At 41.3% G+C, this 144,179-nt stretch overlaps 1 protein-coding gene across 1 annotated transcript; it reads left to right on the top strand.

Annotated features, from left to right (window-relative positions):
- Nucleotides 1–28,952: 28,952 nt before the first annotated feature.
- On the top strand, nucleotides 28,953–130,666 carry GLDC (glycine decarboxylase). Its single transcript, XM_021682409.1, has 25 exons — nucleotides 28,953–29,417; nucleotides 29,959–30,037; nucleotides 48,209–48,344; nucleotides 56,709–56,873; nucleotides 70,131–70,208; nucleotides 71,224–71,371; nucleotides 71,879–72,075; nucleotides 74,016–74,112; nucleotides 79,296–79,401; nucleotides 81,021–81,160; nucleotides 81,708–81,788; nucleotides 84,185–84,282; nucleotides 84,992–85,076; nucleotides 85,238–85,279; nucleotides 86,635–86,777; nucleotides 100,715–100,790; nucleotides 108,449–108,574; nucleotides 110,003–110,152; nucleotides 111,521–111,633; nucleotides 113,032–113,173; nucleotides 116,033–116,144; nucleotides 122,380–122,475; nucleotides 126,514–126,686; nucleotides 128,366–128,446; nucleotides 129,964–130,666. The coding sequence occupies exons 1-25, from the start codon at nucleotides 29,163–29,165 to the stop codon at nucleotides 130,105–130,107; spliced, it is 3,063 nt and encodes a 1,020-aa protein (XP_021538084.1). The 5' UTR covers nucleotides 28,953–29,162; the 3' UTR covers nucleotides 130,108–130,666.
- The last annotated feature ends 13,513 nt before the right edge of the window (nucleotides 130,667–144,179 follow it).

The following is a 144,179-nucleotide window of genomic DNA, read 5'->3' as shown; positions in this document are numbered from 1 at the left end:
GCTTAGAAATTATGGTATGTGGGGCACCTGGCTGGCTCAGTTGGAAGAGCATATGACGTTTGATCTTCAGGTCATGAGTTTGAGCCCCATGTTGGGTGTAGAGATTACTAAAAAAATAAATCTAAAAATTACTGCATGTATGATGGAAAGATGCATGGGTGCAGACTACCATGCACTAAAGGGAGAATTATTATATCTCAAGAGAATTGGGACCCTTCAGCATGGCATCCCTGGGATAATGACTCCTCTGATGAGGTGGACATTATCAAAGAGGAGGAAAATGATTTATAGGCATGTCATTTGATTCAAATAAAAACCCAGGCCTGTCATGAGTCAAAAATAGCCTCAGTCATGATATAGAAAACAAAATGATGGAAAATAAAGAAGCTGAGAAAAAGATAAACAATACTGGATCATGAGGGCAGAATTCGAGAGATAAGTGATACCATAAGACAAAACAATATTAGAATAATTGGGATCCCAGAAGAAGAAGAAAGAGAGACAGGGGCAGAAGGTATATTGGAGCAAATTATAGCAGAGAACTTCCTGAATTTGGGAAAGGAAACAGGCATCAAAATCCAGGAGGCACACAGAACCCCTCTCAAAATCAATAAAAATAGGTCAACACCCCAACATCTAATACTAAAACTTACAAGTCTCAGAGACAAAAAGAAAATCCAGAAACCAGCTTGGGATAAGAGATCTGTAACCTACAATGGTAGAAACATTAGATTGGCAACAGACCTATCCACAGAGACCTGGCAGGCCAAGAAGGACTGGCATGATATATTCAGAGCACTAAATGAGAAAAATATGCAGCCAAGAATACTATATCCAGCTAGGCTGTCATTGAAAATAGAAGGAGAGATAAAAAGCTTCCAGGACAAACAAAAACTAAAGGAATTTGCAAACACGAAACCAGACCTACAAGAAATCTTGAAAGGGGTCCTCTAAGCAAAGAGAGAGCCTAAAAGTAACATAGACCAGAAAGGAACACAGACAATATACAGTAACAGTCACCTTATAGGCAATACAATGGCACTAAATTCCTATCTTTCAATAGTTACCCTGAATGCAAATGGGCTAAATGCCCCAATCAAAAGACACAGGCTATCAGATTGGATAAAAAAACAAGACCCATCGATATGCTGTCTGCAAGAGACTCATCTTAGACCCAAAGACACCCCCAGATTGAAAGTGAGGGGGTGGAAAACCATTTACCATGCTAATGGACACCAAAAGAAAGCTGGGGTGGCAATCCTTATATCAGACAAATTAGATTTTATTTTTTTATTTTTTTTTAAAGATTTTATTTATTTATTTGACAGAGAGATACACAGTGAGAGAGGGAACACAAGCAGGGGGAGTGGGAGAGGGAGAAAGAAGCAGGCTCCCCGCAGATCAGGGAGCCCGATGCGGGGCTCCATCCCAGGACCCCGGGACCATGACCTGAGCTGAAGGCAGACGCTTAATGACTGAGCCAGCCAGGCACCCCAGACAAATTAGATTTTAAACCAAAGACTGTAATAAGAGATGAGGAAGGACACTATATCCTACTTAAAGGGTCTATCCAACAAGAAGATCTAACAATTGTAAATATCTATGCCCCTAACATGGGAGCAGCCAATTATATAAGGCAATTAATAACAAAAGCAAAGAAGCACATTGACAACAATACAATAATAGTGGAGGACTTTAACACCCCCCTCACTGAAATGGACAGATCATCTAAGCAAAAGATCAACAAGGAAATAAAGACTTTAAATGACACACTGGACCAAATGGACTTCACAGATATATTCAGAACATTCCATCCCAAAGCAACATAATACACATTCTTCTCTAGTGCCCATGGAACATTCTCCAGAATAGATCACATCCTAGGTCACAAATCAGGTCTCAACCAGTACCAAAAGATTGGGATCATTCCCTGCCTATTTTCAGACCACAATGCTTTGAAACTAGAACTCAATCACAAGAGGAAAGTTGGAAAAAACTCAAAAACATGGAGGCTAAAGAGCATCCTACTAAAGTATGAATGGGTCAACCAGGAAATTAAAGAAGAATTTTAAAAGTTCACGGAAACCAATGAAAATGAAAACACAACTGTTCAAAATCTTTGGGATGCAGCAAAGGCAGTCCTAAGAGGAAAGTATATAGCAATACAAGCCTTTCTCAAGAAATGAGAAAGATCTCAAATACACAACCTAACCCTACACCTAAAGGAGCTGGAGAAAGAACAGCAAATAAAGCCTAAACCTAGGAGAAGAAGAGAAATAATAAAGATCAGAGCAGAAATCAATGAAATAGAAACCAAAAGAACAGTAGAACAGATCAATGAAACTAGGAGCTGGTTCTTTGAAAGAATTAACAAGATTGATAAACCCCTGGCCAGACTTCTCAAAAAGAAAAGAGAAATGACCCAAATCAACAAAATCATGAATGAAAGAGATCACAACCAACACCAAAAAAACACAAACAATTATAAGAACATATTATGAGCAACTATATGCCAACAAATTAGATAATCTGGAAGAAATAGAAGCATTCCTAGAGAGGTATAAACTACCAAAACTGAACCAGGAAGAAATAGAAAACCTGAACAGACCTATAACCACTAAGGAAATTGAAGCAGTAATCAAAAATCTCCCAATAAGGGACGCCTGGGTGGCTCAGTTGATTAAGCGGCTGCCTTCAACTCAGGTCATGATCCCAGGGTCCTGGGATCGAGTCTCACATCAGGCTCCTTGCTCAGCAGGGAGCCTGCTTCTCCCTCTCTTTCCCTCTGCTTGTGCTCCCTCTGTCAAATAAATAAAATCTTAAAAAAAAAAAAAGTCTCCCAATAAACAAAAGCCCAGGGCCAGATGACTTCCCAGGGGAATTCTACCAACATTTCAAGAAGAATTAATACCTATTCTTCTGAAACTGTTCCCAAAAATAGAAATGGAAGGAAAACTTCCAAACTCGTTCTATGAGGCCACCTTTACTTTGATCCCAAAACCAGACAAAGATCCCATCAAAAAGGAGAATTACATGGGGCGCCTGGTTGGCTCAGTCGTTAAACATCTGCCTTCGGCTCTGGTCATGATCCTGGGGTCCTGGGATCCAGCCCCGCATCAGGCTCCCTGCTCCGTGGGAAGCCTGCTTCTCCCTCTCCCCCTCCCCCTGCTTGTGTACCTTCTCTCGCTGTGTCTTGCTCTGTCAAATAAATGAAATCTAAAAAAAAAAAAAAAGCTGTATTGCAATATGAGAACTGCTTTAAAGAGAAAATCATCAGGTAACTTGGAGGGAGAGTAGTACATCATTGCTTACAGAATAAATAAAAATAAAATCTTACCGATTTGTGAAAGTAAACTTAAAAAAAAAAAAAAAGGAGAATTACAGACCAATATCCTTGATGAACATGGATGCAAAAATTCTCACCAAAATACTAGCCAATAGGATCCAATAGTACATTAAAAGGATTATTCACCACTACCAAGTGGGATTAGCCCTGTGCTGCAGGGTTGGTTCAACATCTGCAAATCAATCAATGTGACACAAAAATTAATAAAAATTAATCAATGTGACACAAGAACCATATGATCCTCTCAATAGATGCAGAAAAAGCATTTGACAAGTACAGCATCCTTTCTTGATCAAAACTCTTCAGAATATAGGGACAGAGGCTACATACCTCAATATCATAAAAGCCATCTATGAAAAACCCACAGCGAATATCATTCTCAATGGGGAAAAACTGAGAGCTTTCCTCCTAAGGTCAGGAACACGGCAGGGATGTCCACTATCACCACTGCTATTCAACATAGTATTAGACGTCCTAGCCACAGCAATCAGACAACAAAAAGAAATAAAAGGCTTCTGAATCAGCAAAGAAGAAGTCCAACTCTCACTCTTTGCAGATGATATGATACTTTATGTGGAAAACCCAAAAGACTCCACCCCAAAACTGCTAGAACTCATACAGGAATTCAGTAAAGTGGCAGGATATAAAATCAATGCACAGAAATCAGTGGCATTCCTATACACCAACAACAAGACAGAAGAAAGAGAAGTTAAGGAGTCGATCCCATTTACAACTGCACCCAAAACCATAAGATACCTAGGAATAAATCTAACCAAAGAGACAAAGGATCTATACTCAGAAAACTATAAAATACTCATGAAAGAAATTGAGGAAGACACTAAGAAAAACTTTCCATGCTCATGGATTGGAAGAACAAATATTGTGAAGATGTCAGTGCTACCTAGAGCAATCTACACATTCAGTGCAATCCCCATCAAAATACCATCCACTTTTTTCAAAGAAATGGAACAAATAATCCTAAAATTTGTATGGAACCAGAAAAGACCTCAAATAGCCAGAGGAATGTTGAAAAAGAAAAGCAAAGCTGGTGGCATCACAATTCCAGACTTTCAGCTCTATTACAAAGCTGTCATCATCCAGACAGTATGGTACTGCCACAAAAACAGATGCATAGATCAGTGGAACAGAATAGAGAGCCCAGAAATGGACCCTCAACTCTATGGTCAACTAATCTCTGACAAAGCAGGAAAGAATATGTCCAATGGAAAAAAGACAGTCTCTCCAACAAATGGTGTTGGGAAAACAGGACAGCCACATGCAGAAGAATGAAACTGGACCATTTCCTTACACCACACACAAAAATAGACTCCAAATGGTTGAAAGACCTCAATGTGAGACAGGAGTCCATCCAAATCCTAAAGGAGAACACAGGCAGCAACCTCTTCGACCTCAGCCACAGCAACTTCTTCCTAGAAACATTGCCAAAGGCAAGGGAAGCAAGGGCAAAAATGAACTATTGGGACTTCATCAAGATAAAAAGCTTTTGCACAGCAAAAGAAACAGTCAACAAAACCAAAAGACAACTGACAGAATGGGAGAAGATATTTGCAAATGACATATCAGATAAAGGGCTAGTATCCAAAATCTATAAAGAACTTATCAAACTCAACACCCAAAGAACAAATGATCCAATCAAGAAATGGGCAGAAGACATGAACAGACATTTTTCCAAAGAAGACATCCAAATGGCCAATAGACCCATGAAAAAGTGCTCAACATCACTCAGCATCAGGGAAATGCAAATTAAAACTGCAATAAGATATCACTTAACACCTGTCAGAATGGCTAAAATCAGAAACACAAGAAACAACAAGTGTTGGCAAGGATGTGAAGAAAAAGGAACACTCTTACAGTGGTGGTGGGAATGCATACTGATGCAGCCACTGTGAAAAACAGTATAGAGTTTCCTCAAAAAGTTATAAATAGAACTATCCTAACTTCTATGAATTACACTACTTGGTATCTACCACAAAAATACAAAAACACTAATTCAAAGGGATACATGTGCTCCTATGTTTATAGCAGCATTATTTACAGTCGCCAAATTATGGAAGTAGCCCAAGTGTCCATCGAAGAAGAGGTGGTATGTATGTATACACACACACAAACTGGAACGTTATTTAGCCATAAAAAAGAATGAAATCTTGCCATTTGCAATGACATGGGTGGAGCTAGAGAATATAACGATAAATGAAATAAGTCAGCCAGGGAAAGACAACTACCACATGGTTTCACTCATATGTGGAATTCATGAAACAAAACAAATGAGCAAAGGTAAAAAAGAGGGTGAGGGTGAGACAAACCAAGAAACAGATTCTTAACTAGAGTCTGATGATTACCAAAGGGAGGTGGGTGGGGGATGGATGAAATAGGTGATGGGGATTAAGGAGTGCACTTGTGATGAACGCTCGGTGAGGTATAGAATTGAATCACTATGTTGTACACCTGAAGCTAATATTACACTGTGTGCTAACTAGAATTAAAAGAAAAGAAAAAAGGAAAAATGGAGAAAAACAGAGGATACTGTTAACAAAAAAGTGGCAGGAAGGGCATCAAAGTCTCTCATAAACAATTTTGGCAAGACCTAATATTATCTGGGACCCTGAGAGAGAAAATGTGGACAAACCCAGTTCAGTCTTGCTGAGCCTATGGAAGGCATTTTGAAGGGAGGGCAGTTTGCTCCCTGAAGGAAGGCTAAGAAGGGCTGGGTGTGTTGCTGAATGCCCATCCACTAGTAGAGGAATTTCAGGGGTGAATACCCCTACCCCTAAAGAGTAGGGGTTGGGCCAAAATTGTCCTCTAGTGCGTGCAGTGGGGGGCAACAAGAGGCTCGATGTTGAATTGACCATTGGTTGGTCTCTCACTAACAAACAGACTGTACTAGCTCTAATGGACACTGGAGCTGAGTGCACACTTGTTTATGGAGGCCCCTCAAAATTTCAGAAAGAAATAAAAGCTATTGGTGATTATGGGGGACAAATTATCAAGGTCATACAGACCCTTCTCTACCTAGATGGGCAGGCTTCCTTCCTACTCTTTTTTAGTGCATATTTCCCCCATTCCTGACTATATTTTGGGGCATAGATATTTTGCAAGATCTAGATCTAACCACAACGATAGACAAATTCAGTTTGCATATTTGAGTAGTGAAACCCATAGTCATTGATCATGCAAAATGGGAATCTGTACAACTACCATACCCAAAGAGTAATAAACATGAAACAATATAAGCTACTTGAGGGGCATAACAAGATTATGACCACAATAGAGAATTAGGAAAGGTGGAGATAATCAGGCCTGCCCAAAGCCCATTGAACAGTCTTGTTTGGCCTATAAAGAAACCTAATGGGACCTGGGAATGACAAGATTATAGGGAACTCAATAAAATTAATCTGCCCATCCTAATATGGCCTCATTGTTAGAAAAAAAATTATGGCATCCTTTAAGACATCTCATTATGTACTGGACTTGTCTAACACTTTTCTTAGCATTCCATTAGGACTTGAATCCAAGACCAGTCCACCTTCACATGGAATGGGAGACAATGGACCTTTCAGGCATTGCCCCAAGAGTATCTCCATAGTCCCACAATTTGTCAAAGGACAGTAGCCAGAGATTTGGAAAAATAGATATTGTCAAAGGAGATGGTGCTTTCTCACTATCTAGATGATGTTAACTTGTGATGATTTATCCTCCTTGTCTCAAGCAGCCATGTCATTACAGGCATACTTAAAGTCACAAGGATGGGAGGTAAACCAACAAGATCCAAGGGCTAGTTCAATCAGTATAGTTCCTGGGCATCATCTGGTCGGGTAAGACAAAAGTGATGCTGGAGGCAGTCATTGATAAAACACAAACCTTCCTAATTCCTAAAATGGTAAAGGGATTATAGGCTTTTGTTGGTTTACTGGATTACTAGAAACCTTTTATTCCCCATCTAGTACAGATGCCCTGGTTAAGAGGAGGAGCCAATGGGATTGAGGTGCTAATGAACAAGAGGCTTTCTTTTTTTTTTTTTTTTAAGATTTTATTTATTTGACAGAGAGAGAGACAGTGAGAGAGGGAACACAAGCAGGGAGAGTGGGAAAGGGAGAAGCAGACCTCCAGCTGAGCAGGGAGCCTGATGCGGGGCTCGATCCCAGGACCCTGGGATCATGACCTGAGCCGAAGGCAGACGCTTAACCGACTGAGCCACTCAGGTGCCCCAAGAGGCTTTCTTAAAGGCAAAAATGGAAGTAAAACAAGTACAGGCCCTGGGGATATTAATGCCAGATGTGAGTTGTGAATTAGCTGTAAATTCATATCCAGAAGGGTTTGGCTGGGGCTTATGGCAATGACAGAATGGGAGACAAATCCCATTAGGATTCTGGTCTCAATTATGGAAGGGAACAGAAACCAGGTATATAGTCTCATTGAGAAACAACTATTAGCTGTATATCTACAGTGAGAGAAGGACTGACTCCCTACCTGTCCATGTTGTTACAAACCTCTCTGCTGGTAGGATGGATTAAGGATATGTTAAACAAACCTAAGAGTACTTGTACCCAAGTAAGCACCTTATAGAAATGGCACACTATCTCATAAACTTCACTTGTTAGTAGGGCTGGTCACACACATCGACCAACCCAATTTACAGAAGTCAAGGACATTATGCCTCCTGTCCCACAAGTAAAGGAAGGGGTAGGCTTGCCTCCAAAGGACACATGGTACACTGATGGCAGTTGTTAGAGAAACCAGCCTGTTTGGCATTCCACTGGCATCTGCCTGGATTCTGACATACTTTGGCCCAAAGAAGAAACCAAACAAAGTAGTGAATGGGCAGAATTGAGAGTGGTATGGATTGTGTTGATGCATGAGCCCATGCCCATCCATTTGGCCACTGACAGCTGGGCAGTGTGGAAAGTGTTAACAACACGGATATTGCAGCAGCACAAAGAAGACTGCATTTTATTAAATAGACCCCTGTGGGGAGCAGAACTATGGAAAGATATTTAGGAAGTATGCACTAAGCCTGATGCAGCCATCCAAGTATGGCCCATGTCTGCTCACTCCCCATTCACACTACCAGGCAATCATGAGGCAGGCATTCTAGCCCGGGCACAAGACCTTCTGCTAGAGAAAATGTTGACTACATCTGATGAGCAGAATGGTTCCACTGTGAGTCAGAACACTGAAGTCCCAAAACCACTCAGGAAATAGTAAAAAGATTGCATTTGTCTTTAAAATATTCCAATTGAGAAGCTGCTGACAAGGACTGCCCCCAGTGCCACCTCAGGTGATGGCTGTTGTGCCATATGCTGGGCATATTGGGTGGCTACATGCCCTGTTTCTCACTGGGAAATAGACTAGAGAGGCCCTTGGCCAGTATCAGAAGGGCACAAACATGCACTAACCTGTGTGGACATGTCCACAGGATTTATACAAGCCTTTGCCCATAAAAGAGCTAATCAGGCTGCAACTATAAAGGGATTAACAAAACTAGAGGGCATGTACAAACACCGACTCAGAGAGGTAGTGACCAAGTGACCTTACCAGCCATGAGGTCCAAGAATGGGCAGAGGCCTGGGATATATTATGGACTTTCTACCTGCCATCCAGTCCTACTGCTGCAGGCCTGATTGAAAGGGTGAATGGACTAATAAAAAACACATTAAAGACTTTGTCACCAGAAGGTTCCCCAAAAGATGATCTCTGAGACTAACACATATGCAAATAACAGCTTCTGAATCTCTGACACTTGGTACAGAGGTAGGGTTGTTAGTATGGGGGCCACCTGAGATGCCTATGTGCAATACGGACACACCCTCTATTAATACTAAGGGACAAAATATATGGTATCACCCCTCAGGGAAAATACCTAAGCCAGCAGTAGTATTGACTCATGGAGACCAAACCACTACCATGTTGTTACTAAATGAAGATTTACCATATTACTGCCTGTAAAACATTTGTCTTATCACCACTAGCCTCCTATTGCTGATGTTTCTTTCTGTCACATCAGGAAACATTTTCCTATAGTGGACCACCACTTACATTGAAGTTCGCAATCACTCCAACTGTTGGGTCTGTGGAAAGGCCTCTTTACCAGGTTTCCAGAGAACTATAATTCTAAATATTTTCTTTCATCTGATAGGTATATTAATATTGTTGCTGTAGCATAAGGATGCAAGTCACCTCCTGATATCTGGCTCTAGTGTCATCATGGAAGAATGGCATATAAAGATGTTGAGGGTGGAGTGTAGGAGCGCTGATAACACTGACTCCATCTTTGGCCTTCCATCTTGTTCATGCCCATGCAATGACCTCCCTCAGGGTTACATGTTCTGGGCCTTGTGGAAGTTAATGTATGCTGACCAAAACGTGGGAAAGCTTGTTCTGATCTTCCCTAAACTGGCACACAGAAGGCTCCACTCTCAGATGGTAGATAACTGGTGCCCAGAAAGTGCCACTTAGGTAACTAGTAGGGAAAACTGGTTCACATGTGGGGTCACATTAGATAACTACCCTTTGACCCCCCCCCCACACACAGACACACCCCTCCCTCTGCACTGTATAAAAGCTGTGGGTTAAGGTCCAAACTAGGCAGAGAATAGCTTTTTAGTGCCTGGACCATTGCCTGCCAAATCTCCCATCCCTCCCCACCTTCCCCCTCTCCCATCCCAACTGTAAGTTATCCTGAATAAAACTGTGTAAGTGACATGGAGTGGCTTGGTTCATTTTTCAGTCTTAAAGTGCCTTCTCAGTCTGGAGGATCCTTTACTGTCCCTCCTCCATCTTCTAACAAAATGGTTGTCTTTTAAATTTCTGTACCACTTTAAAATAAGTTGCAGACATCATAACCTCTCCCTGAATACTTCATACATTTCCTCTAAGTATAACAACATTGTTCTGGGGTTCCTGGGTGGCTCAGTTGGTTGGAGAACTCTTGATTTAGGCTCTGGTCATGATCTCAGGTTCGTGAGATCGAGCCCACCTCGGCTCCAGTCTGAGTGTGGAGCCTGTTTGAGATTCTCTCTCTCTCTCTGCCCCTCCCCCCGTTCACACACTTTCTCTCTCTAAAAAAAAAAAAAAAAAAAAAAGGAATAGTGTCCTAAGTATCATTATCACACCCAACATAATTAACAAAAATTCCTTAATGCCATATAATAGTTTTATCTTTTACAAATAGTGTTTTGAGCCAGAACTGAGTCAGGATTCTTGTGTATATTACATTGTTGTAACTTTTAAAGTTCTACCATCATCACTTTTTATGTTAAAAAAAGTCCTAACAATTATTGTTTATTATTTCCAACTAAAATTTAGACATTTTGGGGTGCCTGGTGGCTTGGTCAGTTAAATGTCTGACTCTTGATTCCGGCTCAGGTCATGATCTCAGTGTTGTGAGATAGAGCCCTGCCTTGGGCTCCTTGCTCAGCTGGGAGTCTGTTTGAGAGTCTCTCTCCCTCTCCCTTTGCCCCTCCCCCTGCTCAAGTGCAGGTTCTCTCTCTCTAAAAATAAATAAATTTTAAAAATTTAGACATATTTGTTAAGTTCCAATTACTATTGGATTTTTACTAGACTTCAGTTAAACCTATACATTATTTTGTGCAAAAGTGATCATTTTTTTTTACTATATTTAGATTTTCCTTACAGAATCCTCTTTGTTTCAATATTAAAACATTGTCTCTTAGTAAGCTTTGTTTTTTATAATATAAATTTTGAGTATTTAGTGTTGATTATTTCCAAGTGTTATATTATGTTGTTATTATGAATGCAATTTTTCTCATTCTAAGTAATGATGTAAAGGAAAAACTATTGAAACTCTTTTGTTAGTTCAAATTCATTTCAGTTGGTTATTTGTGAACAACTAATTATAAAAGTTAAAATAATGAAACTTGACTCCACCTATCCAATACTTAATGCAGTTTCAAACTTTAATACAGGGCTATGAATTCCAAAATAATGTTAAATAAACATGTTAATTGTGGGCATCCTTGCTTGTTTCTAGATTTCTTTTATAATTATTTATGAAGTTATCTCTTAATTTATGATGTTGACTCTTAGTCACAAATTCTTATGTACTCCACTCCATTGAAGACACCTTTCTTGGTCAAAATACCCCTTTATTTAACTGATTAGCTTACAGCTATTTTTACATCCCAGTTACGAATAAAGACTTCACTGAACATATATATGTTTCATAGGAATCCTCAATATATATCATATTTACACATCATCTACAGCCGAACTCAAGGAAGCAACTACACAAAAGAGCACTAACTTGGATCAACTTTGAGATATTTTCTTCCAACCATAAGAATGTGACAATCTCTACTGAGGTAAGATAGTTGTAAATGAAAACTATATGCATATTCCTGAGAAACTCTTGTCACATAACTCTACAGTAAAGTTTGGTTACTTTCTCTCCTCCAGATTCCTAGACATGGAAGATCTCAACCTAAAGACTGTCAGGGGCTATTAGGGTTCAAACAGTTCATCTGTGTGGTTTGTTTGGGATTTTAAAAACCCATGCAGAAACTGTCAGCTAGGAGGAATTACTCCCTAAGTTATGGCTTTAATGAGCTTCAGATGTGCTGACTTGACATGAGAGAGTGCAATCCATCGGGGTCAATCAGGAAAACAGAAATCACTCTGGGCATTTCAGGCAGAGGGTTCATATTAAGAATCAAGTGTTTACAACACTGAAGAAGAGAAAGTCAGAGAGAAGCTGCCACTGGCTTCCAGGTTTGTGTTGCTGTGGTCCTGAAAAGCAGTGAGTAGTGGCTGTCACACGGGAAATTACAGGAACTAGCCACCAATCATCATTGCTGTTTTGTTGCATAGAGATGAGTGGCTAACAGTGGAATAAATACCTGTGGTCATTACAACACTTCCCATCTACCTCATTCTACATACCTGTCCACTGCTGCCAGAGGAAGAAAGAAATGACTTTTGCCTCTCTTCTGCCTAACAAGCATTGTATGAGTGTATTTGTGGCTGACTGTAAATTGCATCCAGGATCCTGGAGAAAATGGGGTCAGAGAAATACGTTCCAAGACTCTCCAGCATTTGTGATATAGAGAAGAGAATAGAGGAAGTGGGAATGCATTTTGGATGAAGACAAAAAAGCAATCTATTTCCTTGGCTACTCAGCAACCATACAGAGCTTTCTATCTATATTCAAGCTTACAAATAACAGCAACAAAAATAGCCTGCTTCCTCCTAATGCAATGCAACAATTTCTTATACAGAGGAAAGCAGACCCACCTTTTCCTCTGGAAGGGGACAGTCAAAGTCTCATCAATCATTATATTTATGAATGATATTTCTAGTTCAGTCATAATCTCCCTTTGATATTCTATACACAGTGGATAATTTATAATGTTAACTACCACCAACACAACTTACATAAAGTAATAAAAAGGGGAAAGGGAGAAAAGTTTGATAAAGTATATATATATAACAGAACATGAGAAAACATGTGCCTCTTTTTGAATGGCAAGAGGTTTAAGGTGCACAAAACTGTCTTTTACTTTGAAGTGGATAGCTCAACATGACTAAGACCACTGGAGCTTTAGGAACTTTACTGAGGTAGTGGATTCCTGAATCTTAATGAGGTGTATCTTCCACTCTGGTATGTGTCTTACCGAGGACAAATTTGCTGCATTCTGCTCACAAGGTCCTTCAAGCATTATGTCCTTCAGGAGAACAAGACAGTCCAAGGTCCTGGCAGATTAGAGCATGACAGAAAGTTAAAAAGTTGACACAGCCCTGTGGTAAGATAGCAGGTATACAGCTTCTGTTGACAGGTGAAATTAAGTGCTTCTGGTGGTCTTTACCAATTAGTATAGAGGAAAAATAGTTCTCCCAGATTAACAGTGACATACCAGTTGCAAGGGACTATGTTAATCTGTTCTAGTAATCAGTAGGAACAGCTCCAATTAGAATTACTACTTGCATAAATTTTTATAACCCATTATCAATCTAAAATTATGTCTTCTATACAGATCAAACAGGAGTGTTAAAAGAGATATGAACCAGACTTCTGCTTCTGGAAAAATGGAGTACTAATTATAACTAATTATGACTCAAATCCCTGGTTGAAATACGTAAGGCATCTATCACAAGAGTCTGAAAGGTGGAGAAAAGGAGGTGGCGTAGACACTTTAGGACTTGAAAAATGATCTAGCAATGAGATTCCTGAGGTTTTTATTTTGCCTCATGTGTATCCAGGCTTCAGTGCAAGAGAAATCTGCCCTCACTAGCCAAAAAAATGAGAAAAGAGTGACTCTACAGGATAAAACCTGTTTGACTGTTCCTGTCCTACTCCAGGTAGAAACCATGAAAAAAGCCACACCCATCCCCCTCAGAGCTGAGTCTGGCCAAGACTGTGGGATGGAGCCTTGCTGGCCATCCCTACCCTGCACTAACAGAGGCAGCAGTCCTCTAATCAAGCTCTGTAGAAACCATGGGATGGGTCAGTTTTGACCATCACTGCATTAAGAATGCCAGTCCAGCTCAACGCTCTAGTTGAGAATTAGAAAAAGGAACTGGAAAATGGGATGCTTTAAATCTGTGTATGAAATCCTGAGCAGACCTTGGAGTGCACCAAGCATGAAACTGACCATAATCAACACAGCACATGGAACTGTGTGGACTACTGCCCAGGTTTTAAATTGTTCTGGGAAGCACCCAAGTGGGGCAGACCAGAATAGCACTGCAAAGGCTTTGAAAACTAATTGACATTTGAAATACAGCCCACAAAAGTGGGCCAGGACATGCATTCTAAACCTAAACAGTTTGACTGCCTTATAAAATGGAAGATTTATTATTTTTTTTTCAAATGGAAGATTTAAATAGGAACCATAGTCTCATAATATTCAAAATGTCCTGGATAAAATGCAAAATCACTCATCATACCAAGAATGAGGAAAATCCTTAACTTGATGAGAAATATAAAGAGGAATTGAATAGAAATTTTAGAACTGAAAAATACAATAAATAAATAATTTAAAAAGTAAGTCGATGGCTGGACTTTACACAGGATGGAAAGACAGAGGAAAGAATCAGTGGACTTGAAGGTAGAGCCGTAAAGGTTACACAATCTGAACAACAAAGAGTAAATAGGAGGAAGAAAATGAACAAAGCTTTAGAAACATATGAAAGTATAACAAAAAGTTTAGCATTCATGTTATTGAAGTCCCAGAAGGAGAGGAGAAAAAGAAAAAAGGGCTGAAGAAAAAAATAATGTCTGAAAATTTCCTAAATTTGGTAAAAAATACAAACCTACATCTTTAAGAGGCTGAGTGCTATGGACTGAATTGTGCTCCTCACCCCAAATTCATATATTGAAGCCCTAACCCTGATGTTATTGTATTTGGGGATAGGAGCATAAGGGTGGGGGAACTAATCCAATAGGATTGGTGGCCTTATAACAAGAGGAAGATTTCTTTCTTTTTCTGTCTTTCTTTCTCTCCCCCCCCCCCCCAGCCCCAGCACCTGCCTCTCTTTTCTTGTACACACACCAAGGAAAGGCCATGTGGGGACCTAGCAGGAAAGAATCCATCTGTAAGCAGGAAGAGAGCTCTCACTAGGAACTGAATTGGACTTTCTAGCCTCCAGAACTGTGAGACATAAATTTCTGTTGTTTCTACCCACTCTATGGGTATTTCATTATGGCAGCCCAAGTTGACTAAGACACTGAGAAAACCTCAAATAAGATAACCACTCTCCCCAAAAAAGATAAACCCCCAAAAAATTATACCAAGACATATCATAGTCAAACTGCTAAATACTAAAGACAAAGATAAATGCTGAAAGAAGCAAAAGAGAAATGATACCTTATATATAGGAAAAAAGTCTTTGAATGATAACGGATTTATCAGAAACCATGGAGAACAGAAAGAGTGGCACATGTTTTTCAAGTGCCGCAAGAAAAGAAGAGTTGACCCAGAATCCTTTGTCTTGTGAAAGATCTTTCATGAATGAAAGGGAAATCAAGTTATTCCCACAAAAGGAAAACTAAGAATAAGAAGCTAGCCTTTTAAAAAAAATAACTGAAGGACTTTCCCTAAACAAAAAGAAAATGATTTAACAAAACCCCCAAAACACTCTTGGAACATCAGGAGAAAAGAAAGAACAAAGTGAAAGAACAAAAATATAGGTAATGTCTGCTAGCTATGAATTCTCTCAATTTTTGTTTGAGGAAATCTTCATTTCTTGTTCACTTTTTTTTTTAGTTTCAAGTTTTTATTTAAATTCCAGTTAGTTAACATACAGTGTAATATTAGTTTCAGATGTAGAATTTAGTGATTCATCACTTACAACACTGTATCTGTGATGTCATTTGCAAATATCTTCTCCCATTCCATGGGTTGCCTCTTAGTTTTGTTAACTGTTTCCTTTGCTGTACAGAAGCGTTTTATCTTGATGAAGTCCCCAAAGTTCATTTTTTCTTTTGTTTCTCTTGCCTTTAGAGACGTGTCTTGAAAGAGGTTAGTGCCTATGTTCCCCTCTAGAATTTTGATGGATTCCTGTCTCACATTGAGGTCTTTTATCCATTTTGAGTCTATTTTTGTGTATGGTGTAAGGAAATGGCCCAGTTTCATTCTTCTGCATGTGGCTGTCCAATTTTCCCAGCACCACTTATTGAAGAGACTGTCTTTTTTCCATTGGACATTCTTTCCTGCTTTATTGAAGATTAGTTGAACATAGAGTTGAGGGTCCATTTCTGGGGACTCTATTCTGTTCCATTGGTTTATGTGTCTGTTTTTGTGCCAATACCATACTGTCTTGATGATTACAGCTTTGTAATAGAGCTTGAAGTCAAGCATTGTGATGCCCCCAGCTTTGGTTTTATTTTTCAACATTCCTCTGGTGATTTGGGGTCTTTTCTGGTTCCATACGAATCTTAGGATTGTTTGTTCCAGCTCTGTGAAAAATGTTGATGGCATTTTGATAGGGATTGCTCTGGGCAACATAGACATTTTAACAATGTTTATTCTTCCAATCCATGAGCATGAAATGTTTTTCCATCTCTTTGTGTCTTCCTCAATTTCTTTCATAAGTGTTCTGTAGTTTCTAGAGTATAGATCCTTTACCTCTTTGGTTAGGTTTGTTCCTAGGTATCTTATGGTTTTTGGTGCTATTGTAAATGGAATTGATTCCTTAATTTTCTTTCTTCAATCACATTGTTAGTGTATAGAAATGCAACTGATTTCTGTGCACTGATTTTGTATTCTGTCATGTTGGTGAATTGCTATATGAGTTCTAGTAATTTGGGGGTGGAGTCTTTTGGGTTTTCCACATAAAGTATCATGTCATCTGCGAATAGAGAGTTTGACTTCTTTGCCAATTTCAATGCCTTTTATTTCTTTTTGTTGTCTGATTGCTAAAGCTAGGACTTCTAGTGCTATGTTTAACAACAGTGGTGAGAGTGGGCATCCCTGTCGTGTTCCTGACCATAAGGGATTCCAGTTCTCAGTTTTTCCCCATTAAGAATGATATTCGTGGGGTGCCTGGGTGGCTCAGTCATTAAGTGCCTGCCTTCAGCTCAGGTCATGATCCCAGGGTCCTGGAATCAAATCCCACATTGGGCTCCCTGCTCCTCGAGAAGTCTGCTTCTCCCTCTCCCACTCCTGCTGCTTGTGTTCCCTCTCTTGCTGTGTCTCTCTCTGTCAAATAAATAAATAAAATCTTTAAAAAAATGATATTCGCTGTGGGCTTTTCATAGACGGCTTTTACGATATTGAGGTATGTTCCCTCTATCCCTATACTTTGAAGAGTTTTAATCAGAAAAAGATGCTGTATTTTGTCAAATGCTTTTTCTGCATCAATTGAGAGGATCATATGCTTCTTGTCTCTTCTTTTGTTAATGTGATCTAACACATTGATTGATTTGCAAATGTTGAACCACCCTTGCATCCCAGGAATAAATCCCACTTGCTCAAGGTGAATAATCTTTTTAATGTACTGTTGGATCCTCTTGGCTAGGATCTTGGTGAGTATTTTGGCTTCCATATTCATCAGGGATATTGGTCTGTAGTTCTCCTTTTTCTTTTCTGGTTTTGGGATCAGAGTAATGCTGGTCTCATAGAACAAGTTTGGAAGTTTTCCTTCCATTTCTATTTTTTGAAACAGCTTCAGTAGAATAGGTATTATTTCTTCTTTATTTATTTCTTTAAATGTTTGGTAGAATTCCCCCTGGGAAGCCATCTGGCCCTGGGCTCTTGTTTTTTGGGAGGTTTTTGATTACTGCTTCAATTTCCTTGCTGGTTATTGGTCTGTTCAGATTGTCTATTTCTTCCTGTTTCAGGCTTGGTATTTTCCAGGAATGCATCCATTTCTTCCAGATTGCCTTATTTGTTGGCTTATAGCTGCTGGTAATAAGTTCTAACAATTGTCTCTCTTTCCTTGGTATTAGTCGTGATCTCTCCCCTTTCATTCATGATTTTATTAATTTGGGTCCTTTCTCTTTTCTTTGGATAAGTCTGGCCAGAGGTTTATCTATCTTTTTTTTTTTAAGATTTTATTTATTTATTTGACAGAGAGAGACACAGCAAGAGAGGGAACACAAGCAGGGGGTGTGGGAGAGGGAAAAGCAGGCTCCCCGCTGAGCAGGGAGCCCCATGTGGGACTCAATCCCAGGATCATGACCTGAGCTGAAGGCAGACGCTTAACGACTGAGCCACCCAGGTGCCCCAAGGTTTATCGATCTTATTAATTCTTTCAAAGAACCAGCTTCTAGTTTCATTGATCTGTTCTACTGTTCTTCTGGTTTCTATTTCATTGATTTCTGCTCTAATCTTTATTATTTCTTTTCTGCTTGGTTTAGGCTTTATTTGCTGTTCTTTCTCCAGGTCCTTTAGGTGTAAAGTTAGCTTGTGCATTGGGGATTTTTCTAATTTTTTGAAAGAGGCCTGGATGGCTATGTACTTGCCTCTTAGGACCGCCTTTGCAGTTTCCCATAGGTTTTGGACTGATGTGTGTGTGTGTGTGTGTGTGTGTGTGTTTAAGATTTTATTTATTTGTCAGAGAGAGAGAGCACAAGCAGGGGGAGCTGCAGGCATAGGGAGAAGCAGGCTCCCCACTGAGCAAGGAGGCCGATGTGGGACTCAATCCCAGGACCCTGGGATCATGACCCAAGCTGAAGGCAGACACTCAATGGACTGAGCCACCCAGGTGTCCTGATGTGTTTTCATTCTCATTGGTGTCCATGAATTGCTTAAGTTCTTCTTTAATTTCCTGGGTGACCCAGTCATTCCTTAGCTGGATGCTCTTTTTTTTTTTTTTTTAAAGATTTTATTTATGTATTTGAGAGAGAGAATGAGATAGAGCATGAGAGGGGGGAGGGTCAGAGGGAGAAGCAGACTCCCTGCCGAACAGGGAGCCCGATGCGGGACTCGATCCCGGGACTCCAGGATCATGACCTGAGCCGAAGGCAGTCGCCTAACCAACTGAGCCACCCAGGCGCCCCTTAGCTGGATGCTCTTTAACCTCCAAGTGTTTGTGTTCCTTCCAAATTTCTTCTTGTGATTGAGTTCCAGTTTCAAAACATTGTTGTCTGAAAATATGCAGGGAATAATCTCAGTCTTTTGGTGTTGGTTGAGACCTGATTTGTGACCCAGTATGTCATCTATTCTGTAGAAAGTTCCATGTGCCCTTGAGAAGAATGAGTATTCTGTTGTTTTAGGATGGAATGTTCTGTATATATCCATGAAGTCCATCTGGTCCAGTGTGTCATTCAAAGCTTTTGTTTCTTTGTTGATCTTCTGCTTAGATGATCTGTCCATTGCTGTGAGTGCAATGTTGAAGTCTCCTACTATTAATGTTTTATTGTTTAATGTTTAATGTTCTTTATTTTGGTTATTAATTGGTTTATATAATTGGCTGCTCCCATGTTGGGGGCATAGATAATTACAATTGTTAGATCTTCTTGTTGGATAGACTCTTTAAGTATGATATAGTGTCCCTCTACATCTCTTACTATGGTCTTTGGTTTGAAATCTAATTTGTCTGATATGAGGATTGTTACCCCAGCTTTCTTTTGAGGTCCATTGGCATGGTAAATGGTTCTCCAGCCCCTCACTTTCAATCTGGAGGTGTCTTAAGGTTCAAAATGAGTCTCTTGTAGGCAGCATATGGATGGGTCCTGCTTTTTTATCCAATATGAAACCCTGTGTCTTTTGATTGGAGCATTCAGCCCATTTACATTCAGAGTAACTATTGAAAGATATTAATTTAGTGCCATTGTATTGCCTGTAAAGTCCCTTTTTCTGTAGATTGTCTCTATTACTTTCTGGTCTATATTACTCTTGGGGTCTTTCTTTGCTTACAGAAGCCCGCTTATATTTCTTGCAGGGCTGGCTTGGTGGTCACATATTCTTTCAGTTTCTGCCTGTCCTGGAAGCTCTTTATCTCTCCATCCATTCTGAATGACAGCCTTGCTGGATAAAGGATTATTGGCTGCATGTTCTTCTCATTTAGTACCCTGAATATGTCTTGCCAGCCCTTTCTGGCTTGCCAGGTTTCTGTGGATACATCTGATGTTATTCTGAGGTTCCTCACTCCAAACATAAGGAATCTCCTCTCCCTAGCTGCTCTCAGGGTAGCTTCTTTGGCTCTAAGATTTGCAAACTTCACTATTATATGTCGGGGCTTGATCTGTCTTTATTGACTTTGGGAGAGGTTCTCTCTGCCTCTTGGACATGAATTCTTGTTTCTTTCCCCAGATTAGGAAAATTCTCAGCTATGATTTGCTCAATAGACCTTCTAGCCCCCTCTCTCTCCACCCACTCAGGGGTCCCAATAATTCTGACATTGGAACATTTCATGGCATCATTAATCTCTCCAAGCTTTTTTTCATGGGCTACTAGCTGCCTATCTCTGTCTTCTCAACTTCCTTCCTTTCTATCAGTTTAGTTTCTAGATCACTTATTCTCTCTTCTGCCTCATTGACCCTAGCTGTTAGAGTAACAAGTTTAGACTGCATCTCATTCATAGCATTTTTTATGTTCGGCCTGATTGGATCTCATTTCTGCCCTTAGAGATTCTATGTTGTCACTTATGCTTTTTTTTAAGCCTAGCTATTAACTTTATGATTGCTATCCTGGATTCTATCTGTGACATCTTATATCCATATCAGTTAGCTCTGTGGCAGAGAACACTGTCTCTGGTTCTTTTTTGTGTGACTTCTTCCTTCTTGTCATTCTATCCAGAGAATGATGGTTGGGCAAATGAATGGAGTCCAAAATATTAACCACAACCCAAGCAAGATGCACCCTAGCAAAATCCAGAGTGGGTGGAAGCCACCACAGAAAAACAAAGCCAACATGAAACACAAGAATAAAATTTTAAAAAGTGGGGGTGGGGGGAGAATGACTATAATCTTACAGTGTGAACAAAGCAGGGTGTTGCTCTTGTTCCTGGGTGAATTTTGGTCTGTGTGTTAGAAGACACTACATCCCAATATTACAAGGAAAGTAAAATTTATATATAGATAGATAGATAAAATTGAATAGAGTGAAAAAAGGACTAAAATGAAGCATGTATCTATAAAAAAATGTAGATGTGAAAAATACATGTTAAAAAGTGACTATGAAATATAAGTTGGTATAATAAGCATCTAGTTGAAACGAGAAAAAGGTAAAAGGGAAAAAAAGAGAAAAAGCATAAGAAAAAGAAAAAAAAGAAAAGGAGAATTTTATCTGAAAAATAAATTAGTCATGAGGCAACGCCTGGAGCTCAATATACTATTTTCCCCTGGCGTTGGAATTTCACAGTCTTGTGGGATCCATAGGCTTGTTATCCACCTGTTCTTCCAGACTGTCTTCTGGGGAAGGGACCTGCTCTGATGTTTTTCAGGTATTCCTGCTTGGGCGGAGTTGTCCCACCCCCTGTCAGGGGGATGGGCTCAGTGCAAACTGGTCCTCTGTGTGGCTTTTGTTCCCTGGAGGCTTTCCGCACCTCTTCAGAGGATCAGAGCAAAAATGGCTTCAGCCAAACCTCTGGCCCAGAGCAGAAAGATAGCAGTCTGCCCTCTTTAATAAACCCTCCAGGACAAACATTCTTACATCTCAGGCTGATTTCATGGGTATTTCAAAATGGTTTGATAGATGGGTGCCTGGGTGGCTCAGTTGGTTAAGTGACTGCCTTTGGCTCAGGTCACGATCCTGGAGTTCCAGGATCGAGTCCCGCATTGGGCTCCCTGCTCAGCAGGGAGTCTCTTTCTCCCTCTGACCCTTCCCCCTCTCATGCTCTCTTTCTCTTTCATTCTCTCTCTCTCAAATAAATAAATAAATAAAATCTTAAAACAAAACAAAATGGTTTGATAGATATCCAGCTAAATTCAGGGGACCAGTTGAAAGGGGTCCCCTACTCCTCTACCATCTTGCCTCCCTCTCTCTCTGGCTTTTTTTTTTTAAGATTTTATTTATTTATTCATGAGAGATAGAGAGAGAGAGAGGCAGAGGCAGAGGGAGAGGCAGGCTCCCCACGGAGCAGGGAGCCCGATGCGGGACTCGATCCCAGGACCCTGGGATCATGACCTGAGCTGAAGGCAGACGCTTAACCGACTGAGCCACCCAGGCGTCCCTCTCTCTGGCTTTTAAAAAGATTTTATCTTTTGGGGCACCTGTATGGTTCAATGGGTAGAGCGTGTGACTCTTAATCTTGGGGTTGTAAGTCTGAGCCCCATGTTGGGGAATGATTACTTTTTTGTAAAAGATTTTATTTATTTATTTGTTTGTTTGTTTGTTTGTTTTGGATAGAGAGCACACATACAAGTGGGGGGAGGGGCAGAGGGAGAGGCAGAGAATCCAAAGCTGACTCCGGCCTAGAGTGCAGAGCTGGGTGTGAGGCTCAATCTCATGACCCTGAGATCATGCCTGAGCCAAAACCAAGAGTTAGTTGCTTAACCAACTGAGCCACCCAGATGCCCCAACAACAAAATCTTTAAAAACTATATTTCATTTTTTTCCTTGGTTTTCTGCAGTCTGAATATGATATACCTAAGTGTTGTATTTCTCTTGATTAGTGTGTTCTCTGATCCTCCTGGATCTGTAATTTGGTGTCTATTTTAATTTTTGAAAGTTTTCAGTTATTATTACTTCAAAAATCTCCTCTGCTTTTTCTTTTTCCACCTTCTGGTATTCCAGTTATGCACCTTTTGAAATTGTCCCACAGTTCTTGGATGTTCTGATCTGTTTTTGTTTTTGTTTTTGCTTTTTCATTCTGTTTTCTTCTGCATTTCAGTTTGGGAAAGTTCTATTGACTTACGTTTGCATTCACTAATTCTTTCTTCAGCTGTGTCAGGTCTACTCATCATCACTTAGAAGGCATTCTTCATGTCTGTTATGGTGTTTTGATTTCTATCATTTCCTTTTGATAATTTCTTGGATTTTCCATCTTTCTGCTTACATTGGCCATCTGTTCCTACAACTTGTCTACTTTTTCTATTAGAGTTTTTAACATGTTAATCATAATTATTTTAAATTCCTTGTCTGATGATTCCTACATCTGTATCATGTGTGAGTTTGGTTCTGATGATTTATTTTCTCTTCAAACTGCTTTTTTCTTGACTTTTTGCATGCCTTGTAATTTTTTATTGAAAGCTGAACATGATGTATTAGGTGATAAGAACTGAGGTAAATAGGGCTTTAGTGTGAGGATTTCTGGGCTTGACTACGGTTGTGTTGTGTTTAATGTTTGCTGTAGCTAACATTGACAGAGGCTTCAAATTCCTCTAGTGTCCTTGTTTATCTTTCCCCTGTTGCTTGTGGGATTCCCTAGTACTCTTCCTCAGAGACAACCTGTGTTTTACAGCAATTGTATTTGTTTTATTGGAGCCCTACTTATGTGGTGGTGTGTTGTGGTGGAGGAGAAGTGTTTTGTAATGTTCCAGTTAAATATAGCCCTATGTCTTGGGCTGTGAACCTCCAACTGTATCTCCAGTGATATAGCTCCCTCACCCCCACCCCACCTCATACTCCTTTCCTTGGCTACAGGGTTCTCAATCTATTCCCTTGAAGCACTAAACCCTGTTGACTTTTCCCCCCCACTATGTGAGATAAGAAGACTGGAAGGGGCTGGAGTGGGAGAAATTCCCTTCCTTAGCTTGGATAAACTCTGGAAGTCCTTTTCTTTGGAGAGTAGGTCTTTGTTATGAAGAAGGCTCTGGACATATTTCACAGTGATTACTCTTTTCCTTTTTCTAGTGCTGAGGGCAGATATTTCTTGGATTTTTACCCTAACTGTGGTGGGGGTCCTGGAGGTAAAGCCTATGAAAGTGCGGGACCCCACTAAGACTAGTCCCCAGGAGTTTCTCCCTCTCAAGTTAGTCCACAGTCAGCATCCAGTGATTCATCATAATTACCATTACATATTCCTACCGGTTTCTAATTCTAGCAGCTTCTGCTCTAGGCAAGCAGATCTTGGCTATGTCTCTTTGGATGAGCCTGTCTTATCAGATTTCAAGGTGTCATTTTGTCCTGCAATGTCAGTTTTCAGATGTGTCCAAAAGTCATTGATTTTTAGTTTATTCAGCTTTTTCTTGTTGTAAGGACAGAAGTGATGACTTTCATGCCCTTACATATTGGAACTGAAAGTAGAAGTCCCAAATCTCCATTTATAATCAAGCTTCCATAACATCCCACTGTGATTAGTGGACCAGAGTAGTTTGTTTCAGATCTGCAGAATTTAGCATTATCTTAGAACCAAGTTCCAGTAACCGCCCAAAGTCTGGGTATTTTCCTTTCCTTGGAGTATCAGTCAGTGTTCTTCAGAAACAGAATCAATAGTATATGTATATATATCAAAAGAGATTTTAAGAAATTGGCTCATGTGATTATAGAGGCTGGCAAGTCCAAAAATCTGCACTAGCATGCTAGCAGGCTGGAGACCCAGAGAAGAGCTAATGCTATATAGTTCAAGTCTAAAGGTTATCAGGGAAGAGCCAATATTACAGTTCAAGTCCAAAGGCTGTCTGCTGCAGAATTTACCCTTGCTCAGGGGAGATTAGTTTTTTGTTCTATTCAGACCTTCAACTAATTGGATGAGGCCCACCTACTTTTGGAGGAGGTCAATCTGCTTTTCTCAGAGTCCACTGATTCAAATATTAATTTCAATCAAAAACATTTTCACAGAAACATTGAATAAGGTTTGACCACATATCTGGGCACTGTGGCCTAACCATCACACTTGGTAAATGGCCACAGGTATCTTTCAGGGAGTTTAGGAAGAAGATTTATAGTGTATACATATAGCAGGGTCATAAGATCTTTTCTCAAGTGTTCTTTCTTTCTTTCTTTTTTTTTTTTAAAGATTTTATTTATTTATTTATTTGACAGAGAGAGAGACAGCGAGAGAGGGAACACAAGTAGGGGGAGAGGGAGAGGGAGAAGCAGGCTTCCCACTGAGCAGGGAGCCTGATGTGGGGCTCCATCCCAGGACCCTGGGATCATGACCTGAGCCGAAGGCAGACGCTTAACGACTGAGCCACCCAGGCGCCCCTCAAGTGTTCTTTCTCAAGATTCCCTTCATTTGGGAGGCTCTGGGTCTATGAACCAGCTAAATTAAGAAAACTAGTTGAGAGGCTGTGTCGCTTTATTTGGGTGACATATCAGGTTTTAGTTTGCCAGATTAAGATTTTCATAGGTTAATCATTAATTAGTGAGCACCAAAGATCCTTGTGGATCAAGCCCAATTAGTTACCACTCTGACTCTGCTGTCCTTTACAGCAACGTTGCCCCCTTTTCTTTGTTTTACTAGTGTTGCTGCTGGCCCCTACCACTCTGGGACTCTATTCCTACCACTGAAAGCAAGGAGCCCATTTCAACAGTGGCATCTTCTACCATTATATGTGCAGACACAGAAAATACAGAGCTTTTCAAGAATATTACTGCTCCTCTTAGCAATGGATTTCTCAATGTTTAGGTGAATGATTGTCCTCTGGGCCTTCCTGAGGGATACAATGAAAGGGTTGAAGAGTACATTGCATATGATGAAACCATACCAACATTCCTATCTCATCAAGCCTTTGGATCCTTTCTTCTCCTCTATTATGCCTAGAAAGTTCTAGTATCTTAACCTAATTTAATGAAGGCCATTGTTGAGTCTGGTTCCAGTTAACCAACTCAGCAAACTCTTAGAGCCACTCCTGACTGATTGAGCTGATACACTGAATCCAGAATCTCTGGTGCTACTAGAATATCAGTAATTTCAATATTATTTTCCTTGGTCCAGAATCCACTCCTACACAGAAATCCTCTAGTGCTGATATACATTAGTGATATCTTGCTATTGTTTCCCTGTGTAGGCTTCTCCGCTGGTGTCAGGAGTCTTACTCATCTTCCCACGGTATGCTAAGATCTGAGTCTTGTGGATCTAGAGGTAAAGAAGTATTGACATACCTTTGCAAGATTAATGCTTTAGTGAAGCCATTATAAGATCATCAAGCAAGGGATGGTCAGCATTTCAAAGAGGGGATGAGAAACAGCTTCAGCTGTCAGAGGGACTCAGTGAAAGCTGGGGGTTCAAGATAATCAAATTCAACCCAAATTACCAAAATGTCCCTGTTCAACCCAAACTACCAAAATGTCCCTAAAGACTTAGTTTTTAATGAATCCCAAACTTTCACATGTGAGACCTGATAAAGCTGTGAATTCAACTTGTATGATAACTGGGCAATCCACAAGATCAAACATTGGGTCTGATTTGTATATACTTTCTCCCTGCAGCTAAAGAAATTGAGAGTTTTGGGCTCCTGGGTGGCTCAGTTGGTTAAGCGACTGCCTTCAGCTCAAGTCATGATCCTGGAGTCCCGGGATCGAGTCCCGCATCGGGCTCCCTGCTCAGCAGGGAGTCTGCTTCTCCCTCTGATCCTCCCCCATCCCATGCTCTCTCTCTCTGTCTCATTCTCTCTCTCAAATAAATAAATAAAATCTTTAAAAAAAAAAAGAAAAAGAAATTAAGAGATTTTTTTAGAGTGGTGAAGCTCTCTGGTTCTCTGAACTATCATTTTATCCTGTTAATTCTCCAGGGCATTTGGAAACCACCGGCCCTCCCTATAGTCCTTGTAGATATCATTCCCACCACAGTGGTCTAACCCAGCAACTAGTTCGTCTAGCAAAGACCTCCCTTCAATAGGCACTTAATTCCCCACTGATAATTTAAGTAACTGTTTCCACTTCATGACAAGACTATCATGATCTCATTTTCCACTAGTGACAGTGTTATCATTTACTTCAAACAGAACCAGGTCAGATAGCTAATCCCAGATTCCTATCTTTGGGGTCAGTTTCCTAAAGCTACTTTTGGCCTCAGATACAGGCTCTGTTAAAGTTTATTTAGAAAACATGGAGTATTTCAAGCAGAGGAGGATTAAAATGCCAGGAATGGGTGTATATAAAACCACTGGAAGGACTGGAAGAGCGAAAAATAGAGTAGATAGACCACCACTATCTTCTGGTAAACCACTGAAGTTCAATGAGAAATTCCTGTTGCCTCCTATGTTGGAAAACCAAAGGACAGTTCCACTGAGGGACACAGCTGCCTGGCTGTACCAATGTGGGTGGCTGGTAAGGAAACACTTTATGTCTGCTACCACTCATGCATCTGTCTGCTGCTGTCGGAGAAATAAGAAAATGATTTCTGCTTTATTCCATTTTCTAGTTCTCCCACAAGTTTATTTTGTTGACAGAAGATTAATAACATCCAGAACCCTGGAGCCATACGAATCTGGGAATTATAGTTCTCTGGCTTCTAGTCCCTGTGATACACAGAGTGTATAGACAGGAATAGGGATGGCATCCCACACTGAGGGTATCTCCCAACTTTTATGAAGGCTGTAATGAATGAAAGCCTGTTCAAAGACATTCAACCCAGCCCTTCTAGCTCACCACCTGCCCCTGCCTGCCATATGCACACATTTTGCATACTGTCTTGTTTTATACTTTCCTGCTTCTCTGCCTAGTCTATGTGCCTGACAGCTACAGAACCCAGAATGTGCAGAGGATGATTGAAGGAGAAAGCTTAGAGGAGAAAAAAACAGGTTCTATTTATCTATAGTCTAAGTAATGTTCTGATGACTTCCGTCCAGTCCTATCTTCCTCACAGTAGGACAATTGTAATTTTGAAAGTTCATTCTTTGTTTTTTTAAAATATTTTTATTTTATTTTAAAATATTTTATTTATTTATTTGACAGAGAGAGACACAGCAAGAGAGAGGGAACACAAGCAGGGGGAGTGGGAGAGGGAGAAGCAGGCTTCCCGCCGAGCAGGGACGCTGATGCGGGGCTGGATCCCAGGGCCCCGGGATCATGACCTGAGCCGCAGGCAGACGCTTAAGGACTGAGCCACCCAGGCGCCCCTAAGATCTTTTTTTTTTTAATAATTTTTTTTTAATTTTTTTTTATTTATTTGCGAGAGAGAGAATGAGAGACAGAGAGCATGAGAGGGAGGAGGGTCAGAGGGAGAAGCAGACTCCCCGCTGAGCAGGGAGCCCGATGTGGGACTCGATCCGGGGACTCGATCCCGGGACTCCAGGATCATGACCTGAGCCGAAGGCAGTCGCTTGACCAACTGAGCCACCCAGGTGCCCCCCCTAAGATCTTATTTTTAAGTAGTCTCTACACCCAGTGCTGGCTAGAACTCACAACCCTAGAGTCACATGCAGTACAGACTGAGCCAGACAGGTGCCAGGAAGTTCGTTTTTTACATTTATTTATCTATTTTAGAGTGTGTGAGGCAGGGGTGGGGGGGGACGGGCAGTGGGAGAGGGAAAGAAACTTTAGCAGACTCAGCGCTCAGCCAGCCGAGGTGGGACTCCATCTCACCACCATGAGATCAGACTTATGCGGAAAGCAAGAGTTGGCCGCTTAACTGCGCCACCCGGGTGACCCTTGAAAGTTCATTCTTGATAAAAATCTCAAGAGATAGCTGAGAACTTAGATATACAAAATTTTCCAACTAAGATGATAGTACAAAATATATATCTCAATATCTTTTGCATCCCTCCCTCCCCACATATATATGGCGAGAGACAGAGAGAGAGAAGTGACTCAAGCCTACTGTTGGGGCAATTCTTTCAATGTATAATCTCTTTAAATCCATCAAACTGTGTGAGATGAGAAAACTGAAACTCAGAGGTTGAGTAACTTGCCCACAATCATAACTATAAAAAACCTTTCATCTGCCCATATTGGTTTCCATGAAATATAACCGGGAACGATGCCCTAAAATTAATGAATGGAAACTAATTATTTGAGCCTGGCTTCTCTATCAGAATCATCCTTCATCTCAGCTGAGTTCCCCCAGGCACTTCGCCCGCAGCTGTGCAGCCGGATCCCGGCCAGTGCGGTCCCAGACCTTGGCCCCGAGCTCATGGATCGCCCTGGTCCCCGCATCAGCCAGAGATGGAGTAGGAGTGACTGAGGATGGCAGGCTCCGGGTCAGGAGCAGGACTGCTGAGGGCCTGAGAAGGGAGTAGGAGAGGGGGCGGGGCGGTGTGTGCCCCGCCCCCGTCCCTCTGTCAACTCCCATTGGCCGAGGCTTTCCTGGCCCCATCCCACCGCCCGCCCGCAGGGCGACGCTTAAAGTGTGCCTCGCAGGTGCCTCGCGTGGAGCAACAACTTTGCGCGCGTGTTCAGGCTGAGCGCTACGCCCATTCATTGCCCAGGAGCGCCCATCCGTCTGTCCTGCGAATCGTCCAACGATAAGGGGCTCCAGGCAGAAGGCAGCCGCCACCTGGAGGACTGCGACCAGAAGAGGCCGAGAGCGCGGCTGACCCTCGCGGGCCGGGCAGGGGACTGTGGCCGCGACCATGCAGACGTGCGCCAGGGCCTGGGGGCTGCGTTTGGGCTGTGGAGTCGGGGGCGGCCGCCGCCTGGCTGGAGGCACGGGACCGCTTTGGGTACCGCGGGGCCGTGACAGCAGCAGCTGCGGCGGGGACAGCAGCAGGGCTGGGGACTCGCGCCTCCTCGAGCGCCTCCTGCCCAGACACGACGACTTCGCTCGGAGGCACATCGGCCCCGGGGACAAAGACCAGAGGGAGATGCTACAGGCCCTGGGGCTGGCGGTAAGGACCCCACCGGCCTTCTAGGGCCTCATCCCGCCTTGCCCGGTTTCTGCCGGCACGGCCTCCCGGCCCCAGCCCGGAGCTCCGCTTTGCTCCGCGTGGGACCCGCTCCCGGGTCTGGGGCCCTGGCGTGGAAGCGAGCCCGCGAGTTCGGTTCCTGTGCCCTAGCTTTCTCTCACCCGTTTACTTTCTCCGCCCGCTCTTCGCGCCTCAGAACCTTATGTTTTTCAACCCAACTCGCCCTCCTGATGAACCCTAACTTTGCAAAAGGAGGACCTCCTGGTTTATCCGATTATCTCCGGTTGCTGGCTGAAATCAAACCTGGAGTGGTGGAATCACTAACCGAATTCATTTGCTTTCCTCCAAGTGATTTCTGGTTTGCTCAGAGTTGTTCTTTTCTTTTTAAAAAAGAAACCCTAATCAGGCGATTTTAAATGAGGTTACCACAAGCCTTTGTAGATGCAAAACACAGAGGTGACTCTTAACTCCCGAAGCACTTTCCTCTCCCTTCAGTGTTCACGGACTTATGTTTTAATTTTAGAGCATTGATGAACTGATTGAGAAGACAGTCCCCGCCAGCATCCGCTTGAAAAGACCCTTGAAAATGGAAGATCCTGTTTGTAAGTTGCGGGGAGGGGTCCCTTAGACTCGGCTTGCTCTGGCCTATTTGTCTTCTATGGTCTCTGAAAATCCAGCTCTGGGTTAGGATTGCCCAGGACTGGGAATATGTTTATTCAAATAAAATAGCGGCGGTACCTTAAGGGACGGGAGATGGTGGAATATTTAGTTCCCGGAGCAGTCAGTTCTGTACCCTAGGTTGGAGTCCATGCCTCGCCTTTCTAGGTTTTTATCTAGGCGCCAGCAAACTTCCCAGCGGAAGGCAGTGCACAAACGCGCGTACAGGACTCCCCACTTCCCAGGCAACCGTCCCTCCCAGGCCATGGTTCTCATATCCTTTGGGTTGAGAAGTGTCCTCACCTCTGTGCAAGTCAGGATACTCTGAAGGGAAAAAGGAATTGCTATGATCATACAACTAGGGAAGTGGCAAAAATAGGAGATGCAGACATGTGTTCTCCTAACCCAATTTTCTTTATAGGACTAGAGCTTCACATTGTTTTCTTATCTCATGTCCAATTTCATTACTTACGCCTAGTGTAAGGCAGCAGTACTCTTCAAGTTCAAATGATTTTTATAAGGAAACATGCAAATAAGATTTGTGCTTGGTTAAAAAAGCTTAGTTTACTCATAGAATTAGAATTTTGTTATACATTTAAATATTTTTAATAGTCTGAAGACTGACTGACTTTCAAAGGTATTTTTATGTGAGCACTTGACTTCCATGGGCTTAGGCATGAATTCACATGTCAAAGGATTAGTTAGGCAGAGTTGAAGAGCACCCTCTCCCTCCCTAAACAGGAAAGAATTCTCTTGGAGGTTATCTGGTTTTGAGTCACAGAGATGCTGTCTCATATTTTTGGAGTCAGGTAAAGAGAAGGTACTTTGTTTTGTTTCAGGTTTTAGGACAGAAAGGATATATAGATGGCAAACTTTATTTTATTTTTTTAAGATTTTATTTATTTATTTAAGAGAGAGAGAGAGAGAGAGCACACTCATGGGTTCAAGCCGGGAGAGGAGCAGAGGGAGAGGGACAACCAGACTGCTCTGAGTGCAGAGCCTGACTTGGGGGATCAAACCCACAACCCTGAGATCATGACCTGAGTGGAAATCAAGAGTCAGCCCCTTAACAGACTCAGCCACTCAGGTGCCCCAAACTTTATTTATTTTTTTAAAAGATTTTATTTATTTATTTGAGAGAGAGAATGAAAGAGAGAGAGCACAAGAGGGGGGAGGGTCAGAGGGAGAAGCAGACTCCCTGCCGAGCAGGGAGCCCGATGCGGGACTCCATCCCTAGACTCCAGGATCATGACCTGAGCCAAAGGCAGTCGCTTAACCAACTGAGCCACCCAGGCGCCCTATTTTGTTTTAAAGTAGACAACTTGAGGGGCGCCTGGGTGGCTCAGTGGCTTAAGTGTCTGACTCTTGATTTCTGCTCAGGTCATGATCTCAGGGTCGTGAGATGGAGCTGGTGAGATCAAGCCCGGCCTCAGGCTCCTGAGCTGGGTGTGGACCCTGCTTAAGGTTCTCTCTCTCCTGCCCCTCCCCCCTCCAAAATAAAGTAGACAACTTGAGGTATGAAGCCAGTGCAGATCCAGTGGGCTAATGTAACTCAAACTATGATGAGGACTGCTTCCCTGGTTGGTTTCAAATGTGAACCATTTCTCCTGATGGCAGGGACCTTGCCTTTAGAAGATAAAATAGCACATATAGTTCAATTGAACTGATTGAGACCTAAGGATAGCTGGAAGCCTTATCTATTTCAATTTTAGGAAATAATAATCCTGATTTACTGGATGTTTAAAAAATGAAGAGTTGTATGTTTTTGTAAGGATTTATTCATTTATCTTAAGGGGGAAGGGGCAGAGGGAGAGAGAGAGAGAGAAACTCAAGGAGACTCCCCAATGCAGGGCTTGATCTCATGACCCTGAGGTCACCATCCTGAGTCAGGACCCTGAGATCACAACCTGAGCCGAAATCAAGAGTTGGTCGCTTAACAGACTGTACCACCCACGTGCCCCAAGAATTTATTTATATATAAAGTGAGCAGGGAGAGGGACAGAGGGAAAGAAACTCAAGCAGATTCCCTCACTGAGCAGGGAGCCCAACATGGGGCTCGATCCCACAACCCTGAGATCCTGACCTGAACTGAATCAAGAGCCAAATGCTTTAACCCACTGAACCACCCAGGCACCTCCCGAGTGGTATATTTTTATTTTTTTAAAAAAAGTTTTTATTTGACAGAGAGCACAAGCAGGGGGAGCAGCAGCAGAGGCAAAGGGAGAAGCAGGCTCCCTGCTGACCAGGGAGCCTGTCGTGGGGCTCGAGCCCAGGATCCTGGCATCATGACCTGAGCCGAAGGCAGACGCTTAACGACTGAGCCACCCAGGTGCCCCAACTGAGTTGTATATTTTTATTTTTTAATTTTTTTTTTAAGATTTTTATTTATTTATTTGACAGAGAGAGCGTGAGAGCAGGAACACAAGCAGGGGGAGTGGGAGAGGGAGAAGCAGACTTCCCGCTGAGCAGGGAGTCCGATGTGGGGCTTGATCCCAGGACCCTGGGACCATGACTTGAGCCGAAGGCAGACGCTTAAGGACTGAGCCACCCAGGCACCCCCGAGTTGTATATTTTTAAAGCAAGCCTTAGGTAATGCCTTTCTGAGACTTTCAAAAGTCAGAAAATGTTTAGGTCAGCCCTTTTTACAGTATACTCTAAAATAAGATGTTTTTTAAGAGCATTAGAGCCTAGGAAACACGTCAAAGTTGTCTATCTAAAAAAAAAGTTCACGGCGCCTGGGTAGCTCAGTGGTTAAGTGCCTGCCATCGGCTCAGGTCATGATCTCAGGGTCCTGGGATCGAGCCCCGCATCCGGCTCCATGGGAAGCCTGCTTCTCCTTCTCCCACTCCCCCTGCTTGTGTTCCCTCTCTCGCTATGTCTCTCTCTGTCAAATAAATAAAATCTTTTTTAAAAAAAAGTTCAGCTACTCATTTCCAGCTGAATAATGTGAACATTGGGGAATTCCGTTTCTCCTTCTTTCTCTCATTGGAATCAGGCTCCTGTTAGTAATTTGCACTTACCTTTAAACTTTAAACTCAGTGGCTTCTGTGAGATTTGGGGCTGGTTCCATCTGGTTATTCTGAGGTGGCTCAGAAAATACTGCCCAGTCAGGAGGTCCCCCTGCCACCAACCCTGCTACTTCCTTGCCTGTAAGTGGACTGGCTCTCTAACAAAGCTTGCTTCTTGGAAGAGTAAGCTCTGCTTAGTACAGGCACAGAATATGTCAGACAGGCATCAGTGTTTTGCGGAGGCGTGCACACGTCATGCTTAATGAATGTTTTCCACCTGGGGAGAGGAAATTGGTCCATGTAACTTCCAGTAGTAGCATTTCCATAGTGGAGCAGCATTATCCAAATGGTTTAATGTTGAATGCCCATGTTCTGTTGTAGTCAGAGAGGAATTCTAGACCCAATATTTGTTCACTGTATACATAGGAAACTAATAAGAGCTAGTTAGTTATATGAGTCTTAAATGCCTTCATTGCTGAGCAAAAAGAAGACAGAGCTATAAGTACCACAGAGATACTTGGGTTAGTTTTTACACATAATTTAATAATCTCAAACATTTATGTAGTACTTACCATGTGCTGGCCACTTTTAAAAGTGCTTTGCATGTGTTAGTTTAGTCCTTAGTACAACCCTGTGAGGTAAGCACCATTATCTGTTCTAAAGATAAAGACACCATGGCATACAGAGGATATGTCATAACGTGCAGTGGAGACAGAATTTGACTCAGGCGGCCCAGCTCCACTGTCCACCCTCTAACCACTAGTCTAAATCATTGTCTATGTTGTTTACAGATATGCACAAATCCAGTCATACCAGATTCCCCCTGCCATTTGCCAACTGCTCTGTTGGAAATGCAGTGGCATGCTGAGAGCACAGATGTGGGAACACTCAGCCACTAGCAGGGAGAGGGAAGGGGTCACAGGTGCAGGACTAGGTTTAGGTATTGAAGGATGAATAGTGATGTTCTGCTGGACAAGGCTGGGGGAGGCTGCTGCAGGCAGAGGGACCATCATGTACAGGACAGAGTGGCCTGACAGAATCAAGAAAGTACAGATGATTCATCTGTCGTGAGGATGCTCCCCTCCCCTTGGACATTTAAGTGCTTTGAAAGAATACCTTGATTATCAGTTGGATTCTCAGTAAATCATGCTTCAAAGAAATAAGGAAAACTACGCAATTCAAAACCCCGTTGTCATCCTGTTCAAGTGAATCCACCCTCCTTCACCCACATACACACATAAAGAAAAAAAAGTTGAAAGGATATATGTCAATGGGAGCATTCATTTCCCTGGATGGGCCATGATGGATGATTTAGCTTTCTTTTCATTCCCTTGCTTTTTCTAGATTTTCTACAATAACTATATATTTTGTAATTACTACCAAATTTAAAAGTACTTTATGAACCAACCCAATCACTTTTAGCTATGGTGTGCCTTGCTGTGTAGTATTTTCAGTGAAGTCATCTCAAGCTAACCAGACTGAATTAGCTTATAACTTCACAGAAGCTGCAGGGTTTAAAGTTTACACAAAATTGCACATTGCTTATTGTGAGAATGCTTAGGAAGAGAGAGAAGAAACTAACCCCTCTAATGTTCAAATTATTCAACCAGAACCAAGCAGCTGAGCTGTCACAATGAGACTTTTGACGAACTTGTGGGAACTTAATGTTCTAAGCCACATCGTTTAGAGTGGTGTTTAATAAATAGTTACTAGAGGGGATGTTGTGTAATGCAGCTGCAGGTGGTGACTGTGTCACCTGGGTGGGGTTGGGCACTCCTGCACTGACCTCTAGGGCACCTAAACAGAATAGCTGTTCCCCAGACTGTGGATGGCAGGTGTCTTTCAGCTGGATGACATACATCATTGGGTTTTGCCTATAGAGTTTGTGACAAGGCTCTCCCTTGGCCTATTCCTGACCAAGTTACCAGCTTATATGAATTATTTTATCCTTAGGATAATACCAATGGATTTTCCTTACATGTTTTCCTTATTTCCTGTGGAAATAAATGAAGACAAACCAAATGAGAAAAGCAAAGCCTATTTATTCTGAACTTGTAGCAAGGGAATCAGACTTTTGTTTTGGCAGATGAGTGGGAAAGCCTTATAGTGAAATAAAGGAAAGGCTTTAGGTATGCCCATGTTGGGGGCTATTGGCATGCAGAAGATGTAGGGGGGCAAGTAGAATCGGGATCCTGTGTGATTGGTTAAGGATGCATATTTGGCTTTGTATGGCTGGTCCTACATTGGAAGCCAAGACCAAACTTCAGGAAGCTGTCAATTATTAATCAAGTCCTGGCCAATAATTTTGGTCCAATTATTACATAAGTTATTGTACAGTTTGCTGAATTGTCACTGAAGATAGCAATTTGGCTTTCTGCAAGTCTAACTTACAGAAGACTGGCTTCTGTTGTTTGTTTTAGAAAGGGTGTTGGTTTCTTGAGCAGGTTGCTGCAGGTTGTGGGTGAAAGTTATGTGGTAGTATATGGTCTAGCCATTGTTTGTGTATTTAGTCTCTCACAATAGAATCTGTCTTGTCCTTATATTTTTGTCATTAATTCTTTTTAGGCAGACAGCGGCTGATCTGAATGATAACCTTGGTCTATTGCCCGAATTGCTAAATTTCATTGGCCATCTAGTATGTGCAAAGCACTGTGAGGAAAAATCGGTGAATAAACATAATCACTATTCTCAAGAAGCTTACTCCTTACCTTCTTAATATAAATTATGTCAGAAAGTTAAAAAGTCCCAGGTGCCATGGGAACTATGGAAAAAATGCTATGAGTGCTCAGAAATGTGAAGTTGAATAAAGAAGAGAAATAAGGGTTTTTGAAACAACGTAAATGAGTTAGAAGCAAAAGCAATTATCTTTACATTGACTGTTTTTTTGGTGTGTATATAAGGAAAAAATGCAAAGAAATAAAGGCAGTATCTTCACTGAGAAAAAAAAAAAAGGGAAATGCAACATGGCAAACACAGTTAGGGAAGTATTTTAGTATTGTTAGAATCTCATCATTGATGGAATCTTACCAGAATACTTATGCTGTCAGTCATTTGGGGATTCTGGGTATGTTCCAACACCACAAAGCAATTCTTCAACTAGGTGTTCTACAAATTTAATTCAATTCTGACACTATCTACCTGGAGATAGCATCATATCCTACAGGTTAAGGGCTTGGTTCCACGAAACTGTCCCCTCTTTAATTGCCAATCCCAAGTCCACCTGTGCTCCTGACCAACAAACTATATTGGAGGTTCCCACAACCCCCTGCTTGGGTTTGATTAATTTGCGAGAGCAGCTCACAGAACTCAGAGAAACATTTCCATATGTTTACCAGTTAGTTTATTTTTTAAATTATTTATTTGAGAGAGAGAGCACGAGGGATGGGAAGGTCAGAGGGAGAAGCAGACTCCCCACTGAGCAGGGAGCCTGATGCGGGACTCTATTCAGGACTCCAGGATCACGACCTGAGCCGAAGGCAGTCGCCCAACCAACTGAGCCACCAAGGTGCCCTACCGATTTATTTTAAAGAATGTTAAAAAAGATACAGATGAACCACCAGATGAAGAGGTACATAGGGCGAGCTCCATAAGGGTTTTGAGCACAGGAGCTTCTTTTCCTGTGGGACTTGGGGTTCACCACCCTACCGGCATGTGGATGCGTTAACCATCCCAGAAAATCATCAAAACTTGTTGTTCAAGAGTTTTTATAGAGCTTAATCTATATCCTCCCACCCCCAACCCTTCTCTTTCCCAGAGGTCTCTGGGTGAGGCCAAGAAAGTTCCAACCCTCTAATCAGTTGGTTTTTCTTGGTCTTTCTAGCCAGACCCATCCTGAGGCTATGTAGGGCACCACTCTCAATCACTTCATTAGCATAAACTCAGGTGTGATCAAAAGGGCTTATTTTTTTTTAAAAATTATTTATTTGAGAGAGAGCATGAGGTGGAGGAGGGGCAGAGAGAGGGGGAGAAGCAGACTCCTTGCTGAGTAGGGTGCCCAACTTGGCGCTAGAGCCCAAGACCCCAGGACCATGACCTGAGCGGAAGGCAGACCTTTGACTGAGCCACCCAGGCACCGCTCAAAGGGCTTCTTATGAATAACAAAAGAATCCTATTACTCAAATTCCAGAGACCATATATATTTTTTATTATACCAGTGGTATTTCAGTTAAATGGTGGAGGTATATCCTGATAGAAGTGGAGAAATAAAAATATTAATTTTAAAAGAGATGAATTCTAAAATTATCCAAAATTTCCCCCTCTTTTCAAAATTAGAATACAAATTTGATACCTGTATAAGTTATTTTTAGCATTAAAATGTTGTGGGGGTGCCTGGGTAGATCAGTTGTTTGTGTCCAACTCTTTTTTTTTTTAAATTTTTTTGTTATGTTAATCACCATACATCATTAGTTTTAGATGTAGTGTTCCATGGTTCAATGTTTGCGTATAACACCCAGTGCTCCATGCAGAACGTGCCCTCCTCAATACCCACCACCAGGCTAACCCATCCTTCCACCCAGTGTCCAACTCTTGATTTCGGCTGAGGTCATGTTCTCAGGGTTGTGAGATTGAGCCCACATCGGGCTCTGTGCTCAGTGTGGAGTCTGCTTAAGATTTTCTCTCTCCCTCTCGCTCTGCTCCTGCTCTCTCTTTAACTCTCTCTCTCTCTCAAATAAATCTTTAAGAAATAATAAAGTGTTTTGGACTTCCTTATTTTTAGACATATAAAGGATACAAACATGTAAACATATACTGATGAGAGGCCAAATAAAATAGGTCCTGTGACTGGGACAAAGAACTTTTTAAAATGTAAAAACTTTTTTTCCTCTTCATCTTGCTAAAGGATCATGGAATTTATCCAGTATCATCAAATATATTTTATATAAATGAAATTAATTCTTTAATATTAATTTAAAAACTGACCTTTTGGGGGGAGGAAGCTATTACATCTGTTATCTCTTGTTGTATAGGAAATTAACTGCAAAATTCTGTGGCTTAAAACAACCATGAACATTTATTATCCTCACAGTTCCAGGAGCAGCTGGGCTGGATGGTTCTGGCTCAGGGTCTTTCACAATACTGAGGTCGCACTGCGGTCGCTCATCTGGGCCTGGAGGAGCCGCCTGCAGGGTGGCTCACGTGTGACAGCTGGCAAGTTGGGGCTGGCTGTGAGTGGGAGGTCATAGTGCCCCCACATGGGTCTCTCCACGGGCCGCCTACCTGTCCTCACATGGCAGCCGGATTCCCCCAGAGCCAGTAATTCAAGGAAAGCCAGGCAAAAGCTATCCATTTTTATGATCTACCCTTGGAATTCCGATAGCATCACTTAACACCATTTTCTGTTGATTAGAGTGACTCATTAAGTCTGACCTGAATTCAAGGGAAGGGGAATTAACTTTCACTTAAAAATTTTTTTATATTTGAATATAGTTGACACACAATGTTATATTGGTTTCAGACGCACAACATGGTGATTTGACAAGTTTATACCTTCTCTATGCTGACCACAAGGACAGCTACCATCTGTCACCATAGAATGCTATTATATCATTGACCGTATTCCTTATGCTGTGCCTTTTATTCTCATGGCTTATTCATTCCATAGCTGGAAGCCTGTATTTCCCACTGCCCTTCACCCATTTCCCCACCCTCCTCTCTGGCAATGATCAAATTCTCTATTTTTATTTTTTTTAAGAGTTTATTTATTTGACAGAGAGAGACACAGTAAGAGCGAACACAAGTAGGGGAGTGGGAGAGGGAGAAGCAAGCTTCCTGCAGAGCAGGGAGTCCGATGTGGGGCTCCATCCCAGGACCCTGCGATCATGACCTGAGCCGAAGGCAGACGCTTAACGACTGAGCCACCCAGGCGCCCCCAATTTTCTGTATTTATAGTTCTGATTCTGTTTTTTGTTTATTGTGTTTTTTAGATTCCACTTACAAGTGGAATCATATGGTATTTGTCTTTCTCCGTCTGACTTTTACTTAGCATAATATATCCAAAATATATAAAGAACTTACAGAACTCAACACTAAAAAAACAATCTGATTAAAAGATGGGCAGAGGACCTGAATAGACATTTTTCCAAAGAAGGTATGCAAATGGCTAACAAACACATGAAAAGATGTTCAACATCACTAATCATCAGGGAAGTGCAAATCAAAATGAGATATCACCTTACATGCATCAGAATGGCTAAAATAAAAACATAGCAAATGTTGGCAAAGATGTTGTAGAAAAAGGAACACGTTCACTGTTGGTGGGAATGTAAATTGGTACAGCCACTGTGGAAAACAGTATGGAGTTTCTAAAAAGTTAAAGAAATAAAGTACAATCCAATAATTCCACTACTGGGTATTTAACCAAAGAAAATGAAAACACTAATTCAAAATAAAGAAAACACTAATTCAAAAAGATATATGCACCTGTATGTTTATTGTAGCATTATTTACAATAGCTAAGATATGGAAGCAACCTGTATCCATAGATAGAAAAATGAATAAGGATGATGTGGTATGTATGTTTGTAAATGGTACGATCTCATCCTTCTTGTGGCTGTGTAATATTACACAGCCACAAGAAGGATGAGATCGTACCATTTACAACAATATGGATAGACCTAGAGGATATTATGCTAAGTCTCCACCCTTTGAAAGGGACTGTAAACAAATTTGCAGATGTATTTTTTTATTAGACTTTAATTTTTTAGATTAGTTTTAGGTTCACAGCAAAATTAAATGTAAGGTACAGAGTTCCCACATACCTCCTGCCCCCAGATAGCCTCCCCCATTATCAATATACCCCCCAGAGCAATACATTTGTTACAACTGATGAATGTACATTGACACATCAACACCCAAAGTTCATAGTTTACATTAAGGTTCACTCTTAGTGTTGTACATTCTTTGGATTTGGAGGAATGTATAATGACATGTATCCACCTCTAAGTATCATACAGAATAGTTTCACTGCCCTAAAAACATCCTGCAGACATTTTTTTCCCTGCAGACATTTTTTTAAAAACTGCCACATTCATCCAAATTAGCACATACTTCCTATCTTAAATTTACAATGATTTTTATTTAACTTTTAAAAATATTCAATGCTATTGGGCGCCTGGGTGGCTCAGATGGTTAAGCGTCTGCCTTCGGCTCAGGTCATGATCTCAGGGTCCTGGGATCAAGTCCCGCATCGGGTTCCCTGCTCAGTGCAGAGCCTGCTTCTCCCTCTCCCTCTGCCATTCCCTCTGCTTGTGCTCTTCTGTCTATCTCTCTGTCAAATAAATAAAATCTTTAAAAAAATTTAAAAAATAAAAAATAAAAATATTCAATGCTATCAATGAAATCAGTCATACTGTATCATAAATAGAGTGTTACTGCTAAGGAGTATTAAGGTACACAGGACCATTTGCCTACACACTAAATGTGGCACCCCACTCACCTTTGTCACCAGTGGGTTATAAGCTACTATCATCAAATCTATTTCTATAACTTCCTCCATCTTCTTCCCTTTCTCATTTATTGAGAAGCTTCTATTGGAGATAACATAAACATTGGACATGTTTCAGTCACTGAGGGTAAGAGTCAAGAGGTAAAAGATGATAAAGATATGATCCCTGACTATAGGTTATAACTAATAGGGAGATAGATATTGAGTAGCAGTAAGATCTGTAAATAGGATGAATGCTTTGGCTGATATTAAGGCATGAGCAGAGGCATGGTTATTTGAGGGATATGGTGAATGACCGTGTATGTAGAACATGTCTGCAGAAAGGCACTGAAAACAGTATATAGAGGGCTCAGAGCCATGATAAGGAATTTGTTTTGTCTCTGTAATGAGAAGACATTAACAGTTATTACAGAGGGAAATGACATGATTGTGTTTTGCAGAGTGCCTCTGAGATCAGAGGCAAGGGGACCAGCTGGGAGATTGTTGGACAGTTTAGAGGTGAAATGTGCATTAGTTCAGATCCACCAAAATGTACTCACCAGGATGATATTAGATATGCAAGAAATTTATTAGGAGTGGGAACAGGAGAAGGCAGGGGAGTCTTTAGACTGTGAGGTCTGACCCTGGTGGAAGGGGAGAGAGAAGGGGAGGAATGGCTAGGAAAATCTTAGGCTGCAAGCACAGATCTAAGAAAGTTTTGGTCAGGGCGCCTGGGTGGCTCAGTTGGTTGGGCGACTGCCTTCGGCTCAGGTCATGATCCTGGAGTCCCGGGATCGAGTCCCGCATCGGGCTCCCTGCTCGGCAGGGAGTCTGCTTCTCCCTCTGACCCTCCTCCCTCTCATGCTCTCTGTCTCTCATTCTCTCTCTCTCAAATAAATAAATAAAATCTTTACAACAATAAAAAAGAAAAAAAAAAAGAAAGTTTTGGTCAAATGGGAGTCCTTGAGCTAAAGTCACCCATGGGAGGGTTCCCACATCTTGCAAGAATGGGTCTGCATTAGTTCTCTTGCTGTTCTTAGTAATTGGCTGGGAGCAGCCTATGGGGATTACGGTTTTAGTATAAACATGGTGGTTGATCCAGAGGGGCAACAGGTGGGCTGTCAATTTCTAGGCTGAGTGTCTCGAGGTGATAGTAATGTCATTAACAGGAAACAGGGAGAAGCAGAGGGTTCTGGAGGAAGGAGAGATCATGAATGTTTGAGCAGAATTGTTTGAGGTGTTCATGGAACATGCATTTGGAAATGTTGAAACGATAGTTGGAAATAATGAGTCTAGAGCTCAAGAGAGAGAGATGAGAGATGGAGTTCCAGATTTAGTGAGTCTTCTAAATGAATTCATGGGAGTGAGATGTCCTAGGGATGGAATATGGGGAGAAAAGTGGGAGTCAGGATGCTGGGAAATAGAGCATGTAAAAGGAGGCAGAGCTGTCTGAAGTGAAGTAATTAAAGAAGCTGGAGGATAAATTTTCAGGCAGGGGGTTGTGGACCCTACTCGCATATTCTGGGCCTTTCTTAGGCATAAGAGGGAGTAAAGTCCACCTGAGGATGTAAGGACACTCAGAAGTAAGAAGAGTTGAGGGGTTGCCTGTCTGGTGATGTGAGTGAGAGACAGGAAACATGAGACTGAACATTAGAGAAAAGTGGGTAAGGTTCAAAACAGCTATTGTGAGCATCCAAGTAGTGGATGCTTAACCCCCCCCAAAAGTATTTTTATAAAAATGCAAACAGAATTTTAGTAAGGATTCTCAATGCCCACATCATCAACATACTGATTAAACAATGAGGAAATAAAATTTCTAAAACTCTGAAATTATTGTATTAATTAATGCACTGTGTTATTTCACAGAACTTAATAGCTGTGGGTTTTCCATTTATAAATGTTTCTCTGAAGCCCATACTTTTAAGGATGCATTTGAACTAAACATGAGAACAGTTTGTGCATTGCTTTGTCATCATGAGATTCTGTGATGGGTGATTATTGTGAATATTGAGCTAGATATTTAGGCGAGTTTTCATTGCAACACCTTTATTCACCTGTATTTTCTGAGCATTTACTATATGCCTAACAACCTGCTATGCCCCTCCTCACAAAGAGATTATAATTTATTTTTTTTTAAAGATTTTATTTATTTATTTGACAGAGAGAGAGCGAGAGAGGGAACACAAGCAGGGGGAGTGGGAGAGGGAGAAGCAGGCTTCCTGCCGAGCAGGAAGCCCGAAGCGGGGCTCGATCCCAGGACCCTGGGATCATGACCCCAAACCGAAGGCAGACGCCCAATGACTAAAGCCACCCAGGCACCCCAAGAGATTATAATTTAGTGGGTGAGATTCTGGGTTGGACTATAACTTTCTCCCTATGCCTATTCCTTTCATCTATAAAAAATTATCTCTTTCCTGCAAGCATGTTAAATTGTTTGAGTTGGACTCCTAGAACATATCCTTCCCTTCTTGTTTTTGCTCTGCTGGCTGACAAATACTCCAGGACTTCCACCCTGATTCTCATTTAAAACTTACCATTTGGCCCGATTATATAGGTAAACTGGTATTCCAGATAAACGTGAATTGCAATGTTTCTCTGTACATTTCTTTAAAAAATGCACGTGTTGTGATGAGCACTGGGTGTTATACGCAACTAATGAATCATGGAACACTACATCAAAACCTAATGATGTACTGTATGGTGGCTAACTGAACATAATAAAAAAAAAGTGTTCATAGATTAAATGAAGAGAGGTGATAGAGGAGACCTCCCGTAGAAAGTACTGTGACCCAAGACCAGGGGGAAAATAACAGACATCGTGCCTCTTGTCCCCACTTCCCCACTGTGGGATGTTGTTCTCATTTTCTTACAGCTAGTATTAAGATCTTGAACCTGTATTTCTTTTGGGTGAACAAGAAGGGCTGTAGGGACATGCCTCAGCTCCTTTTGGCTTTGGAGGTGCCCCTGGAGGTAATGAGGGGCTGGGTGCAATGGGATGTTAATTAACTGAGCAATAAGATGGGGAAGAACCTGGCAGGATTAGGGTCAGGTGGATCATAGCTCCAGTCAGGCCTGCATTGTCCCGTCCCAACCCCATCTTGTCACATAGGGCGGGTGCCCCTCTGAGTCTCAAAGAGTTTTCAATCTGAAGAGTTTCCATGTCCTTATTCTACACTACCCAGAGCTTACAGATTGGTTTACCTTCCTGGAATGAAGAAATTCTGTGATTCACAGACATTGGTTGTGAAACTGTCCTTTGTTGGGGGAGGAAATTTGACAAATGAGAGGGAGTAGGGTTTATGGGCTAGGTAAGTGGGTTTAAGTCAGGCTGTTATGGGGGGAGGAGAGGGGTGCTGCAAATGATTAGGTGATGCTACAGAAAGGCTATAAATTACAGTGGAATTTGTATGCAAATTCCGGGTTCCACTGAGAAAATCAGAAAATGTCCTGACAAGTGCTGTCATTCATGGTCTGTTTATCTTGATTGAGACCCTTGACCCCACCCCATGGTTTTCTGAGTAGCTTTGAAGCCAAGGATCTGCAGGTTGGCAAGAAAAATATGCTAAGGCAGTCTCTGTCCTAACATTCTGGCCCCAGCTTTCCCCTTCAGCCTCTGGCAGAAAAAGGACTTTCTGGGCAAATTCAAATATGATTGTGTTGGTTTTCAGTCCTGATGATTTCCTTGGAGACCTTTTCTGAGTATCTTGCCAACTACACGAAGGGCAGGGAGTGGGAGGGAGACTCCGACGCTGGTTTGAGTGGCTGTTGTTCTGACTTCCGGAAAATTCTCTGTGGACTTTTGGCCACTGTGGGGACTGACAGCTGTCTGCACTCATATATTTCACAAGGAGGATTTTGTTCTGTGCATAACATTTTAATTGAATTTTTAATTTTTGAATAACAGGCATATTGTCCAAAATTAAAAAACAGAAAGATATGTCAGTTTTGAGAAAGCAAGACTCCTTCAGTCTCCTCCTATCAGTTTCTTGAGAATCATTCCATAGATATTCTGTTAATATATAGCATATGCATATGTATTTATTCCTTTTTTAATATAAACGGCAGAATCATATATACTTTCTCTGGAAACTTAGGCCTAATATTTTAAGATTGCCAAAAACCAAAAACAAAGCATGGATACATTTTTTTCATATAATTGACACAAAAAGTAACCATAGGGTTATGTGTTAGGGATAAGGCTTAAGGGTGGGGAACAATGTGTGTATGCACTCAGTATAGCCTGCCTGTCTTTTCTAATGACATTTTTTCTATTCTTGTTAAAATTCCCATACATGGAAAATTAAAACCTGGGCCTAGGGACGCCTGGGTGACTCAGTTGGTTAAGCGGCTGCCTTCAGCTCAGGTCATGATCCCAGGGTCCTGGGATCGAGCCCCGCATCGGGCTCCCTGCTCAGCGGGAAGCCTGCTTCTCCCTCACCCACTCCCCCTGCTTGTGTTCCCTCTGCTTGTGCTCTCTCTGTCAAATAAATAAAATCTTGAAAAAAACAAAAACCTGGGCCTAGAGTGCATTGACTATTTAATAGCTAAATTGGTTTATTCCTGTTAGAAAGTATTTATTTGGTGTAGTGGTTGGTACAAAGCCCTGCTTGATATTTTAGGTGCTGGTGACAAGGGAGCTGCTATTAGAAAGTCTCTTATGTGGAATTATGTAAGGAGAAATCATTCATTCTGAATTCTGTGAAGAGGAACAGCGTGAGATCCACCTGTGGATTCTTAGAGAGTGGTGCCGAGGTCACTGAACTCTGTTCTTGGTACATGAGAACCAGGGCATTATGCAATGCTCAGAGGCAGAGGAATAAACAAGGTCAAAAGCAGGCATTTATTCCGTAAGAAAAGAAATTATTGCTTGAATTCCTGAAGGACTACTTGAGGACTTCTGTGGCTGGGGGTGCACAAGAATGCACAGTGACTGACTGTAGGCAAGCATTTGGAGAATGACACACTGTCCCTTTCTCTTTCTGTCTCATTTCCCCCCCTGGTTAGTTTCATGGCCATTCACATTAAGGAAGGCAGTTACTGGAATTGGGCCTGTTTATAGGAGGAAGCTGTTTTTGTCAGGTTGGAAGGAAGAGAAGAATGTGCACTGCTGTGGGGTTTGCTCTGGAGTAAATGGGAAGCATTTCAGAAGCATAGCCAAGAACCCACCCTACTCTTGATGACTCAAGAGTGTCCATTAGTGTGTCCTTGGTGTACAGAGGACTGCTCATTTGTTTAACTCACTTTGTTCCCAAAAGAAGGTAAATACGAAAAAGTCAAGCTTGAGAAGCAAAACTTGATCCTATAGTGCTTCTGTCCTCAAATGGTGTTGTCCTCATATGTGTGGCTCTGTGTCCACATTTCCCTTTTCTTATAGGGCAGCAGTCATGAATTAGGACTGACCCTAATATAGCATATGTTCATCTTAACTTGATTACATCGTTAAAACCCTATTTCCGAATAAGATCACGTTCACAGGTACCAGGGGTTAGGACTTCAACATATCTTTTTAGAGGACACAGTTCAGTTCACAACACTCCTTTTTCCATCTCCCTCCTGTACTAGCTTCTTACCATATCTCCCTGTTTCCAGGGTCTCCCCTCTGACCTAGCCACCATATCAATAATTATCTTTCTATAATGTAGGAAAGATCATATTATTCATTACTCTATTATTCCTAAAGGTTAAACTCTTGATTTGACAGATAAAGCCCTTCACAGACCATTCTCATTTGGGAGCTAGACCTTTTGTCCTCATGACATAATATGGAACAGGGATCCGTCTTGCACAAGATCTTAATTGGAGTTGGCCTTGTTGAATTGTGTGCCTACCAGAAACTGCTAGTCAATCCCAGCTGGTAATGGGTTCTCAATCAACCTCTCAGAAGGACGCTTTGGGAAGTGATTGGGTTTCTTGCACGATTGCTCCTAAGGATGCCGCACTTGCATATCTCCTCAGATACTGGTTTATTGAACTTTCACTTACATTTCCTAAACTTTCAATGGAAGAAGGTAAGATTGTCTGTCAAAAGGCAGTTGGATGACATTTACTCATGAAACTGATAATTACAAAACTGTCTTCTCTTTCCTTAACCTAGTCTGGCAAAATGACACATCTCTTGTGAACTTATTTCTTGTGAAAGCATATGGAGTGGGAAGGTGGGATGGAGGGTAAAAGTGTTTTCTTTGAGGATAAAGAAGGATTAATGAGAGTAGTATTTACATAGAGTTCAGTAGGATTAAAACAAAGTGAAGCATCCTCTTAGCTAGTTTGCCATTTTAGAGACTGCTGTATATAGATTTTTCTCTGATATAGTAACAATAAAATCAGACAATTCTAAGATTTAAGTGACTGAATCCCTGAGAAGATCGTAAAGGAGCCAGACATTTGACCAAGTAGTTAAATTTTTAGCAGAATGATGTATCTTTATGCAGAAGGGCAGAGAAAGAACCATGTAAGGTCATTTGATCTAGAAACTGTCTTTCAGTGTAAGTGCCATACCTGTAGCAGGTCTGTACCTGGCCCAGCGGGGAAAGTGTAGGATCTGGAATTAGACAGACTGGGTTGTAACCATTCAATGTGAAGCCATGTAGCCTCAGGCAAGTGATCTGTGCATGCCTTAGATTCCTGAGCTGCATGAAAAGCATTTGGTACAATTCCTGGCCAAGAGTAATGCTCAGAAGTCAGATTTTGTTGTTATTATATGAATAACCTCAAATAGGTCATTTGGTCACCTGCATCCAAGAACTTTTATTATTCCTTCTTAATTATCAAAGAGTCCTAATGGGAATGCTGGTTAAAACTGCATCTTTTAGGGGTGCCTGGGTGGCTCAGGCGTTAAGCGTCTGCCTTCGGCTCAGGTCATGATCCCAGGGTCCTGGGATCGAGCCCCGCATCGGGCTCCCCGCTCTGCGGGAAGCCTGCTTCTCCCTCTCCCACTCCCCTGCTTGTGTTCCCTCTCTCGCTGTGTCTCTCTCTGTCAAATAAATAAAATCTTAAAAAAAAAAAAAAGAAAACTGCATCTTTTATTACAACTGATACTTTATACTGTTGGGTGAAGGCCTTTTTGTAAGTAGTCTTTTAAGTGACACAAAGGAAAAAACATCAGAGTTAGTAGAGGAGTTTTAGAGAAAAATATAGGTCATGTATTAAGACTTATACCACTATTGGTATAAGGCAATTTAAAAGGGAGAACAATATTTTAATAAGAGAAAGCAGAATTTTAAAAAATATTTTATTTATTTATTTGAGGGGGGGCGGGGAAGGAGCAGAGGGAAAGGGACAAGCAGAAGCTGTGCTGAGCAAGAGTCCAACACTTAAACTGACTGAGCCACCAAGGCACGCCAAGAAAGCAGAATTATTTGGTGTAAACACCACAGAAATGTAAAGGGAACAGAAGACTCTCAGAATGAGGCAAGTATTATAATTGGGCAATTCTAACAAAGCCAAAAAAAGAAGAGCCAAAAAAAAAAATTACGAGGAACCAAACTGGAGGGTAATTGAGTGCTGTTTTGGGATTTTTGAGATTTCTGCATACAGTACTTAGTATTGCTGGGGGATTGATTCTTATATTTTCATATAGCTGTTTTCATATATATATTCAAAGAAAACAAAGGTCTTAAACTATAATTGGAGCTCTCTTTTGAGATGTTTTCTGTCTGTAATATTTCTCTCTTTCTTATAATCAGGTGAAAATGAAATCCTTACAACTCTGCATGCCATTTCCAGCAAAAACCAGATCTGGAGATCGTATATGGGCATGGGCTATTATAACTGCTTCGTGCCACAGACGATTTTACGGAATTTACTGGAGAATGCAGGATGGTAATGTATTATTAGATTGAAAACAAGAGTACTATGTTTTGATTTGCATGATTCTCCCAGTTTCCCAACACCTCCTTACCCCTTGGAGTGTCAGAACTTATACACTGACATCTACACTCCTGTGTTGTCTCTAACCTCCAAGAACCTATTTGGTTTTCTCTGGCTTGGGAAATTTCCTTACTCAAATGTAGAGGAAATATAGAGTTTCTTTCCACTTTTATTCCCATAAAAAATTTTAGAGCTCTAAAATGTGGATGCTGGTAATCTCGTCCTCTCTAATTTAATGTCTGTTCTGTCTTTGTAAGCATATTGAGCAAGATGTCAACTTGTAGGTGGGCAGATTCAGGGCTTTATTCTTTGGAGACACTGGGATTTTAAGGCTATGTCTTTTTTTTTTTTAAAGATTATGTCTGAGCTTACTCAGTGAGTCAGAATCTTAGTCCATTATCTTCTCAGGATTTTAAGAGTATCCTTTATCACCACCACCCCCCCCCTTATATTCTGTATATGACCAATTGAAAAAGCAGATGTAGTAGCAGGTAAATGGAGATTAAAATATCCGGTTTATTACTTAGCACTTTGTAGAGAAAGAGAACATATGTATTCTGTGAACAGGCTCTTCTAGAAACAGCAAAAGAAAGGGCTGAGCCGCACATCCTCAGGTGTGTGATCTGTTCTCATCCCACATCTCATATGTACAGTAGTTGGCTGTATGACAGAAAGAACAAAACAGAGGTTCACATCTCAACACCTTGGATATTTTTGTCAGGGAGAAGTCCTGGCTCCAAAGACCAGCCCATCTGCTTCTCTGCCCATTGGGAAATATTGTCTGACTGTAGAGGAGGAAAGATGGGGATTCCTGGGCCTTTCTTTTTCTTGTTTTTGGATCAGCGTCACTGTATACACCAGCATCTTTAAATTGAAACTTTATTTCAATTGAGAACTTAGTCTCAAAAGGAATGTGTGCACTTATTTCTAGCATAGAAATGGAGTGGGGAGGCAATAATTCCTAGATGACTTTTTTCTTTCAGTTAGTTGGTGTAAGAAATAACCATTTTAACTATGCAAGCATGTATGACAAGTATGCAGAGGCCATTTATTTGGTCCATAAATACAGTATAGTAGTATTTGAGTTTTACAAAACATCAAGTATTATAAATAACCTGAAACTATAACAATACATAAAAATTAGCATCTTACACGGATATCCCAGGCGGTGTAAGCTGGAAAGTTGAGTAAATTAACATTGTTTTACATTAATATACACAGTGCCACTTAATATTTATTTATTCAAGATTTTATTTATTTTAGAGATAGAAAGAGTGAATGGGGGAGGAGCAGAGGGAGAGAGAACCGCAAGCAGACTACACACTGAGCACAGAGCCCAACATGGGCTTGATCCCAGGACCTGAGATCATTCCTTGACCCGAAATCTAGAGTCACCCAGCTGAACCACCCAGGCACCGCAGTGCCAGTTAACATTTAAAAAACAAGTTTCAATGCATAGCACTTGATATAAGGAGTAACTTTAATTTCTAGTACAACCAATATTATGTGAGGACAGAATAAGCAATTGCCTCTGTAATTCAAAGGTATTTAGAGCAAGATGTAAAGATTGTCTTTCAGGTTAGCATATATAAAAAAATCAACATAGTAAAGGGAAGGTAGACTTCTCTATGGGAAATCATAAATTGCCCCCACATGAGCTTTTGAAATACCCAAGTACATCCTCCACTGCAATAAATCTTAAAAAATTGCTGAACACTTTGAATCTTTTGTAAAATATTTTATTTAATAAATTTTGTTAGATTTAACTTGAATTCTCAGTGATCAGAATTCTTATAAATAATTGCCTTATATAAGAGGCTCTCCACCTACCATCATAAGACAGACTATTGAGACATCCATTAGTCCATTTTTTTACCTTAAAAACAGAAAATAGGAAAGTACCTGTGCAAAAAACTCAAAGCTGCCAAAAAATTTTACTGTTTTGTTGTAGTCAACACCTAAAGATAGGGCCCTCTCAGCCTCTGTGCAGGGTGGGAGCCTAACTTCTATGAGCACCAGTTAGCAAACCCAGATGAATTTTACACTCCTTCCTGATTTTTGTAATTTTTCATTTCCCTGATTCCACTGAGCTCCTGATCATGCCCTCCCTGCTCCCTCATTCTCTCCTTAAAACATCAAGCCATCTCTAATACACACACACACACTAATATGCAGACTCATCTAGGAATACGAACTTTTTGACAGTTTTGGCATTTTTTAAAAAGATTTTATTTATTTGAGAGAGAGAGTACAAGAGGGAGGGGAGGAGCAGAGGGAGAAGCAGACTCCCCGCTGAGCAAGGAGCCTGACGTGGGGCTCGATCCCAGAACCCTGAGATCATGACCTGAGCCGAAGGCAGACGCTTAACCGACTGAGCCACCCAGGCGCCCTCAGTTTTGGCATTTTGAAAAGTAAACCTGATACCCTATTTAATCTCAAACTTTGCACAAAGTGTTCTTAGTACAGGAATAAACCCACTGTGGCGACTATGACATGTGAACTTATATTCACTTACCATCATACCACCCACAAGCATAACTGGTTTCTGTGCATTTGAGTCTGTGAGGAGTTGATGTGTTTGGCCATCAGTTCAGACCGTCGTCATCTGCTGCCTCAAGTCCAGACCTGTAGTTCTGAGGCACAAAGCATTTGTCTAGGGTAGGGCGGTGGTCAGCCTGGATGGATGGGAAGCAAAACAGTCCTGGTTGACCAGAGTGCCTTGTCCTGGATGAAGTTGCTCATGTCCCATCATTACAGGAGCCAGATCTGTTGGCCTAATCACTCCTGCCTTGCCATCCCTGGCCAGAGCTTTTAGTTTCAGTATGCTTCATTTCTTCATCAGTAAGAGAAAGGAAAGAACCATCAAAGAACTAGTTTTTTTGCTTTGGGTGTGTGTGCGAATATATTTGCATTGCTGAGGCTTCTTTCCCACTGTGGTACTGATAAAAGTTTGCATGGTTGAACTCCAAGTTTGATTTCAAAAGGGAATGGCCTGTCTTTCTCCTTACAAAATTAGCCTCAAAAGTACACGAATGAGCTGCAGCATTTTAGCTGTTTGAATACTGGCCTGTGGCCTTCACTCTTGGTGGCCATAGAGAATATTCACCATATTGCTTCCTGGCTGTGAGTGGATGTGTTAATTTACTTTAGGAGCTGCCAGCATTTTGAGAGGAAGACAATGTTGTTTTTGCTTTTCAGTCCTGGTTTTTGGGAGCATTTTAAATATTGCTCCTTTCCATCCACTGAAAGTTGATTTGAACCAGAGGGTAATACTGTACCTCACCAGCACTGATAGGGAGGACTGTGCACATGAGGGTGAGGAGATTTCACAGTATCACCCTTCTGTTCTGAATGGTTTCCATAGAGACGGCACCAACAAATTCCGGTGACGTGAGGTGAAAATAAATGGACAACATAGCTTCAAAAGAATACAAACATTTGGGCTCTTACAAGAAAACTTGCATCAGGTCCAGAATTTTATTTTATGGGGCCCACTGTTAACAAAACTTGACTGCTGATAGCATCAGTATTTAATATAAAAGGACTTAACATTTTCTTTGTGGCTATTTCTGTTTTGTGTAACTTTGGCACTGGGATTAAAATGAGAGAATCTTATGAATGTTTGTCCTACTGCAATACCTCATTCTTTCTCAATCTCACAAGAAAGTCACAGCCCAAAAGTCATAGAAAATACTGATTATTTTGGGATAAATGTTAATGCCATGTTGAAGATATCAAGCATCCTGTTTGAGCCTGACAAAATGCCTTATTGGATGTACAGATGCTTTAAAAATATATTAAAATATATCTATAAATAGAAATGAGTTAAATAGTCAGTTGAAATATATAAAATGTAGGGGTGCCTGGCTGGCTTAGTTGGTAGAGCATGTGACTCTTGGTCTTGGCACTGAGAGTTTGAGCCCCATGTTGGATGTAGAGATTATTTAAAAATAAAATCTTTTTTTAAAAAAAGAAATACAGAAAATGTAGATCACAGACACACTTTCTTAATCACCACATTTTGCCTAATTGAGTCAACTAAACCTTTGCATATATGACAGCAGGCCCTCTGTTAGCATTTTTCTCCTGAAATGAGGGTTTGTTAGTATCCTTGGGCCTCAGACTCACTGGCTTGAGTTTTTTAATAGAGGCTTGTTAAGACCTTTAATACCTGATATTTTAGTGGTGTAGAAAATGGGTAGACTGTAAGTAAAAGAAGTGGGATCATATGTTTATTTTTGCAAGAAAACAATTACAAAACTCTCTACCTTTAGAAAGGCTAATCAGCATCAGACTAACTTTGGGCTTATGAAAGTATTGAGTAAGGTGAGAAAGGTTGGTGAGGGAAGAGAGTATTAAATCTCAAAGTCTGTTATCAAAGGAACAGTGCAGTCTCAGGTATGGAGGACTGTGCTTGGGAGGTTTGGGTTTTTTTCCTGTAGGTAATGGGGAGCCATATCCATTTAAGCAGGGAAGTCAAATACTACACACTTCTGCACCACAGATATTCAGTAAGTTCCTATTTTAAGCACAGCATTAGGGCAGTAAGGCAACAAAGATAAAGGGGTGGATATGGGACATTGGAAGGAAGACTAATGGGAATTGATCATGATTTGGGCTCAAAAGACCTGCAGTTTCTACTTTGAGAATTGGCACAGCATTGAAGGAATAAGAATTTTTAGGAAGAGAAACTAGTTTGTTTGGGGATCTAGTTGGAGGAAGAATAGGCAGTGTGAAGCTGACATGAGATGTGATAAATTTTCAGAAAAAAACCCTTTCCAAATACAAATATCTAATAATATCTGAACAGAACTATGAGTGAATCCTCTTAAAGATCAAAACAGAGGGGGAAAAAAACCTTTTTAAGACAACTAATATTTGGGCAGGATTTTACCGTTCCACATGCTTTGTATATATTAACCTCCTTTGAGTGCTAAGAACCTATGATATAGGTGATGTTATCTCCATTGATCACCAGGAGAAATTGGAAGAGAGAGATTTAATTACTTGTCCCAATTCACAGGTAGTACATTAAAGAATTAAGGTTGAAACCCAGGGCTTCTTAGTACTAGTATCATGATAATGCAGGGAAATCTGTGAATCACTATACTACTTAAGAGAGTTACGTATAGGGTATGATCTTTCTGGAGAGGAACATGGCAATATCTGAGAACCTTAAAATTAATTATCATATACAATTCAGAATTCCACTTCCAGGAATTTATCTGAAGGATATAAGACAAAGAGAAGGCTGTTCACTGTTACACTAGTTCTGATATTTAAAACCAAAAGTAATATTTAATTTGAGGGGACTTAAATAAATTATGGTAAATAAGATGATTTAATGCCACATAACAATTAAAATTATGTTGTGGAACAGTATTAAAGTTATTAGAAATTGTCCATGGCATAATGTTAAGAAATAAAATCAGGGCAGAAGACTTTACATAGAGTATAATCTTATTTTAAATATAAATATGATTATGATATAGAAAAGAGTAAATTAATTACCTATTGTGGTAATCATCTAACAAAATATGTATATCAAATCATATCGTTTATTTTGTTTTATTTATCTTATTTTATTAAGTAGACTCCACACCCAATGTGGGGCTTGAACACACTACCCTAAAATTAAGTCGGATGCTCTACTGACGAGCCACCCAGGTGCCCTTGTACACTTTAAATATATATTGTTTTGTTGATTATCTCAATAAAGTTGGAGAAAAAAAAGGATCTCAAAGAAAAGTCACAAATCAACAAGGGGCAGACAGCACAACAGAAAGATGGGCAGGATAGTTGAGTGTGTCTTTCACAAAAGAGAAAAAAAAACATTGAAAAGAAAGCATGTAAATGGTAACTGTTGTTATCTTGGAGTTTTGGGATAATGGGTGATTTTATTATCTCCACAGCTACCTGAGTTTTCCAACTTTTTACAATAAACAGGTGTAAGATAATCAGAAAAAGGTTGTAAATAAGTTCCTGACACAGAAAATAGTTAATAAATGGTAGCTGAGGTCTTTTACATTCAGAATACAATAAAAAGAAAGTAAAAATTACTTTTAATCTTACCACCCAGAGAAAAAACACTGTTTACACTTTGGTTCATTTGTTTTTACAAATTTACAAAAATGGGATCATGGTATTTGGCACTGTACATTTTAAATATATATTTAAATATATTTAAATATAATTTCTGACATGGAGGAGCATCTCCATGTCAGAAATTATTCTTTTATACATCATTTTCAATAAATGTGTAGTATTATGTATGCATAGTATCTATTTAATTGTTTTCTTTTCGATGGACACTTAGTTTTGTTGCTCTTCTATTGTTGTTATTACTAATTTTCCAATATTCCAGGCTGTGATGAATTCTCTGGAATATTGCTCTCTCTATTCCTATTGTATTTTCTGTGTCTATGGGTATACTGAATCTTTCCCATTTATTGGATGGACTAGCTAATATGTGTATGCTTGGGTGTGTGCATGAGCAAGTTTGTGTGTCTGTCTATATGTAAAATAATGACTCTGAGTAAAATGAAAGCTTCATGTTAGCCAGGCAATCTAAGCATGTCTTTGTGGTGTCAGGCTATGCTGTGTGTGAAAGTCTTATCTGATGTGAGGTCACAATTACTCCTTGTCTTTGCCTTTTGTATGACCCCAATTCTACTCGGATTCCTTTTCTACTTTGCCTACAACATGTATTGTGTGCCTCATTCATTCCAGTTCACCACCCACTTAGAATTTGGCAAACTGATTTACAGTTGCTAAGCCAGGCTGTTCAAGGAGTTAACTGAAGCAAAAATGTACTCTGCTGTACACACACACACACATACACACACACAACTATGCCAATAAAAGTTTCGGGAAGATTATTTCAAAGTCTTGACATTTTACTGCTTGGTAAGGCAAGTTTCTCCACCCACTCCCCCTCAAATATATGAAGTATTAATTTCAAAGCCTTCAAAAAGGAAAGAGAAAGGATAGAAATATCCTGCACATGATTACCAGAGCAAGACAGAAAGGGATAAGGCTTGAAAAAAAAAGCCTAAATTTTTTCCTAATACTTTTCTGGCTTAGAAGAACAAAAACAATAGAATTATGAAACCATGTCAATCACGTGTGGGAGCATGGACCCCAGTCTGACCCACTTTGGTAGAGTGAATGGATTCTTGGTGAAAAGATAGCAGCTGTGTCACAAGTCCTCTATCATACCACCTGATTTTATTTTCTTTAAAATATTTATCACTCTGAAATGATTTCATTTATTTATTGTCTCTTTTTCCCCATTACAGTATACTCTTGAGATCAGGGACTGTTATCCATTTGCTTATGATGTATCGTCAGCAGAACCTATCCTAGTTCTTGGCACTTACAGGCATGCAGTAATATTTGTAGGATGAGTGAATGAAGGAATGAAAAAAAAGTATGAAGGCACTAAGTGTGTTAACTCAAATACCTAAAGAAATATTTGTGGCTAATAACTAGAGGATATAATATTAAAACTCATGTCTATACTGCCTTCTAACCATTTATATCCTTGAATTTTGAGTTAACTTCTGCAGACTCTTAATAACTGAATAGTCAGGATTCTTTTTTTTTTAAGATTTTATTTATTCATTTGACACAGCACAAACGGGGAGCATCAGGCAGAGGGAAAGGGAGAAGCAGGCTTCCCCCCGAGTGGGGAGCCCGATGCGGGGCTCAATCCCAGGACCCTGGGATCATACCTGAGCTGAAGGCTGACACTTAACCGACTGAGCCACCCAGGTGCCCCTGAATAGTCAAGATTCTTAAATAGACCTCTGTTAATTTCCTAGGAGCACATAGAATTCCTCCTGCTTAGTATTAAACAAAGATCCCCATAAAACAACAGTTTGAGTATTAGTAGATTCTTAGATGCTTTCCTGTTGTGGACTGTGATTGAGATAGGCTTTTAGCTAGCAGAAAGATAACAGGAAGTAAAATTTCTGTTTATATTACCATAGGTAAGCTCAAGTGGATTTTAAGAACCAGCTTACAATAAAACACATATGATAAGGTTATTAAAATAGAAATGTAAGATTAAGAAGTACCTTAAAGAGAAAGAAACATAAGTACTGAATATGCCCAAACAAAAGATAATATTGTTACTGTGATTTAAGTCTGAGCTTCCTTACTGATATATAATTCTCAAGGGAAGCTGACTGATCCACAGTTCTCAAAGAACACAAAAACTTAAATTTCAATTACTGAATTCCAAAGTGAAGACATTTTGTACGCCTCTGAATAGTGGAGTCACAGTTTGGACATGGCCTTTTGTGTCTTTCATAGGATCACCCAGTATACTCCATACCAGCCAGAAGTGTCTCAGGGGAGACTGGAGAGTTTACTAAACTACCAGACCATGGTGTGCGACATCACAGGCATGGACATGGCCAACGCGTCCCTGCTGGATGAGGCCACAGCGGCCGCAGAGGCGATGCAGCTGTGCCACAGGTAAGAGGCCCACAGGGCGAGGGACATCCTCCAGTATCTCCCGCTGTGCGGGCGGGACTAGCCCTGCAGTGCCCCGTGACTCACCTCTTCTCACACGCACACGCACACACGCGCGCGCGCACACAGAAGCATTATACCAGTCAGCTGAGAGAACAAAAAAATCTGAAAAAATAGTGGCTTTTAAAGCCACTGTTGTTTACTGTTTAACATTACATAAGAAAAACATTTGGCTCTCCTCATCCATAGTGTTAAGTTCAGGGATATTACAGGAGCTCTGAGATAGTATCAAGTTCCCCTCTCTCTGTGCCATCTTCAGTGTGAGGCCTTTGTCCTCATGGTCGCCAGATGACTGCTGGGGCTTTAACTATGACCTCTGCACCCACGAAGAAGGACAGGGGCAAGGGTGCTGCTAGCTAATTAAGTCCTCTTGAAAGAGTTTTTTGGCAACTTGCACTCAGCAACTTTATGCTTCATTGACCACCCATACCTACAAGTGACCTGGGGAAATGCAGTTTTTATTAGATGAGCACACTGCTGTGCCCTACATATTAGGGTTCTATTACTATTGGTAAAGGGGAGAATGGATATTGGGTAAGAACTGGCAGTCTGTACTGTAATACACAAATGCCATCTTTCATGAAGCATATTGTTTTAGGTTGTATTTAAATGTTTTAAACCTTGTTTTCTTGTATTTAACAGTATATTGTGAGAAGATTTGCCTTAGTCAGCTTTCTAGGACATGGCTTTTATTGACTACCTGGTAGTACTCACTTGCACGAAAGTACCCCAATTTATGTAACTTCACCTCTATTGTTATACATTCACTTTGATACCATCTTTTCCTGTTACAGATGCTATTGTTTTACATCTTTAGAATCAATTTTGTCAAAAGTTCTGATGATTTCCTGAGGATGCATTTCTAGAAGTAGAATTGCTGAGTCATGGTATATAGTTAACAATTGCTCTCCAGTTCCCCACCTTCCTTTGTTCTTGGCCTTGTGAGTACTTTTGAGCTTACCTTCCTGGTAGAGTTCACATGTAGATGTCATCTGGTTGGGAAATCTGCCCATATTCACGGTGTGTCTGTGAGGTTTTGTGCCTCTGGCTCTGAATGCCCATGTAACTCTCTTTCTTGGCTTCCAGATACTTAGGGATGGTTAAATTGGTTCTGGTACCAAGTCCAATGTGTGCATCGAGGTTTTCCCCACACCAACAAATAATTCTTTAACAGCAGCAGGGTGTCCAAGACTTCAACTCAATTCTGACACAATTTATCTGGAGATAGCATCAGATTCCAGGGGTTAAGGGTTCAGTCTTTACGAGACTGCCCTGCCCCCCTGACTCACTTCACCACACCCCACTTCATATGTCAGTGGCGAGCCCCCGTTATTTCCTTTGCTTCTGCATGCCTGGCTATAAACCAGATGTTTCCAGGACACCCTCCTCAAGTTCATTTAATTTGCTAGAGCAACTCACAGAACTCAGAAACATTACTTACTAGATCACTGGTTTATTTTTAAGGGAAAAAACAAGAATAGCCAAATGGGAGTGATACATAAGGCAAGGTATGTGGGAAAGGCGTGGAGCATCCATGCTCTCTTAGCTACACCATTCGCCTCCAATCTCCACCCATTCATCAACCCGAAGTTCTCCAAATGCCGTCCATTATGGTTTTTTATGGAGGCTTCATCACATAGGCAAAATTGATTAAATCATTGGCAATTGGCTGTTGATTTGACCTCCAACCCCTCTTCCTTCTGAGGTCGGGAGGTGGGACTAAAAGTTCCAGCCCTCTAATCACAGGGTTGGCTCTTCTGGCAACCAAACCCCATCCATGGACATTCTCCAAAAGTCACCTAATTAACATAAAAAAAGACATCTTTACATTCTCCACAGTTAGGAAGTTTGGGGAGCTACGAGCCAAGAACTGTGGAGGAAGACTAAATATAAGTGAAAATATGAAATATTTTGATATTGATATATTAAAAATTTGGTCATGACCAAATATATATTTCTTATAAATCACAACATTGCCGTAGTGAACCCCAAACCTCCTTAGCAGGTATGAAAACCTCTAAATTTCCAGCCACAGGTTATTCTGCTTCCCAAGCAGCCTTAGAGGTGGGCTTAGGCTCTTCCTCCTGATCCTGGGGAGACAGCCAGAAAGGAATGCTTCTCTATTCTCAGCTTTTCACATTTTCATTTTATCTCATCCTTATCCACCTTCTTGCTGCTTTCTCATCTCCCTCTGCCTCTCTTTCTTAAGAGCTTCCATTTCACACTTGGAGAAGCTGAGGCCTTTCTGGTTGATGGTTCGGGGATTTGGTCCTGAACTGATTTGAGTTAATGAGCTATAGCTCTGCAAATGTTTGATTTGCTCTGCAAATGCTAGATTTACTTCCTCTCTCTTAATTCTCATATCTTCGGGCCTGCATTTAATTTGAAAAGCAGCCTCGTGGTTTTTATCTTTGGAAAGATAAATAAAATAATAATAAAAATTAAAATAGCAGTGTTTTTGTTTCCATCTTAGGTCGTTTAGGCTCAGATGGCTCTTTTCTCCCAATTTATTTAGATTCACACTGTGAAGAGCATTGTGCTTTGGATAATTAATAGCTTTTTTTATCTATACAACTCTACCTAATCCTCTATTAAATTTATGTTTATTATAAAAATACCTGTTCAGAGTGGGAAAAATATGCAAACAGTAGAAAATATAATGAAGTGAACATGCTGTTTCTCAGTCCTGTTCCATTGAGAAAGCTGTTGTTATTGTGTATCTTTCTGGGAAATTAAATGCATAGCACAATGTACATGTGTTCCCCACCCTTTCTACCCAGATGAGCTCATGATACATGCACTGTTATGTATCCTGTTAAAAAACAAAATTCAACCAAGCATATTTGAAGATCTAATTGGCTTTATTATTAAATGATTCATAAATTGGGCAGCATTCTATCTAGCAGGTAGAAAGTCTCCCTGAGAGTTGTACAAAATGAAAGGTTTTTTTATAGGAAGGAAGGTGGGGCAAGAATGTGATAAGCAAAAGAAAAGAAAGATTTGTTTCAGGCAAGATCACCTTCCCTTAGGGGGAATGACAGGGGGTCTTATTATACAGATGACCTCTTCTAGTCTTTGGTGGATGGAGAAAGCTCATGTGACAGATTACCTCCTTTGTGCTTATCAGAAAATTCCTGACTCACAGGTTAAGACTACATTTCTGGAGGAGGTTGAAACCGCAATTAGCTTAGGTATTAAGCCCTGGTTTGGTGACTGGGCACGGCCCAAGAAACACCATTTTGGGCCTATGGTTTTCTTTTTAACAATCTCCATCAGTTTCGTTTCCTGAAATCAGGAACTTTTAGAAAACCCCCAGCATTTAGGTCCTTTAGTACCTGTGTGGTCCTGCCCATGTCACTTCTCTGAGTCCTTTTCATCCTCTGTCGAATGAGGACATTTGGCTTAGATAAGCTTCTTTGGCAGTAAAATTCTCAGATGTTTTTTATTTCAAGAGTTAGTTTTTATTTCTACTTGTACCCCATCACTATCCTGTTTTTATTTCTTTTAACTTAGCATATTTAAAATAAATTTAAGCCAGTTTAAGATTGATTTTGCTAAATGGGGTTGGAATGGTGTTTTTGTTTTTAAAAAAAACACCCAAATTCAGCTGAGTAAATTTGAAGATCTAATTGGCTTTATTCAATGATTCATGAATTGGACAGCATCCCCTCTAGCAAATAAAGGAGAGACAAAGGGCTACAGAAAGGGAAAGGATTTTTTTTTAACATCTGATTTAATTTTATTTTTTTCAAGTTTCTATTTAAATTCCAGTTAGTTAAGATACAATGTAATAGGGGGGCGGAGCAAGATGGCGGAGGAGTAGGAGACCTGGATTTCGTCTCCTCTCAGGAATTCAGCTGGATAGGGATCAAACCATTCTGAACACCTACAAACCCAACAGGAGATCGAAGAAAAGAAGAGCAACAACTCTCTCATCAGAAAAGCGACCACTTTCTGGAAGGTAGGACGTGTGGAGAAGTGAATCCGAGGCGATATTTGGGAGGTTAGACGGCGGGGGAGGGGCCTCCGTCAGCCGCTTCTGGCAAGTGATAGAACCACGGAGCACAAAATCGGAACTTTTAAAAGTCTGCTCCGCTGAGGGACGTCACTCTGGTGGCTAAGCGGGGGGTGGAACCCTCCGGGACAGTGTGGTCTCAGGACCCTCGGGGTCACAGAAAGACCGGGGGTGCCTGAGTGTGGCAGAGCTCCCAGGTAACGGAGCAGGGAAGCCGGCTGCAGAGGCGGAGCCCAGGCGCGGGCTCTCAGCTCGGGGTTGCCATAAACCGTGATCCACGGCACGGTCGGGCCACTGCTCCTCCAGCAGGGACCCAACAAGCGGCAGATCCAGGGAGACTCACCTTCCTCCCCCGGGAGGAGCAGCGTGGGAGCATACCCCAGGGATCTGCTGGGTTTGGAGACTCCACCCGCGGTCAGGTGCCAGAGATAGAAACGCGCGGTCACAGGCCGGGTGAGCATGGAGTGCAGCCGGAGACCGGGGAGACGGGAGTGACTGATGGCTTTTCTCTGGGGGCTCACTGAGAAGCGGGGCCCCGAGTTCTCGGCTCCTCCAGGGCAGAGATTGGAAGGCCGCCATTTTCACTCTCCGCCTCCAAAGCTGTACAGAAAGCTCGCAGGGAACAAAAGCCCCGGAGAGCAAACCCGAGCAGATTACTTAGCCGGGAGGAGGCAAGGGCGGGGCAATTCCGCCTCCGGCAGAGACATTTGGAAACCACGGCAACAGGCCCCTCCCCAGAAGATCAGCGAGAACAGCCAGCCAAGACCAAGTTTACCGATCAATGAGAACGGCAGAACTCCAGCGCTAGGGGGGTACTGCACATAGAATTCATGGCTTTTTTACCATGATTCTTTAGTCTTTCAAAGTTAATTTTTTTTTAACTGTCTTTTTTTCTTTTTTTTTCTTTTTTAATTTTTCTTTTTCCCCTTTTCAACCAACATCTTATTAATCCCTTTTTTTAAAAAAAACATTTTTATTTTTCATTTCTAGAGTCATATTCTATCCCTTCATAGTAGTTACCCATATTTTTGGCTTATATATATAAGTTGTACTCTCTTTAAAATTTTGAGATAGTTTCTTCTAACAGATTAAAATATACCCTAAATCTCTAGTATATGGTGTTTTCTATTCCCTTGCCTGATCACATCCTCTCCCTTTTTTTTCTTTTTTCTTTTTTTAAATCCTCTTCTTTTTTCAAACAAATTCTTATCAATTCCTTTTATAAAATTTTTTATAATTTCCATCTTTACAGTCATATTCCATCCCTTCATCATATCAACCCTTATTTTTGTACATATATAAGTTTTTCTTTCTTTAAAATTTTGGGAGGCACTTTCTTCTAAAAGACCAAAATACACCCCAAATCTAGTGTGTGGCACTGATCTATATACCAGCCTGATCATATTTGATCACATTCTGTTTTTTTTGTTGTTGCTGTTGTTTTGTTTTGTTTGTTTTTGTTTTTATCTTTATCTTTTTCTTTTTCTTTTTTTTCTTTCTCGTTTTTCTCTCTTTCCCTTTCTTTTCCCACTGCTTCAGGTCTTTTCTGATTTTTTAGAGTATATTTTCTGGGGACGTTGTTACTCTGCTATAATTTTGTTCTCTCATTCATCTATTCTCCTCTGCACAAAATGACAAGACGGAAAAAATCACCTCAACAAAAAGAACAAGAGGTAGTACCGACTGCCAGGGACCTACTCAATACGGACATTAGTACGATGTCAGATCTAGAGTTCAGAATCATCACTTTAAAGATACTAGCTGGGCTTGAAAAAAATATGGAAGTTATTAGAGAAACCCTTCCTAGAGAAGTAAAAGAACTAAAATCCAACCAAGTAGAAATCAAAAAGGCTATTAATGAGGTGCAATCAAAAATGGGGGCGCTAACTGCTAGAATAAATGAGGCAGAAGAGAGAATCAGTAATATAGAAGATGAAATGATGGAAAATAAAGAAGCTGAGAAAAAGAGAGAGAAACAACTACTGGATCACGAGGGCAGAATTCGAGAGATAAGCGATACCATAAGACGAAACAACATTAGAATAATTGGGATCCCAGAAGAAGAAGAAAGAGAGAGAGGGGCAGAAGGTATAATGGAGCAAATTATAGCAGAGAACTTCCCTAATTTGGGGAGGAAACAGGCATCAAAATCCAGGAAGCACAGAGAACCCCTCTCAAAATCAATAAAAATAGGTCAACACCCCGACATCTAATAGTAAAACTTACGAGTCTTAGAGACAAAGAGAAAATCGTGAAATCAGCTCAGGAGAAGAGATATGTAACCTACAAGGGTGGAAACATTAGATTGGCAACAGACCTATCCACAGAGACCTGGCAGGCCAGAAAGGACTGGCAGGATATATTCAGAGCACTAAATGAGAAAAATATGCAGCCAAGAATACTATATCCAGCTAGGCTGTCATTGAAAATTGAAGGAGAGATAAAAAGCTTCCAGGACAAACAAAAACTAAAGGAATTTGCAAACACAAAATGAGCCCTACAGGAAATCTTGAAAGGGGTCCTCTAAGCAAAGAGAGACCCTAAAAGCAACATAGACCAGAAAGGAACACAGACAATATATGGTAACATCACCTTACAGGCAATACAATGGCACTAAATTCCTATCTTTCCATAGTTACCCTGAATGTAAATGGGCTCAATGCCCCAATCAAAAGACACAGGCTATCAGACTGGATTAAAAAACAAGACCCATCGATATGCTGTCTGCAAGAGACTCATTTTAGAACCAAAGACACCCCCAGATTGAAAGTGAGGGGGTGGAAAACCATTTGCCATGCTAATGGACACCAAAAGAAAGCTGGGGTGGCAATCCTTATATCAGACAAATTAGATTTTAAACCAAAGACTGTAATAAGAGATGAGGAAGGACATTGTATCCTACTTAAAGGATCTATCCAATGAGAAGATCTAACAATTGTAAATATCTATGCCCCTAACATGGGAGCAGCCAATTATATAAGGCAATTAATAACAAAAGCAAAGAAACACATCGACAACAATACAATAATAGTGGGGGACTTTAACACCCCCCTCACTGAAATGGACAGATCGTCTAAGCAAAAGATCAACAAGGATATAAAGACTTTAAATGACACACTGGACCAAATGGACTTCACAAACATATTCAGAACATTCCATCCCAAAGCAACGGAATAAACATTCTTCTCTAGTGCCCATGGAACATTCTCCAGAATAGATCACATCCTAGGTCACAAATCAGGTCTCAACCGGTACCAAAAGATTGGGATCATTCCCTGCCTATTTTCAGACCACAATGCTTTGAAACTAGAACTCAATCACAAGAGGAAAGTCGGAAAGAACTCAAATACATGGAGGCTAAAGAGCATCCTACTGAAGAATGAATGGGTCAGCCAGGAAATTAAAGAAGAATTAAAAAAACACACGGAAACCAATGAAAATGAAAACACAACTATTCAAATCTTTGGGATGCAGCAAAGGCAGTCCTAAGAGGAAAGTATATAGCAATACAAGCCTTTCTCAAGAAGCAAGAAAGGTCTCAAGTACACAACCTAACCCTACACCTAAAGGAGATGGAGAAAGAACAGCAAATAAAGCCTAAACCCAGCAGGAGAAGAGAAATAAAGATCAGAGCAGAAATCAATGAAATAGAAACTAAAAGAACAGTAGAACAGATCAACGAAACTAGGAGCTGGTTCTTTGAAAGAATTAATAAGACTGATAAACCCCTGGCCAGACTTATCAAAAAGAGAAGAGAAATGACCCAAATCAACAAAATCATGAATGAAAGAGGAGCGATCACAACCAACACCAAAGAAATAGACAATTATAAGAACATATTATGAGCAACTCTATGCCAGCAAATTAGATAACCTGGAAGAAATGGATGCATTCCTAGAGATGTATCAACTACCAAAACTGAACCAGGAAGAAATAGAAAACCTGAACAGACCTATAACCACTAAGGAAATTGAAGCAGTCATCAAAAATCTCCCAACAAACCAAAGCCCAGGGCCAGATGGCTTCTCAGGGGAATTCTACCAAACATTTCAAGAATTAATACCTATTCTTCTGAAACTGTTCCAAAAAATAGAAATGGAAGGAAAACTTCCAAACTCATTTTATGAGGCCAGCATTACCTTGATCCCAAAACCAGACAAAGACCCCATCAAAAAGGAGAATTACAGACCAATATCCCTGATGAACATGGATGCAAAAATTCTCACCAAAATACTAGCCAATAGGATCCAACAGTACATTAAAAGGATTATTCACCATGACCAAGTGGGATTTATCCCTGGGCTGCAAGGTTGGTTCAACATCTGCAAATCAATCAATGTGATACAATACATTAACAAAAGAAAGAACAAGAATCATATGATCCTCTCAATAGATGCAGAAAAAGCTTTTGACAAAGTACAGCATCCTTTTTTGATCAAAACTCTTCAGAGTATAGGGATCGAGGGTACATACCTCAACATCATAAAAGCCATCTATGAAAAACCTACAGCGAATATCATTCTCAATGGGGAAAAACTGAGAGCTTTCCCCCTAAGGTCAGGAACACGGCAGGGATGTCCACTCTCACCACTGCTATTCAACATAGTATTAGATGTCCTAACCACAGCAATCAGACAACAAAAAGAAATCAAAGGCATCCAAATTGGCAAAGAAGAAGTCAAACTCTCACTCTTTGCAGATGATATGATACTTTATGTGGAAAACCCAAAAGACTCCACCCCAAAACTGCTAGAACTCATACAGGAATTCAGTAAAGTGGCAGGATATAAAATCAATGCACAGAAGTCAGTGGCATTCCTATACACCAACAACAAGACAGAAGAAAGAGAAATTAAGGAGTCGATCCCATTTACAATTGCACCCAAAACCATAAGATACCTAGGAATAAATCTAACCAAAGAGACAAAGGATCTGTACTCAGAAAACTATAAAATACTCATGAAAGAAATGGAGGAAGACACAAAGAAATGGAAAAACGTTCCATGCTCATGGATTGGAAGAACAAATATTGTGAAGATGTCAATGCTACCTAGAGCAATCTACACATTCAATGCAATCCCCATCAAAATACCATCCACTTTTTTCAAAGAAATGGAACAAATAATCCTAAAAAATGTATGGAACCAGAAAAGACCCCGCATAGCCAGAGGAATGTTGAAAAAGAAAAGCAAAGCCGGCGGCATCACAATTCCGGACTTCCAGCTCTATTACAAAGCTGTCATCATCAAGACAGCATGGTACTGGCACAAAAACAGACACATCGATCAATGGAACAGAATAGAGAGCCCAGAAATGGACCGTTGACTCTATGGTCAACTGATCTTTGACAAAGCAGGAAAGAATGTCCAATGGAATAAAGACAGTCTCTTCAACAAATGGTGTTGGGAAAATTGGATAGCCACATGCAGAAGAATGAAACTGGACCATTTCCTTACACCACACACAAAAATAGACTCCAAATGGTTGAAAGACCTCAATGTGAGACAGGAGTCCATCAAAATCCTAAAGGAGAACACAGGCAGCAACCTCTTCGACCTCAGCCGCAGCAACTTCTTCCTAGAAACATCGCCAAAGGCAAGGGAAGCAAGGGCAAAAATGAACTATTGGGACTTCATCAAGATAAAAAGCTTTTGCAAAGCAAAGGAAACAGTCAACAAAACCAAAAGACAACCGACAGAATGGGAGAAGATATTTGCAAATGACATATCAGATAAAGGGCTAGTATCCAAAATCTATAAAGAACTCATCAAACTCAACACCCAAAGAACAAAGAATCCAATCAAGAAATGGGCAGAAGACATGAACAGACATTTTTCCAAAGAAGACATCCAAATGGCCAACAGACACATGAAAAAGTGCTCAATATCGCTCGGCATCAGGGAAATCCAAATCAAAACCTCAATGAGATACCACCTCACACCAGTCAGAATGGCTAAAATTAACAAGTCAGGAAACGACAGATGTTGGCAGGGATGCAGAGAACGGGGAACCCTCCTACAGTGTTGGTGGGAATGCAAGCTGGTGCAGCCACTCTGGAAAACAGTATGGAGGTTCCTCAAAAAGTTGAAAATAGAGCTACCATATGATCCAGCAATTGCACTACTGGGTATTTACCCCAAAGATACAAAAGTAGGGATCCGAAGGGGTACGTGCATCCCGATGTTTATAGCAGCAGTGTCCACAATAGCCAAACTGTGGAAAGAGCCAAGATGTCCATCGACAGATGAATGGATAAAGAAGAGTTGGTATATATATACAATGGAATATTATGCAGCCATCAAAAGGAATGAGATCTTGCCATTTGCAACGATGTGGATGGAACTGGAGGGTATTATGTTGAGTGAAATAAGTCAAACAGAGAAAGACGTGTATCATATGATCTCACTGATATGAGGAATTCTTAATTGTAGGAAACAAACTGAGGGTTGCTGGAGTGGGGGGCGGGGTGGGAGGGATGGGGTGACTGGGTGATAGACACTGGGGAGGGTATGTGCTCTGGTAAGCACTGTGAATTGTGCAAGACTGTTGAATCTCAGATCTGTACCTCTGAAACAAATAATGCAATATATGTTAAGGAAAAAAAAAAAAGAAGAAGAAGAAGGTAGCGGGAGGGGAAGAATGAAGCGGGGGAAATCGGAGGGGTAGACGAACCATGAGAGACGATGGACTCTGAAAACAGACAGGGTTCTAGAGGGGAGGGGGGTAGGAGGATGGGTTAGCCTGGTGGTGGGTATTGAGGAGGGCACATTCTGCATGGAGCACTGGGCGTTATGCACAAACAATGAATCATGGAACACTTCATCTAAAACTAATGATGTAATGTATGGGGATTAACATAAGAATAAAAAAAAGATACAATGTAATATTAGTTTCAGGTGTGAAATTTAGTAATTCATCACTTACATACAATACCCAGTGCTCATCACAAGTGCCCTCCTTAATACCCATCATCTATTTAGCCCATTCTCCACCCACCGCTCCTCCAGCAACCCTCAGTTTGTTCTCTGTGGTTTGGAGTCTGTTTCTTGATTTACTTCCCTTTTTTTTTTCTCCTATGTTCATCTGTTTTGTTTCTTAAATTCCACGTATGAGTGAAATCATATGGTATTTGTCTTTTGCTGATTGACTTATTTGGCTTAGCATAATACTCCCTAGCTTTAGTCACATTGTTGCAAATGGCAAGATTTCATTCTTTTTTTTTAATTTAATTTAATTTTTTAAAGATTTTATTTATCAGAGAGAGAGAGAGAGAGAGCACAGTCGGGATCAGCAGACAGAGGGAGAAACAAGCTCCCTGCTGAGCAAGGAGACCGATGTGGGACTCAATCCCAGGACCCTGGGATCATGACCTGAGCCGAAGGCAGATGCTTAACTGGCTGAGCCACCCAGGCGTCCCAAGATTTCATTCTTTTTTATGGCTGAGTAATATTCCAGTGTGTGTGTGTGTGTGTGTGTGTGTGTGTGTGTGTGTGTATACAGATCACATCTTTATCCGTCAGGCAATGGACAATTGAGCTGTTTCCAATTGTTTTCCAACAATTGGCTATTGTTGATAATGCTGCTGTAAACATTGGGGTGCGTGTACCCTTTGAACCAGTATTTTTGTATCCTTTGGGTAAATACCTAGTAATGCAATTGCTGGATTATAGGTTAGTTCTATTTTTAAATTTTTGAGGAACCTCCATGCTGTTTTCCAGAATGGCTGCACCAGTTCGCATTCCCACCAACAGTGCAAGAGGGTTCCTCTTTCTCCACATGCTTGCCAAGACCTGTTGTTTCCTGTGTTGTTGATTTTAGCCATTCTGACAGGTGTGAGATAATATCTTTTTACAGTTTTGATTTGTATTTCCCTGATGATGAGTGATGTTGAGCATCTTTTCATGTGTCTGTTGGCCACCTGGATGTCTTCTTTGGAAAAATGTCTATTCATGTCTTCTGCCCATTTTTTAACTGGAATATTTGCTTTTGGGGTGTTGAGTTTTATAAGTTCTTTATATATTTTGGATGCTAACCCTTTATCAGAGCATTTGCAAATGTCTTCTCCCATTCAGTAGATTGCCTTTTAGTTTTGTTGATTGTTTCCTTAGCTGTGCAGAGGCTTTTTATCTTGATGAAGTTCCAATAGTTCATTTTTGCTTTTGTTTCCCTTGCCTCAGTTGACATATCTAGTAAGAAGTTGCTTTGGCCAATGTCAGAGAGGTTACTGCCTGTGTTCTTCTCTAGGATTTTTGTGGTTTCATGTCTCATATTTAGGCCTGTCATCCATTCCGAACTTATTTTTGTGTATGGTGTAAGAAAGTGGTCCAGTTTCATTCTTTTACATGTTGCTGTCCAATGTGAAAGGGAAAGGTTTTTATTTTATTTTATTTTTTTAAGGATTTTATTTATTTGAGAGAGAGAGAGAATGAGAGAGAGAGAGAGCATGAGCGGGGAGGGTCAGAGGGAGAAGAAGACTCCCCACTGAGCAGGGAGCCCAATGTGGGACTCGATCCCAGGACTCCAGGATCATGACCTGAGCCGAAGGCCGTCGCTTAACCAACTGAGCCACCCAGGCACCCTATTTTTTATTTTTTAAAGATTTTCTTTATTTGAGAGACAGAGGGAGAGAGCATGAGCAAGGTGAGGGACAGAGGGAGAAGGAGAAGTAGACTCCCCACTGAGCAGAGAGCCCAGCTGTGGGGCTTGATCCCAGGACTCTGGGATCATGACCTGAACTGAAGGCAGCCTCTGAAAGGGAAAGGTTTTTAAAGGGGGTGTCAAGGAAGTCATAAACAAACAAAAAAGGGATTATTTAGAGCAAGGTCACTTTCCTTTGGGGGACAAAAAGAGTCTTATTAGGTGAATTACCTCATTGGTGCTTACCAGGAAATTCTAGACTGACCAGTTAAGATTATATTACTGGGAAAGGTTGAAACTATAATCAGGTATGTATGAAGCCCCAGTTTGGTGACACGATCCTAGCACAAGTGACTCCATTTTGGGCCTATGGTTTTCTTTTCAAGAACGGAAATTGGATTTCAGTAGAATTCTGATCAGTAGAATTAAGGACTCATTTTTTACATTGTGCTCAGAGTTTCCCTAAGTACCACCTTTGCTTTGCATTCTTAGAAGATACTTTGATTTCTTTAATGTTCATGTTTGAATGTGATTTTCCTTTTCAACAGGCACAACAAGAGGAAGAGATTTTTTGTTGACCCACGTTGCCACCCACAGACAATAGCTGTCGTCCAGACTCGAGCCAAGTAATTAATTTCATTCATATTTTGAACTCAGGGATAATATATATCATGCTCATCACCGTTGCTTCTCTCTCTTACTTCCAAACTGATTGGAGGTGAACCTGGTTTAAATTGAGGTTGTTCAGTTTCGCTTTCCTTCCCACTTTCTTCCTGAGATCTTGCCTAGTAAGTAAAATGTGTCAGAATTGAGAGAATACAGAAGTGGCCTTAGGTGCCTTTGCTTTATATTGAGTAACCATGTTGTTTGTTTGTTTGTTTGTTTTAATTAAAAATATTAAAATAATTTCAGCAATGTTTTGGAAGGCTTGAGAAGTAGAGGGAAAAAATGGAATTTTCACACAGTTGTTAGAGTTTAGTGTGTGCAACTGCAAACATAGTTTATAAAGGATCCATATAAAGCCTAGGTGTGGTATGATATAGACAAAAGCAAGCGTACTGTATTTGTTTAGTGCTGTAATCAGATAAAAACAGCACAGCTATCACCTGCCGGTGTGTCTGTTTGCTCTCTTCTTGTAAGAACGGGGCAATATTCCCCAACCCCATACCACCATCCCTTCAGAAGGGGTGTTCTCACATAGAATTGGAACTGGGTGGTTAAGAAAGGTCTTTCTCTTTGTCTTATTGATGGTTTTCCATTCACCTAAAACTGATCTCAGGTGAAAGTGGTGACTGCTCTGTAGTTGCAGGAATTGGTTCTTTAGTCCCTAGGAAGCCATGTTCCTGACCCTCTCAGGAGCAGGTTCTGGCAAGAAAGGGGGGAATGGGTGTGGTAAGCGTGGAAGAGAGAAACAGAAGCCAAGCTGTTGGAAGCACTCAAGATGGTGTGAAGTTCTGTTACCAATGAAAGGTCAGGTGTGAGATGGGTGTGTATGTGTGTGTGTCAGGATGAGGTGGGGGTAGGGGGCAATGAGGAAGGACACTGAATATGGGCACTCTATCACTGAAAATAAATTGTAAGGGGTTTTATTTTCTCTTGAAAACCAAAAGCATGATTGCTCTTTGTCTTCTGTCTTTCCAGATACAATGGCGTTCTCATTGAGCTGAAATTACCCCATAAAATGGACTTCAGTGGAAACGATGTTAGTGGAGTGCTCTTCCAGTACCCAGACACCGAGGGGAAGGTGGAAGACTTCACAGAGCTTGTGGAGAGGGCCCATCAGACTGGGGTAGGCAAATCTCTCCTTGTGGGGGTCCATGGAGGTATGTCCCAACTTTGAATTACGATTTTTTGATGCATCTTCATTTCCATAACTGTATCACCTAGAATGGTAAAACACTCTCCTTCCTGCCTCCTTTTCTCAAGTTTATTTTGTTCATTAATTTCTGGCGCATAGTAAGCACTCAGTAATTTTTTTAAAAAAAGATTTTAATTTATTTGAGAGAGAGAGAAAGAGCCTGAGCAGGGGGAGGGGCAGAAAGAGAGGGATTAAATAGGCCCCCTGCTGAGTGGGGAGCTTGATGTGGGGCTCTATCCCAGGGCCCTGAGATCATGACCTGAGCCACCCAGGTGCCCCTCAGTAAATATTTTTGAATGAATCAGTGAGTAAATGGAATTCACAGGGTATGAAACAACCCTGTCTGTCTGCTTATATTGCAGATAATTTGCTATTCTCTCACTGCTCCCCGGGTGAAGGTGACAACTACCACCACTTTCTCTCTTGTGTCCTTTCTAGAGCCTGGCCTGCTGTGCTACTGACCTTTTAGCTCTGTGTATCTTGAGGCCTCCTGGAGAATTTGGGGTAGACATTGCCCTAGGCAGCTCACAGCGATTTGGAGTGCCACTGGGCTATGGCGGACCACATGCAGCCTTTTTTGCTGTTAGAGAAAGCTTGGTGAGGATGATGCCCGGGAGAATGGTGGGGGTAACAAGGTAATGAAGCTCATGTTTCTCCCCTTTGATTGTGTTATTATTTTCCCTGTTTCTTCTTCTGATTACAAAAGTTGTTGATTTCTCTCTGAATTTAACTGGGCCATGCACAATAATTTACAACATACTTGTATTCAAGTCACATAAGTGAATTTAATTAGGTTGACAAAAGCATTGAAAGACTGGACATTTTAGGTGGTTTTATATCTCACCACTTTCATTCTCAAATGCATTGTCATGCCACACAGTTAGGTAAAAGACAAGCACAGTGAGAGATTACCATGTACACATTGTAATCCACATTATTTCCTAGAGGCCTGCTACTTGTTTGTTCTAGTAATTTCTAAATGTACTTTCTCAAGTGCTTCTCATTGATACACCTCCTCAGATTAAGAATTTAGATGAATGTCATGATTATTACTGGGGAAATTTAGCATGCCCTTTTAGACCTTCAAAGAAGTTAGACTTACTAGCCCAAGTGAATAGTCTATATTAGTGAATAATTTGAATCTTTGAAATGCAACTTATCACATAATAGCAAGAGGCACCTCGCTTTTTAGTGTAAAAATAAGTTTCTTCAAGTATTCTTACATTTGTTTCTTTCAGTGATGTATCTTCACCAGGTAAGATGAGGCAGAAAGTTTTCTAATTAAAAAGAATTTAATATATTAATTATTGTCTGCTGATTTTTTTTTAAAGATTTTATTTATTTATTTGTCAGAGAGAGAGCACAAGTTGGGGAGAGGCAGGCTCCCTGCTCAGCAGGGAGCCTAATGTGGGGCTCCATCCCATGCATGACCTGAGTCAAAGGCAGATCCTTACCCGACTGATATACCCAGGTGCCCCTTTCTGCTGATTTTTATATTGAACTTCTTATCTTACTGAAAAAATGGACCCAGAGTTTGATGAAATAAAGGATAAGACTGTTGAATCTTTTCTTTTTTTAATTTTTAAATTTTTTAATTAATTTATTTTTAAGATTTATTTATTTATTTGTCAGAGAGAATGAGTGAGCACAAGCAGGGGGAGCGGCAGGCAGAGGGAGAAGCAGGCTCTCCACTGAGCAAGGAGCCTGACTCGGGGCTTGATCCCAGGACTCTGGGATCATAACTGAGCCGAAGGCAGAGGCTTAACGACTGAGCCACCTAAGTGTCCCCAAATTCTTTTTTTGTTTTTTAAAGATTTATTTATTTGAGAGAGAGAGAGCACGAGTGGGAGGGACAGAAGGAGAGAGAGAGAGAATCTCAAGCAGACTCCCACTCTGAGTGAGGAGCCCTACTCAGGGCTTGATCCCACGACCCTAAGATCATGACCTGAGCTAAAACCAGGAGTCTGTTGCTTAACCCACTGCACCACCCAGGGCCCCCTATCCAAATTCTCAATTGTATTAGGAAAGAAGGAAAATTTTTCTTAGAGACAAGTGGTAAGATTATTAACATTCTTTTTTTAAGTTCTTAAATTCCAGTTAACATACAGTGTAATACTAATTTCAGGTGTACAATTTATTGATTCAACACATTCTTTTTCTTTGTAGCAGTACAGTTGCTTTAGATTCCAGGGCAGAAGTTGACTCCTTTGTCAGATATTTCCCTTTTTTCTGTGTCTGCCAAGATGCTCACAGTGAAATTTAATCTTCCCTAAGTTTAATTTTAAATTGAATCCTCATTCACCATCATTATATTAGTCTGGGTAATTCCAGGGAAGTTTCCTTTCAAGGTTGCTGGTCTTACTGTGTATATCTCGGTTCTTCCCTCAAAGTATATACTAAAAATTAGTAGTCCTATTTAGAACAGGATGGCTTAAGAATTGTTTCTTTATGGCCTTGCAGCCAAATATATTTTCTGGGTTCCCTTCAATCTGAGAAGGAAAGAAACAGGTCCCTTTGTGACCACCCTTGGTGCTATGATCATATGTGTTAACTAGATGTTTTATTCTTGGGCCAGAGATGCCACTGGGAAAGAAGTGTACCGTCTTGCTCTTCAAACCAGGGAACAGCACATCCGGAGAGACAAGGCTACTAGCAACATCTGTACAGCTCAGGTAGGTCACATGCCTGCTCTGCCCACTAAACCCTTTATAATCTACAGAAATGAGCTGTTCATGCATTCACTCGATTGTTCATTCATTCGTTCACCACCTACTGACCAGTGTGTACATCAGAAGTGGTGTGATCTTATTGATAGAGAAGCCCTGTGGTCTTGTCAGAACCAAAATACGATGCATTTTCCTGGAGCTCTGTGTATGGATATACTGCATACGTCAGTGTTTCTAGCATTCTTGGCCATCGGGCCAGGTCCATTATGGGTGGTGGGTGATTGGGCACCTTCTCTTAAGGTTGAAATGGAAGCCCTCTAGGAATGTGGTGAGGGAGGCAGTGTGACTGTGCTTGAGGGGGTGACCAAGATTGACCCGTTGGTGGTGGTCGTGGAGTACTCTTACTGGGGACTCAGGACAGGCATTCGTGAAAGGATGGACTAAAAGAGGAGGAGCTTCCTAAGTTCCTGACGATTCTGGAAGTTGCCCAGGGCTCAGGTCAGAGGAAGGAGTGTTTGAGACCAAGTTTCTAGGCTTAGGTGGAGGACTCTTCCTGAGCATCCAATCCATTCTAGGTCCATCTTCTCCATTCAGGGTAAGAGAAAGAGATCTTACCAACACCTCAGTGGGCAATACGGTGCTTTTTTTCTCTTAGGGCACTGGTTCAAAGCACCACCACCGGGTTTTAGACTCTCCAGGGGCAGTAGATGATAAGGTCTTCTTATATTTGGTTCTCTAGCCGGTGGTCTTTGGACTAGTTTCCTCAGTAGGTTTTCTTGTCTTATTTGTTGCCTCAAAAAGGTGGCTGCTTCTTTTTAGCCAAGAGCTCTTCTTTTATCACAGGAAGGAGCCAGCTGTCAAGAGCTTTTCCTCTGTTGACAGCAAATTGAACTTTACATGATGCTATTACTTTCCATAGTTTACCCTTCATTTGTTGAATTCCCTGCTTATATATTTCTCCTTCCTGTGCAGCTGATTGCTCCTGTCTTGCTCTTTCTGCTCATGTTCTTCCAAAAGGTGCCTGTCTGGTTATAAATGCATTAAGGGGTTTTCTGCTTCAATGTTTGAAATTAATTTTACAGGTGAATTTGGGCTGAACAAAGGCCTCTTTTTCAGCAATTATTAAAGTGATGTTTGCCTTGGAAATAGCGCAACTCTGTCTTTTGATTTTTTTTTTTTAAAAGATTTATTTATTTATCTTAGAGAAAGAGTGAGGGAGGCGAAGGGGCAGAGGGAGACAAGAGAGAGAATCCCAAGCAGACTCCACGCTGGGTGTGGAACCCGATGTGGTGCTCAATCCCAGGACTCTGAGATCATGATCTGAGCTGAAAGCAAGAGTCAGACGCTTAACCGACTGCGCCACCCAGGTGCCCCTGTCTTCTCTGATTTTTATCTTCTTATTCTGGAGAACTTCCAGCTATCCATTGTCTATTTCATTTCATGAGTTTCTTTTCATAATTGGTTGCATAAAGCAGTTGCTCATAACTCCAGGGTCATTGTCTATAAGCATACAATTAATCTTTTTTTTTTTGCAATTAATCTTTTTTGTTAGGAGATGACTGATATCTTTTGAGATGCTCCTTGAGCACTATATGCCTTTAACTCCAGCCTTCTGCTTCTTTAGCCACTGCTCTGTGTTCTCATGGCTGCCCCTTTTCTCTTGAGCATAATAGGCTCCACAATTGAGTTTTAGTTTTGCATTGTTGGTGGTACAAAGCTCTCTGAAAGTGTGTTATTGAATTCTTTTTTAAAATTCTTTCTATAAACTTGTGATATTTCACAGATATCTGAACTTGCATCACGTCCTGTTCTTTATGTTTTCTTATTTCTTGGGTTCTACCACCACAAGCAATTTTTTCATTAGCTTTCTCTGAAGTCAGTTGTGTTGAGGTGTAATCTGCATTTCATTAACTCTTCAGTGAGCTATAACTCCCCATAAAATTTGCTCATTTAAAGTATACAGTTCAGGGGCGCCTGGGTGGCTCAGTCATTAAGCGTCTGCCTTCGGCTCAGGTCATGATCCCAGGGTCCTGGGATCGAGTCCCCACATCGGGCTCCCTGCCCCGCGGGAAGCCTGCTTCTCCCTCTCCCACTCCCCCTGCTTGTGTTCCTGCTCTCGCTGTCTCTCTCCCTGTGAAATAAATAAATAAAATCTTTAAAAAATAATAATAATAAAGTATACAGTTCAGTGGTTTTTAGTATTTTTGTGAAGTTGTGCAACCATCACTAGCATTTCATTTCTGAACATTCTCATCACCCCAAAAGGAAACCTGTTCCCATGAAGCAATCACTCCCCATCCTTCTCCCCTCCCTGCAGCCCCTGGGAGCCACTAATCTACTTTCTTCCTATATGTATTTGCCTATTGTGGACATTCATACAAATGGGATTTTACAATATGTGGCCTTTTGTGCCTGGTGTCTTTCACTTAGCATACTGATTTCAAGGTTTATCCATATTGTGGTATGAATCAGTACTTCCTTTTTTTTATGGCTGAGTATTATCCCATTGTATGGACATACCACATTTTGTTTATCCATTCATCAAGTGATGGATATTTGGGTTGTTTCCACTTTAACTATTTTGAATAAAGCTGCTATGCACATTCATGTACAAGATTTTATGGGGTCATATGTTTTCAGTTCTCTTAGGTATATACCCAGAAGTAGAATTACTAGGCCATATTATTAACCTAAATTGAACTTTCTGAAGAACTTCAGACTGTATTCCAAAGGGGCTTCATCATTTTGTATTCCCTCTACCAGCGTTTGAGGGTTGTAATTTCTCCACATTTTCACCAGTGCTTGTTATTGCCTGTCTTTTCAGTTATAGCCATCCTACTGAGTGTGAACTGATATCTCATTGTGGTTTTAGTATGCATTTCCCTTATAACTAATGATTTCGAGCAACTTTTAATCATGAGCTTTTGATTACTCTTATTTTTTATTACTTTATTTGTATACTAATTATATTAAGTTTGTCCAAGTTATCCAGGAAATTTGAATTTTCTTGGTCTTCATTTCTCTGAACTTCCTTTGGAGTTCTAATTCCTTTCTGAGATTTCTAAAAATGATTCTATACTTGTCATCAGTTTGTTGGCCAGTCACTTGATACAGTCTCCTCTTTGTGGAAAAGAATCATCTCTACATTAAAAAGGGATATGAACCAACTTATACAGGGTTGTTGTGATAAGAGGATTCCAGAGGATTCTGTGAATATCAGGCCTGAGTTTCTATTCCCTAGCAGTAGTCATAAGCATTTGGATACACAGTGTCATGTATTGTTTGACTTGCCCTCTCCATAGCTGGAATGTGTTGTAGTGCTTCTGTATTTATTTCTAATTGTTATACAGAGTCCACAAAGCTTCTATACTCTCTTGGGGAATTTTGGTCCAAGAAAGTCTACTTCTGTGTTCTTAGATGTCTTCTTCTGCTTCTTCTTTTTTTAGAGAGGGAAAGAGAGGAGAGGGAGAAAAGGAATCTTAAGCAGGCTCTGTGCTCAGGGCGTAGCCCGACTCGGGGCTTGATCTCAAAATCCTGAGATCATGACCTGAGCCAAAATCAAGAGTCAGATGCTTAACTGACTGAGCCACCCAGGTGCCCCAGGTTTCTTCCTTTCCTCTGCATTTTCTTTGACTGTTGGCTTCACTTTCTGGCATCTTTTTTTTTTTTGTCAGAGAGAGAGTGAGAGAGAGAGAGCACAAATAGAGGGAGCAGCAAGGCAGAGGGAGAAGCAGGCTCCCTGCTGAGCAAGGAGCCCAATGTGGGATTCAATCCCAGGACCCTGGGAACATGACCTGAGCCGAAGGCAGATGCTTAACTGACTGAGCCACCCAGGCATCCCTTTCTGGCATCTTTTGAGAACTGTTTCTTGTTTTGCAGTGGTCCCATGGCTGAGAAAATGTGTACCGAACAAAATAGATCCAATATTGAATATCAGCCAACTTAAAAGCATTGTGTTTCTCAGATGCCTTTCCCACTCTGTGGTGATTGGCTGTGAAGATGACCACATTAGGAGAAAATTCACACTAGTGGGACTGAAAACTTCAGAGTTTATGGTGCTGGACCAGTAAAATGGGAGTGGCAGTGGGAGAACGGAATAGGCTGGGCAGGGTAGGAATCTGAGACCTGAGTTGGGACCAGTTTCCTGGGAGGTAGGGATGATATTGCATGGTTAGAAGATAGCTTATTGGCAGGATCTAGGGTGATAAAGCAAATGAGGGATGGGACCAAGAGGAAGAGAAGCATGAGGTGGGCCTCCATCATTTTTTGCCACGTTGTCACTCGTTTTAGTATCTTATCCTAGCTATCTTCTTTTATCTTCTTCCCTGAATCAACATGCCATCAAAGTGGGTCCTTTTCTTGTTCCCCATGCAGGACTTCCTCACTGAAGCATTGCTGTCTGTGCCCCTTATCTCTGAGAGATTCCAGTGCCATTCCTTTCTATTTTCTGTCACACAAAACTCACGCTTCCCTGTAAATGTTCTTGTGAAACCTCAATCCCGAAACCTCAAGGGAGATATCTTTACCTGAGAAAGTGACCTTGCTGTGAACAGGGAATAGCCAATAGGTGCTGATATTCTCTAGTACATGTCCTGCCAATTCATTTTGGTTTTATCGCCCTGCGTCCTGCATTTTCATTTTTGGTAGTCCTTTCCCACACAATATTCATTCATCCATTGGTTGGCTGAAATTCAGCTTCTAGGGCTTTATTTAAGTTCTCAGTATAATTGTGTTCCCTGAGTTCTTGTGTATTTGTAAATTGTTTGTTGCTTTTATCCTTGAATTGTTTGATTGGTATAAAATTCTTGGATCTCACTTCTTTTCCCCTGACACCTTTATTACTCCGCTGTCTTCCTACATGAAATACTGCTCCTCGATGTTTAATGACAGCCCCATCTTCCCCCTTATGGGTGACATGATTATATTACATGGATGAAAGTCCTCCTTTATAGTGGTCAAATCTGAAAGTTTAGTATCGTGACTCCAGGGTGTCTTGGATGCTGTGTTTGCCCCTGAGATAGGCAGGTTATAAATCATCCCCCACTATCATAGAGAAAGCAGGAAATCTGATCACTTTTTTTGTCCCTGTTTTCAGTTGTGGCATTTCAAGTCAAAATAATACTCCTTCCCACTAACTGTCTTCATTGCATTGTTGAACATGATTCCTTAAATGTTCTTTGTTGTTTTAGGCTCTCTTGGCAAACATGGCTGCCATGTTTGCAATCTACCATGGTTCCCATGGGCTGGAGCATATCGCTAGGAGGGTACATAATGCCACTTTGATTTTGTCTGAAGGTGAGTCACTTCATAACAAGACTGATAAGCCTGAGTAAGTAAAATAGAAAACTCAGTGTATGTCCAATACTGTATACAAAATTGAAAGTCAAATAAAATATTTCGCCATTTCTGATAGACTGAGTGTTAAAATTTTTAATATGGAGATCTCTTACTTGCTCCCCAACTCCATAAACAAGAGGGATGATCACTCAGAGAAAAACGGGCAAAGGACATTAAGTGTAATTTTATTTTTTTATTTTTTTAAGATTTATTTATTTTATTTTAGAGAGAGAGAACCAGGGGGAGGGGCAGAGGGAGAGGGAGAGAGAGTCTTAAAGCACAGAGCCTGACACAGAGCTCAATCTCACAACCCTGAGATCACAACCTGAGCTGAAACAGAGTCAGAAGCTTAACCGACTACGTCCCCCAGGTGCCTGAGTGTAATTTTAAAAGAAGTAAATATACAAATAAATGGCCAGTAAACATAAAATTTTAACCTTACTATTAAGGAAATGTAAATTGAAACAATAGTGTTTTTCCCATTACATTGGTAAAGATTAAAAAGAATGCTGATGTTGGTATAAATTTTTTTTAAAGATTTTTTTCTATTTATTAGAAAGAAAGAGGGAGAACACAGACGGAGAGTAAGAGGGAGAAGCAGACTCCCTGCTGAGCAGATAGCCAGATGTGGGACTCGATCCCAGGACCCTAAGATCATGACCTGAGCTGAAGGTGGACACTCAACTGACCGAGCCACCCAGGCGCCCATGTTGGTATAACTTTCATGAGGGCATGTAAGCAGTACATATCAAAAGCTTTTAAAATGCGCCGACAGTTTGAATCAAAAATTCTACTTCTAGAAATGTATCTAAAGGAAATAATCACCTAAGGATGTGAAGGGTATCCATTGAAACATTGTTTATAATACCACAATCTTAGAAACAGCCTAAATGTTCAATAATAAGTGATTAAATTATTTTACATGCATATATTTGAATATTATACCACCATTAAAAATAATGACATGGATATCGATCTGTAGAAAAGCAAAATGTTCTTTATGTATTACAAATTTTTTAAAGTGTAAAGAAATATGTGATATCTCTCTTTCTCTCTCTCTCTCACACACACACACACACACACACACACATCCCAATTCTAGAGTAATATACACTAAATTGTAACCAGTGATTATTTTTGTATGGTGATTATGGTGATTTTTCTTTTTTTATATGTATTTCATAATATTCTATAGCATAGTGACAAACTTTTAATTTCTTTAAAAAAAAAAAAAGCAGCTATCAAAACACTGGCTAAAATCAGGAACAGACTATAGTTAAAATTTACCTCTTAGGGCCCCTGGATGGCTCAGTCAGTTAAGCATCCTACTCTTGATTTCAGCTCAGGTCATGATCTCAGGATCCTGCAATTGAGCCCTGCGTTGGGCTCTGCGCTCAGCGCAGTCTGCTGGTCCCTCCCTCTACCCGCTCTTGTGCTCTTCCTAAAATAAGTAAGTAAATAAATAAAATCTTAAAAAAAAAGGAAAAAGAGTTTACCTCTTTACTTCTCTGTGAAAGGTCAGGGGCCGCGGAGCAGATTTCTGTGTTAGGGACTCGTGGCTTTCCTATCTTGTCTAGGTCTCAAGCGAGCAGGGCATCAACTCCAGCATGACTTGTTCTTTGACACTTTGAAGATTCAGTGTGGCTGCTCAGTGAAGGAGGTCTTGGACAGGGCCACTCAGCGGCAAATCAATTTTCGGCTCTTTGAGGATGGCACAGTAAGTAAAACTTTTCCACTTTTTAAAATACTTTAAAGTTTCCTGACTTTTCTTAGTAAAAATTTTCTTCTTAAAAAAATCAGTATTGGAATTTTGGGCACAATCTATGTTTTTTAAATAATTTTCATTTCCCACTTGGAACATTGTGACTTTCAAATAAAGGATAATTCATTCTTAGCTTTACTTAAGACTTTGTGTTTTCAGGTATGGGACTCTTAGGCACATATTTTGCTCATAATACCCTTCACAATATGACTGTTGAAGGTAAAGACTATGATAAGTGATATAATAAATTAAGGTTAAGTATATCTGGTGACCTACCAGACCCACCAGACTGTTGGAGTCCAGAAGTGGCTCCTAAAACTCTAAACTTTGTAAAGTCTCAGACTCATCTAGTCCATGGGCCAACTTGGATACAAGGGCACCCAGATATTTTGGCATAACTGGAGGTCTTATCCAGCACCTTCCTCCCTTTGACTTCTCTTGGGGTTTCTCCACTGGTCTTGATGTTGGGCTGATGTTTTCCCTTTCATTTTCATTTCTGTAGCTTGGGATTTCTCTTGATGAAACAGTCAATGAAAAAGATCTGGATGACTTGTTGTGGATCTTTGGCTGTGAATCATCTGCAGTAAGTAAATTGAGAAGATGCATTTCTCATAATGACTGTTTGAGGTGTTGTCAAAGATGACTTTCCCTCTTGTGGCTCCAAGTGTGACACCGGGTGGCCTGCTGTTAAAATTATGCCACTGACCATCCCTGATAGCTGGTGGTCACTGCTGTGGGCCCTAGCTAGGACCTTACAGCCAGGCTATGTGGGAGGATTTTTAATGGTGTTTAATTAAAACTATCACTAACATGGAGAACCGTGACATTGGTGTCTTGGTTATGTCAGTTCTGGGAAAATACTTATTTATTGAACACCTAATATGTGGCAGGTACTATGTTAGGCCCTGAGGATGGTGGTGAATTAGACATGATTCCTGCCCCGACAGAGCTTATAGTCTAATGGGGACTCAGACATGCACAAGATTAAAATCCAGGTGATATCTTATGCTGGGTGTTGTCTGAAGATGCTCTGTGAGCACAGAGGAGGAGCTTCTCACCAAGACTTAGAGAAATTGTCCTAAGCTGAGTTCTGAATGATGAGTAGGAGTTATCCAATCTAAGATGGCACAATTGAAGAACTAGGAGAATGGGGCCAGAGGTGTTCCAGACACTGGGAAAAGCAACAATAAAGGCTTAGTGGAGAAAGATTACAATGTGAACTTGGGGCAGTTCAGCGTGACTGAGTTGGTTTCTAAAGCAACGAATTAGCAGGGCCATGTGAGAGGAAAGGTTATAGTTCTGTGGAATGAAGATGACAGAGAAGCAGTCAGTAGCTACCTAAACCTGTGGCAAGATGTTAATCACAACACTCTATAGGGCCTGGTGCACAGGAAGCACTCAGTAAATACTGTTGAATGAATCAATGGAAGGAAACGTTTCCCATACAGGTAGAAATAGGTTCCAGAGTGCTGACCGTGTGCTGAACGGTGCCATCCTGGTCGTCTATGTACTCTTTAAGAAGAGGACTTCAGTACCAGATAACAGTTGTAAATCATCAAAGAGATATCACACTGTTCTTTTTTAAGCCTTAATAAATAGGAGTGAATAAGCCATCTTCTCTCTAGAACTCTGCATTAAATTTAACCACAGGTTCCATGCATTTAAGGAATATTTATGGAGCACCCACTGAGGGCTCTAGATGGCTGTACTATCATGAGGAACAAGCCATGCATTTATATATTCTGGATATTAAACCCTTATCAGATATGATATGCAACATTTTTCCCCATTCTGTGGGTTGTCTCAATGCTTGATAGTGTCCTTTGATATGCAAAAGTTTTTAAATTTTAATTGAAGTCCACTTTATTTACTTTTTCTTTTGTTACTCATGCTTTTGGTGTCATATTTGAGAAACAAAATCCAAATCCAAGATCATGCAGATTTGTGTCTGTTTTCTTCTAAGAGTTTTATACTTTTGGCTTTTAAATTTAGGTCCTTAGTTCACTTTGAGTTAGTTTTTGTATATGGTATAAGGTAAGGGTTTGACTTCATTCTTTTACATCTGGATATCCACTTTTCTCAGCAATTGTTTGTTGAAGGGATTATCCTTTTGCCCACTGAATGGTCTTGGCACATGTATTTTATTAGAATTGTTCTCACAGATAAAAGCACTGTCAAGTAAGAATACTTCTTGAGTGTTGTCATCATAACTGGTTTTTTAAAATATTTATTTATTCAAGAGAGAGAGAGCAATCACATGCATGGAGTTGGGAGTCAGAGGAGAGGGAAAGAGAGAATCTCAAGCAGACTCCCCACTGAGTGTGGAGCCAGAAGCAGGGCTCAATCCCATGGCCCTGAGATCATGACCTGAGCCAAAATCAAGAGTTGGATGCTTAACTGACTGAGCCACCCAGGCGCCCCCATCATAACTTTTTTGATAGCCCTTTAAAATAACTTAATGTAGGGCGCCTGGGTGGCTCAGTCGGTTAAGCGACTGCCTTCGGCTCAGGTCATGATCCTGGAGTCCCAGGATTGAGTCCCGCATCGGGGTCCCTGCTCGGCAGGGAGCCTGCTTCTCCCTCTGACCCTCCCCCCTCTCATGTGCTCTCTGTCTCTCTCATTCTCTCCGTCTCAAATAAATAAATAAAATCTTTAAAAAAAAAAAATAAAATAACTTAATGTAACTTGCTTCATTACTCAAGGAACATGCAGGAGAAGTCTTGCCAGGGAGGGGGTGGCAATAAAAATTGTCATTTTTCCTCTTTTCCTCTGGCAAAGGTCAGTAGAACTTAGAAATGGTGCTCCGCCCAATTCATGACTCCTGATACCTGTTACCTCACCATGCCAGATGCCAGGGGGTTGGGCGGTGGTAGTAGATCTCTAGTGCTTTGTCGGGTTACATGCCAACCAGAAGCCTGGATCTCCACATGTAGTTCCAGGCATGCTTTCCACTGTTTAGTCTGTGGTCTCTCCACACAGGAGCTGGTTGCTGAAAGCATGGGCGAGGAGCGGAGAGGTATTCCAGGGACTGCTTTCAAGAGAACTAGCTCTTTCCTCACACATCAAGTGTTCAACAGGTTTGTGTGGTTGTGTGCATTATGTGCTGTGGCTTGAGAATACAATAGAGAGTGGCTGCTTTTTTAAAAATTTTGTTTTAAAGATTTATTTATTTGAGAGAGAGAGCAAGTGATAGTGTGCAAGTTGGGGGAGGGGCAGAGGGAGAGAATCTCAAGCAGACTTCCTACTAAGCATGGAGCCCAACATGGGGCTTAATCTCATGACGCATCATGAGATCATGACCTGAGCCAAAACCAAGAGTGGGAGGCTCAACCGACTTAGCCATCCAGGTGCCCATAGAGAGTGGCTTCTGGATCCAACTATGATATGGCTTGGGTTATTGTGGTTCAGCCATGGCTCACTAATAAACCAACGCCATAAGGATTCCATTCCTGATTGGCATACACGTTGGCAGTGTAACCCCTAAGCCCACTTGTCAGGAAGAAAGGTTTGGATGCATGGTTGCTAGGCTGAAGTTCATACCCAGGAACTCAACATAGTCCTCTTCCCAACCTTCCTCTCCTGCCCACAGAAGCTTCTTGTCCTACTGCATCCCCTGAGGTTCGTGGGGGTTCCATGCCCTTCCCTCTGATGCTTTGTTGGCATGTTGCCCATGGCTCAATTTGATCTGTATTTTGAAGGTAGATCTGTGTGTCTTATATTTCAGGAGGATGTATATGGACTCTTATCCCATTATAATGCCCCAAATCATGTGTTTTGTGTTCACAGCTATCACTCAGAAACAAATATTGTGCGATATATGAAGAAATTGGAAAACAAAGACATTTCCCTTGTTCACAGCATGATTCCGCTGGTAATTGTTGTCTTTGTTCTTACCTCTAACCCCAACCCTGGTCTCACCTCTTTGGGTTGCAGCTACATGCTGCAAGAGGGATGGAGGGGTGGCCATGTGGGGATATCAGAGGGTCAAGAGGAAATCACTAATGTGATACATTTTGGATATGCTTCTTAAAGGGGTCCTGTACCATGAAGCTCAACAGCTCATCTGAACTCGCAGTAAGTAGGACACTTCTCTTAAGAGGGAACTTAGTAGGAGCAGTGTTCTAGCTTGTACATAATTAGATAACTAGAGAAAGCTACTGGGACTGATTTAATAACTACCTGAATAATTCTTTACCTTGCTATTCTTTTTTTTTTTTTAAGATTTTATTTATTTATTTGAGTGAAATAGAGAGAGCTTGAGTGGGCAGGGAAGGGCAGAGGGAAAGGGAGATGCAGGCTCCCCACTGAGCAGGGAGCCTGATGCTGGGCTCAATCCCAGGACCCTGAGATCATGACCTGAACTGAAGGCAGATGCTTAACCAGCTGAGCTACCCAGGCACCCCCATCTTTATGTTGCTATTCAACAATCTTAGGAGAAACCCCAATTTTATCGCAACTTGATCATTTAAATTTGAGTAAAATTATCTGAAACTAATACTATATGTTAATTAATTGAATTTAAATTAAAATAATTAAATATATAATATTCATGCCTTCCTATCCCCTATTTATAGATTCATGCCTTCTTATCCCCTATTTATTTGTTTTAGTATAGATTTTATTTTTAAGTAATCTTAAAAATCTTGAACTCACAACCCTGAGACCAAGAGTCAAATGTCTACTGACTAAGCCAGCCACATGCCACTCCTATTCCCCCCTTTAAACCTGCAATGCTTTTATCAACTTGTAGTTGTTAAGCTCAGTAGAATTCAGAACCTTAAGCCTTCTTTCTAGAAATCCATTCACAGTGCGAGAAGGGTAGAGACTGGAGGTTTTCATTTATTTCTTGTGTCAACAGAAGATTTGTGTAACCTGCTCTTGTGGTTGGTAAGTATCTCTCCTAGGCTAGGATCCATTTTAGCAAAACTATCTTCTTCCTTTTTTTCCATAGGATTATTCTGATATGACAAATCACATCAGACAAAGGAAATCACTTTATATTGTGATTGGAAGCATTTTCCCCATTTGCTTTTGTTTTTGTCTTGTTCTGAGAATAAATACGTGTGCTGTATAAGAGTCCAAGTAAACCATACGTGAAACAACTCACTGGGTTTCATGGATATAAATCTATTTTGGGGACTTTTTGTTCCTGAAAAGATAGAAAAAGTTTATATTTTTGTGTAAATTCCCTTTCTAGGCCTTTCTGACCCACTTATAAAATGAAGGCAGTAATAGTACTTACCTGGTAAGATTGTGGTGAGATTTAATGAATTAATGTATTTAAAGTGCTTAAAACAGTGCCTGGCACATAGTAAATACTCTTTGTGCTAGCTAGTGCTATACTCACCATCATCATTATTAAAGTTTACTATTGTTATTACTATTACAATTGTACATATGCATATGTTTTCTCCCCTGTTGCTCTTCAGCCTATCACATGGAAAGAATTTGCAAACATCCACCCATTTGTGCCTCTGGACCAAGCTCAAGGGTATCAGCAACTTTTCCAAGAGCTTGAGAAAGACTTATGTGAACTCACGGGCTATGACCGAATCTCCTTCCAGCCTAACAGGTAAGAGATTTGTTCTCCTGTCTTTTAGCTATCTCTTGTGGTATAATACCCACCCCCAAAATTTTGAGGCTTGAAATGACAATTTCGTATCATTCTGAGAGTTGAGTAGACAGTTCAACTCTGCTGGGGTGGATGGCTAGAATATCCAATAAGTAGCCACATTCACATAGATGGCAAGTTAATGATGGAGCCCAGTTGAGGATGTTGACCTGGGCCTTGGTTCTTATTCATGTAGCCCTCTCCATGTGGTTGCTTGAGCTTCATTCGTCCTGGAATGATGTCTAGGTTTAAAGTGGAGTGTTCCATGATGGAAGAATGTGGAAGCTACAAAATCCCTTAAGGCTCAGCCTCTGAAGTTTCACAGCATGACTTCCAGAGCATTCTATCTGTTAAAGCAAGTGACAGGGCCAGCCCAGTTTGAATGCAGGAGGGGACAATACATGGGTGTGAATGTCCAGAGTTGTGTTTCATTGTGGGCCATCTTTGGAAACTAGTTACTATATCCATCAATGACATAGCATTAGAATTAGAATCAAGTACACATGTTAACTCCTAACAAGCAGCAACATCTCAATCCAGTAGGGTCAGGAGAACCTAGATCCTGGTTTGTGCTGTCACTAACTTTGAAAGTTCCCTGCTCCTCTTCTGGCCTCTGTTTCTTTATCTGTAAAGTAAAAACTCTGAAGAACAGTTGACTTTAAAAAAAAATTTTTTTTTTAATTTATTTTTTGACAGAGAGAGGGAACATAAGCAGGGGGAGTGGGAGAGGGAGAAGCAGGCTTCCCTAAGAGCATGGAGCCCGATATGGGGCTCGATCCCAGGACCCTGGGATCATGACCTGAGCTGAAGGCAGACGTGCAACCCACTGAGCCACCCAGGTGCCCCAAACAGTGACTTTTTTTTTAAAAGCAGAGGGCTCTAGCAACATTTCTTGGGTGCTTGTTAAAAATACAAATGTCTGTGTCCCACTCTAGGCCTACTGATCATAATCTCCAGGGTTTAGGACTAAGAAACCATATTTTTAAGAAGCAAACAAATAAATGATTCTGATATACAGCCAATTTGGAATCCACTGGGTTTGTGATCTGTCTTCATGGGAATAGAGAGATAGGTGGATAGACAAACACTTTCATCAGCATGAATTCACATTTAACTATCTTCAGAAGAGTTGCGTTTCTGCCGAGGGATTCTCCACAAGAAGTGTAATTCTCCACCAGCAGCCTCAGCATTGACATCACCCAGGAGCTTGTTAGAAATGTAGACTTCAAGATACAAAAATCAAATGATTTTTTTTAAAGATTTATTTATTCGAGGGTGGGGAGTGGCAGAGGGAGAATCTTCAAGCAGACTCCCCGCCAAGCGAGAAGCCCGACTGGGGGCTCGATCTCACAACCTTGAGATCATGACCTGAGCCAAAATCAAGCGTTGGAGGCTTAACCAACTGTACCACCGAGGCGCCCCAAAAATCAAATGATTTTAAAACTGGGACATTTATCATCTCACTCTCTGAAACAGAAAGTAATCAGATCTTAGCTACAATCAAGCCCTACCTCCTGTTTGGTAACATAAGCTATACAGCAAAGTCATGCACTTTGTGAAAACAGTATATCCTATAAAATACAAACCCTTTAAGATGGGGGCATATGGCAAATGAAAGGACACAGAGCTCTTTTAATAGTAGCCTCTCAAATGCTGATTTTATAAATAGGAAGGAATGACATTCATGAAAGTCTGGCTTCATACCTTCATTAAAACAACATCATCAAGCCCCTCCCCCTTTTTAAAGGAATAGAGGAACCTGGGTGAATTATTAATCTGAGGCAATAAACCTTTATTAAATGTTGAAAATGAAGAAACTTCGCCCTCTAGTGATGGAATATGATTACATCGTCTGTGTCATATAGGAGAGTAATTGTTAAGGACTATTTTAACTCTTAAGTCATTAGCTTTTGCAGCTCATTGAGGGCCCAGCCAGGGTCCTGAAAGACTGACCTAAGGATGAGGAAGCTTGCCTTCCCTTAAAGCAATGGTTCCCACCCCTGGCTGGAAATTGGAGTCATGTGGTGAGTTTATAAAAAGGTTCTGGTGTCCATATCACAATCCCAGATTGAATTATAATCTTGATAGGGAAAGACTGGGGTGAGGGAAGGGACACAGGCTTGAGTATGTCTTTAAAGCTTCTCAGGTGATTCCAATTTGAAGGCGAGGGTAAGAACCACTGTCGTAGAAGTTTCTCTGTTGTTTTTCTTATTATACATAATGCTCTTTCTCTGTCCTGCTCTCCTCACTCATGTGATTGGCAGTGAGATTCAGTACTCCATCTCAGTTTTGTAGGAGGGAAGGAGATGGTTATTAGGATGTCGTTTCTGTCAGTGATGCCTTCTCCACCTTCACAGATTCCCAGATATAACACTCATTGTCAAGAACCGATTTGAAAGTGACAGGAGCTGCGCCCAAAGTTGAGGCTTATTGAGGGATATTTCTGGTTCTTAGCAGAGGCTGCTGTGACAGATGAGGAAATGCCCTACTCTTTTGTTGGGAAGATAGACGATGCTTCCAGAGATTATTAAAGTTTGGGGAAAAGAGGAAGGGATGCACCATATATTCTCTGTGTAAGGATTTTGTTTTTATCTTGTTAAAACCCTCTTGGTTTATTTGTGCTAATCTCTCCACACGTGAATTATATATCCAGGTCTCATAATCTATATTCTAAGTATTATAATTAGTTACCACAGGACTAACTGTTTAGTGGTTAGTTCATCATGATTTACTGCTGGCTAGTGACCACTCCAATCCAAGATATTGTTGTAGGCTTCATATTTATTGTAAGAAGAAATACAAGTTTTCTTGAATATTCTGTACAGAGGGAGAATTTACTGTATCATCTCAGCCACTGAAATTTAGAATTACTTCTAAAATATGGAGTGCAGTCGCAATTATCATCAAGGTACTATTTCCTGGTGTTTTCATTTATACCTAATTGGAGTTGGTCAGTATGTCTATAGAGTTCTAGAGGCTAGTCACCTCACCAAAAAGTTTAGCATCTAAAATTTCTTTTCCTTTTTTGTTATATGATATTTAAAAGATAAATATGGCAAAATTTTTAGGAAGTAGCATTAGTAATATTTTGCAACTCTAAAATTTTTTATTGTGGTAAAATACACATAACATGAAAATTTACCATTTTAACCATTTTTAAGAGTATAGTTCAATAGCATGAATTCACATTGTTTTGTAAGCTTCAGCACCATCCATCTCCAGAACTTTTTTATCTTCCCAGATCAAAGCTCTGTATCAGTTAAACAACAACTCCTCATTTCTCTCTTACCCCAGTCTCTGGCAACCGTGATTTTATTTTCTGCTGCTACTAAATCAACTACTAGTTATGTCATGTAGGTGGAACTATATAATATTTGTCTTTTTGTATCTGGTGTATTTCACTTAGCATAATGTCTTTTTTTTTTTAAGATTTTATTTATTTATTTGAGACAGAATGAGAGAGAGAGAGCACATGAGAGGGGGGAGGGTCAGAGGGAGAAGCAGACCCCCTGCGGAGCAGGGAGCCCGATGCGGGACTCGATCCAGGGACTCCAGGATCATGACCTGAGCTGAAGGCAGTCGCTTAACCAACTGAGCCACCCAGGTGCCCTAGCATAATGTCTTTATCCATGTTGTAGCATGCATCAACATTTCCTTTTTAAGGCTGAATAATGTTCCCTTGTATGTGTGGACCACATTTTGCTTATCTCTGCCCATTGATGGACACTTGGGTTGTTTCCACCTTTTAGCTGTTGTGAATAATGTTGCTATGAACATTGGTATACAAATACCTGAGTCCCTGGTTTTAATTCTTTTGGGTATATACTCAGATGTGACATTGCTGGATGTATGGTAACTCTGTTTAATTTTTTGAGGAATGGCCATACTGATTTATGTATCAATGCAGAGATATAGGTGGGAAAAGGTATCTGAAAAGAAGGACAGTTATCTCAAGGTGATAGAACTTCAATACTTTTTGTCTTTAGGCCTTTTTAATTTTTTAATTTTAATTTTTCCCCTTCCCTGCCCTTACGCTTTTTTAGATTACTAAAAACGTTAACCATGATACATGTTAGTATGTAATATAAAAATAAGTTAATTTTATTGTGGGGAACATGCATATTATGAAACAATAACACAATGTAAGGATGCTTGCAGATTCATCTCTACGGTGGGTCTCCTGATCTCAGAGGATTTCTGCATCCCCTAATGGCATGATGAAGCTGGCTTCGACACTTGCCTGGGTTTGGAGGCAAACCATGTACTACCTCAGTCTTAGCAGTGACACAGTACTCAAACATAAAGTGAGAACGTCTTGTACCGTGGGCAAAGGAACCAAGCTCTGCAAAATAGAATGATATTTAACACCGAGTGCACTCGTAACACAACTCTCTGGTTCTAAGATGCCTGTGTAGGAGAACAGTTTTCAGGCATGAACCTGAGTGTTCTGCATGTGGCCCTGACGGCTCCACCTCATCTTTGCTGCTGGGCCCTTCCATACTATCTTCCAGTCCAGCGGAGATCTACATGATGCTCACAGAAGGCTATTGGTCTTTCTCTAATAGTTCCTACCTAGATATACACTGCCACAGGACCTTTCTCTTCAGTGGATTCTTTTTCTGAAAGGGAATTCAGCAGCTCAAAGGAAAGGTTAGCATCCAGAATATGTGAGACCTCCAAACGGCTTCTTAGTCATGATGTAGGTTTCTCTCTCACACAGCAAGAAAGCAAATGCTGTTACTGATCTGATTGAGGTTTAATTGAGGAATGACTGATAATTATGGTTGATAAAGGATTTTATTATGATCAATTGTGGCATGAAATCTTTCATTCATGTAGCTAAACTTTTACTTGGTCTATTTCCTGGGACCGTTAGATTCCAAAAAGGTGTCTAAAAGACTTGAAACAAACATGTCAAGAAACTTGTCCCCATTTCTCATATTTATTTGCTGCATCTACAAACCTGGAGAGCATTTCCAGTTTGCTGAAGAAAATACCCAAATATTTCATTACCTTTCCATTTTCTACTATGCCTAGCATGGCTTGCTTTGACTTGTTCCCCCATAATAGTGTGACACTCTTAAAATCATTCAACAGCTCATAAATACACTCCAGGAATTGCTGGGTTAGAATTATGATGTAATGTTTAAGGGAGACAGAAACAGTAATTAACACCTTCCACAGATATTTAAAGTGAAAGACAAGCCGGGATTATTATTAGCTCCCTTGGCTTATAAGAGTAAGGAAGTTGTTTTCGTCTTTTTTTTTTTAAATGTTATTTATTTATTTATTCATGAGAGTCAGAGAGAGAGAGAGAGAGAGAGAGAGGCAGAGGGAGAAGCAGGCTCCCCACCTAGCAGGGAGCCCGATGCGGGACTCGATCCAGGACCCTGGAATCATGACCTGAGCCGAAGGCAGACGCTTAACCATCTGAGCCACCCAGGCACCCAGTTGTTTTCGTCTTTAAAAACAGCAAACTACGAAAATGAATGTAGATAGAGCTGTCAGTTGCTTTCCCAGAATCTCCACCTGGAAGGCTCTTAAACAAAGGTGTAAACAGGGCATAATCTATGGATCTCAAACTTTATTGTACTGCAGAATCACCTGGGGGGCTTGTTAAATTGCTAAACTTCACTACCAGAGTTCCTGATTCAGTAAGGCTGGGTTGGGGCCTGAGTATTTGCATTTCTAACAAATTTCTGGATGATGTTAATATGCTGGTTTGGCCACTATACTGTGAAAAACACTGGGGTTGCAGGCATTCACAGTCCTGGCTGCTTATTAGAATTAGTTGGGGAGCCTCTGAAGAATACTGATGCTCTCCCTACCCCCACAAACTAGTTGCATCAGAATCTCCTGAGGGGGGGAGGTTGGAGTTCAGGAATCACGGTTTTTAATACCCTCCCCAGGTGATTCTAATGTGCATCACTGGGTTGCAGAGTGTGTTGCCCTAAACAAACACCAAAGAGGAAAGTTTAGTTAGATGACTAATACCTTCCAGTGGACTGAACTTTGAAAGTGCCCTTTGAAGACTAAGTCACGACCATCATGTGCCTATCAGGAGATGCAGAAAGGAGAATCAAACACCTGATAGTTGCTACCTCCCATTCCACCTTTCTTGAGCTCATGATTGATGGCACTGATTAGCTCTAACATGACTCCTATCATTGGTAACCTCTGATAATGCTTTCCTATGGAGCCTGATGCAGCTCCACAATCCACCTCTCAGAGAACGCTGGGACGCCAGACAGTAGAGACCCTCCTCTGGTTAGAGACTGATTTCCCAAAGAAGCACTCAGAATGCCAGGAAGAAGAGAAAGAAGGGTGAAGGATGAAGAGAGCCATCTTTGGGGACATTGAATGCAGTGAGGAGAAGACCTCCCCTTCCCCAATTTTCTTAACTCTCAAAAGTATGTTTTGATTTTTGCAGTTTGTAAGGCTTGGAGCAGTGGTTCTCACACTTGGTCACACCCACAAGTTTGTTTTTTTTTTTTAAGATTTTATTTGTCAGAGGGAGAAAAGAGCACAAGCAGGGGGAGCGGCAGGCAGAGGGAGAAGCAGGCTTCCCGCTGAGCAAGGAGCCCGATACCAGGCTCAATCCCAGGACCCTGGGATCATGACCTGAGCCGAAGGCAGATGCTTAACCGACTGAGCCACCCAGGCGTTCCCCCACAGGATTTTCTGATTCAGTACTTGAGAACTTGTATTTCTATCAGGTTTCCAGGTGACGCTAATGCTTTGTTTGGGAACTTCAGTTTGAGAACTGCTGCTTTAAGGTACTCTTCGGATATCAGAATGGTTAGAACTGGATCTATTCAGATATTTTTGACCAGAAATTGAAGGTTAAGTATAGAATTCGGTTTATGTCAAATTAGATACAGATTGGTAAGAACATTCCAGAATATGTTGAGAGGTTTTTATTATATGCTCATTGGAAGGAGATCCAGGCAGTTTTTGGGTACTTGAGGTAAGCAACAGCATTAGACTGATTAAAATCCTATTGCTTCCAAGGTATGTGTATTGGAAAAATGTCAGTTAATCCTGTTTATTCCATTCATAAGATAGGAATCAGTGCCTTTTTTTTTTTTACCTTATTTCCCTGGGAGTGTCTTACTACGTTGCCATGGATTGAAGTGGGTCATTTTGACACAGTAGCTGTTTTGACCATCTTACTGGGATCGGTTTTACCATGTCAGTTTCTTAGCTAATATTTCACCTGGATCACTTGGTCACTTCCTGAGCACTTGATGGTGGTATTTTTAAAATAAAGAAGTTCTTGGATCAGGGAAGTTTGACATCAAAATGCCCAACATCAAAACATAGATAGCAAGAAATCATTAATCGGTTTCCTTCTGGAGAGTGAGACTGGGAAGAATAGGAGGGGGTTGCTTGTTTTACTGATATAAATTCTTAAATCACATGAATGCATTATTTTATAATATATAATATAATATAATAATATAATATAAACTTAAATCCACCTATGAATTAGGTGGCAAGACCCAAGGGAGGCTGGCAGCAGAGAATAAATCAGGGTTACTCCAGGGGAAGAGTCACCACTACCACTGGAAAATCTGTGACTGTCCCATTCCTTGGGTCACTCTCTCCAGGTTGATGAAGTCCCAGGCTACTGGAGTATCCTATGGACTGGGAGTGGGTCACGTGTCCAACACTTTGTTAATGAGTAGTGATTGGGAATGTCTGGTCCCTTCCTGCTTCTATAGGGGGTTTAGGACCCTGCCTTTTCCCCAGACTCACACAAAATGGGAAATTCCCCTAACTAGTAAGGGGACTAAAAGGCTGTGGGTTCCCACATACACATGAAAACAGCAACAATGAATACCCAGCAAATCTCCAGCATCCTAATGGAAGACTTCCTTGGTATTTTTTTAAGATTTATTTATTTATTTGTCAGACAGAGGAGGGAGGGTAGTGCACAAGCAGGGGGAGTGGCAGGCAGAGAGAGTGGGAGAAGCAGGCTTCCCGTGGGGCAAGGAACCCGATGTGGGACTTGATCTCAGGACCCTGGAATCATGACCTGAGCCAAAGGCAGGCGCTTAACCGACTGAGCCACCCAGGCGACCCTTCCTTAGTATTTCTAAGCACATTCATGCGTTGGATCATCACAGCACCATTTTCTACTTGGGCTGTCTTTGATGTCTTTACTGTTTATTTGATATGTAGTTTGCAGATATTTTCTCCCACTCTGTAGCTTGTCTTTTTGTCCTTTTAGCGGGTCTTTCGTAGAGCAAAAGTAATTATGGTGAAGTGTAATTTATCAATTTTCCTTTTATGAATTGTGCTTTTGGTTTCAAGTCTGAGAACTCTTTGCTTAGTCCTAGATTCTAAAGACTTTTTTCTGTTTATTCCTAAAAGTTTTCTAGCTCTATATTTTACATTTAAATCCATAATCCATTTTGAGATAATTTTTATAAAGGTAAAAGGCTTGGGTCGACCTATGCGTGTCTGACTGCTCCAGCACTATTTGTTGAAAAGGCTGTTCCTCCACCGCTTTGCTTTTGCAACTTTGTAAAGAATCAGTTTGGCTTATTTACATGAATTGATTTCTGGTTTCTATAGTCTAACCCATTGATCTACATGTCTGTCCCTCCCCCAGTAACACACAATCTTGATTCCTGTAGGTATATAATAAGTCTTGGCATCAGATAGACTGATTCCTCCCACTTTCTTCTTTTTCAAAGTGTAGCTATTCTAGTTACTTTGCCTTGCATATAAATTTTCAAATAAACTTGTTTATATCTACAGAAATCTTGGTTTTATTGGATAATGATATATATATTTTAGCTTCCATATGTTGCAATGTATACAATGGGCTAGATGCTAGTTGTTAGATAGTATATAGATGGTTAAAGGGAAACAATTCACTTCATATTTAAATGTACAATTTATTCATAAAAGAATGAATTCTCATGAAGAATGTCTTTTTAAATGTAATAATTTAAAAAATACCAAAAGAAACTTCTCAGGAAATTCAACTATTATTAAAAATAAAATAGGCCCCAGGTGCCCGGGTGGCACAGATGGTCAAGCCTCCAACTTTTGGTTTTGGCTCAGTTCATGAACTCAGGGTCATGAGATTGAGCCCTGTGTCGGGCTCTGTGCTCAGCAGGAAGTCGGCTTGAGATTCTCTCCCTCTTCCCCTCTCCCACTTTCTCTCTCTCTTGCAAATAAATCTTTATTTTTTCTTTTTTTAAAGTTTATTTATTTGAGAGAGAGAGAGAAACAGAGCACAAGGTATAAATACAGTATCCTAGTAGAGAACACAAATACTGTTTTCTTAGTACAATTGCAGTATAATTCAGCAGGACTTTTGGTGACCGCTGGAGGTCACCTTAAATCGTGAATTATAACATTCTGCAGTCTTGTAAAATGTGTTCTATGTATAAGTATAAAAACCATGAAGAAGGGGCGCCTGGGTGGCTCAGTTGGTTAAGCGACTGCCTTCGGCTCAGGTCATGATCCTGGAGTCCCGGGATCGAGTCCCGCATCGGGCTCCCTGCTCGGCAGGGAGTCTGCTTCTCCCTCTGACCCTCCCCCCTCTCGTGTGCTCTCTCTCTCTCTCATTCTCTCTGTCTCAAAAAAAAAAAAAAAAAATTTAAAAAAAAAAAAAAAAAAAAAAAACCATGAAGAAATATTTCTTTTAAAAAGAGCAGCTATGATAATGTCTCTAAATATTCCAAAGCAGCCAACTTCTGAGGAATTTCTGTGGTGTCTGTGAAGTCAGTCACCATATTCTTTCAGCAGATTGAAGAGTTTTTTTCATGACTGGTCAAAGATTACTTCTGTGATCAGTGATAAATGTACACAGTAACTGACCAAAATGCCTTCTTTACAGGATGCAATTCATTCATAATCTTAATCCATCTTTAGTTTTATGCTTAGGAAGTGCTTTCCACCTGTGACCACTGGCCATGCATGTTCTTTACAGTCCTCTCTAAGTCCTCTTCATCACAGACAGATCATCTGCTATCGTATTTGTAACATACAGCAGAAGTCTCTAACTGTCCCTTGGGATTGATCTTGTGTAATGGTACAATAAAAATTTGTTCCAAAGATGTAAAAATGTAACCCTTCCAGGTAGAACTAAGCTGTAGTATTTCTAAATCCCAACCTTTTTGCCCAGGGTTCTTAGCAGAGGTAAAGTGATAAACATCTTTGACGTTTATTGTGTCCTTAAACTCTTCTTTTGTCTTGGCAAAAGAGCTGAACTATCACCCTGGCCCTGTTACGTCATCTTCAAATAAATTCACATTGAGTAGCTGCCTGAAATTGTACTTAGGATGCTACACTGATACTAACAGAGTCTACGTTAAGTCATTACAAAACTGTGGAACCCCATCAACTCCATCTTATTTTCACCTTGTGGCACATTGCTCTTGTTCTAGCTTCTTCTAGTCCATAGAATGAGTCTGGGTTCTGGAGGAAGTCATCGCTGGAGTTCACTCATTCTGTGTTAAGCAGTATAATATGTAGCAGTTCTTCCAGCAGCCTGAATAAATGCCAAGACTGGAGGACTTTGTTTTTCTAAGACAGTTGAAGCCTATGCTCGTTTGGCACTTCTGTGGGGCTGAGGCTCCCCGCCCACTGGTGTCCTTCTTTCTGTGGCCAGCTCTGCAGGTCCAGGCCACCAATGACTTCAATTTAAATAGATGTCAGAAAACCACTATCCTTGCTGCTACTCCACGTGAGTAGTTAGTTCTCTGATAGACTCTCAATCAGGGTTATGGAGCCAAGCCTTTATTTTTCATAATAATTTTCCACCAACAGGTGGCGCTCATAATTCCCTTTCTTTTAATAGAACCCCAGTAATAGGCTTATGTGGCCTTTAGAACATACCTTTTGCGCTTTTCGAGGTGCCGCATCCAGCATTTTTTATCAAATCTTTAGCATATTTCCTTTCTCTTGGATTACGGGCTCATAGTTCCAGACTCTTTCGTTCCTGGTCTGAGCACTCTGTTTGGCTTTCCAACAAAACAAGATGAGCAGAAGTTGTGAGAAAAACACCTGGCCATTAGTTGAGGCTCCTTTCCATGGAGGAAAGGATGACAATGTTGACTGCCTGGGCTGGAGATGGTAACTCAATTTTGAACAAATTTACTCAGCAGTTATTGCAGATCTACTCCATGCAGAGTACTGTTCTATGCATTCTGAGACCTAGGACCTACTCTCAGAGTTTACACTCTGAGACAAGACAGGCACACAAAGCAAATATGAGTTCTATAATCCTTTTCCATGTACAGCGCATATAGGATTGTATTAACCGAAGAGTGAGCAAAATGCTATGAGTGCATATGGGTGCAATTTATTATCCCTATTTTAGAGATGAGAATGCAGAGGCACAGAGAGGCTAAGTAGCTAGTGATGTGGGTGGTTTGCTGAAGCATATTCATTTTTCTGTTCCCAAAATAAAAACATCATGTGAACTACAACTATTTTTTCAAAACCTGGAAAATGGGAGACCGGCGTCTGCCTCACTCCCTAGAAGAGAGCAGAGGCAGAGCTCACTCAGTGTAAGCGATAAGAGACTGCGTGCCCCAGGTCTTACAGGGACAGGTATTCTTTAATGTGTAGCTAAACCTCCTCGTTCTCTCAGTCAGACAAGGGTTCTGTGAAGGAAAACCACAGCTCTGACTCCTTTGGGGAGCACAGCATGCTCAGAGGAGCAGCACGGCTTACATGGGAAGCATGAGCCTCCTTGAGAGGCCAACTTGTACTGAAGTCTAAAATCTGCCACTGTTGGCCATTTGGGCATGTAATACTCAGACCTTAGTTTCTTTTCGTGCAAAATGGGGCAATGGTACCTACCTCATGGGTGTATTGGGAGAATTAAATAGGATGATGAAAAATGCTTGGTGGTGACCACCACAACAAGGGCTACTGTTTCCCTGTGCTTATTCTGTGCAGCGTGCCTGGTAAATAGGAAGTGCTTAATTAATGGAGCAGTTTATACTTATTACTGTTACTTCGCTCATCTACCCTATCATTGCTCTGCAAATTACCATTTTCCTTCTCTTTCTCCAGCCACACTCCCCGCCCTTCACCCCCAGATGCTACCCTGTTCTCTGTCCTCTCCTAAGTCCTCATTTCTGCTATCTCCTGACACCAGATATCAGTGTCCCCACAACAGTTTGCAAACATTTCAAATCCAACTGTTCGATCCTAGTGTTCTCTCGAAAAAAATTCCAGTGCTCAAAATTTTAGCTTTTGGTTTAGAAATAGAAGTTTATCTAGTTTGTTGTTAAACCGTGTGCTTTTAGAGTATGATCTCAATATTATGGGGGTGATTAGAAAGGATGAATGCCAAAACCACTGGGCCTTCTCCAGAGTTAAAGAATGGTGTAATTTTGTGAAATAGAGGAAATACGCATTTTGAATGGGATTTAGAAACCTATTACTCACTTCCCTTTCCTTCCTGCAGAGATTACTGAGAACGTTAAGTAACAGTTTATGAATTGACTCAGCATCACTCACTGGACTGTTAGTCATTAAGTGTGCTCTAAAAGTGGTGCCTTCAAGGACTGCTTAGTTGGGTATGGCCAGCCTCTAGCAGCCACGTGCATGTAGGGCCTAGGAAAGCTCACCCAAGAGACTAATGGGAATGTTGCCACATTCAAAGTGCATAGTTCCTTTGGGGGTAATCTGATCACTGACTAAAAATGTGGTGGTATTGAGAAATTGTGGTTTTAGGTGTAATAATCGTAGTTACATATATATATTTTAAAAAGATTTTATTTATTTTATTTTTATTTTTTTAATTTAAATTCAATTAATGTATAATGTATTATTAGTTTCAGAGGTCGAGGTCAGTGATTCATCAGTCTGCCCTCCTTTATTTTATTTTAATCTTTAAAGATTTTATTTATTTATTTGACAGAGAGAGAGCAAGACCAGAAACACAAGCAGGGGGAGTGGGAGAGGGAGAAGCAGGCTTCCCGCAGAGCAGGGAGCCCGATGCGGGGCTCTATCCCAGGACTCTGGGATCATGACCTGAGCCAAAGGCAGACACTTAACAACTGAGCCACCCAGGCGCCCCTGCCCTCCTTTATTTTAGAGAGAAAAAGTGAGAGAGCGTGTGCATGCACGCATGTGGAGGCGAGGGGCAGAGGGAGAGGGAGGGAGAGGGAGAGAGAAACCCAAGCAGACTCCATGCTGAGCATGAAGCCCAATGTGGGGCTTGATCTCACAACCCTGAGATGAGACCTGAGCCGAAACCAAGAGTTGGATGCCCAACTGACTGCCCAACACAGATGCCCCTTTAGCTGTATTTTAAAAAATAATTGTTATCTTTGAAAGATACACACTGAAGTTTGAATTGATAAAATGATAATGATGCTTGAGTTTTACCTCAAAATAACATAGTTCAGGGGGCCTGGCTGGCTTAGTCCAAAGAGCATGCAACTCTTGATCTCAGGGTTGTGAGTTCAAGCCCAAGGTTGGTCATGGAGCCTACTTAAATAATAATCTAGTTCAGAGTGAGGGGGCTAGTGAGGGATATGGTTGGAAAAAGATTGACTGTATCTGAGAATTGTTAAAGCTGGGTGATAGGTACATGGCAGCTCCTTATATTCTTCTGTTTTTGTATAATTTTGAAATTTTCTGTAATAGAAATGAATTCTTAGGTGCATCGTCCTGAGCAAGGCTTGAAAGGCTCATCTCTGAGTAGCAGTGGGTGAGCTTTAGTACCAAGACCAAGTGCCATTCTGTGGTTGTTCAAGAACTTATAGGCTGGTGCAGCGATCCTTGGTGAGCTTTCCATGGTGTCAGGTAGTGTGTTTGGGTCACATGTTGGTGAACATGCCGCCCATGCCCAAAGAATATTGAATGAGTAAATGAAAGTAAAGAGGCCCAAAGCCCTGATGCTCTTCTTATCTTTGCAGCGGAGCCCAGGGGGAATATGCTGGGCTGGCCACCATCCGAGCTTACTTCGACGGGAAAGGAGAGGGACACAGGACAGTGAGTATGGACAGGTGGTGGGTGCTCACCACCGGGTGGCAGTGGGTCCAACTCTCTCCCTCTAAGCCTTCTTGTAAGCAGCTAGGGAACATATAATCAAGAGACAGATTTCTTTGAACTGGCCATTACGGTCCTTGTCCCCAAGACATTTCACTGGACCATTTTAAGAGAAAACATTTGCTCAAACCCAGTGTGTAAAAGTCAGCCAGTTTTTAGATTCTTCATTATAAAATACAGGCAACTAGCCATAAATAATCTTGTAGTTTTAATAAAACCAGAAGTGGACTGAGATTGGGCCACCACCTACTGTACCCCACTTACTTGGGCAGCCAGAACGAACCTGGAACCCTTTTCTCTAACTCTCCTGGGAGCAAAGGAAGGAAAGGACAGGAATGCTACAATTCCAGGTCTTAGGCCTGGACAAAGGGCAGAGACCAACCTTTAACTGTTTTATAACTCCTACTGTGACTAGGCACAGTTCTCGTTTCTGTATGCTCAAAAAATTTTTATTGAGGGGTGCCTGGCTGGCTCAGTTGGTGGAGCACGTGACTCTTTTTTTTTTTTTTTTAAGATTTTATTTATTTATTTGACAGAGAGACAGAGAGGGAACACAAGCAGGGGGAGTGGGAGAGGGAGAAGCAGGCTCCCCGCTGAGCAGGGAGCCCTATGCATGACATGAGCAGAAGGCAGATGCTTAACCAGCCACCCAGGCATCCCGGACCATGTGACTCTTAATCTCAGGGTCATGAGTTCGAGCCCCACGTTGGGTGTAGATGTTACTTTAAAAAAGTAGAGGGAGAGGGAGAGAGAGAATCCTGAGCAGGTTCCATGCCCAGCGCGGAACCGGACGTGGGGCTCAATCCCACGAACCCAAGATCACGACCCGAGCTGAAACTTAACTGACTGAGCCACCCAGGCACCCCATAAATAAATGTTTAATAAAATATTTACTGAATAAGTAAATTCCCTATTGAGAATTGTCATCTCTAAGCAGCAAAAGAAGACATGGAGCAGAGTTCATGGTTCTGCTTCAGTTTTTGCTTTGGGTATGAGAGTCTAGTCTCCAGGGTCCAAACTGCACTTGGGGCCTCTGTAGGGACCAGCAGAGGTGCTAATGGTCTTGACTGGACTCCACTAATCCCCAGAGGCAGTGCTTCTAGCAGTTATCTGACCTAGGCTTCCAAGTGTGGTAAAAGAGACTATGTTTCTGAGGTCTTCATTTTGGTGATGAGCAACAGTAAGCTAGAACTTCCACTGAGCTGTAGACATGGAGTTCTTCTTCTTTTTTTTTTTAAGGGCTGTATTCTAGTAAACCTTTATTTATGGAGACCGAAATTTGAATGTCCCATAATTTTCATATGTCAGGAAATAATGTGGATTTTTTTCAACCTTTTAAATTAACTCACAAGTCATATAAAAACAGTAGTGGATTGATACAGTGTTGGCCTATAGGTTGTAGTTTTCTGACCCCTGCTCTAGCAGAAGAAAGCACATTTGACGGCAAACTGTTCATAAGTATAGAGAAACAAAAAGGACTGCTTTGACGTTCAAGAAACGTTCTTGCAGGCATTCCACGGATTCCGTGATGTTCGAGAAATGTTCTAGCAGGCATTCCACAGATTCCGTGATATCTGAGGGTCATTCCCCATTTATGGAGAAGTAACAAAGCGCAGCGAGACTCATTCACACCAGGTGGTAAGCACCTGCCCTCACTGCCTGTGCCCACGTGGTTTGTTCCTCAGACAAGACCCCCCCCCCACACACACTTTCACTTTCTCTAATTTCACCATTTCCAAACGGAAGTCAGGCCAAAAATCAGAGCGCAGGTTCTAAGTATATGCCAAATTCTTAATATCAGGAGGTAGCTGTTCTTTTGTTATATTAGAAGGGAAAAAAAGACATATATTCATATACACAGAGCCTTGTGTAAGCACGCTTACAAATTCCTGCTGAGGTCTCAGAAGCTGAACTGTGGAAAGGAGGTCAAATTGGATAACACAAGCACCCAAATAAAATGGCTTTCCTTGCCCATTCTCATGGCCCTCCACAGGCAGGCTTGGCAGTGAACAGGCCAATACAAACATCCAGTGGGGATATGAAGAATTTCCTTTAGTAGGATCAATTGATTAACCAGTCCCACTCACACAGAGGAAGGCATCTCCAAGTGCAGTGAGCACTGGGGCTACCTCGTGGAATGGCCAACGCCTTTGCAGGAAGTCAAGGGCAGAGATCCAAGCCACCCAGTGATGAGCCTTGGCCTTGTCCTTCCAGGTCTTCCTTCTGGAGGGGAGGAGAGCACTTGAAGCCTGAATGACAGAGTGGGATTCAAGAATATGGATGCTATTTTCTAGAGCACTGAGAAAAGCTTTCATGTAAAAGTAAAACCTCTGAATTGGGGCTTTTTGCCAATTCAGTAAACAAATTATAGGACAAAGGGAAGAGAGAGAACAGTCAGTATTTTTTGGAGCTTTTACTTTTTTTGTGTTTTAAACCATGCTATGACATCGGCAACTCACTCTAAACAACTGATGGTTTCCATGTCTTTCTGCGAAGGCCTGAGAAGTTTAGGGTGTGAGTGTGGGCCTGGCCACTGTAGAAACTCCCCGACTGCCGACATCTTCTGACTGCAGACATGTCCTGCCTATGCCCCTGCTAGCTCCCTGGGATCCATATATGGCACGTAGGGCGGGGAGTGGTTAGCAGTGACACCCCTGAGCACTGGGAGCCGGGGTGGGGGGGGCAGCTACACTGTTCCCTGGTTCCCTCTGGATGAAAATCCTGCAAATTTCACAGTGAAACAAAACAAGACAGGAACTTAGATATTTACCAGACTCAGCCCCATTCCACCTCCATTTCTGGGACTTCACAGATTTTCCAGACTAGCTTGTCCCCCGTCATTTATCCTCAAAGAAATGACACAGCAATTCATGTATATCAGGGAGTGGCCATTTGGGAATAAAAAGCCTTAGTCATTTTTTAGATGATTCAAACTATGAGCCAGTATGGTTTGATTAGACATGGAGTTCTTAGAGGGGACAGTGGGTAGGGGTTGGGAGCAGGACAAAAGTGACTGCCCATCTCAGGAGAGTTAGAGAAAAGGGTGCCAGGCTCATTCTGGCTGCCCAAGTAAGTGGGGTACAGTAGATGGTGGCCCAGTCTCAGTCCATTTCTGGTGTTATTAAAACTAGATTATTTATGGGTGGTTGCCTATATTTTGCAATGAAGAATCTAAAAACTGTTTTACTTCCCTTTCAAAAAAAAGGAGGGGAAAAAAAACATTTTCTTCCTCCTTCTCCTGTTTATTTATCCTGATTCCACAGGTGTGTTTTCCCAGGCCTTTAACTTAGTTGGGCAGTCGAACTGATTTTCAAAGAATTTTGAAAAAGAGGACATTCATTAATTGAGTAATTATTCAATACTGGTCATATACAAGATACTATGTGGGGTGCCTGGGTGACTCAGTTGGTTAAGCGACTGTCTTCAGCTCAGGTCATGATCCTGGAGTCCCAGGATCGAGTCCCGCGTCGGGCTCCTTGCTCAGCGGGGAGCCTGCTTCTCCCTCTGACCCTCCCCTGTCTCATGTGCCGTCTCTCTCTCATTCTCTATCTCTCAAATAAATAAAATCTTAAAAAAAAAAAAAAAGGTACTATGTGTGCCAGTCCAGAGTTAAATCAAGTCATAACTAAGATAGACACAGTCCCTGACACACCAACTTGGTTTTTTTCACTTGGGTTTTCTAGTAGTTTTGAATTCTTTCATTTTCTTTCTTTCTTTTTTTTTTTTAATGATTTTATTTATTTATTTGACAGAGAGACAGAGAGGGAACACAAGCAGAGGGAGTGGGAGATGGAGAAGCAGGCTCCCTGTAGAGCAGGGAGCCCAACATGGGACTCGATCCCAGGACCCTGGGATTATAACCTGAGCCGAAGGCAGACGCTTAACCTTAAGCCTGAGCCACCCCGACACCCTGAAATTTTTAATTTTCTAAGGAAGGGTTAGTTTAGAACTAGAATTTTTCTTTAGCATCAGAAAGGAAACACTGAAGCTCCCGTTACCCAGGGAAAGGACACCAGGTGACTGACAGTAAAAGTCTCCTTTCTGTTTTTCCTCTCTGGCTTCCTCATGCTGAGGTAGCCACTGGAATGCCTCCTTGTTATCCTCTTTAACCACAAGGTGTCTGGGAAGACTGGGAAGGGATCCGTTCATCCTATGTGACAACGTTACCTCCTTTGCCTCAACCCCTCTCCTGCCCAGAGGCTTTGTAGAGAGACCTCGAAATCTACAATGTGGTGCTTATGGAAGGCTGGAGATGAGCTAATAACAAAGGGCCAGCTAACACCCAGGTTCCGTCTACTCCGTGATGCTTCCCATCCCTCATTGTTTCCTAGTTCACCAGTGTGACACCAGGAAATATCTGTGAATGTCCAGGAGTTGGGGACCAAACTGGGAAGGTCAAGGAGAAGGGATGAAAGAACTTTTGATTGCACCTGGGCAGAGATCTTCGCTAACTCCCAGACCCTTTCTTGCCCATTTTCCCTCTCTGTGTTTTTCAGTCCTCCCTTCTCTGTCTGTCCCCCTGTGTGTGATGTTTCTTCTCTCACCGTTGTCCACACTGCTATCACCACGTGCCCTTGTTCTATTCTGAAGGACGGGGGAACTTGATGCAGCAGTTTTGGGAGGGAGAGGCAGGGAAGGCTGCCCAGCCCCCGAGCTTGTAGAAATACAGAATTCTTAAGTTTGGAAATGTTGGCATCCTTTCTAGATTAAAGATTTTATTTAAAGCAGTGTTTTCAGTTGGAGAAGAAGAAAATGACTTATTGCTCAAATAATCAGGGAGGATTTTTCCACATCAGAGAAGTCCAAGGCAGCTGCTACTGCACAATAGACTCTAATGGAATCCAGTAAAATATATCCTTCTTTTTTGAAAAGGAGTGTGGGGAAATCATGTGCTTCAGAACCTCCTGGGTTCCTGATAGTTCTTATTTCAAGCTGTTTTGGGCAGTTATTTTCACGTCTGCTCTTAGGTTAAATTTCAGAGGTTCCTAAAATGCAACAGCCAAGTTCCTGATTTACCAGTTTAATTTGGGAGAATATAAATTTATTTAACAAATACTTACCAGGCACTATCTGAAACCCTTTATAATTAATAATTCAATTTGCTAGTCAAATATTAACTCAGATTTGCTGATCAGAGATGAGATTCTTATACAAAGGGGAAACATTAACCCTTAGAAAACACCAAAAACCACCACCGCACCCCCTGCCGAACGTGTATGGAAGTATTTTTCTCTTCCCAACTGTCTGAGATGAAGTAGTAGCCTTTGGTTGTTAGATTTTATTAGTGGTAAGAAATTTATTTCCCTTGCAAAGGAACACTGCTCCTTAATCCCTCACTCATTCAGCAAGTGTTGGAGGATGAGGTATGGGTTAGGTCTACACCAGGTACATTGTGGAGTTGGAAAAACAGAGCATCCATCTAAATGGGCATAAATGCACCAAAGAGGATTGTTTTAGATAAACTAAAGCACGAAATCTGGGTCCTGTTATTTCCATGTCCCTTGTGACCCCACAATTTTAAAGTGAGGAAAAATTACCATTAAAAATTTCCCAAAAAAATTAGTAAATAAAACTTCCTATTTCCGCATAGAAAACCAGAAATGTGTAACAGCAACCTATAAATGAGTCATTGACAAAACCACTGAGACGTTTTTCTTTCTGATGCCTTACGTCAGGGTATGTATTACTTTCCTGTGGCTGCCGTAACAAATTCTCACAAACTTAGTGGCTTGACAAAACAAAAAATTATTTTCTCAGTTATGGAATCCAGGAGTCTAAAATTGGATTTCTCTCAGCTACAGTCAAGGTGTTGGCAAGGCTACCTCCTTCTGGAGGATCCAGGAGAGAATCTGTTTCTCTGCCTCTCTGGAGGCCTTCTGCGTTCCTTGGCTGGGGCCCTTCCTGCCATCACTCCATCCTCTTGTTCATTCATGAAATTTTCTACTTCCTTTGTAGTCAAACCTCCTTCTGCCTCCCTCTGCTCAGAATACTGGGGAATATATTTAGGGCCCAACTGATAATCCAGATTCCAAGATCCATAATTTCTTATCTGAAGAGCCTGATTTAATCACAAAGTCTGTTTTGCCATAAGGTAACATCCATAGATTCTGGCGATCAGGGTTGGGCATTTTGAGGGGCCCATTATTCAGTGTACCAAGGGATGGTTGACATTTTTACCTTGAATGTTTTTATTTCAGCAGAACTTCCCTGGTACAAATTCTTAATTTAGGCCTTTAACCAATATTTTATATTCATTCAAAATTTTTTAATTTGGGTATAGTTGACTATATACATTTTTAATATTTGCCTTTTCCTTCTTGATCAATGTTCTGCCCAGAAGGGGTCCTTTTATCCAAAGATCCTGTGGTAGAATAAAAATAATTTATGGGAAAGGACAAGTGACTTTGGTTCTGAGAAATTAAAGAGTCAATACAATATGGAAGCATTTAACCTAGAAAAAGGATTTGAGGACACACTGCAAAACCAGCATGAGACCAATAACCATTCAAAAGAGGCATAAACTTTCTGTCAACAGAAGAGTGACAGTTTGCCTTTGTGTACACGTGTGTTTTTCTTCAGTAGACAACTTTGCTGTTTTTGAGGAAACAGCTGTAAGCAAAGTTTCCCCTTCATAAATCCACTACTATAATGCCCATCCATTTCTCTTCAAGGGGTTGCAGTATTGGTCCTGGTATTTAAAAAAAGGAGGATTATTTTCAGGGTGATCATTGCTTCTCTTTGTTGCTTTCCATTGGGAAAAACTCTGTGATGCACTTTCCTGTAGCACAGCATCATCACATCTACCCCAGCCTGTGTGTTTGCTTGTTCACGTGATTTGTAGGAGGAAATGAAAATGATTTAAATCTGGGCATTCTAAAATTGTACCCACCATCCACCTTCTGTAAGAATTCAACTCATCTTTAAAGGCTAGCTTAGGCTCTAGCTCTGGAAATCCTTTCCCTTTACCTCTTCCACTTGAAGTGACATCCCTTATTCTGAGTTCCTGTGGCATCTGTTTATACATTTGCCAGCATTGTCCGTGAATACACGACATGCTTCCATGCTCACCTTATGATTCTTGTGGCAACTAACAGTTCAGTGCACAGAAGAAGCATCCAGTAAATGGTGACTGATGTATTAGCACTGGAAGGCCTTGGAATTATGTCTACCATTATCATCTCTTCCTGAATCTCAGCAAAGCAGAGAAGAGCACTGAAATTGTGATTTGGGCACTTGGGTTCTAGAGTTTAACTTCCAACTTCATGTTCTTGTAAGATGCTTTCTACATATTATAACTGTGACAGGGTCACAGTAAGCCTGGGTCTGGTTTTTGGTATGCTGAGATAAGGGAGGAGAGTACTAATTAATATTTCAGGAGTCTTTAAAGAGCAATATTTGTGGATTCAGATGCAAACTCCTCTTTTGGACATTGTTTTACACTGTAGTAATATTGAAATTGTAGCAGATTTTAAGGCATTAGTGATCAGTTTAAATAAAGCATGTGGTGCCTATTTAATCTGTGTTCCAAGCATTTGTAGGACTTTTCTGCTGTGAATAGTCTGGTGATGATTTTTCCTCCTTCCTTTCATTCAATTCCTAAGGTTTGCCTCATTCCAAAATCAGCACATGGGACCAATCCCGCAAGTGCTCACATGGCAGGCATGAAGATTCAGCCTGTGGAGGTGGATAAATACGGGAATATTGACACAGCTCACCTCGAGGCCATGGTACCCATCTTCCACTAAACAGATGGGGGAGGTCTGGGTTGGGAAGAGGTGGTGGGGAGAAGGGACTAGATGGTTTATATCAACCTTATCTTTCTTTGCATTCTAATTAAAAGACTGCAGTTCCTCCTCTGAATGGGTCTGGGGAAAATGGAGTAATATCAGAAAACCTAACCGTCTCTATCAGAAAAATAGAAAGCAACAGTCACATTTTTGGTCCATAATAAAACCGAACATAGTCTGCTTCTTTCACTAACCGGGAGAAGGTCCTTTAAACTGAAATCCCATCCTCTTAATGCATATGTAAGAAACTGAATGAATTATTCATGGTCATAGTAAGGATACTCCTTGCAGGGCCTGCCTGCCTTCTCCTTCCTGCCCAACCTTCCCTCCCTTCCCCCATTAATAATCAAACTAGCAGTCACAGTTATTCTCAATCTTTGTGTTGGGAATTAAAACATAAATGTAGATTTTTGCAAATGTGTGTGACTGTCCCAGCCGTTACCTGCTGAATTTCGGGCAGCATTCCACTTCCTTCCTACAACACCAACCCCCACTCCCAACCTCCCAACCTCCAGGAAGAGGTTGCCTAGCAACTGTATCTGCTTTCCACTGGTGGACTGGAGGCTGCATCTTAAGAGGGAAGGAAATCAGTTGAATAGCAATGTGATTTTGTCAGGATTACTAGGCATGGAGACTGAGAACTTCATGCAACTGCCTTCAAAGGAAGCTGAAAACACACAGCACTGCTCATGTCTCCCATCCATGCCCACCCTTCCAGAGCCGCACAAAGTTTTTACCAACAGATATTCTGGGGCAGTAGTTGTAATTACTAAGTTTCCCCAATATAGGATATGACCTTTAAAAGATATTTTTTTTTCATTTCCACATGAGCGTGCTCTGACTCACTGGCCAAAACAACAGGAATGTGCCTTTTATATATGTTTGCTTTCTGTGAAAAGGAAACGTGAGGGAGATTTCTTTTTATCAGAGCAGAACACTCCTTATGGGAATTCTAATTTCAACAGAATGAGAGGGAAATGGAATAGGGGTGGATATGGCAAGATGAGCAGAGAGAGATTAGCTGTGAGAACAGACATGTCTGCAACCAAAAAGATCTGAAATAATTATTCAGATGACTAAAACCAAAGGAAAACTTTGGGGAGTTGAGCCTAAAATACCCAAAAATCTTCCTAATAGTCTTTTAGGTCTTTATCATGGAGACCTAGCCTGAAGGCATTTTGTTATTTCTTTGGAATTACTTAAGAAAAGAGTAATGGCTGTGAATTGTTAGTGCCATCATACTTTGAGGGAATTCTAGACATGAAAAGTCCAAGACTTAATCTTTCCTAATCCTGTAAAGTAAAAAGAAAGGATTTGGCCAATAAACATTTCCTCCTTTGTCTACGTCTGCTCTTTTCTATCCCACAGGTGGATAAACACAAGGAGAACCTAGCAGCAATCATGATTACATACCCATCCACCAATGGAGTGTTTGAAGAGAACATTGGTGACATGTGTGACCTGATCCACCAACACGGAGGACAGGTCTATCTAGACGGGGCAAATATGAATGCACAGGTAGGCAACACAAGACGGACTCCCTGGGAAAATGGTTAAGTCAGAAGATGATTTTTTCCTCTGACTTCTGGACAGTTGTTTTACAACATATTAACTGAATTCAGAACTGTGGTTGGCTTTCTTTATTACCACTTTCAAGCAAAGTACTGCACTTTGACTGAGATTAGATTTGAAGGGGGCGATAGTGGAGGTTGGGGAGGAGGTAAAGAGATTGACAGGATGCAGGGAATGAACTGAATGTCCTTAGTTCATCAGAGATTGTGATCTCTCTTGGGGTGCTACCAGTAAGAAGGTCACTTGACTCCCTTTCTAAGGGAGTTCAAACCCAAATTCTGGCCACTGTGGATGTTCATGTCCCACAACATCCCATGACAATGAACAAGCCATTAATCTGGCTTCAACTTTTTCAGTGTAAAGTGGCTGAATAATTCTGTCCCTGAAGGGCCAATCCGGATTCCTGATCACTTGTGTGTGTGTGTGTGTGTGTGTGTGTGTGAGAGAGAGAGAGAGAGAGAGAGAGGGAGGGAGGGAGGGAGGAGGGAGAGGGTTGTGTAATGTGCACCCGTGAACAAATGCTGTAGGGGACACGAGCAGAGGATGTCATCATCTTTCAGAGTTTTCTTAACTTCTTGGTCATTGTTTGTTGTTGTGGTTGTGGTTGTGGGTTGGTTTTGTTTTTTGTGTTTGTTTTTGGTTTTGGTTTGTTTTACTTTACCATTTCAAATTCTTTGTTTTTCTTTACTTCTGTCTGATTCCCTCTGTCAGTGTGGTCCAGGGATTAGCATTAATGCACTCTTCATCTTTGGCCACATTGAAAATTAGCCCTAATGCCAAAGTGGCAGGAAGGCCTGTTGAATGTTGTAGCTGGTAATACAGTGGTCTCAGGAAAACCGTCAGCCTCCCTTCCCTTCCTTTGGCTCAGCATCCTCTCAGGTGGCCTTCCATCCCCTTCCACTGCTGTACCCAAAGTACATGATACTCAAAGCCAACCATGCAGGGGGAGCTAATATTGCTGGGGTGAAAGTAATCTCTTTCTGCAGCAAGGAGGTAATTCCCTTTCTTTTGCTCAGGGTGCTTCCTCTCCCTCTTGTGGTGGAAAATTAGGAATTGACTGTATATTCCAATCTGTATTTTAAAATCTAAATTAGGCTAAACGGTCAGTGGCTGTTTCCATAGAAACCATAAGCCAGGCTGCCTATGGGATGTGAGGTTTTGACTGCAGAACTTGGCCATTATTGAGAACATTCTGTGAACAGCTCTGCCTACCTTTCCTCTAAAGGGAGAGGCCACAGTCAGGAGCACAGCTACCTTTCCAGACCACCCTTTCAACTCTTGACTTTTGATTTTGGCTCTTTCCCTGTGTGGTAGGTGGGAATCTGTCGTCCTGGAGATTTTGGGTCTGATGTCTCACACCTAAATCTTCACAAGACCTTCTGCATTCCCCACGGAGGAGGCGGCCCTGGCGTGGGGCCCATCGGCGTGTGAGTTCTGGGCTGCTTGTTTCAGGAAGGTTTTAGAGATTAAGAATGAAAGAATGGCCCCCAATTCACTGTTCCTCTCATCAGGGTCTTCAAGTGTCATGGACACCTTCATATCTAGTGTGCCTGGAGGGACTGGGAGAGAAGCAGTGAGAAGGATGACTTAGGGAATGTCCAAAGAGGAGCATAAGTAGATTTTATTAACCACAGTGCTCGATTGGCCACACTAAGCTCCCAGTCATACATAGACAGGGCAGGCTTGTGAGCAGAGCAATGAATAGGGAGTTTACTGGGGCATTATGGATCTGAACTGAAATATTAGCACCTGCAAGTGTCTCTTAGACTTTAATTTAGATTTCCAAGAAGGTTTTCTTTATTCATTCTTTTTAAAAAGAAATCAGCTGATGGTTACATTGAACATGAATTATCTATCAACAACGAAAGGAACTCAGAGGAGAAAAGTGCTTGCCAGGGGCTGGGGAGCAGGGGGGTGGGTAGGGAGAGGTTGGTAAAGGGCACAAACTTTATAAGATGTGTAACATGTACAACACGGTGATTATGGACAACACTATATTGTATATTTGAAATTTGCTAAGAGAGTAGAACTTAAGTGTTCTCAACAAAGAAAGAAAAAGAAAGAAGTGAATTGCATGTAAAGTGTTAAACACTTTGCAGCCTGGATTCTTATTACATCTGAGATAAGTAAGGAGGAAACAGACCTTATTACTAGAAATAATTAGATGAAGTCAGAATAACACTAAAGGAATGTCTCATAGCTGTTGATAACTTTTTATACTGTGAAGTTGAATCACCTTGTGAAAATGATGCTGAGCAGCCATTTTCTGAGTTTCTTCAGTTTTCCAAAAATGGACCAAGGGGCCCAGTCTTCAGCTTGCTGGGAACCTGGCTTCTTGCTTTTTCATGTTTTTTCTTTTTGATTATTATTTATAACAAGTGGGGGCGCCTCAGTACCTCCACTGTAGGGGAGGTGGGGGAGTGATGTTCATGTGCTGGCCTCTGATGTGTAGACCCATGGGGCTCCCTCTCAGCAGCACCCTCTATCCCTTAGATTCCTCGGGAAAGAATGTGGGGCGTGGGGCTGGGAGGTCCCCACATCCTGCTGAGTCCATGGCTTACAAGCTCTTTCATGGCTGTCTAATTCTGCCAAATCCCCTGCTGTAGTTCTTGGGTGAACCACTGGGACACTGATGGCTGGTGAAGAGGAGGAAGGAAGGAATCCTTCCTGAACATCTGTTTCTTAGCAGGTGTTAGGTCCTTTCCACTCTGAGTTCCTCTACTAGAAATAGCGCTTTCTGAGAGGGCTCAGCTCTTGCCTGTTTTGCCTGTTTGGTTGGTCTGGATTTTTTTTATATCTGCTGAATTTGTGTTTAAAAATAACAGGAAGAAGCATCTTGCCCCTTTCCTGCCCAGTCATCCCATCATCTCAGTAAAGCCAAGTGAGGATGACCGACCTGTGGGTACTGTTAGCGCAGCCCCATGGGGCTCCAGTTCCATCTTGCCCATTTCGTGGGCCTATATTAAGGTGAGGCCTGTGACTGTGTTAGGCGGGCGGGGGACGTGATATGTGGGTGGGAAACTACGACTGCAGACTTTCTCCTTGACTTAAAAATGAAGAAATCCAGGGGTGCCTGGATGGCTCAGTTGGTTAAGCGTCTGACTCTTGGTTTCAGCTCAGGTCATGATCTTGCGGTCATGAGATTGAGCCCCGCATGGGGCTCTGTGCTCAGCTCAGAGTTGGCTACAGATTCTCTCTCCCTCTGCCCCTCCCCCGCCTCAAATAAATAAAATCTTAAAAAAAAAAAAAAGAAATCTATGATCTGAGATGTGATTCAGTGAAGGTTGCTGACTTGGGTGGAAGAAACCTTCTTAAAGAGATCAGATAAATTTTATTTAATCTCTTCTTCATGGTGCTATTTCCTTTGGGTTCTAATAGTGGGTTTAACATCACAGAAACTGACATGCCAGATATGTTTTTCCAGACCAAGTTAAGTTCCATGAGTCATGTGGATGTTCTGGCTATGTCATTTTAGTTTCCTGTAGGATTTGTATAGCCGCTTGCAAGTGAAGAACAGTGCACATACTAATTACACTTGGTTGAAATCCTGGGATAAATTTTTAGGAATAAATCTCACATTGCTTTATATTTCTTAGGAACCTGGAAGATAAGATAAAAAATAGCAGAAATTTGCTTATGTGGTAGTTTCCCAAAGCTCTGCCCTTTACTGTAGAACTGTAATTCTCTGGGGTAGTTAGACTTTGTTAGAGAACAGCTTTCCTTTCTTTGTGTTTCTCCAAAAAACTCTAGAGCCAGAGTTTATTTTATACAGCTCTTGTTCAAACGGGCCTGCCCACCTCCTGGGTTGACAAGACTGTGCATTGGATAGGAACACTTGTTCAGCAGCTAATTAGGGCATCTTTCCCAAACTGGCTTCCCTCCTTAAAGGAAGGGTGGCTTCTGGTGAAACAAGACTCCAGAACTCAGTTATGCAAGTCATACTGGATGGCTCTCTGGGGCTGGCTGTTATTCTTAAACAGGGTGGCATTTATGCTTCTTAATGAAAATTTTCTGGGTAGCTGGAACAACAGTTCTGTACCTCAGAGACTAAAACCTCCTTTTAAAAATGATAGTTGTGTTGTTTTACAAATAGTAACAACAAAACAATCATAATAAAGGTCTGCTTCTTTGCAAACAGAGTCTTATTCCCAGGTTCCTTTTGGTCCCTAGATCCTGTAAACCTGGATTATTTGTTATGGATATATTTGGGTTAGAGATTATTTCCCACATACAGAAAATAAATGCTCCAAAGCTGGTTTGGCCATATGCCAGGAATACCAGACAGAACCTCAGTTATAAATGACATAAATAAAATAGGTTTTAAACTACCTTGACCCCTCTCTTTATTTCAGGCTGTTGTTACTTGCCACTTACTCTAGAACTACCTTCTTTCCCTGCTTCAGTCCATCTTGGACACTCTCTATAGTACTGCAGGATTCCCTCTAAGACCCCAAATTATCTTCTGGTTTCCTTTTGCCTTTACTGCTCAGTCTTTCTAGCCTACACAGAATCCTTAGGGGATTCTTCCCAAAACACACATGCCTAGGCCCCATCCCAGAGAGAATCAAATTCAGCATATGAGAGGTAGGGATTGGGCCATCAGACTTTCCAAGTGAGTCCGATGCATGAGTTGAGAGCCATTGGCTGCCTGAACCAAATCCAAGTTCTTCATAGCAAAGGTTTGAGGCTTATAAGAGGTCGTCACAGCTCACCAGCCTCTACAGTAACCCCCAGACTGCAACCCTGTGCCTTCACTTCTACACCTTGGTTTTTGTTATTCTTATCACCTGGAGCTCCTTCCCCTTTCTTTTTGCCTCTTCAAATTCTACCCATTTTTAGATTTCCACTCAAGTTCTAGCTCTTACTCTGGTAATCCTTCTTTGTCCAGTTTGGCAAGATGTGTCCTCTCCTTTCTTTGGACGTTGGTGTCCCTGTTTTATTTGATGCTTTCTCATATGATTTATATTAGTTATGTATTTGATATATACCAAGCCTCCATCATACATGAAGTATTCTGGGAAGAGTGTCAACAATAAAATTGGTGCAATCTTGATTTTAAGCTCTTTGCTGGTGATAATGTTCACCCTGTATAACCACAGGGATTTAGAAAATACCAGAAAGGGATAATATCAACCCTGACTATGGACAACTGTAAGACAAACCATACAAAATTGATTCAGTGGGGATTTTGGTCAAGATTGCACGAGATTTCTGGCAATTATCAAGACATCTCAGATTCACAGTAAACAAACAAAAGCTCTCCCAAATGCGTGTAATCCAAGATTCTTTTTCCTCTATTTTTTCTTTTTTTTAATTTAAATTCAATTAATATATAATATATTATTTGTTTCAGGGTACAGGTCTGTGATTCATCAGTCTTATATAATACCCAGTGCTTATTGAAGCACATACCCTCCCCAGTGTCCATCACCCAGTTACCCCATCCCCCTCCCCTCCAGCAACCTTCAGTTTATTTCATGTGATTAAGAGTCTCTTATTCTTTTTCCTCTTTAGGTAACACAATTATCAGCAGTCAATTTTGCCCTGTTGTAAGCTTTGTTATTTTGTTCCTTGTTACTTTTATGTTACTACTTTGTTATTTTTATAAGAAATATTAAAGTTATGTTCCAAGGAGAAAATCAAAATTTATTTGAGGCTTAGAGAAGACTGGCAGACCTCCTTGTTGGGATTTTATGCCCATCTGTAATCCAGAGTGATAGTGGGTTGACTCCCTTTGTAGGTGGGATTTATTTGGGGGTGTCTTTGGTTAGTGTCCATTGGGTTTACCTATTCTGTGGTTGATGACTCTTTTTCTCTCTGTTGCAGATGATGGGAGGCAAGGGCCTTAAACAGGCCACAGAAATTGCTATATTAAATGCCAACTACATGGCCAAGCGATTAGAAAAACACTACAGAGTCCTTTTCCGGGGTGCAAGAGGCAAGTATCAACCTTAGTTTACCATCATCTTGGTTTTTTCTTGACAAAGTTTGACCTAGTAGATGTGGTTTTCTGCAGTGGGTAGGAAACTTCTGTTTCTTAGCATATACCAGAGAAAAGCATAGATTTTTTGGAAATAACTTCTATTTAGTGAACAGTTTAGGAGTATCACTATTTGGAAGGCTGTGTGATGCAGTTAGTGTACACAGCCCAGGTCAACAAGGAGCCACACCACTGAGAGATGTATGCATAAATATCGTGAGCTCATTACCTCCCAAAGTGCTATGGGAATGCCTCTAGAAGAGGAGTAATTCAGACTGGGCAGAATAATTGGGAGAGCCTTCTGGGAGGAGCCCTTTGAGATGAGCCTGGAAGGGAGAGGAGCAACCTCAGTAAACAGAGACTGCAGCAAGCCAGAATTGTCTAGGTGGTGGGAGGCTTTGGGGGGTTGATGGATGGGATAGGAGGAAGGGGAGCAGATAAGAATGAAGTTGGAGAGGCAGCTTGGGGCCTTGAAGGTCTCAGAAGGCTCTCATCTTTACCCTGGAGCCAGATGACAGCCATGGAAGGTTTTTTGAGCAGGGGAATGACAGGATTAAGAGAATGGTAAAGTCATTAAGAAAATGGCAGGGGATGAACATCCTATTAGAAGTAGAATCAATAGGACTTAGTTACTGATTATTTGAGTGTGAAGAGCGATTCTAGGTAAGCCTCTTATGCTGATAATAGAGGTGCAATTGTGGGAATAATAGAAGGGGGTACAAAGTCACCCTGGAAGTGATGGGAGGCGACGGAGCCAGACAGATTTGCAGAAATTTGGCTTTGGGCACAGAATCTAGGAGCAGACTCTTCAAAATGGTGAAACCCAAGAAAAGAGTTTTGAGAAACTAGAGCAAAACCCCTCAAGCAGATGGCTACATTAACAGGGATGAGCAGAAAAGGGGTACCTGATGAGGGCGGGCTCCATGCCTGAGGCAGCTTTAGAGCCTCTGCAGCCTTTGTCACAGTGCCTCTCCGGAGAAAAGCCCCTGCTTGCCCTGTCTGTCTCTGTTCTGGCCTCATCTGATCCCTGTAGCCTCCTTTCCCTGGCACAGAGAACTTCTCCTTCCTTTGCTCCCTCCACTACTGAGGATTTCTCCCACTCGGTTTCTTGTCTGGCTCTGTCCATCAGACCTTGAGCAGGGTAAAGACTGTGCCTGCTTCCATGCTCCAGCACCCATACCTGTCAGTCACTCCTGGCCCACCATAAATGTACGCGGTGTTGCACAACCGGGAGAGACAGACTGGTCTTAGGACGGGAGTCTTAAACAAAACAAAACAAAACAAAACAAAACCTGCCTTTAACAATTAGGAACACTTTGGTCACCTTTGAAAGAATTAGGGCAAAAATGATAGGGGAGATGCCAAATGGAAATGAGCTGAGAAGTGGACTGAGGGTGGGGAAAAGAAGGGAGAGGCATTCATGGTTTGGGTGAGTTTCGTAGTGAAGGCAGTGGGACAGGTGGGGCCTGCTCCAATAGGATGCCGTTTTGTTTTGAAATAAGAAAAGAACATGATACTCACCTGCCAGAGAAAAGGAGTTGAAGAGGGGAGAGTGAAGCAACGATAGAGGGAGTAATAGGTGGGCGAACAAAGTCATCCTGGAGGTGATGGGAGGAGACACGCAGCAAGTTGGCTGCGGGCACAGAGTCACAGACAGGGACAGATGGGGACTTGGAGCTTGGAGCAGAGAGTTAGCAGTCAGTAAGCAGCATGGGCCGAAAGAATGAGGCCTCTCTTGGGCTCTTTGTTTCTCCAGCTCAGGCGGAGTACACATCTACATCTGTGATCTTTAATTTAAAGGCTGGTCTTGCCTTAAAAATAGGTATCCAAAGGATTAGTTTTGTAGTTTGAAAATAGAAAAGAGCTAAATAACTAGTAGGTCTGGTTAGGAATGCTCCCCAGAGATTAGGAAAGAAACTTGTGGGCAATATGTCTCTAAGCAGCACAATAAAATGCTTCTGAGGTGGGTATTAAAGAATCTACAAGAGCTACTAATTAATTCATTCAAATATAGCTCCTGCCCTGTGAAATGCATTCTGCTTATGTATCGGCCTTTAGGATTAGTTTAAATACTTGTTTTGTCTGATTATGTAAGTAATTTTTATATGCCCAACGTGGAAAATTTGGAAAATAAAAACCATAAGGAAGGAAACATAAATGATCCATGGTTTCGTCAAGCAGACATAACCACTATTAATATTTTGCTGTATTTCTTCTTATCTTACATTTAGACCATGATATCATAATACAAATACAGTTTGTGTCCTGTTTTTTAACTTTATCTTATATTGTGATCATTTCCCCTTGTCATTAAATGTTCTTTGAAAGTAGCTACATTGATTCTATTATATGGATATACCAGGATTTAGGTAATTGTGTTTTCCTCCTAGTTGTTTGCTTTGCATTTGCTACAACGAATATCTTTTTTATTTAGATTTTTAAAAAACATTTCTGATTATTTCCTGAGGTTAGAGCTGTAGAAGAGGAATTATTATTTCAGAGTATGAATGCATTTAGGCTTTTGGTATGTGTGGCCTGGTTGTCCCCACAGAGACTTTGTAACAGTTTATTTCATGCTAATAGCATATGAAGTGACCATCACACCAGGGCCTAGTGAACACCAAGTGTCAGGCTGAAAAAAACACCATCAACCAAAAACAAAGTATCTTTGCCATTCTGTGGTTGAAAAATGATTTTTTTGCTTTAATTGACGAGGTTTAGGGTTTTTTTCTGTTTATTTTTTTAAGGTATTTGAAATTTACTTATGATTAACCTTATTTGAAAACATTGAGACAGAATTCACATACCATACAAATGACCTACTTTAAATGTACAATTCACTGATTTTTAGTGTGTTCACACAGTTGTGCAATCTGAAGTTTAGTTTTTAAAGCAAGAATGTGTGTGATCGGGACTGCATGTGGGGTATGGTGGTGGTCTAGCAGAGAGGAAACTGAACAAGCAAGCCTACTCAGGTGCGTACCATGTGCTTAGCATCTGAGTGACTGCTTTAAGCAGAGACTGTCTCACAGTCCTAGGGGATTTGCAGCACAGAATGATAGATGCAATTTCCATTTGTTTTGACATTTTATCCCAGAATCAAATAATAAATTGTATTTCTCATCCCACGCAGAGATATATTGGTGATTACAGACTTTATTACCCAATCCCAAAGTTCATGAAATTAAAAAACTGTCTCATGTTTGGTCTGGTAAACACATTCATTATATAATTTGAAGCTGAGTATTCTAGGGCCTAAAAAAGAATTATCACTGTACCTCCTGAGGGCCCAAAATAGAAATGTTCTTAATAAACGCATTGTAGTCCAAGATGTCTAATGGCAATATTAAAAGACCATTATTCATCTTAATCATATTTACTAGTTCTATATAAGACTTTGGAATTACAGATGACTACGAGGCAATAATTTTAATGAACTCCAGGCTTCCCTTTATGAACCATTTCTTTTGAGAGATTTGAAAATACCAGCTAAACCACTGAGGCTTATGGTTTTGTGAAGCAAGGAAGTGACAGGCAAGAATTGGGATGGGGGAAAAGCAGTAGTATTTCAGATGAGGAAAGAAAGGAATTACCTCAGGTAAAATGACACCTTTTGTTTGTTTGTTTGTTTTAATGATAAATTCTTATTTATTGAAAGACATCCAGTTGAGAATTTTTTTTTTAAGATGGTACCTTTTTTAAAGGAGGAATTTAAAAAAATTCACAGATGTCTACTCTTGGCAGGCTAAGCTCACTGTTTGATCTAAATGGAGTTTCTGTCAGCGGAGTAGGCAACTTTATTAGTATCCCAGTGTTTTATTTGTGTTTTAATTTCTTAAATGCCTATCCCTTTTTGACCTTAGACAAACCTAATGCTGCCTGGAAATTCCTATTCCTGAATTGGTTTCCCAGTTGCCTTTATGGGTAGACATGGGCCTCAGGGGATGGGCCTTCACATCCCAGGCCAGGAAGGGACCCTCCTGAGGCCAGAGGCCCCACCCACCCGACCTCATTTCCAGGGAAACCTTCAGTTTTGATTCTATTAGTAATGGTCCCTGGATTGTAACTGAAAAGCTTGACCAAACCCTGATTGCTCACCTAAGCATTATAGAGTAATTAGCCAGTGGGTTCCGTTTATCTCTAGGCAATCACTCTGAGGATGCGGAGCGGGAGGGAAGATGTTCCAAGCTTAGAGCCAAGCCACTTTTATTTTGCTTTTCCATCATGCCACCATCCCCTCCTTGTTCCTTTGACTTGGTATCTTTTCAGACTCTCCGCTATAGTCATGGTTAGGCCCAGCAGGAACGTCTACTCAGAGGAAATTAAAACTTGTGCTGATCAGTTTATATAATCTCTACTTCAAATTTTCCTGACTCACCATATGCCATAGAAGGTTTTCTATCTTTTCTCCTTAAAAAGTGTAAACAAAGACGAACATCTTGGCATCTGGCCTCTAACAGCCACCAAGTTTCCATTTCACCCCTTTCAGGGCTTAAGTACAGAAAGAATATGCTGAAATTCCACCGTTTCCATTTGAACACGTTAGGATATGGATTTAGAAAATAACATCTGAACCTCATTTTGAAAATGGAGCTCTTCCCAAACCGCCTGGCTGTGGTGGGGGCCCTGCAGACGCAGGCTTTGTGTTAGCAGTGCTGGGCTGGGCTCTGCGTGACTGAACTTCTCCTTGGAAGACTGCCCTCTGTCTGCCAGCAAGAGTGACTCCTTTCCTCCATCATGTGTCCCTCCTCCCCTCCTGCCCACTGAGCATCCTTCAGAGCAGTGAGCTTCATTAGCCTTCTTTCTTGTGTCACCGTCACGGTGCTGCGGTGGCAGCCAGAGGCTCAGAGAAGAAAGGTCAAAGGTTGAGGCTGGGCTACCAAAATGGGGTAGGGACAATTGTGTATTTAGGATTCCTAGACTTAAATGGTCTCACCATTCCTCCCCCCCCGCCCAATATTCCAACTTGTCGTTCCTTTTAGGTACCTTTTCCCCCTGACTACCTAGCTATGAATACAACTTTCTCCTTTTGAATCCCACTTCTTACAAATTTAATCCCCATCACTGTTAGAAAGAATATTTAAAAAATATTCAGTGACAGTATATTTAAAGCTTCAGGTTCTCATACTTTCATTTTCTAACAAAACCAGTCCTTTCTTATCTATTCATTACATAAGAAGCAGAGCAGTTCCGGACAATCTCAGGGGCTATTAATGACTGGAGCTATTCTTCTTAGGCTTGAGGAATTATGTCTGCTCCACGTATCTGTAAGTAGAGTCATTGTTTGCTGAGAGTCAGGAAAGTAGGTTAAGAAGAAGGAGTACATTATTATCTCATGAGCAGATACTTTCTTGGAAGGAAACTCATCAGTTGTGTGGGCCATGGAATTTGGAAGCCCCCAGAAATGTTCTATTTATGAAAATGCTGACTGAGTTGATGGTTTGTTCCTGCTGATGGGTGGGGGATCAAACAGCTCATGCTGGGGAGCTAGATAGCAGCCTGGGCCGGGGGAGGCTGTCAGTTTACAAACTAGAGCAAAGAGAACGGACTCCCAGGGCCTTTGGCTTCTTCAGCTTCTTTCCATTTGTGGTGTGGTGTTTGACAGCTCCAATTTCTAATTCTCAGCTTGAAGCCTGAAACCAAAACCTCAAGAGCGCCTTTGAAGAATCACATACAATTATGTATGAGCCTTACAGGTCTAGGTTCACTATATATTTACACACACGCAGGAGGAAGTTATTTGATGCTGGGGGCGGAGTTGCTGAAAACAGTATCAGTGGATCTTTAGCTCTAGAAATATTTTGTAATAAAAGGGTCAGGCCTATGATGACATGTTTAACTGTTGGAAGTAGATTTTATAACCTCAGGGTAGAAAAAACCTCATCCTCAGGAAATCTCCAGGCAAACAGTTCAGCAGTGCATTGGCACCAAAGTCCCACCTCCCATCAGCCTCTTGGCTCCGGGGTGTGTTGTGACACATTGGCCTGACGTGTTAAAAACATTTTTAATTTTACAATTATCTTTGTAGTTATACTTATTAATAAAGTAGACGAGGTCTTTGTTGCCAACTATAAACTTACCAAGTGATCATGGCTTCTTGGTACTCGTTGATATGTGATTTAAGCTGATTTATTTGTTCATTTGTTTTGGTAAAACAAGCTGATGCTAATCTTGAGCTAAAAAAATTTTCCAGGTTATGTGGCTCATGAATTTATTTTGGATACAAGACCCTTCAAAAAGTCTGCAAATATTGAGGCTGTGGATGTGGCCAAGAGGCTTCAGGATTATGGTGAGTGACCTTGTGGGAGAACTGCTTTTAGGGCAACTTAGGTTTTTGACATTCATGCAGCTTCCATGCTGGCTATGGGCCACTTCCTCAAGGCACAAACCAAATGTGCAGGCACCATAGTAAACTGATCCGTAGGCTAAACGGTGAGCCCAGGGTTCTAGGCAAGCTTCAAAATGATAGAGAAAACACTTGCCCTATGAGTGCATTGGTAATACCCTTCAAAAGATATTAAATCATATATCTTGAATCCATTGGCATCCTAGAAGTCTTTGTAGTTAATAGAATTAAAAACCCCAAAGAAAATGGTTGCTGTTTCCTGTGTTTCTTCATTTATTTTTTACATTTTTAATTAAGTTTTTAATTTTAATTCCATTTACAGTTAACACAAAGTATTTGTTAGTTTCAGGTGTGCAATATAGTGATTCAACACTTCATACATCACCCAGTGCTCATCATGATAAGTGTACTCTGTGATTCCCAGCACCTATTTCATGCATCCCTCCACCCACCTCCCCTCTGGTCACCATCAGTTTGTTCTCTGTAGTTAAGAGTCTGTTTCTTGGTTTGCCTCTCTCTCTGTTTCCCCCCTTTGTTCATTTGTTTTGTTTCTTAAATTCCACATACGGGAAAATCATATATTTGTCTTTCTCTGACTAATTTATTTTGCATAGCATTATACTCTCTAGCTCCATCTGTGTTGTTGCAAATCTCAAGATTTTATTCTTTTTTATGGCAGAATAATATGTCATATACAACATCTTCTTTATCCATTCATCAGTTGGTGGACATTTGGGCTCTTGCCATAATTTGGTTATTGTAGATAATGTTGCTCTAAACACTGGGGTGCAGGTATCCCTTTGAATCTGTATTTTTGTATCCTTTGGGTAAATACCTAGTAGTGCAATTGCTGGGCCGTAGGGTAGCTCTATTTTCAACTTTTTGAGGAACCTCCATACTTTGTCCAGAGTGGCTGCAGCAGCTTGCATTCCCACCAACAGTGTAGGAGGGTTCCCCTTTCTCCGCATCCCCGCCAACATCTGTCATTTCCTGACTTGTTAATTTTAGCCATTCTGACTGGTGTGAGGTGGTATCTCATTGAGGTTTGGATTTGGATTTCCCTGATGCCAAGCAATGTTGAGCACTTTTTCATGTGTCTATTGACCATTTGGATGTCTTCTTTGGAGAAATGTCTGTTCATGTCTTCTGCCCACTTTTAATTGGATTATTTGGGTTTTGTGGTTTTTTGTTTGTTTGTTTTTTGGTGTTGTCTTGCCTATGTTTCTGGTAAATTCTTACTCCTGTTCCACTCTTGGTAAACAAAGGAGTCCATGAAGAGATCAATTGGTGTAATCTTGAAGGAAGTAGAGCAGGTAACCTGTAGAAGTGTTTAAGACCAATGGCATTTGAGTTTTATAAGCACCTCAGTCATGGCATAGCTATTTCAGCTGCTTCTGTAGATGAAGGAATAGGCTTCCTTCACCTTAGGAAGAATTTCCTCCACCACAGGAATATGGTTTCATAAAGACAGTGCAGTTTTCCTGGAAGAATTTTGAAAGACACAGGCCCTTATGAATTAGTGGATGTTCATTCAGCACAGTCCTTATTGAAATACATGCTTTAGTGACATTATCAATAATATCAAAGACGCTTCAATTCTCAGAAAGGCTAAGGTGGGGAGAACTTTGCCTTTCAGTGGGTGTGGAGTCCTATCTGAATTTTAATAATTTGAATAACTTCTCTTAATAAGGAAAGTGAAAGCTTCAGTAATTTAATAACTGCATCATAATGGGAGTCCCACATGTGTGGCTCATTCCTCTCCTGGATGCATGATCTTATTAGGCAGAGTTATAATAATTGGGAAAGCCAGGGAAAGTTTTCATTAATGAAATTAGCAGTTACTCCCTCCAAATCTCTTGGTTGCTCCCATGACCTGACTCGGCCTCCTGGCTAATGGCTGAGTGATGGAGATTCAGGTGGGCTCTAGCTTCACTTCTGAGATGTGTTGTCCACATCACATGTGTGGCGGCGGCAGCATTTGCAGGGAGGGAGAGGACGGGCGAGGAGGGAGTTGTAGTGCAAGTCACGACCCAGTATTTCCAAGTCTTGGTCTGTCTCCAAACTTGACATTATTTTGGTGTTTGATAGGGTGATTGCCACACTTGCCCCAAGTCTAGAATTGTACAGGTGCCTAGCACTTAGTAAGCACCTCAGAACTTACATGTTTAGTAAATGAGAGAATGGGGTGCCTGGCTGCCTGTCTGCGGAGCACGCGACTCTTGACCTCAGGGTCGTGAGTTCGAGCTCCACACTGGGTGTAGAGATTACTTAAATAAATACACTTGAAAAAAATGTGAGAGAATGAATGAATGAATGGCTAAGTAAAAACACACCCACCAAAACAAAACAAAAACCACCCCCAAAACCCCCCAAAATAGCAATTGAGAATGACAACACAGATTCTTAATCACACCTACTGAATCAAAGTTTCCAGGGGAGAAGCCTCGTAACCTGTATATTTAACAAGCATCCCGCAGATGAGTCTTAACAGCCTGATGTGGGGCACACTGCCTTAGGGCAGAGGTTTCCAAACTTAGTGAGTGATAAGAGTCACAGGGAGAGTTTTTAAGACTCATAGCTTTCTGAGCCTTACTTTGGACTTCCTGAATCAGGGTGAAGATCCAAGAATCTGTGTTCCTAAGACAACTGATGGTTTTAAGATATGGGAACCACTACAGCAGACTATGTTGGGCTGAATTTGCTCACACATGGAATTGAGGTTGGACTTAATGGGTAATGAGATTAGCTTGTTTTTTTTTGGTTTTTTTTTTTTAATATCCTTTTCTGGTTTGAGTGACATAGTTCTATGTATTTGTCAAAACTGTGCATTTTGCTCTATGTAAATTTTATCACAAATACATGTGAAGAGATATTGAATTCTAGTTCATAATATGCATGCTGAACTATTTAAGGGAGAAGTGTACTGATGACTGAAGCATACTTTGAAATGCATCAAAAATAGGATGGAAGGTTGAATAGATATGTGATTAAGCAAACAGAGCATCATTGTAGAATCTAGGTGAACAGTGTATGGGTCTTCACTCTATAGTCTTTTCAATATACTGTTTGAAAATGTTGATAACATGTTGAGGAGACAATCCCTTAAAGCACACAGGCACGACCCTAAAGCACGCCATGTGATTTATGCAGATCAGAATTTGGGACCCATTTAAACTTAACTGACAGATATATCAATTTTGGGGCTGTTCGTCATCATTTCACAGTTTCATAGAAAAAGGGTAAGAAGTGGGAAAAGGTTGTTTTTGGCTTTTGTCCAGGAAATCTCTCTCAAGCATGTGTCATTTTACATATGAAAACTTTTGGAAACAGAAATACCTTCAGCCTGTATTCAGTGTAAAGACAAAAGGCTTCCCATGGTCAAGGCTCAGTTTCCTCATCTATAAAATGGGGACAGTAACACTCACTTCAGGCTTATGGTTGCTATCTTGTTATTTAACTTGTGATAGCCTATGATATTTCAATTTCTCTTAATTGCAAGTAAAACACAAGCATTATAGATTCTAAAACAAAATCAAAGTGAAATAAAATCTTAGTCTCATACTTTGGTGATAACCCCTGTTAAAATTTTAGTATTTATTCTTCAAAGTGTCTTCCTTCATAAGATATATATACATAAACACTTTGTCACATTTTTTTTAATAAAAATGGAATATCATTATTATGTAGCTTGCTTTTTTGACTTAATATTTTTTAATGTTTACCCAATTTAGCAAATATAAATTTACATACATTTGAAGTGTCTGTAAAACTTGCTTAACTGATCCTCTGTTGTTGGATGTTAGTTTATTTCCTAAGTTTTTCTTTTTTCTTGCATAAACAGTGCTGAGATGAATCCATATATATATGCAAATTATATACTAGGCACATTCATCCAGTGATTTCCTTGACACAACGGGGAGGGTCTCTTCTAAATTGGGGAGGTCAAGGTTAGTGACACAAGACCCCCTATCTGCTTTGCAGGTTTTCATGCCCCTACCATGTCCTGGCCGGTGGCAGGGACTCTCATGGTTGAGCCCACTGAGTCAGAAGACAAGGCAGAGCTGGATAGATTCTGTGATGCCATGATCAGCATTCGGCAGGAAATTGCTGACATCGAGGAGGGCCGCATTGACCCCAGGGTCAATCCACTGAAGGTGTGTAGGCGCTGGTACTCTATCCAAAATGTCCCATAGAGAAGACTGGGTATGGACAGGGTGCCAGCAACCCCTGAACTCCCATCAGAAGGTGAGATTATTCTTGCCTAGATTAAGACCATTCTTCTGAACAAATTCATTGCTTGCAAATTTAAATCTTCTTGAACAACATAGTAGCAGTTACTCAAGTATAAAGTGGATGTTTTGAGATATGTTTTAATTTTGTTTATGTAATTGTTTTGTCATTGTGGGAGGTATACCTCCCACGTGCACCCAACTGGTTGCCAAAGGAGGGAGCAGAGGCTGAAGAGCTATCTATTTGGGGACTCTTATTCTTATTCTATGTCTCTGTTTGATGCACTCTAGTGAGATTATTTACCTCACAAACTCTGGATAAAGACAAGTTCTTATATTGGAGTAGTTATCTCTTAGAACAACTAACTGGTACTTGGCCTTTTATAATGTTATGGCCTATTTTTGGAGAAAATCTGAAACATGTTTATTGTGAGCTGTAAGTCTCTCGTTAGGTCCAGGCATTATTAAGCTGGGGCGGGGGGGGGGGGGGGTCATGAATTGAAAATACTGTGAAGACTGTGGTTGCTCTATTATGGCCCCAAGCCAGAGAACAAGTCTGAGATGCTTGGGGAAGCTCAGGCAAGTTCCAAGGTGCCCAGCTGAAGGTGGAGTACCCAGGCCAGTGGCTGGCAGGAGAAGGCATCTTGCTTATTATTATTTCTCTTTTCTGTGGATACTGCTGATTCTTTAAGGATTTAGGCCATTTTTAAAAATGGCAATAGACATCTAAAGAACATAATACTGAGTTACAAAAACAAGTGGAGAATAATACAGGATGATAAGATTTTAAAATGTGCCCAACTATGCTATATGCTGTTTATGCATATATGCAGTAATAGTATAAAAACAATCAGCATGGTGAACACCAAATTCATGATAGTGGTTATCACCGGGGAGTAGGGTAAGAGATGAGATGGAGGGGATATATAGGCAGCTTCAGATGTATCTGCAACATTGTTTTATTCATTTTATTTGACACAGAGAAAGAGCCCAAGCAGGGAGAGGGGGCGGGCAGAGGGAAAAGCAGGCTCCCCTTGGAGCAACCCAGGACCCCAGGATCATGACCTGAGCCAAAGGCAGATGCTCATCCGACTGAGCCACCCAGGCACCCCTGTTTTATTTATTTATTTATTTTTAAGACTTCTTTATTTTGAGAGAGACAGTGAGCACAAGTTGGGGTGGGGAGGGGCAGAGGGAGAGGGAGAATCTCAAGCCGACTCCTGGCTAAGCATGGAGCCTGGCACAGGGCTCAATCCCAGGACCCTGAGATCATGACCTGAGCCAAAACCACGAGTCGGACACTTAACTAATGGAGCCACCCAGGTGCCCCTCTGCGATGTTTATTTTAAAAGATTAAGCAAATATGACAAAATGTTGATTTATGTTGGTTGGGTGGTAGATGTTCTAATATATTACCATAACTTTCTGATATTTGAAATATTTCACAATAAAGTTTCCTATCAACATTTTTTCCCCCTTAAGTTGAAATTAAACAAAACAACCACGCTGTGTCCCTGGGCTTCCATCAGCTCACTGGCTGAACAAAGCACAGGAGGAGAAGGCAGTATTCTCTCTGATCCCTTTCCCATCTGTGTCTGTTTCAGATGTCTCCACATTCCCTGACCTGTGTCACGTCCTCCCACTGGGATCGGCCTTATTCCAGAGAGGTGGCAGCTTTCCCACTTGTAAGTTCTCCTCTGAAGCTGCCTGTGCCGGGTAGTAGAGTGTTCATGTGCATATGAGGGGCCATCACCCATCTGATGGGGCTACATAGTAACTCTATGTGGGACGCTTTTTTTTTTTTTTTTAAAGATTTTATTTATTTATTTGACAGAGACACAGCGAGAGAGGGAACACAAGCAGGGGGGAGTGGGAGAGGGAGAAGCAGGCTTCCTGCTGAGCAGGGAGCCCGATGAGGGGCTCGATCCCAGGACCCTGGGATCATGACCTGAGCTGAAGGCAGACGTGCAACCCACTGAGCCACCCAGGCGCCCCGGGACACTTTTTTTTTAAATATAGATTTTATTTATTTATTTACTGGAGTGAGTGAGAAAGAGAGAGCTTTTGTGGGGGGTGGGGGGAGGAGCAGAGGGAGAGGTACAAGCAGCATGGAGTTCAATCTCATGATCCTGAGATCATGACCTGAGCTGAAATCAAGAGTTGGATGCTTAACCCATTGAGCCACCCAAGGGACCCCTATGCGGGACACTTTCCTAAATAGGTCATGACAAGTGATGCAGAGCACAGGCTTTGGCTTTCAGGGCTCTGAGGTCAGAGTGTCAGCCATAGGCTTGGGAATCCACTGGGTACACAGTGGAGGAAGACCAAATAGGAGTCCCTGTCAAATTTCTACTGTCGCCCCAAATGCACCAAATACAGTCTTTGTTTCCTTTCTGAGTCTTACGTGAAAAAGGTACTCCATAGTCTGGCAGGGTGGAGACAAGAGTCAAAAGTTGGATTTGGGGGGACAATAATGAAGGGGTGGCTTATAGCTTTTTTTTGTATTGGAATATAGTTGACACATAATGTTACATTAGTTTCAGGTATACCACATAGTGATTTGACAACTTGATACATTATGCTATGCTCACCACAAGTGTAGCTACCATCTGTCACCATAACAAATACTATTACAATACATTGACTCTATTTCCTATGTGGTACCTTTTATCCCCCTGACTTACCCCTTCCATACTTGGAAGCCTGTATTTCCCACTCCCCTTTACCCATTTTGCCCATCCCCCACACCCTCCCCTCTGGCAACTATCAGTTCTCTGTATTTATGGGTCTGTTTCTTTTTTCTGTGTTTTTAGATCCATGTAAGTGAAATCATATGGTATTTGTCTTTCTCTGTTTGATGTATTTCACTTAGCATAATACTCTCTAGGTCCACCCATGTTGTCATAAATGGCAAGATCTCATTCTTTTTCATGGCTGAGTGATAGTCCAGTGTATATGTGTGCACACACATGTGTGTATACATACATATACATACACATCTTTATCATCTGTTGGACACAGGTTACTTCCATATTTTGGCTACCATAAATAAAGCTGCAATAAAAAATAGGAGTGTGGGTTTTACCTTCTACTTTAGGGCACTTATTGGGGTTAGGCTGTGGGACATCACTGCAGTCTTCTCTTTCCCCAAGAGAAATGTTTCAGAATACCCCAGAACATTTCCATCTTTTGTCCCTTGCAGCCCTTTGTGAAACCAGAGAACAAATTCTGGCCAACCATTGCCCGGATTGATGACATCTATGGAGACCAGCACCTGGTTTGTACCTGCCCACCCATGGAAGTTTATGAGTCCCCATTTTCTGAACAGAAGAGGGCCTCTTCTTAGTCCTGTCTCCCTAAGTTCAAGCGACTGACTTGATGTCTTTCTCTGGAGCATTTGATGAGCAAGAACTATATAATTTCCCATCCCAGACTCAACTTGGGGTTTTCTATACCATGTATATTTTTGTAATCTCTGTCAAGGTAAATGTAAATACTATTAGCATAGTGAGTGGAAACTCGTTGGAAGACCAGCATGCCTCAGTGCCTGCTTCCACATGTAGCAGTTGATGTTCCAGTTGCCTGGATTAGGAACTATTTAGTTTTTTTTTCATAGAAAATTTTGGGTGTGCTAGGAACTTTAACTTTTAATGTAGGAAGTTCAGAGACATTATAGAGGTTATATTGTAGACTCCGATAGATTCTTGGTCCAAATAAGTCCTTGTGGACTGTGCTATCTGTGAGGAATCCCAGGGCAAATGTTTACATTTTCTATACATTGAAGAAAATTTTTCTCTAATTTGCCTAATCTGTAATAGCATTTCTGAGTGTTTTCCCTTTCCCATGTGTGTGGTTTCCTTTTATCTGCAATTATTAGTATTCTAATAAAAGCGTTTCAATTTGAAGAATGCCTTCTTGGTCCATTTTTCATGCTTATTTCCACATAGCCTAAGTTCAGAGAGATTTGAAGGGCAATGAGAATACCCAACCCAATAGCCATTTTTACATTAATCAGTTTTGTCTAGCAGTTTTTCTCATTAGACACTAAGTCCAGAGATAATAAGCCAAGGTCTAGTGTTCCTCAGTCTTTCTGTTGTGCCTTCCTTTGTATGTAATCTTCATCCTCATAGTCTTAAGATGGCTCCTGCATATTGACATCACATAACCATTCTAGATAGGAAAAAGGGAGAAAAACCAAAGAAAAAAGGCAAATTCCATCCACATTGACTTCTTTTGAAATGCTTTCCCAGAGACTCCACCCAGTAACTTCTGCTTGCTTTTGGCCAGAATTGTTTCACATTGCCACTTCTACCTGGGTATGTTAGTGCCCCAGAGGAAGTCAGGAATTTGTTAGATAAATAAAAGGGGGGATATGGGTTTCAGGTAGGCAACTAGCCTGGCTGCCACAAAATAACTTTCCCCTAGATACAACAAATGCTTCAGATTTTCTTCCCTGATTGTGAGCACTTGTTCGATTACTTGGTTCTTTGCATGGCAGCTTACTCAATCAACCATTATTCAAGCTATTATGATAGTCAACTGAAGAAAGGTCTTAGTACTCTATTGAATGCTCTGCAAGCGGTTCACTTATTCTCACACTTCAAATGTTTGAAGAACAATTTATTTCAGCCTAACTAAGCAGTAGAGAAATGATGGGATCCATGTTTGTTTGTTTGTTTTTACATTATAATTAAATGGTTAATATTTATTGAGTTCTTCTCTGGGGTTAGGTACTATTCGAAGTGTTTAAAATGTACTATCTCATTGGAACCTCACAACAGTCCACTTTTACACAAGAGGGTATGGCGAGATGCCCAAGGTCACACAGCTGATTCGAGGGAGAACCTGAATTTGAACCCAGGCTGCAGAACTCCAGTGGCAGCTGGTCAAAACAGGTTACCACACTGCCATGGTCACTATATCCCTGGAGATCTGCCTCCCTGAGCTGGAAACCAGGCTCTCAACACAGACTAGCCCTCAGGGTATGGAATAGTCCCTTCGGAGGAAGGACAGCATATGGAAACAAATCATCAAAGATGAACAGCAGCTCTTTTCTTTTCACTGTAAAGTATATCAGAGGCAAATGCAGGTGATTAAATATTCAAATTGTCCTTCACTATTAAGTTGCTCGTATGTTCACCTGATGCTTGTGCACATCTTTCCTACCTCTGGGTCTTTGCCCGAGTGGTGTCCTCCACCTGGAGCACTCTCCCCTGCTCCTTTTGCTTTACTGGCTCCTGTTTGTTCATTTTAGCATTTCCTCAAGAAGGTCTTCCACAGTCCCCCACCCCCCACCCCCAGAGTAGCTATGAGCAAGCAGAACCAGGTTTCATACGTGTGGCAGGCCGAACCGGCGTTCCTGGCCCGCTTCAAGGAATGGGTCAGCTACAGGTAAGGGCCTACCGTGGAAACCAAGGTGAGCCCAGGCCAGTCGCGTTACCTCAGAAACACGGGTCGCCCTGCCACTTCTGGCTTCTGCCTGGACTTGGAAGCCAGGCACTGATGGTTCCTCACTCTCACCTGCGCCCAGCTGCGAATCTGGATGGGCCTGAGTCCAGGCTGGTCCTTTTCGAACAACTACAGCCTTGTATGCCCAGGAAGCTATTTGTCGTTGTTCGTCATGCTGCTGTGTTCTTGAAAATGACTTGATGCTGGTAAAGTGCTTCGTCCTTGATAGATGGTTCAGAAAGATCACTTTCCTCTCTCATTTGCTTAACCCAAAACCTATAGTTAGCAGGATGAGTGGTAGCTTAGTCCCATTTTCCAGATAAAGAAACGGAGGCCACTCAATCAAATGACCTGATGTCCTAGGCCTGGAGTCTGCAGCATCTTTGGAAGAATGCCCTGGATCTATTTTTATGCTTTGTTGTTTACCACACCCCTCTCCCCCCCCCCAAAATAAGCATGTTTAAGAATATCCTGGATCGGGGCACCTGGGTGGCTCAGATAGTTAAGCATCTGCCTTCAGCTCAGGTCATGATCTCAGGGTCCTGGGATCGAGTCCCACATTGGGCTCCTTGCTTGGCAGGGAGCCTGCTTCTCCCTCTGCCTGCCACTCCCCCTGTTTGTACTCTCCCTCTCTCTCCCTCTGGCAAATAAATAAATAAAATCTTAAAAAAAAAAAAATCCTGGATCTAGGGGGCCCTGGGTGGCTCAGTTGGTTAAGCAGCTGCCTTTGGTTGGGGTCATGATCTTAGGGTCCTGGGATCGAGCCCCATATCTGGCTCCCCACTCAGTGGCTCAGTGGGGAGTCTGCTTCTCCCTCTCCCTCTGATCCTCGTCCCTGCTTGTGTTGTCTCAAATAAATGGATAAAATCTTAAAAAAATCTTGGATCTAAATAGAAGAGGAGCTTCAGGAAAGAGCAAATCCTGAATAGTTTAGGGATGAGGACTGGTAGGAATCAATTTCTGAGCCCTCCCAGGGGCTAACTGGTTCACACCAAAACCTGCCCCACTTTCAACAGGAAGGGACTGTTACGCTTAGGGATTCTGTGGAGAAATCAAGAATTCATTTAGAAAAAAAAGAAAAAGGTCTTCCACACATCTGTGAAATGTGCTATTATTTTGTATCTTGGCATTCAGGTTGCTTGCCTTTACCCTTAGCACAATTAGTAATTACCCTGTTTCCCTGTTTCCTTGGTTTTCTTCTGCTTCACCAGACTAAGTTCCCTGAGAGCAGGGACCATATCTCATTCATCATTGGATTCCCAGTGCTGAGCCAGGGTCTTCCACAGAGCATATGTTCAACCGCAGGAAATAGGAATTGAGTAAAGGAATGATCTTTCATCTTAAAGAGGGGCACTGTCATGGAAACCAGTATTTCCTGTTGTAATACCTACTGCAAGTAGTTAAAGTACAAAATGCCAGGCCTTAAAGACAAGGCACACAGGCTTTCTACAGGATGCCTGCCCTGCCCCCCCCATCCCCAGCTCTTTTTTATTGTGGTAAAATATACATAAAATTTACCATTTAAAATTATTCAATTCAATAGCATTAAATACTTACACAGTGTTGTGTCGAATGTGCCTTTTGAGCAGTTTTGAAGATGAGGATCTGAGGTAGACATGCACAGACTTCATATAAATGGGGCACTGCCCTCTGCCTTCTCCCAGCCCTGGGGCTGGCCACCGTTGGAACAATCATTGCCTTGCTGCTGTGTATGATAGAGGGCAAGGGCCCAGTGTGGAAACCCCATGAAACCTCTATATAAATACAGGGGCCAAGTTTTCCAATGACAAAACTGGTGCCTATCATCCAAATAAAGGATGAAGCCATCTGGGACAAGTAGTTTGGGAGCTGAGGTGTTAGCACTTTTAGAGGTTCACAGGGCTCTGGGTCAGAATGTTTAGTAGGGTTTTTAATTGGCTAAGGTCAGGTATGTGTCCTAGGGCAGTGATTTTCAAACCTTAGTGTGTACGGACTACTAGGAGGGCTTGTTAGGCCCTGGCCTCAGAGTTTGATACAGTTCTTAGGCAGAGCCAGAGAATCTGCATTTCTAACATGTTCCAGGTACTACTTCTCAGCCTTCTTTGTTCACATTTCAAACAGTAAAGGATGGGTTTTGGGAGGCTGAAGGTGGGTAAGAGGCTGGACTTTGTCAGCCTTGCTTTTTTTTTTTAAATTTTTAAAATTTTTAAAAGATTTTATTTATTTATTTGACAGAGAGAGACACAGCGAGAGAGGGAACACAAGCAGGGGGAGCAGGAGAGGGAGAAGCAGGCTTCTCGTGGAGCAGGGAGCCCAATGCGGGGCTCGATCCCAGGATCCCGGGATCATGACCCAAGCCGAAGGCAGACGCCCAACGACTGAGCCACCCAGGCGCCCCTAGCCTTGCATTTTTTGTGCAAATCTTACCATTTCGAAAAAAATCCCTCTTTCCCTTGCTTTCATTGAGGATCCTATGGCAGGAGGAGGCTATTCAGGAGTAGAAGCAAACCAGCGCTTTGGCCACGCTCTCTCATCTGGTAGGCTTGTTCCTACCAGCATTGCATCCAGAATCAAGGAATTTTTTTTTTTTTTTTTTGAGTTCAAAATAATCAGCTTTATTGCTAATAAAGCTGATTGGTAAATGCCGTTTTAGTTGAGACCACTAAGGCTTGCTCTCCATTTTTGTCCCTCCAGTGCTTCGCCAGTCTAAGCCTGGGATACCACTCAGGGAAACTGAGTCTGTGTAGCAGATGCACCAGGGCAGAAGTGCTGCCCCATGCTGACCCCAGGTGAACAGGGAGGATACAGAGGGGGGTCTCCCCAGCGCTAGTGGAGTACCATGGATGAACTGTCTCCTCTACGGAGAACAGTGAGAAGTAGGCCAGGAGGGAGGACTGTCCCATTACCTGAGGTCATTCCATGAAGAAAACAAAATCCCGGAAGCAGGAGTTAGTGCCCAACGCACAGTATACCACTCTTGTGTATGTGTTTAATTTCCTGCTGATGAGAGTAGTGCGGGATGGCAATTGGGAGTTACTTGCTTCCAGCTTCCCCATATCCTAGCTGTAGGACCTTAGAGAGGATAAATGGCATCTCTCAGCCTGTCTTCTTACCTGTAAAATGGTACTACCTACCGCTCCTAGGTGAAGGTTCAATATATTGCTCCAAACAGTGCCTGACATAGCGTGTTGTTAGCTCTTATTCTCAACTCCAACCCCAGTTTGACCTACCTTGCATTCAGATCCATTACCTTTCCTTTTCTTTCCATTCCTAAGGACCCTTTTCCTCTGGACGGCCAGAGAAAGTAGAAGGAATATGGGCTGTGACTTCATACAGATCTAGACTGAATTCTCAGATATGCCAATTGTTTCGAGACAATAGGCAAATTCACTTATCCTTTGTGCACTTCAGTTTGTTAAGGTGTAAAATAACAATAATAGAGTACTTTAATCAGGCTTGTTGTAAGGATTAAATGAGATAACACAAAGTGAGCACTTAGCATAGTGTCTGGCACCAGAAATCATGAACTTTTATTTTGCAAATTCTGACTGAGCCATTTTGTACCAGGCATCATTCTTTTTTTTTTTTTTTAAAGATTTTATTTATTTATTTGAGAGAGAGAATGAGATAGAGCGAGCATAAGAGGGGGGAGGGTCAGAGGGAGAAGCAGACTCCCTGCCGAGCAGGGAGCCCGATGCGGGACTCGATCCCGGGACTCCAGGATCATGACCTGAGCCGAAGGCAGTCGCTTAACCAACTGAGCCACCCAGGCGCCCCCCAGGCACCATTCTAAATGATACCTCTTTCATGGAGCACCAATGCTAGATGGACAAACAGACCACATCAGTCAAGACTTGAGTGTTAAATATTCTTTAGAAAACGAAAATAAAATGGTATGTGTGGGGGATCTGGGACCCTTTCACATTGGGTAGGTAGGGAAGGATTCTCTGAGGAGGTGATTTTTCAACTAAAATCTAAACAAAAAAAGAAGACAGCCATAACTTGATGTGGGGAAAGGGTAGCGGGAGTGTTCAGGAATAGAGAGAAGCATGTTTGAAGCACATTAGTATCTCCATTTGTAGCATTTGGTTCTTTTCTTTCTTTTTTTTTTTTTTTTAAGATTTTATTTATTTATTTGACAGAGAGAGAGACAGGGAGAGAGGGAACACAAGTAGGGGGAGTGGGAGAGGGAGAAGCAGGCTTCCCGCTGAGCAGGGAGCCCGATGCAGGACTTGATCCCAGGACCTGGGATCATGACCTGAGCCGAAGGCAGCCGCCTAACCAACTGAACCACCCAGGCGCCCCAGCATTTGGTTATTTTCATATGTAAAGGGCTGAATCCCTGGATAGGGGAAAGAGAAGATGAGGAATAAAAGCTGAGGTTGGGGAGAGGTGTGGGACTTCTAGGAGTTAGGAATGGTGAGGAGGGGTTTTAGCCTAGAGTCAAGATCAAAGGGAATGAAAATAGGGTCCAGAGAAGAAAGGGACCCTGACTCAGGTGAAGGGCTTTGAGGAAAAAGAAAAGGAGAAAAGAAATGGGGTGGGTGGAGGTCCTTGGGTCAGGAAGAGATGGAAGGATCTGTAATGGAGGACAAGAAGGCACAGAGTAGGATAGAAAGTGGGAGAAAGATGCAAGAAGGAAATGGGGGAGGAGATAGGAAGGGCCTCTGGTAAGGATGGGGAGAAGGAAAGGATTAAGATGTGGAAAGAGAAAGAATATCATCACCTCAATGACCAGACAGAAGAGTCAGGAAGTGGTGGGATAGGAGAGATGGGAGAAGGATCTCCACAGTGTGAAGTAAGAGAAAGGAGTCAAGAGCATGAGAAATAAGGCATGGGTCAGAAAGTGAGAGAGGACTCCACCAAATTAGGAAGAGGACAGGGAGCAAGACGAGAATGGGGAAGGGGGATGGTTAAAAAGGATGTTGAGCGCAATTCTGGGAGGGGCTTAGGTCAACAGCAGGGTGGCCTCTTGGTAAAGGGGTAGAGAGAGAAGCCCATGGTTGGAAGGGAAAGTCTTTTTTGGAAACCAACTAGGCAGCCAGATTGTTGAGCTAAGGGAGCCTAAATCTGAGGCCGTAGGTACAGAAGTGGGAGGCAGGGAAGGCAATGCCCTTGGGTTAGAATGTCTGCAAAATTGAAAACTGAGCCCAGGTTGCAGCAAAGCCCTGAGGAGAGGGCTGGTGGAAACTTCCCAGGACCATTGCAGTAACCCAGAATGGGAGGCTGAGGTGCTGGAAGACCCACTTGTTCATTACCAACTGTCTACGTATACAGGTACCCTGATATGCATGATTTGTGTCATGTGTTTATATACATCAGAGTATGATGTGCTTTTCCTACTGTGGCTCTTTTCTTCCTGCTCCTGTTCATATGCAGTTCTCATTGCTTGCTTCACTGAATGCCCGATCTTATCCTCCCCTCCTCCCTCCTCATGCCCTGGAGTCCTTCCAGCTCAGGGGTGCCTCCCCATTGTTGCTTTACCTTCCCAAGCTCCAGCCACCCAATTTTGTATATGTTGTTCCTCTCATCTAGGGCTTTTCCTATAGCTTCTCCCCACCTTTCATACTTACAACTCATTGGGGATGGAGAGAAGTCTCTGATATTAAAGAAGTTACAATCTGTGCTCTCAGATCACCCATCCCCAAATTTTGAAAAATGTAGTCATTTTGGGACGGGGATGGACTCTGGTGCCTGGGACTGGTAAGGGATACCTTTTCCATAAAAGCAGTGTTGCTAAATTGTGGTTTAATAGGCTTTTATACGCTAACCTGGGAACCTACCCCTTTCCTCTGTATCATTGCTCCTATAGGTAATATTTGTACAAATTCATACAAATGAGATTATTGCATTTTCAACCTACATCGAGTCAAAGATCGTGGCCATCATTTTTTTTACAAATTAGCTTCTAAAATCCAAGTTGGAGATTGCCTGTAATTTCTTCTAAATTCAACAGAATTGATGGAGGGTTGAAAAAAATCAAGTACAGATTTTTTTAATGGACCTATCTGACTCTCTGGGTGTCTGGACCTCTCTTATTGAGGCCTAGGGTTTTCAGAACCAATGCAGAGAAATTTTAGTGTACTTTTGATCTGTTTGTTGCACTGTGCTTTAACCTTACCAATAAAAGTGTTATCAATCAGGGTGTGGCGTGTCTATAACGGAACTTCTGAAGATCATTTGGAAAAAAAAAAAAACCCAACTTGGTGAGATTCTGAAGATTTAAGTGCTTTAAGTAACAGCCAAAGTTATAAATTTCCAGAAAAAAGGGTGTGATCCAACAGCACCAGGAGTGATGTCAGTCATCCTAAAAACATGCAGACTTTCCCCCAACAGTGCTGACACTGGGAACTTGATACAAAACGGCTACACGCTGCAGTAGGAGCAGCCAAAGCAGAATTAGATGCAAACAGATCTTTTTTTAAAGTCTGGGCATAAAGAATGGAAAGAAAAAAATAACTTGCTTATGTTCAAGACATTCTATCCAACGTGAACTACAGAGGAATATTAAAGTTTCCCAAAATAGAAAAACTAAATATCTTTATTGGTTAAAAGAAGCTGCTTGAAATGCATTCCAAAAGACAATGAGGAAAATACTTTCCATGGAAAGAGACAGCTGGGTAGGCTGTTAAATAAACTTGCAAATAGCAAAGGAGTGAGTATAGTATGTGGTGCCAGCCACGTTGGGAGGGAGGAGGTGGATTGTGGAGGTCAGCACTTTTTCTGTACTTTGTCGAAAAGACAGGCTTTAGCGTGGGATAGTACCTGCCATTCAGAAAATTGCTGTTAATCTGAAATCTAATGCTCCTAAGCATGAGGAGATGGTGAAAGGTGCCACAGTTAAACAGGCTCAGTACAGTTCTTAAGACACTTTCATTATTTCCCAGAAATTAGTTGCCTTTAAGAATGAAACCCAAGGTTTTTTTGTTTTTTTTTTTAAAGATTTTATTTATTTATTTGAGACAGAGAGAATGAGAGAGAGAGAGAGCACATGAGAGGGGGGAGGGTCAGAGGGAGAAGCAGGCTCCCCGCCGAGCAGGGAGCCCGATGCGGCACTCGATCCAGGGACTCCAGGATCATGACCTGAGCCGAAAGCAGTCGCTTAACCAACTGAGCCACCCAGGCGCCCGAAACCCAAGGTTTTTATAGTATGAAAATGAGAAGAGACTCTAAAAGAAATATGCACCAGGCAATAACCATTTGGATTTTTTTAGATGAAACTGTCAGGTTGCACATAAGTTCTCTTTAAGATAGTGTCCAAACCTGGTTTTCAAAGGGCAAAAGGATGTGGTATAAATTAAAAGTAAATACTGTAGTAAATAAACAGTGACACAGAAAAAGTAGTAGAAAATAACACATAGCCTTTAAATAGAGTTTAAATTCTATCTGCTGCTAACTACCTGTGACTTAGGGTGAGTAACTCTCTGAAATCACTTTACCTTGTCTGTAAAATGGACATAATGCCATTTACCTCACAAAGTGTGTATGAGAAGTGATGTATGAAAAATGCTGACAGCACTCTTCTTTTTGGACACAGACTCCACAGATGTGGGAACTGTTACCATCCCTGCTGCAAATGGACAGGTTGGGAAAATACTCTTCTTCCACCCAATTAAAAACAAACAAAAACAGGAAAATAAGAACTGGTTATCTAGGAAGAAAAAGGAAACCTCCAGGAGGCAGAAATGAAGAGGGAACCCATAGGGCCTGAAACCACCTGGGCCATGGAGGAGGCTGGACTAGATGTGTGTCTTAGGATTGGGGTTTCAGTGATGCCAGGGAACGAATGTTAGGAATCAAGGCTGTATTTATTATAGATAGTAAGGAGCAGAAATGAGGCATGTTCAAAACTGGGGAAGCCTGTTCCAATAGGAGAACTGAAATATCAGGATCTACTGGCCGGAGGTCATAGCAAGAAACAAGCTTTCCATCCGAGGCCATGGGTGGAAACAAAGATTCAATACAATTCACATAACAACTGGTTCAGTTTCAGGAAACCTATAAGGGCCCTAGAAGAAACAAATCTAAAAATTTCTCCAAAGGAAGTGACTGCACACAGAAATAAGCCATAAGGAAAACTCTCTGAGAAGAAAATGCCACAGAAGATGAGCTCACAAATTTACAAAACATAATGAAATTCAACGTTAAGTACCAACAAATGGCAGAATTCTTACTTAAGGAACTGGAAATGACAGAAAGAAAACAACTTTGAAATAAATATGTTTTAAATGCTCAAAGAGAAAACACAAGGACTAAAATCCACAAATGAGATTATGAAACAAGAATAGATAAATGTGAAAACAAAATTACAAGAAAATAGTTCTTAAAAATCAAATATAACTTATTTAGATGGTTAAACAGTAGGCTAGACTAAAAAAGAAAATTCAGTGAATTATAAGAAAGATATAAGCAATCACCTAGAATATAGCAGAGAGTAAAGAGATGAAAAATGTAAGAGATGTTAAGGTAAAGCAGATCAAGGAGACAGAGGAAACAGGAAAAGCACAATGTTTTTAGGAGAAAGTAAAAAATTGCCAGAATGAAGACATGCATTCCCAATTTAAAGGTATACAATGAGTCCCAATACAAGCAAATAAAAACTAATCCACACCTAGATGGATTTCAGTGAAACTCAAGCTATTAGAGAAGCTACATCCTTCAAAACAATGACAAATTGACATCCAACTGTTTTCATCAAGAAGAAATGTCAGAACACAATGGAATGTCTATAAGATGCTGAAGAAAGATAACTAGCAACCTAGATCTAAACCAAACCAATTTTTCTAACAGTGTGAAAAATAAAGAGGACATGCAAAGATTGAGAAAATTTACTAAAAATAGACATTCACTGGAAGGTCTATGATACAAAAACATCTTTAAGTATTCAACAAGAAATAGTGAGCAAAGAAAATAGACAAAACTTGTCAGTAAATCAGTAAGTCACACATTTTAAAAAACAACTCAGGTCTTAAAGAGTTTTTTTTTTAAAAGATTTTATTTATTTATTTGACAGAGAGATAGACAGAAGAGCACAAGCAGGGGCATGGCAGAGGGAGAGGGAGAAGCAGGCTCTGTACCGAGCAGGGAGCCTGATGCAGGACTCGATCCCAGGACCCTGGGATCATGACCTGAGCTGAAGGCAGACACTTAACCATCTGAGCCACCCAGGCGCCCTCAGGTCTTAAAGAGTTCTAACAAAAATAATAAACACATGGAAAATAGATCAGAAAAGGTATTTGAAGGGTAATAAAAATAGGGTGAGATACTTATTCAGGAAAAAAACAGAGACAATGAGCATTTTATAAATATTTACATGCTCTAAAGTATAGGTATGTTAAAAACCTAAGAATGAGTACAAAAATGTGCTATGGTGAGCACTGTGAATTGTGTAAGACTGTTGAATCACAGACCTGTACCTCTGAAAGTAGGAAGGGAAAAATGAAGGGGGGAAATCGGAGGGGGAGACGAACCATGAGAGACTATGGACTCTGAGAAACAAACTGAGGGTTCTAGAGGGGAGGGGGTGGGGGGATGGGTTAGCCTGGTGATGGGTATTAAAAAGAGGGCACGTATTGAATGGAGCACTGGGTGTTATACGCAAGCAATGAATCATGGAACACTACATCAAAAACCAATGATGTAATGTATGGTGATTAACATTAACATAAAAAAAAAGAATGAGTACAAAATTGGGGCGGCTGGGTGGCTCAGTTGGTTGCACGCCTGACTCTTGACTTCAGCTCAGGTCATAATCTCAGGGTCCTGGGATGGAGCCTTGCTTTGGCTTTCTGCTCAGTGAGGAGTCTGCTGGTCTCCCTCTCCCTTCTCTTTCTCAAATAAAAAATAAAATTATAAAAGAGTGAGTAAAAAATAGTAATAACTGATTTAATATGTGAATAACTTTCGGTCCAGTGCAAGGGGAAGAGGGCAGGTTCAAACCCTCTTTAAAGGTAAGGACAAGAAGGAAAGGTAAGCCAGGAATTATACCTGCTCTTTTCATAATAAAGATAAATAGAAAACAAAATGCAATGAGAGGAGTAAGTCTAAATATTTCAGTATCATAATAAATTTACTTTTATTATTATTTTAAAGATTTTTAATTTATTTGACAGAGAGAGATAGTGAGAGCAGGAACAGAAGCAGGGTGAGTAGGAGAGGGAGAAGCAGGCTTCCCGCCGAACAGGGAGCCCGATGTGGAACTCGATCCCAGGACTCTGGGATCATGACCTGAGCTGAAGGCAGATGCTTAACGACTGAGCCACCCAGGTGCCCCCAAATTTACCTTTTTTAAAAGAGAAAACTAACCCAAAGCATAAAGTTGGTGAAAAAGCAAATTGCAGAATACATACAATATACCATTTACATAAAACTTAACACTTGAAATACTGTATTTTATGAATACCTATATATGAATACATAATAACAAGTAAAACTGAGAAGGCATCACTAAATTCAGGATAATTTCCTCGGGTGGGGGAGGGGAATATGGGCAGGATGAGGAATGAAAGTTGTCAACTTCATTTGTAGTATTTTGTTCTTTATTTAAAAACAAATAGGTTAACTATGATACTGAGTAGTCTATATGCAAAGTGTTTGTTACAATTTCTTTGTCATTTTTCATATATTAAAAACAAGCAGGCAGGGGCGCCTGGGTGGCTCAGTTGGTTAAGCATCTGACTCTTGATTTTGGCTCATGAGATTGAGCATTTGGTTGGAGTTTGGGCTCCACACTCAGTGGGGAATCTGCTTCTCTCCCTCTGCCCTTCTCCCTGTGTGCTCTAATAAATCTTTAAAAAAAAAAAGCAAAAACCCCAACAGACATAGAACATGGCATAGACGTTACTTTCCTACCCTTGGCTCATGTGTGTTTTATAATAAAAGGAAATTATCTTATTGGTTGGTTTGTTGGAAAGTTTTAATATTACTTAGTATAGTGGGTCTGATACATAAGTGCTTAATGTTAGTTTCCTCTCAAATAGAGTTCCTTTAATGTTAAACGTATTTTGGTTTCTTAGTAGATAAAAATCCGTTTTTGAAAGGCTACTTGGGGGACTTCAAGTTTCACACAAGATAAAGTAAGTATATTCCACTCTATCCCTGCTGCTAAATATAACTAAAAACCCTGGATGAAATACATAAAGCAACAATCAAGACTCTGAAAGGTGAGAAAATGATGGAAGCCTGGCTAGGCATTTTGGAACTTGAGGAATGATCTGGTAGTAAGTTTCCTGGGGTTTTTCTTTTGCCTTCTTTTTACCTTCTTTTGGCTTGGGTGCAAAGGAAGTCTACAACCCAAAAACATCAATGGGTGCAGCTACCTGTTGCCGCCCCCCCCCCCCCCCCCCCCCCAAAGCCTGCCCTCAGAGCCAAAGGAATGGGAAAAGGGTGACCTGTAGGAAAAATCCAGTTGATTTCCTGTCCCACTCCTGGTGAACAGCCATCCCCCTAGGCACTGATGGGGCCAAGCCTATGGGGAGGAGCCTTGCAGCCCACCCTGCCCTGCACTAAGTGACCAGCTGTAAAGAGGCAGCACCTTAACCATCTCCACTGGAGATTGGGGAGGACTGTAGAGAGAAGGGAGCTGCAGAAAGGTTCCTTTAAATCTGTACATGAAGTCTTGGGGAGTTCCTCAAGCAGACCATGCATGAAATTAACCATAATCAACACAGCAAAAGGAACTATGAGTGGACTATTGCCCAGGTTTCAGATTGGCTTCTGGGTAGGACCCAAGTGGATGCAGACCAGAATAGCAATGCAAACAAAAGCTTAGAAAATTAAAATGACAATGAACCACATAAGTGGGACAGAATGCGCATTCTGAACCTAAACGGTTTGACTGTCTTATAAAATAGAAGATTTAAATAGGAACAAGAGTTTCGTAATACTCAAAATGTCCAGGATACAATGCAAAATTACTCATCATATCAAGACCAGGAAAATCCCAATTTGAACAAGAGATATACAGAAGACCCAAATTTTATTTTTTTTAAA

The sequence above is a fragment of the Neomonachus schauinslandi genome, chromosome 13 (assembly GCF_002201575.2).
Source record: "Neomonachus schauinslandi chromosome 13, ASM220157v2, whole genome shotgun sequence".
Lineage (NCBI taxonomy): Eukaryota > Metazoa > Chordata > Mammalia > Carnivora > Phocidae > Neomonachus > Neomonachus schauinslandi.
This window is presented reverse-complemented; position numbering and strand designations above follow the sequence as displayed.

What these genes read in the sequence shown, in the direction of transcription:
- GLDC (XM_021682409.1), top strand. Translation starts at nt 29,163, where the DNA reads ATGCAGACGTGCGCCAGGGCCTGGGGGCTGCGTTTGGGCTGTGGAGTC. An exon ending in TTGGCTGTGAATCATCTGCA is followed by an intron (nt 81,789 to 84,184) that starts GTAAGTAAATTG and finishes CTCTCCACACAG; the next exon opens with GAGCTGGTTGCTGAAAGCAT. An exon ending in ATCTCCTTCCAGCCTAACAG is followed by an intron (nt 86,778 to 100,714) that starts GTAAGAGATTTG and finishes TTATCTTTGCAG; the next exon opens with CGGAGCCCAGGGGGAATATG.